Consider the following 111299-nt stretch of genomic DNA (forward strand, 5'->3'; position numbering starts at 1 on the left):
AGATCATTTTAGTGCATAAACAAAAAAAAAAATGGATCACATCGGAGGATCATCTGGACCATACCACAAATAACAGTGGGGATAATGATTCTATCGTTAAAATTTCCTAGGGTCACCATGACGTTTATTTTCCATATAATCTGATCATTCGGTCACAAAGACCTGAATTAAGTAAGAAAACAAATTTCATACTGATCCAAAACATCTGTACTCCCAAAAAGATTTCAATGGTTGGTGTTCAATCCCCCACTATTTTTGGCATGTGGTCCACCTGATATATCTGCCTTATTTTTAGTCTCAAGCCTTAGGATGAGCTTGGCAATTCGATGGACGGTGATGATACAAAACAAGTGGACGGCGTGGGTGAGTTCCATGCATCATGTGGGACCCACATAACCTGCTGACATCATCAGTAGGGTCCTCACCATCCAGATTGATGGTCGAGATTCCATTAGAGGTGGGTCCCACCTGATGGACGGACAGTGTGGATGTAACCCACATATATCATGTGGGGCCCACCAAAATTGCTACGTACAGTTGCTATATAGCTGGTGTGCGGTAGGCCAGCTGGTCCATTTCCAGATAGGTGGGTCCCACGTGGGGCCCACCACACAAATGTATAGTATATAATGTATATATTATATTATTATATATACATTAGTATATAACATATGTATCATATTGTTATATATACATATATACATACATACATATATATCTATACATATATATATATATATCCTTTTTTTTAATAGCCGTTTGTTGTGTTTTCCCTTTCACAGTCCAATAGCAGAGGCTACTGGATGTCCAATGTATGGATGTAATACATTCATCAAGGTGGGGTCCACTTACACATGGCCCACTTGATTGGATCAAGTAGATATTTGTATTTCCTAACATCCAGGCCTACTGGACAGCCTGGATAAAACACATATCATGGTGGTCCCATGATCTGGACGGTGGAGATCAAATCTATATGTCATGGTGGGGCCCACGGCTTGTATGACGTGGATCAAGTGGGCCACACCCATCATAAGAGAGAGAGAGAGAGAGACGTTGAGATAGAGGGACCCCGCCACTATGGGCCCCTCTTTGCTTACAAGCACACACATGAAAATGGGTCCCATCACAAATGGGCCTTACATCAAATATCAAGATTTAAGGCTATGAACACCCACCATTGGATCTTCTAGGCTCGTTGATCTCCTGAGCTCCTAAGCTTCCTCTTTGATGAAGGATGATGAGAATAGAAGGGTTGGATGGTGAGGATTGAGGGGGTAGGAAGTGAGCCACACCTAGCTCCTCCTTCTCCCTTGGATGTTTCATCTTCATGAGTTGCTTGGGAGAATGGGTGGAGAATGAGAGAGAGAGAGAGAGAGAGAGAGAGAGAGAGAGGATGTAAGGGAAAGGGATGGGTGTGATGGGTGTACTTGACTTGAGGGGTATGGGTTGTTTGACTTTGGGAAAAAGAGAGGTATGGGTGAGTGATGGGTGTACTTGACTTGATTGATGGGATTGATTTGACATTTGGTAGAGATCTTCTTGTGCGGCGTTTTCCTCGACATAAACCCGAGCCCACAACTCCTAGACAGGGTGTCACATCGGTGCGTGAGACGCGGCGTTAGAACCGCAGCGATGGCGCGGTCACAAGGGTACAAATCTTTGATCGAGCCGACTCAGATCTATGGGATACGACTTAGGGTCGCGTGCAAACACTGATTACTGGTGGCGGGTTGCCAGAATTCGATTGGGAGGACTACGGAAGCCTACGAAATGGTACGGTTTAAGATACGGGCCTTACAGCCGATGCGTTGATCTTTCTGATAATCTTTCAAGTGAGGAGGAAGAATCCATATGGTGTGATCTACTAGGTAACAATTGCCCACCAAGTAATACTGATGAACCCACCAGTGCATCCAACAATAAGAAGCATTAATCGGATAACCATGAATTATGAAATGCGATCTGGTATTAACGTTCAAAAGTTGCTTCCATATCAAAGCCTAATTATATGGTCCAACGCCATAACTTCTCATCGCTCTGGTGACAATATCACAAGTCTCCGGTATAGTTTGATCGAATCCAAACTGGTGGTAAATATACTTGGATAGTATGGTTCATGCAAGAATACACTACCTTCCCTCAAAGGCAGAGTACTGGACTTGATAGAGACAAGAAATGAATGCTTGCCAAATGAGATGGAATCATCATTAACAACCGCTATGTCTTCAGGAGAGCCAGTAAATGGGAATTGATGAAAGTCAATGGGATCATTGCTTTCTATCTTTCTAGTAACACAACCGTTCAATTTCTCAATCATCTTCCTTAGTTGATAGTGTTGAAGAGGGAGACGATCAGGGTTCGAATATGCTCTTCCAGAGTCAGCAAATGTCCAAGGGAAGTACACTCCTAGCCAGCCTGTGAAGAAATGCCATGGGGCGCAAATAGGAAAAGATTCGAAAGTAGGATCTTTAGAGCTAGAAACAACGTCCCCAAAAGTGCGATAAAATGAGCACAGAACCAGGGGAGCCCGCGAATATCTCTGACCCTCTACCATTACGCTAGCGACTATAAAGAGAGATAGCCTGATGATGTCTGGCTATTTCAAGTCAGGAAATATTACCAAGCTCAACAAGTAAGCTAAAAACGTGGCTAATTCACAGGAAGAACTATATTCACTTGTGCTTTTGACATTCTCGCGAATGGTCTTGAGTTCTTGATGATTATGACCTGCAAAGCTATCAAAGTAAAGACATGGTTATTAAAGCAAGACAATTTGAGTATATACAAGACCAAGATTTTGAAAATAGAAGGCAGGAAGGAGAAAGTATACTGCAGCTTTCAAGAAAAATGAGGTAGCCATTCAAGAGAAGTAATGCAATCGGGCTGAGGGAAATTAGCCAGTGCGCTGAAAAGTTCAAGTGTGATCTTTGAAATCTCAGATTTGTTATCCCTTGAGGAAGCTAGAGAAAATTCTCCATTAGAAGGAATACATGCATAAAAAATATTACCCATGATGGGAAGACCAGCTATGCAAAAAAGATCCCATAAGGTGATACTCATTTTGCTCGACGGAAGATGGAATATGTTAGTGATTGGAGACCAATGATTAAGGAAACCTCTGAAGATAGCTGCATCCACGTGAAAATGTTCAGATGTAGCTATGATTGCATTAGAAAGGTTAATCTGCTCTACAATAACGGTGTGTTTTCGAGCGACGGCATGAGCCGATGCATTATAAAAGTTGCGGAAAGACTGAAGACCGATTGTTGAGAATTTTTCAGAATTCCATGGTAACCTTTTAGAGAAGAAGAGTTGTTAAGCAGTTTCAAAATAATGGGTAGGGAAAGGTTATTGAGAATCATGGCATAGATGTAAAAATATCACTTTATGAAGTCTGCCAGCTCTTTGGCGAGGTCCGTTCTCTTCCAGATATCCCGTTAAAATTCTTGGTTCCTTCATGATCCAATTATCCACAAAGACTAGGTTATTTTGTCGATCAAATGGTTCACTGTGTAAAATTGACCAGTGACACCACAGATTGAGGGGAATAATAGTTATTTTGTTATTAGAAGAATTATGAAGCTCTAAAGTTTCTTCATTTATTTCTACATATCCCAAGTATGTCAAGAAGTTTGTTTAAATTTTGAAGAGTATGAAGGACCTCTTCTTCTTTTTGAAGATGAAGCTTTTGAATATTCCATAAGGGATAGAGACTATTAGATCAAATGTAAGATTTCGAGAAGAGAGAAGGAGACTTGAAGTTTAGAAGAAAATTTCGGCAGAGTTTCGGAACACTTGAAATTGCACCAAGTACAGACAATTTACGCGGGTCAGCAAGTTGTGCAGGTCTGCGAGTGTGCGGGTTTTAAGTAGCACGGAAAGAGGGATTTGGTCTGAAGAAAAATTCTGAAGTGAAGAAACGATTAGGAGTTCAGTATTTATAGCCGATTTGGGGTCCGGGGTGAGGTAGTGTGGGATCCAGTGGTCAAATCTCAGATCAAGGGGGCATCTGTTGGAGCATAAAATTTAGTTAAAGAAAGAATCAGAGAAGGAAGATTGAAGACTAAGAGTGAAGTACAATGGAAAAGGGAGCAAGTTGCGCCTGGAGTAAGTTACGCGGACGATGAGTTGCTCGGGATCGCGCAACTCGCCATAGTTGCGCCGACATGCGCTACTCCCTTTAGAGATGGTTAGATTAAAAGTGCAAAGTGGGGTCCACAGCTTTGAATTTGAGGACCCACACGTGCAGAAGCCTATAAATACCCCCTTATCCCCCTCATTTGAGGGATCAAATTTCTAGAAGATCAGTACCTCTGATAGGTACTGGAGAGAGAGAAGAAAGAGAAGGTCCAAGCCGCACTCCTTGCGAGTTATGCGGATTACTTGTGAAGCCACATTGGTGACTTACGGAGCTGCATTGCTATTCTCCTTAAAATGTTTTAAGCTATTATGAAGTCCTTCAGGGATTATTGGCATTCTTTCATTATAACAATGAAGGAAGATGCATGCATGAAAAAGATCTACATAACTCATCTCCTATGGAGACATGAATGATATGAGCCAGAATGCTGTCGAAATTTATATTTGAATATACTCAATACTTGTACTTTTGGTTAAAAAGACTTTATCTTGGAATCAAAGGATCAAAAGAATATAATGAATCCAGAATGAATAAATTTGATGATTATTCTCTCTATTCTTTTTCTTTGTCATTATTAAGTAAGCTAATTCCCCTTAATCAAATGCTTTCGTTTTTGGTCGATACAACAGTTCTTGTGATTTTCACGGGTTATCACAACAAAACCCTCTTTGTGATTTTCACGGGCTTACTACAAAATAACTCGCTGAGATTTTAGGCTCTCTCAGAAAAACCCAAAATGAAATGAAAGAAATATTGTACTTATCTTTAATTGGCGAGTCGAAGATATAACTGTAGCTTGATTGTAACGATCTTCTTTCTTGGGATATGGATGAAGGCGTATATGTATTCATTCCAAAAAGAATATAGGGATCTAATATAGTTTTAATGTTATAAACAAAAACCTAATTGCTGCAAATTTTATTCTCTAAATCTCAAGTAGAGTATGGATTACTCTAATAAAAAATGATTAAATATATCTTGAGAAAGAGAATACAATAAGCTAAACAAATATTAGAATTGCCGCACAAATAACTTAAGGGAGGCCTAACTTTCTCTCTGACTTTGAGGAGGTCCTTCATAAATTTTTGTGTTGTAAATGAATGAGAGAATGCCTCTATTTATAGTCAAAGGATTTAGAAATTCGGTTGGCCAGATTTTTGGATTGGCTAATCGGATTCCAATGATTACATTCCAACGGCTTTTGGATTTTACGAGATAAGATCTTTCAAAAATTCGGCTAGCTCGAGCCAAAATTCAGCTGGCCAAATTTCCAATTCGGTTGGCCAAATACATGGTTCAACTGGCCGAATCTTCTTGAATTCTGAAGAAATGCATTGTTAGAAACTTAACTTACGAACTTATGGGCTGGCCCAATCCCAAGTTAGGCTAGCCAAACCCAAAGTTAGGCAGGTCGAGCTTGCAATAGATTTTTTTAATGTTGCTGTATACTTGCCTGAATATTGTTAGGCTGGATGAACTTAAGGTCGGGCTGGCCGAGCTTCAGAGAATTTATACTATGCATATTATATTTACAACCATGATTTATAAACACCTAACTTAGGGTCATTCCAAGGTTATACCACCTGATAGTTGACATATACAGAGTGCTTCAGTCTTGAACCATACAATGTCTTTAAGGCTTGAGATGTTGAGTCTTTCTTGAGATGTTGATCGAGTCTTTACGAGTTCTTCATGATTTGTCGAAGAGTGTCTTCATGAGTGCTTGTGCTCCTTTTAGGACTATGAAATTTGACAATCTTAATTGTGCTTAAGTATAAGCACTTACAATAACGTTGTAGATGGATGGGTAGTCGACTACGAGAAAGTCGATTACAATCGTTATCTGGTTTTGTCCTTCTCCCACCGTGACCGGGAGTTGTATGGATCTTTTGGAGGTGACTTTGTCCCCTTCAAACCCGAGCAAATGAGTTTTAACAGGTCAGAGTCTGGACCTCCTGATTCCTATTTTGTCGAAGGCTTTGACGAAGAGGATGTCGGCCGAGCTGTAGGTGTCCGCCAATATTCAAAACACATTGCAGTTAGCTATGGTCATGGTCACTACCGGCATATCATCATGGGGGTGGTGGACACCTCAGGCGTCCTCTTCGGTGAAGGTCAGTTCACAAGATACTACCTTCTGTTCCTTTGGCAGTCTGCTGGTGACATGGACTTGGTGCTTTGAACTGCTGTTACTGATACTTCGGGCATGGGCTCTTCTTGCTCGGTTTGAGTCTTCTCCTCCAGCGGGTCCACCAAAGATGGTGCGGATTTCTCTGGTGGCTTTGTTGTTGGCGGGTTGTTCGTTCTTCCGATCTGCCCTCTTTTCTCTCCTGTTGATGTATTCTCATAGATGCCCATTACAGATGAGGACCTCGATCTCCTCCTTGAGGTCAAAGTAGTCGTTAGTGGAATGGTTGTGGTCATGGTCGTGATGGAAGTGACAGTACTTCTGTTTATCCCGCTTATCGGCATCAGTCTTCATTCTGTTCACTTATTTGAGGAGTTGTTTATCCCAAACTTCCATAAGGACCTGCTCGGGCATGGCGTTGAGGGGAGTGTAGGAGTTGAATCTACTTTCGAGTCGTTTGTTCAGTCGTTGTCCCCTAATTGAGTCGTCATCTCTCCTCCGCTTGTTGCCGTGATCGGATATTTGTTCTTCTTTGGGCTGTTTCTCCCTGGTTGAGCTGCCTCCATTCCTCGTAGCCTTTCGCGAGCTGAAGAGCTCTTCGGCATTGAAGTACTTCTGAGCTCGGTTGAGGAGGTCGGTTAGAGTCGTGGGAGGGATTTTTACCGAGCGAAAAGAGGAACCTCCCCTCCCTTAGGTCGACCATCATAGCGGCTAGGGCGATTTGGTCTAAATAGCCTTCCACTTGCATTATTTCCAAGTTGAAGCACTTGATGTAATCCTTCAGTAGCTCGTTATCCTTTTGGATAATAGTGAGAAGGTGAGTCATCAGCTTCGGTCTTTCCTTCCCTCTGATGAAGTTAGTGATAAATGCCTTGCTAAGTTGAGTGAATGAACTGATGGATCGTGGTTTGAGTCGTTGAAACCATTTTCGGGTTGCTCCAGTTAAGCTTAAAGAGAAGGCTCGATACATTCCAGATGCTCGGTTGGGTGAGTGGCCCCGGAGTAAGGGGCGATCTGGGGCATCTAAAATCTGGGTGGGAGCTGAGCGTGCATGATGTTAGTGGTGAATGGTGGCTCGGCCTCCTCCAACATGGCTTCTATTGAGGTCGGAGCATGCGCATAGTAGGGCTTGTCGTATGTCATCGATCTGACCTCATAGCTCATTGAGCTTAGCCTCCTAGGGATCTTCGTTTTCAGCTACTGTCTTAATAGGTTTATCCTCGACCAAGGTTTTGGGAGCCTTATCAAGCCTCTTTTTCTCCAATTTGTGACATAAGTTGGAGGGAGCTGGCGTGATAGTGCCCGAAACGTGGGAAGGTGCTAGTACTGGTGCTTTGCCAACCTATCGATTTTGTTGGGATCTGGCGGGTGCTTGAGTTCGTGCAGAAACTTCCGTGGTTGCCCGGCAACAACTTCCTCGGCCTCCTGACTGGAATGAGGGATTTGTTGCTCAAATAGTCGTTTTATTAGATCGACATTATTATTCAGTGCCTCTACTCATTTTTCTAGAGAGATAAGCTGACCTCCTCGATTTCAGGACTGTTGCATTGGTCCTGCCGGCACAAAATCAACCCAAAGTTGGGAAGACGAGTTTCGATGGTCTTCGGACTGTTCCGGCTGCACAGAGCCAGGCACAGTGGTGGTGGTCTAAGCTTTCTTTCTCCTATTCGCCATTGTTAAAGCACCGTAGGTGAGAGGAACGACTTTGATGTCGTTCCCACAGATTGCGCCAAACTGTTGATGCATGAATCTAGGTAGCCTTCCTTAGACCTTCTTCAAGTACATGCACGAAGAGTGGACAAAGGAGACCCTGGCTATAGCAAGGATCCTCCATTACCTAAGCCAACTAGGAAATCTGGGTCTGGTTGTAAATAGAGTTTTGTGCTAAAGATTGTGCGTACTTTCACCATTGAGGATGTTCCTATTTATAGGTGGGAGAGGGCGATGGAGCAGAAGGCAATCTCCCCATTTTGGTAGATGCATATTGCAGAGGGATTCAGATCCTGTACATGCCATGAGGATCTTTCAAGATCCTCAGCTAAAATCTTGGGCAGATTCGTGTTGCGGTTGCCTCCCTAGATCTTTGGCCGAGATCTCAGGTAGACATTGTTAGGACTAGGTCGGAACTAATAGAAGAGGGGTTATGTCGACCTGATCCCTTTGATGAGTAGTAATCGAGTTCCTTTTGGTGTCAGGTAGATCAATTGGTTTTCCAACCTCTTGTCGAGGACTGATGAAAGGTCGAGGCCGATCTCATCTCCTTTAGTCGTATCGGTTGTAAACTGACCTGGCGAAGTTCATGGAGTTTCGACATGACCTTATCTTATTGGTCGATCTATTTTTCCCATAACAATCAACATAAGACTCGACTAGCTAGATATAATAGAGGTTCAAGATCAAGTTGATATTTGTTTTTTTTATTTTTTATTCTTTCATCCTATTTGCCATTATGAATAAGTTGGATGACAAATAAACATCATTATAGGCCCTAGGAAGGTTTGAATCATAGGCATCATTGTGCCCACTACTTTCTATGTTGTGGTCCATTTTAACTTTGAAAATGCCTCATTTATAAGCGTATGCCCTAAAATGATCTTACCAAATGGATGAATGAACTCATACATCATGATGGGGTTTACAAAACTTGTCCACGTCAACACACCATGCATTGTGTATGTAGGCGGCAAGTGTCACACCAATCCCCTTTCCACCCAAGATGGTGCGGCCATTACTGTGGGGCCTAACTTGATGTATGTGTTATATAGATTCACACCGCCCATCCTAATTCTTAGGTGGACCATACCATATATAAAAGAGTGGTGACTGGCCATTAATGAGTCAGATAAATTTTTGCTCAAGCTGATATTTGCTTGTTTTGTTTTTGTTTTTTCGTTTTTTCAGATTTATGTGACCTTGATGTCAAATAAACATTACCGTGCGTCCTGGGAAGTTTGGGCGGTTGTTTATCAGCATGGTTTTTGCCGCATGAGAGTTGGATCTTCTTGCTTTTAGACTGGTGCCCTAAAACGATCGGGAAAACAGATGAACAACGTGAACATGGAATAGATACATCAAGGTGGGCCCCACTGGAGTGGTCGAAGCCGGAAGTGGATTGTGTGAACCATCGACTTCAGTAGTATATTGAGGTCCCCAAGTTATGTGGGCTCCACCATGATATAGGTGTTATATCCAGACTGAATATACATTTGGCAAGATCATTTTATGAGAAAACTCATAAATAACCTGATACTTGGTCTTTTTTCCTATTCCTGGCCTGTGTGAAATTAGAAACAGGTTGGGTGGCCAATAAACATAATAAGCATCATGATGAGCCGTAGGAAAGTTTCAACGGTGGGCAACATGGTCCCAGTTCTTTCTATCGTGTGGTCCACCTGAAATTTGAATCTACCTGTGTTTTGGGTTTATGCCATAAAATGATCTCGCCAAATTTTTTGACGGTGTGGATATAATATTTACATCACGGTCGGGTCCACAGAACTTGGTGACGTCAACACACACGGAGATCGGTGGTGTGTGGCACACCACGCAATCCAACCAAGCCACTCCCATATAAAATCCACGAACCAAGAAGAACTTCCATCTCCTCCCCTCCCCGGACTCTCTCACCGGATCGTCGCTCATGGATTCCATCGAGGCTTTGATCGCTCACATTCAAGCGTTTTCAGGCAGCGCAAAGGACCTTAACCATCTCCAAAGCCTCTTGAATCAAGCCGACGAATCTCTTCAACCCCTGTCATCTCGATTGGCTCCTTTCCTAGAGCAGCTCGATCCTTCCACCCATTCCTTAGGCTATCTCTATCTTCTGTAAGCTTCTCCTTCTTTATTTCCTTGCCTTGCTTTATTCGTCACGCTATCGAGAGAGTCGTACTGACTCATATTCGAAGTGGGATTCATCGATTTCTTTTGTTTTTGTTGGATTTTGCTTGAATTCTGTGGTTTCTGCGATTTTGGGATAGTCCTGGGAATTGGGTTTTGGTTAGTTATCGTTTTCACGAATCGTTCCAGTCATATAAGAAGTCAGTTTTCTTGTGTTTAGGGTCTTGAAGAAAATAAGGAGAGAGCTGCAAGGCAAAAGGTTTTACTGAACCAAAACCGAGGACTAACCTATGTCGCTCATAGTTCTAAAACTCAGTGACTCGACTCCAAGCTTTGATGAGTAACTTGACTTGACAAAATTTGGATCCGAGTCATTAGGAAACTCACCAGCATGACTCATTCCCGACCTGACAAGACTTGTTGGGTTGGTTTGCCGACTACATCAACTGAAAAAACTTGCCGTACAAGTCACTAGCCTGATGTTTTACAAAAATTAAAAGACGCACATGAACTTCAGAGTCACAACCTCATCTAAGAAAGCAAAGGTTTGTTACTGGTGTGCCATGGAGTGCGCATGTTCTAGGTTGGCTATTTATATATTTTACCAAATAATAACTAAAAAAATTTCACAAATCAAGTTTAAATATGTAAATTTCAACTTACATATGTAAGTGTGTGCAAATAAACAACACTGCTTTCTCTCCTTTTAAATTCCACCACCTCATTTTTGGACACATATTAGTTTCACTCCCTTTCTTTCATCTCTTGATGTAAACATCCACAGCATTAACCTATGTTGTGTAGTCAAACTCTCCCTAGTATAACCTTGCAGTCTTTACATATGAATCGATCTATCTTCCCAAGTAGAAAAATCAATCTGGCTCGTGTATGAAAGCAATACAGCTACTCTCCCAGTATAACCTTGCAGTCTTTCCAAATCAATCGATCTTTCTTCCCAAGTAGAAAGAAGTCAATCTGGTTTGTAATTGAAAGCAACATGGCTAACTTAATAAGATAATTTGGTGGGCTGGCACAATGTTGGTGCCAAATCCTGTACCTTGTTGACATGGAAGTTTGTATGGGACTAAAAATAATAGTTGTTCGATACGTTTTTTGTTTTTTTTTGCTTAAAAATGGTGGCTCAAAAAAGCAAACTGTTTCAAGCTCTGCATGGATGACAAACAATCACCTCCCAATACATGTGTACAATGATTCATGCATGCACATACATGTATGCATACATGAAACACACGTGTTTCAAGTTCAAGATTGCTGATATTGGAATATTCGCACGAGGCTAGTTAGTATTTTCTTCATTTCTCTCCATTGCTTGATGAGCTGAGCTTTTGTTATCTATTTATAATTGGACAGATATTGGAATATTCACACGAGGCTGGTTAGTATTTTCTTCATTTCTCTCCATTGCTTGATGAGCTGAGCTTTTGTTGTCTATTTATAATTGGACAGAGAGGCGCGCACTTCTGGTCAGATCTTGAGAGAACAAGCTAGTGATATCATTCTAACTGTTGCCAAATTCATCAATTCCTGCTCAGCCGAACAGATACATTTGGCACCAGAGAAATGTATGGAAATGTATTATTTGATGAATTATAATCACATTTCTGGATTTCTTCTAACTTAAAGAAAAAAACTTGTGGTTTGCCTTTTCCCTGATATTTTCCCCCTTTGCCATGTTCTTTTAGGTCAGCTATCCATAACAAGCTAGTGTATGCCTGCTGACTTGCTTAGTATGTCTCTCTCTTATTGGCAGTTATCTCTGTTTGTAGAAGGTTCAAGGAGCAACTTCTGTTACTTCAAGTGCCAATTCAAGGAATAGCTCCCATGAGGACGGCCATTCGGAAACTTCGGCCTTCTTCAGAACATTTAACTACTCTACACCCAGATTTTCTTCTTCTTTGTCTATTGGCAAAGTGCTACAAAGCTGGTCTGAGCATTTTGGATGAGGATATTTTCGAGGTTGATCAGCCAAGGGACTTTTTCCTTTATTGTTATTATGGGTAAACACTTTAGTTTTGCAATTTTTGCTTAAAAATATCATGGACTTATCATAATGTACCCTTACTCATAGGCGTAGAAAAGATTCAATATTGAAACTATGTACGCTCAATTGTTATGTTCTTCTAATCTGGTTATTACAGTTGATCAACTGCTATATTTCTGTGTTTAGTGAAATATATTAGTGGAATTTCTTGCATCAGTTGACATGTCAATTATGATTTTGAAGGTCATGCTAAATAATGGAAGGTTTGGATTGAAGTAGGGTTTTCACCATGATAACTTTTTGAGGCGGACTTGGGGGTTACCATTTAATTCCAGAGATACTAGAAACAAGACGGGGCTTGCCGTTCTTCTTGGGGGGATAGACTCTAGTCAAACATTTCTAAGTTTCCATGTAACGACTAGGATCTTTAGATATTTGCATGTGCTCATGATACTAGTATCAACACGATACAATACCAATATTGGTAATGTTGAAATCTTTTATATATATGTTGTGCTGTGAAGGCTGTTACTAAAGGTAACGGTGGCAACCATTACACATTATGGGGTCGTAACGGCCGTAACAACCGTTATGGAAAAAAATGATTTGTAATTGCTGTTAACGGCACGTTACATCCCTTATAAAGGCCATAATAACCCCGTAATTGTCTGTAATGGGGCAGATACATGTTTTCCATACTTATTAATCAACATTACGAGGCAGATATAGGTTTTTTGGGTTTTTTTTTTTTTTTCCAATAAAAAAAAGAGACCGTAACGGCTGTTATAGGGACTATAACAGCCATTACAATCCGTATCGTAAAGGTAACGGTGGTGTCCATTACAGCCACCGTTACCGTTACAAAACACCTTGGTTGGTGGATACTTGTAAGACACTTGAGTTGAGCCTATGCCTGTAGCATGGTTGGGTGATGCTTTGTATCACTACCTCAAGGTCATGAGTTCAACACTAACTTACCCAAAACAAGAAAGAAGAAATACTTGTTTGATTGGGTTTAACCATACTTTTGAGATCCTGCTCCTTATACATGCATAAATACATATTTATGTAAATATGTCTATTAGGTTGACCTTATCATAAGTTATAGTTAGGTTGAGCTTTGTGGGCCCCATTGGGATGTGTGTTAGGCATTTGGAACTGTGCATCTGGTGATTTCCTCTCAACGTGGGATGTCCCATAAAATAAGCCGTATGTGGAACTTGGGTGGTCAGTGGTCCAAACCATCTAGAACAGTGTGAAATCATGCCTAAAACATCTAAAATAATTTCATGGGATGCACCTAAGCTTTGGAATGACTCAAAATTTGGTGGAACCCCTCTTTGAGGTGGGACTCACACAATGCATGGATTGAATGCCTGAACAACATCTCTGTGGCCCTCTAGGTGGGTATCCACTCTCAACTGTTTCCTGTCATGTGGCTCGCCTAAATCATGGATCGGGTTGGATTTTGGGCTCAAGGCCTAATACAGTAGACACATCTAATGGATAGGTTGGATGTTTGACACACATCATGGTGGGGCCCACAAAGTTTGACCTTACCGTAATATACAATAAGGTCTACCGCATAGGAACATTTCCCCATATCATCATCATCATCTAAGCCTTATGCCAAGTAGTTGGGGTTGGCTACATAAACCCTTTCTGCCATTCCACTCTATCAAGGGCCATATGACCATAGGTCAACATTTCCCCCATAAATGTGCATGTAGGTGTGTGTGTGCATGCGTGTGTTGTTGGGATCATTCTCTCTTTTGATGAATGATCTATGTATCATTGTTTTTGCTATTTATGCATCTTGGCATAGATATGTGGTTTCTAGCACATGCATGTTCAATCCACTTGGTTATGATACTACTTGTTCAATCTGTTTCTACAACGACATTGTCCATTCATGCTAACGTGTCATGCATGCATATCTTTCCCTCCAACATGCCACTTGTGAAGGACATCCGTATCATGCAAATGGTAGGCCTCACCATGACGATCACCTGGCACAAAAATCAGGCCTGTTCGCTCATCAGGTGGGCTGCACCATTGGATTCAATCGACAACTGATGGTTTAACTCAACTTACAGGTTGGCACTCTGGTCCATCTAATGGGTGGGTCAACTTGATTTAAAATGATTGACCTTCATGGTGGGACATCCTTTTGGTATGGATGTCTTACACAGGTGGCATGATGTGGGACAAATAGACCCACACGACAAATTAGTTAGCATGTTATCACTTATCACTTGTAAGCGATCAGTTCACCTTCTCCACCCCAATTATTCTCTTCCTGTTTACTTTGCTCCTTTAGTTTGATTTACTCCCCTAGTTTGACCTTATGGAGCATAAAAAATCATCATGTTGTCTTTCCTGTATGTGTGTGTGTGTGTGTGTGTGTGTGTGTGTGTGTGTATATGAAAACAATACATTTCTTTTACATGCTTGATGTGGAGCTACTCATTTTCTAGTATAATGTTGTTAATTGACAAAATCAGGACCTTTCAAGTCGATAATCTGATGTAGGATATATCAGTGTGAGTAGGAAGAAGAGTAAGAAGAAAAAAGAGAAATAGATCATATTCTTGCACTAACCACACAATGCAAAGAGGTTGTTTTTAGGTTCTCTCTCTCTCTCTCTCTCTGCAAGAGAGTTAATTCTCTCTAGAAAATAATACACCTATTCACTGACCAATAACCACTGAAGTCATATTGCACTGTGTGCACTTGAGTCGTGCTCAAGATTATTATCAATGTTTCTTTTATGAAGATTACCACCCAGTGATGAAGCTTATCCAGGAGATGTTTTCACAGTCACCCCGTTTGGAAAGAGTTTCTAAACCAAGTTCTCATTTAGCTGAAGGAAATATGAATGTTTTACCAATAATGGATACTCAATGTAGGAGCATTTTGGCTTGTGTTCCTACTAATGTGATTTTTTATTATAGCTGGATAGATATTCTTATCAACTGACAGAAAGAAATACTCTTATCAAATGATCTATTCAATGCTGGAATCTTTGTTGAAGATTCACCATCGGTAAGGGTAAAAGTCCAAATAACAAAAAATACTTGGAATAGAGAATTGTCAATTTTTTCTTAGTAAGATTACATATATTGTGACATTGACCAATATAAGATTTTGGGACCAACTTAATCCTCAACACTTCTCTTGCTAAGGCTATAGAATGCCCTGCTGATTTTATATATTTGGAATAGTTAGAACTTGGAATATTCTTGTGAATTATGATCATTACCAGGTATACAAGCATTAAGCAATGATTTCAAATCCAGATGTTATTTGTACTATGCCAACTTTACGTAAGGAGAAGTTCGTTTTTCTGGGGGCGACAGTGGAAAAGTTGACAGATCAATCGCCCTTAATGTCAATCTGCTGAATAATACATGAGATTCTCAGTTCCTATGACTTTTTGTTTGATACATACACACACATACTTGTGTGGGGGATGGTACTATGCCAGATTCATTGGCACATTAGGATTATGCCCGAATTTTTTAATGCCCAAGCTAATGTGCCCATGAAGGGATTTTCCATATATAAAACATTACTATGATTCTTTTAGCCTTTCTCCTATGAATTTTGTGGTTGGCATTTAAATAGTAGATTGGGAAAACGTATTTCCTTATACCATCATCATGAACATCTTAGCCTTTCTCCTAACAATTTGGGGTTGGCTTGCCACCACACATCAACCTTCCTTTGTTACCTTGGCTCCTGGAATAGTCATCACAGTGCTTGCATTGGCACCACCCATATGACAATACGCTCCCACCCATTATTAACCCCCACTAACTATTACATGCACACCCAAACTGTGAGCAAGCATGATATGGTTATGGAAGATAGTTGCTAGGAAAACCTCTAAGCATTAAGCACACAAACCCACACACATCAAAGGTCATGCTCTGGTAGTTGGCTACACAAAATGGCAAGGCCTATGGATGCATGATTACCAGTGCATTAGCTAAGTGCAACTATTTTTTGTGCTGCTCACAAAGGGGAGTTGTGAACAATTAATGTCTAGAGCATGTAGCACCAGATGTTTTCCCTGTATCATGTAATAAACATAGGCACCTAAGTTGGCACCAGGGCAGAAAAATGTACCACCATCAGGCGAAAAGTGAAAAGGACGTGCTTAAGTGGTTGGCTAGAGGGAATGGCAGGTAGTCTATTGACGCATGTTTACCAAACACCAATCACATGCCCAACGCTATCATGCTCAAGTTGTTAATCTGTTCACGTGTGTCAATAACTAGATGGCAAGGGCATTTGGCTACCTTAAGAGCATGCATGCATGTGATAGATGGTGAGGGAGGGAGGTAGCCATTCATGGCTGAATCGATAGTTCGAATCCATCGATTGGATTATCCAAGTGCCTTGTGCAACTAGCAGTATTATGAACCATAAAACCCAAAATCTCAGCCCTTAAAATATCCTAATATCAGATTCTCAATCCTTGATTTGTCCCTTTAAAAGCAGAAGTAATATAGTGTGCTGTATCATTGTGCTTGATTGAGCATTTTGGCTCATGTTGTCGGGCATTATTGTAGCAAGTGCTATAGCCTATATTGTAGCATGCCCTTTTTTTTAGAGAAGCCGTGAAAAATACTACCTTAGGTGAGAAAAGAGTGGTGAAAAAAAGGAACATGAGAAAGGTAAAATCGGAAGCATCAGGAAAGTAGGTTCGAAGGGATTCATCGTTGACAGGGACTGATGGTAGGGGTGATTCAAATGGGGCAAACAGTAGAGGAAAAGAAATTCAGAGGGATTTTTAGAGAGCAAGGTAGGGGATATTGAGGAAGAAAGGAGTTGGGGGGCTGGATGCAGGTCAGTCATAAAGGAATTGACAATGTCAGAAGTTAGTTGATGTCATCTGCATTGCTGGAGCTTCTGACGCTTTTCATGGTCGGATTCCTCGACGGATGGCTCCTGATCAATTTCTCCATTGTTCAACCAGGCTGGAAATGTAATGGATGTAAAGCATCCCTTGAGATCGAGACATGGGTTGTTATTGAGGATTTGTGTTTGTTCAGATGAGCTCAGAGGAAGAGTTGAAAAGGGCTATCAACTTGCTTCATTGGGGGTGAGGAGGAGACCTAATTCAGTTTTTGTTATTCTCTGCATTTGTTTGCCCGACTTCCGATGGGTTTTTTTAGCAGTTTATGGTCCTTGCTCTCCTGGATTGCATTGGATGTGGGCTGAGCTCTCCATTGTTAGGCAGAGTTGGGGTCTTCCGTGGTGAATTGGGGGTGATTTCAATGTAGTGAAATTTTCTTACCAAAAATCTAATGGAGGCCTAGTCAGTAGTAGTATGTAGAAATTCTTAGATTGGGTTGCTTATCATGACTTGGACGGTCTTTCGGGGATTTGTTGGAGCCTTAGGGCGACGAATGAAAATTGGGGAGCAGAACTTTTGGATTTGAGATGGCTTGGCTTGAAATAGGAGGTTTTCAGTCTTTGATATTGGATTGGTGATCCTTGTTTGAAGTGGAAGGTTATGCAGGATTTAGGCTGATCCGAAAGTTCATGATGTTAAAAGAAAAAAAATTAAAATTAGGAAAAAAAGAGGTATTGGGTGCTAGAGAAGCTGAATTTGATTCTATCTTGCGTAAGATTCACGTTCTTGATATCAAAGAAGAAGCAAGTCAATTGTTAGATGAAGAAAGGGAAGAAAGAATGGGGACAAGAATACGTTCTTGATTTCCAAATTCAATGTAGCGGACATAGGGGTGCAAGTTAGTCATATTCAATTTGTAGATGATATGATTCTTTTTTGTGATGCCAGTATATCATTGATAGACAACCTCCGGAAAATGGTTGTGCTTTGAAGCGGTTTTGGGCCTAAATGTTAATGAAAGAAAATTGTTGGGGAAACATATGCAGCATGAAGAGCTATTGTAGTTGGCAAGTGTTTTCAAATGTAAAAGTGTGGCTTTCCCCTCCACTTGCCTCAAGTGGCCTCTTTATATAGGGAAACTGGCGAAGCACTTATGGGACAAGGTGATCGAAAGTGGAAAGGAAGCTATCAAGTTGAAAGTGTCATTATCTCTGTTTGGGAGTTTGCTTAGTTCTCATTAAAGTGACTCTTTTCAACATGCCAGTTTATTCTGTCTCCTTTCAAATGCCCTAAATCAGTTATGGAAAGATTTGATAAGTAGAGGAGACTTTTTCTAGAAGGGGGTTGAGGTAAAAATGAAATGTAATTTACTCAATTGGGAAGACGTCTACAAGCCAATTAATGAGGGAGGTGCTGGTTTAAAAGATTTGAGTCTTATGAATGTTTCTTTTATTGGAAAGTGGCATTGGAGGTTCGGGTCTGAAGCGGGCAAATTATGTAGGGGAATCCCTGTTTCTAAATGTGGCACTTAGGCGGGCGATTGGAGCATAAAATCTTCCTCTCTATCGGGCTTCTTATGTGTGGAAGGTGATTGTTTCATCCGAGCACATATTTCATGAAGGAATCTCTTTTTCGCCAGGAATGGGAAATCCGGATGGGCATGTGGAGTGGGGACCACCCATTAAATGAGCTTTTCCTGATAATAGCTAACCTTGCCATAGACCGGTTTATTCTTGTGGATTGTTGTTACTCTATAAGTGCCGGGATAGTGGTTTGGTCTCCCCATATGTCGAAGGGAACTTGAGGAACTTATTAGCTTGCTTGACTAGTTGCATGTTGAATCTTTACACCCCTTCACTCCAAGGATTAGATGTGATGGTTTGGAGGGGCCATGGCTCGGGTGTCTTCTCGGTGTGTTCTTTTTATAGAATGATCTCTAAGCCAGCTACTTCGACATCCTATCCTTTCCTCCAATGCTCTCATGGAGCTCCTCCCAAGGTCGCGGCTTTTATTTGGTTAGTGGGAAGGAAAAGGGTGTGAACTATCGACAACCTTCAAAAGAGACCCCTTATTATTCCCAACATTTGCTTGATGTGCATGGGGATGCAGAGTTGATTGACCATTTCTTCATTCATTGTCCTTTTGCGCGCAAAGTTTGGGATAATCTCCTTCTCCTTTGCCACATGTATTGGGTGATGCCAAAGTTAGTTGACCATCTTTTGTGGGCTTGAACTAAGGAATTGCGGGTAAAACTCGGAAAGGAGTTTGGTGGCTTGTAACAACGGGTATTTTTTGGTTCATATTGAAAGGAGAGGAACAATTTTTTCAGGACAAGAAATCTTTAGCTGATGGGGTCATCGATTTAGTGAAATGTGCTGTTTTGGAATGGGCCCCTAATGTTCAAGTAGCTAAGTCCGCTGCTCGCTTTTTTGCTTTTGCAATAGTGCTATGTTGTATTCTTTCCCTGCCTATGTTGTATTCTTTCCCGGCCTTTTTGCGGGCTTCTTAATAAATTTTTAGTTCTCTCTCTCTCTTAAAAAAAAAAAAAAAAAACACTTAGGCACTTATCTAATGCGCGGAGGCCTCACTAGATTAGGACCCACAGATTGGACCTTTGGGGAGTTGGGACCCACTTCATTGCACTCATCTCCCGATCAGTGTTCGAAATATTGGTATCGCGTTATGTATCGCATCCTTGGGATATGTATACGTATTGGTTATCGCATGGGATATATCGGTTGTATCGCGTAATGTATTGTTGTTGTTGGAAACATGGGGAAATTGGTCGAATTTTTCAATGAAACTTCAGTGATTGTTAAAAAAGACATCAACACACATTTATAAATCAAAACATTACAAAAAATAAGTGCACATAATAGGTTTTCTTTGTATGGGTCCTAATCTATGCGTTGTATAATTGAATTGATGCAAATGTATTCAAAATCTATTCATATAATTTATAAATGTAAGAATATGTGTGGAAACACAAACAATACATTCAAAAGCAAAAGAAGAATCACTAGATTAGGTTATATACATGTTTGATTTTATGTTTGGACACAAGGACACTTGATCCTATGTTCTCAATGGTGGACATTCAATCTCATTGTTTCGTGTCATGTGGCCCACTTGAGTTTTGGATTTGCCTCATTTTCTGTCCCATGTCCTAACATGATCTAGAAAAATAAAGGGACAGGGTGGATTTCTCACAAACATCATAGTAGGCCCCACCTAGCTTCCTGTGCTCTCACAAGCAATCCTCCATCCCAGATCATTCCCCGTAAAATGTATTAATTTAAATTGCATAGAGTGAGCAGCCCATGTCACTATTCCATGGACATTGATTGAACAATCATAACCAGTAACTCATAGATGCTTGTTTATTAAAACAGGACCATTGGATTTCCTTTATTTTAACCGTACAATTAGTGTACACCAATTTGATACTTAACTTTGGATTTATGATATAACTACACCAGGTACCATAATTTGGACGATTTAATTAGATTACTTGTTTGCCATGTGTGCAATTTCTAAGTACCTGCATATAAAATTCAATTTTTTTGTATTTTTTAATATTAAAATAAATATATTTTTGGGATATAATAAATTATTCATTTATTTCTTTAAATGGGGCTCATTGAGGCCCATTTTGCCCTATCATGAGGATAGGCTGACTGAAAGTGGTCCATTAGGATCCATTGGTTCTATTTAAAGAAAAATAAAAGATTAAATTATTTATTTTTAAATATTTTTGAAAAATAAATTAATAATATGTATAACCAAAAAATAGTTAAAAAATCTATTTGCATGGATTATATAATGAATGGTTTGGATTGATGAGTAGATGGGAGGGTGGGTGGGAGGGATGGATGGGATGGATGGATTAGGAGGTTGGATGGATGGGTGGTTGGGTGGATCGGATAGGATGGTTGGATGGATGGATGGATGGGTGGGTGGATTGGATGGATGGAATGGACAGCTGGATGGATGGATGGAAACTTATTATATTTTATTCTTAAATATGAAAAAGAAATGTGTATTTAGTCATCTCTTAAAGTTTCATTGAAAAATTCCACAGTTTTTTCTGTTTTTCTCACATTTCCGGTTATCGGCGATAATGATAATGTTTCTTTATCTCCAGCCAGCGAAACTTGTAGCGATACCGACAACTCGAACACTGATCGTGGGATATATTAGCCGATATCGTCGATATTTAAAACATTGTTCCTGATGGTCCCAACTTCCATCATAATGATATGTGGGGTTCTTAATCTTTCTGCCCTTAATTGGATGATGACTGGTGTTATTTTTGGGCTGCTGTTATTGATCTTTTTTCATAGGTTGTGGGATGATTTCTCATCATCCCCTTATTGTCTTACCTTTCCCTTTTTTAAGTAATGCTAATAAAATGTGTTACCATTCAAAAAAAAAAAAAGAAGGATTGGATGCTTCTCTACCTCAATTTCATCTCAAATGCCCACCAGAATTTCTTCCTGTTCATAAAAAGGGAGGGTAAGCCTTTAATTGTAAATTTGTAATGGAGATTGGCTAGCTACCCTTTACAATATGGATGGATGATGTGCATGTTTGATGGCCATTCATATTGATTCGACAACTAAGAGCAGATTGGCATTATTTCCCATTTGGTATATTGGCAGGGGAATGATAAATATAGGACAAAAGCGGTTCCGGAAAGCCTTGGAATATCTGCACAACGTGAGTAAATGGCAGTAAATTCGATTGCTTACCCAACTTTGACTGCCAAATGGTGATAATGAATGTACTTTATTTTTGCAGGCTGTTACTGCACCAATGACAGTTTTAAATGCTATAGCTGTTGAAGCATATAAAAAATATGTTTTGGTTTCACTTATTCTCACTGGGCAGGTTCGCGCACTTCTTTCTCATCTTCCACATTGATTATCTATGAGTTTATTGATGGCAACAAATGTTTCTAGTTGCATTTGGGTGTATCATGATATTCAGCATCCAAATTCAGGCATCAGTCTTAGTATGCTATGTGTGCCTCCATTTCATATAATGTTTTTAGTATTCAGCACTTCCCGGTTTTTAGTAAGTCATAAAATTTATTTGTGATTTTATTGAAATGAGAATCTTGAACCATTTCCTCTGTAATTTGTAATATGATTTGAACAGTAGGATTTGAGTTAAAGAGATTAGGATTTTAAAAACAATGCAACCAGCGTATTTATTCCTAATTCACAAGGCCTTCAAATTAGGTATTACATTTTATTGTAATTTTTACAAAATGTTGTTAAAGCTACCTTGATTTTATAGAATTGAATATTTCATGGCTCTCGAGCAGTACCATACTAAATAAGTGATTGATGAATTTGTCAATGTAAAAAAGGCTTTGATGTATTCTGATTGATGAATTGGTAGTGACAGTGGGTTTCTAGAAGTTCAGTACATAATTGCAATATAGCCATTTCATTTTGCTCTGCATTTCCTCATAAATAATGGAGTATCGCGCTTTCGAGGAAAACATTTGCCAACTATAAACATCTGGAGTCTTGGAGATTGATGAATTTGCTGGTTATCTTATTGCTGGCTTTTACTTTTTTCTTGACCAGAGTGATAAATACCTCTAAGATTTTGAAACTAAATTGATATTTTCATGAAATGTTGGCACATGACCGGTGTTTGCTAAACATGTATTGGTGGGCTCCGTGTCATTCTTTGCAGCCAACTACTTTAGCATGTCCTTTTCCACTTTTGGTTCAATGGTGGTACTTTTTTTTTTTTTTGAAAGATAACTAATATTTATTGAAAAAGCTCGCAAAGCAAGAAAAGAATACAAGAGCCTTAAAAAACCCAAACAAGCAACTAGAGGGGGATGGCAGCCGAGGCTACCCTTACATAGATCGCCCAACCCTTCACTAACCTTTTGACATTAGAAATCACCTCAGGTACCCTCGCATCCACATTCCTGAAACTGCTCCTGTTCTTGGAATCCCAAATGACCCAAAACACTGCCATAAGACTTGATGATCATGGGGAACACCATGTGTGTATGCCTCGTGCTCAATGCTATATCTCTCAACCGCCCCTCCATGACCACCCTCATTTTTTGCCATTGGTAATTTGCGTGTATAAGTTGGGCTGGGGTTATTATCAGTATTTTAAATAGTGGTAGCGTGTTGCGTAACGTTTAACCCTTTGTAGCGTGTAGCGAAATAACGTAGCGTGTAGCGTAAGCTACACAATATTTCTATTTTTAATTAAAAAAGAAAAAGAAAAATATGATAAATGGTAAGAAAAAAGAAAAATATATAAATGTCACATTCTTCAAAATAAAAATCCCATAGTTAAGAGCATCAAGTACAATACAAATGTCACATTCCTCAGTGGACCCCTCGCATGTGGGCCATGGCATACATACACCACAGTGGACCCCACGCATGTGGACCATGGCATAAAACACCACAGAGGACCCCACACATGTGGGCCGTGGCATAGAACACCACAGTGGACCCCATGCATGTGTCCCACGTGATGGTTGGATGGGTCAAATCCATGCCATACACACCACCGCCCCCATACATGAGAATCGACCTCCTAAAAAGAAAAAAAATTGAAAAAAATGAAAAAATAACCACAACTTTTCAGCATAAATAAAAAGAAAACTTGTTAGCAATGATTAAAGGGCCAAAACATACCTTAAATAGGGATTTAATCAACTGAAAATGGATTTTTGGGAGCTATGTGTCCGTGCGGCTGCGAAGAGAGGGATACGTGATTTCTCCCTTGTTTGGGCTTCAATGCTCCTGAAAATCTAGCAAGATGATGCTCTTGTAGGTCCGATTGAACGCCAAAAATTGTCAATCAGGATAACATATATTTAGCAGGGACAACATAATCAGGACAACATATGTTTAGCAGGGACAGTAGGGACAGCGTACATTTAGCCATAATCAGGACAACAACATATATTTAGCAGGGACAACAAGGACAGCATAATCAGGACAGCATTAGCATATATTTAGCTATAATTCGGTCCTCTAATTATGGCATGATTGTGTCAATCTTGTACGGTTATTAATTGTATATATCTTGTACAGTTATTGTTTTCTTGTTTGTTAGCCTAGATTGATGTTAATGGCTGCAATTCAGCCTTGTAATTAGCCTAGAGTTTCTATATAAACAGAGGAACCTCACAATGAGGACATTCAATCCAAAATACTTACATGGTATCAGAGCCTTCTATTACCTGTTCTGAGATTTCTGGGTTGGGTTGGGACTAATCTGTTGGTCTCCTTGGCTCTCGATACCTTCAAAGGAAGGTGTAGATAATTCTGGTGGGTTATAAACTGCTGTTCGACAGTTTCTGTCGGGGGTAAGAAGTTTCTTTCTTGCTGAAAATTTTCATTTTGGGGTGATTAGTGGCTGTCGGCGTGTCCAGTTCTTGCTAGAAACTCTCATTTTGTTCTCCTTTTATTTTGGACTTGCTGGATGTAGGCTTGTTTTTGGACTAGGGGTGAGGTGGATTTAGTATTATCAGTCTTTATTGTTGTGTTCTGGGCACCATGTCTACTAGCAACTCAGATTCTTTTGGTGTGCGCTTCACGGACAAGAATTATTCTGCCTGGGAATTTCAATTTCGCCCATTTGTCCTGGGGAAAGAGTTATGGGGTCACATAGATGGAAGTAGTGTTTTAAATAGCGGTAGCGTGATGCGTAGCGCTCAACCCTCTATAGCGTGTAGCATAAATACGTAGCGTGTAGCGTAAGCTACACGATACTTCTATTTTTTAATTTAAAAATAGGACAAATATAATAAATAGTGAAAAAAAAGAAAAATATAAAAATGCCTAAAAGATGATTCATTAAATAAATTATAAGCATGTTCAAAAAAGTTATTAGTTATCATTTATCAAAAGCCAATCCACATATATAAGCCAAATTAAATAATTATTACATTAACAACTTTCTAAGCAAACCACTTTAATTAATAATGTCTAATTGAAACCACTAGTCACAATTATGAAAAGAAATAAAAATCCTATAGGTTAAAAGTATCAAGTACAATGCAAGTTTTACATTCCTCAACATTAGAAACAAAGAAAACGTGAAAAAATGAATAAAAAAATAAAACAGTAAAAAAATACATTGTAGCTTACGCTACGGACGCTACGTGCTACATAGCTGTAGCGTATGCTATGACCCCTGTAGCGTATGCTACAGGGGATTTATGCTATTTGGGATGCCACGTAGCGCTATGGCCACGCTACGCTACGTAGCGTACGCTACCGCTACGCTATAGGCGCTATTTGAAACACTAGATGGAAGTGATCCAGCTTCTACTGAACTATCTAAATTGGCTCAGTGGAAAGCGAAAGATGCTAGAGTCATGACATAGATTTTAGGATCTGTTAATCCTGTGATTGTCCTAAATCTGAGGCCATACAAGACTGCACGAGATATGTGAGAGTATTTAAAGAAGGTTTACAATCAGGACCACACAGCTAGACGCTTTCAGTTGGAATATGAGATCGCCAATTACACTCAGGACGATCTCTCCATACAAGATTATTTTTCTGGGTTTCAGAACTTGTGGGGTGAATTTGCTGACATTATTTATGATAAGATACCAGCTGTATCTCTTGCTGCTGTTCAGGAGGTTCACGAATAGAGTAAGAGAGATCAGTTTCTAATGAAGTTACGGCTGGAATTTGAGGCAACTCGCTCCAATTTGATGAATCGTGATCCTCCTCCCTCTTTGGATGTGTGCTTTGGGGAATTACTTCGTGAAGAACAACGTCTTGCAACACAAGCTACTTTTTAGCAGAACCGCATGACCTCTAATGACGTCGTTTATGCAGCTCACGGGAAAGGCAAGGGTCGGGATATGTGGAAGGTCCAATCCTTTAGCTGCAAGGAATATGGGCATATTGCTGCTCACTGTGCCAAGAAATCTTGCAATTATTGCAAGAAGCCGGGATATATTATCAAAGACTATCCGACTCATCCCCAGAATCGCCAAACTAATGCCTATCAAGCTACGGTGGGTACTTCTGCTTCCGCTAATTCCTCTACAGTTGGTGATCCCTTTGTTCTTACTCCTGAAACTGTTCAGCAAATGATTATTTCAGCCTTTTCAGCCTTAGGGCTTCAAGGTAACAGTACACTACCATCTTTACCTTGGCTCGTTGATTCTGCTTCGTCTAATCATATGACTAGTTCCTCCAACACTCTAACCAATGTTCGGCATTATCATGGCTCATCGTACATTCAGATTGCTGATGGTAGTCAGTTACCTATTCATGCTGTTGGAGATATTAATTCATTAGTTAAAGAAGTTTTTGTATCTCCTGAGCTTTCTACTAGTCTCATTTCCGTCGGACAATTAGTTGATAACAACTGTAATGTTGGGTTTTCTCGTGATGGTTGTATTGTGCAGGATTAGGTATCGGGGAAGATAGTCGCGAAGGGGCCTAAAGTTGGACGATTGTTTCCTTTACATTTTTCCATTCCTTCTTGCAATTCTTTGGCTTGTTCTACTGTAAACAATAAGGGTGAAGTATGGCATAAACGTTTGGGTCATCTTAACTCTATTGTTCTATCTCATTTAGTAAAATCTGGTTTGTTGGGTAATAGAGATAAATTTTCCTCTCATCTCTCTTTTGATTGCTCAACATGTAAATTAGGTAAGAGTAAATCTCTTTCCTTTCCTGCTCATGGTAGTCGTGCTGAAAGCTGTTTTGATTTGATCCATAGTGATGTGTGGGGTATTACTCCTGTTATATCTCATGCAAATTATAAATATTTTGTCACATTCATTGATGATTATAGTAGGTATACCTGGATTTATTTTCTTTGTTCTAAATCTGAGGTATTTTCTGTGTTTCAACAATTTGTGGCTTATATTGAAACTCAATTCTCTTCGGGCATTATACACCTTAGTAGAATGGTGTTGCTGAACGTAAGAATCGCCACCTGTTGGAGGTTGTTCGAATGTTATTGCTTGAATCTTCAGTTCCTTCTAAATTTTGGGTGGAATCCTTATCCATGGCAGTTTATTTAATTAATAGATTGCCTTCAAGTTTCTTGCATTTTGAAACTCCCTATTATTGTCTTCATCATCAGCATCCCGACTATCTTGATATGCATTCCTTTGGTTGTGTTTGTTTTGTTCATTTGCCATCACATGAATGACATAAACTTTCTGCCCAATCTGTTAAATGCACTTTTATGGGTTATAGTAATTCACACAAAGGTTATGTTTGCTATGATCCATGCTCTAACAGATTTTGTATTTCTCGTCAAGTTGTTTTCTTTGAAAATCAGTCTTTCTTTTCTCCTCATGTTGCATCCTTGCCTGAGATCAATGTTCTTCCTCATTTTGATGACTTGACTCTTATTCCTAAGCGATTCAAACATGGATTTGTGTATGAACGTTGACGACCGACTTTGCCCCTTCCTGAGCCTGACCCGACATCTGAGCCTGTTCAGCCTGTTCCTTCTGCGGCTGATCCGGGTTCTGACATTATTCCTCGCTGGTCGACTAGAGTCTCTCATCCTCCTGATTGTTATGACTTTTCTCATACATCTCTTCATGCTACTTTGTCATCTATTTCAATTCCATCATGTTATTCCGAGGCTGTTAAGCATGAATGTTGGCGTGAGGCGATGGCCGAAGAACTTCGGGCTCTTCAGGACAATCACACATGGGATGTTATTCCTTGTCCAGCGAATGTTAAAGCCATTGGTTGTAAATGGGTTTACTCGATTAAGCTGCATTCTGATGGTACTCTGGATCGCTATAAGGCCCAGTTGGTTGCACTTGGTAACAGACAGGAATATGGGGTGGACTATGAGGAGACCTTTGCTCCAGTCGCCAAGATGACTACGGTGCGGATGGTTATTTCTATTGCAGCGTCCCAAGGCTGGCCACTTTATCAAATGGATGTTAAAAACGCATTTCTTCATGATGATCTCAAAGAGAATTTACATGGCTCTGCCGCCTGGCTTGACCTCCTCCTCTTCTTCTGATGTATGTAAATTGAAGCGATCTCTGTATGGGTTGAAACAGGCTCCCCGGGCATGGTTTGATAAGTTCCGGTCTACCTTACTTCAGTTTTCCTTTGAGCAGAGTCAATATGACTCCTCATGGTTTCTTTGTAAGACCTCTGCTGGTATTGTTCTTCTTCTTGTTTACGTTGATGATATTGTTATCACCAGGATGGATTCAGACTTGATCACTTGTCTACAGCAGCATCTTCGGGCCTCGTTTCATATGAAGGATCTTGGTCCTCTTACATACTTCATGGGGTTGGAAGTTCACACGGATCCTTCTGGTATCATTCTGAATCAACATAAGTACACACATGATTTGATTGCTTTAGCTGGTCTTCAGGATACTTCTTCTGTGGATACTCCTCTAGAAGTAAACACAAAGTATCGTCGTGAGGAGGGTGATCTCCTGTCTGATCCTACTCTATTTCGATAGCTGGTAGGTAGTTTGAACTATTTAACTATTACTCGGCCTGATATTTCCTTCGCTGTCCAGCAGATTAGCCAGTTCATGTAGACTCCACGCCATCTACATTTGGCTGTTGTTCGTCATATCATCCGATACCTTCGAGGATCCCCTAGCCGTGGGTTATTCTTTCCAACCGGCTCTCCTCTTCACCTTGTTGCATATAGTGATGCGGATTGGGCCGGATGTCCTGATACTCGGTCTGTCACAGGTTGGTGTATATTTCTTGGTGATTCCTTGATCTCTTGGAAGAGTAAGAAACAACCTCGTGTTTCTAAATCTTCTACTAAATCCGAATACCGTGCCATGTCTGCTGCTTGTTCTGAGATTGTCCGGCTTCTTGGGCTTCTGGCTGAGCTTGGTTTTTCCCAGTTTGATCCTACACCTTTCCATGCTGATAATACTAGTGCCATTCAGATTGCCGCTAATCCCATTTTCCATGAATGAACGAAGCACATTGAGGTGGATTGTCACTCTCTTCGGGAAGCATTAGACACTCGTATCATTTCTCTTCCTCAGCTGACATGTTTACCAAGGCCATGACACGACCGCGCCATCAGTTCCTTATGGGCAAATTGATGCTTCTTGATCAACCAACATCAATTTGAGGGGGGATGTCAATCAGGACAGCATATATTTAGCAGGGACAGCATAATCAGGACAACATATATTTAGCAGGGACAGTAGGGACATCATACATTTAGCCATAATCAGGACAACAACATATATTTAGCAGGGACAACATTAGCATATATTTAGCTATAATTAGGTCCTCTAATTATGGCATGATTGTGTCAATCTTGTATAGTTACTGATTGTATATATCTTGTATAGTTATTGTGTCCTTGTTTGTTAGCCTAGATTGATGTTAATGGCTGCAATTCAGCCTTGTAATTAGCCTAGAGTTTCTATATAAACAGAGGAACCTCACAATGAGGACATTTAATCCAAAATACTTACAAAAATTAGATATGATAAAGGGCTATTCGAAAGCTTGGAATCAAAGCTTCAAAATGGGAGCACCTGCGGCTGCTGCGGCACTGCGATAGGGTTGTTCGAAAGCCCTATTTCGATTGTTTTGAGTTAAAAAACAAAACTCTTATAATGTGAGTCTCTCTCCATCTACTCGAAAGGAAAAATGCCCAACCACCACCATTTTAAAACAACTTTTTAACTAAAAGAATTTTTATTTAAAAAATCCTACGATAGTCCTGAGGCGTACGCTATGTATGCTACACGCTACGTATGTGTAGCGTACGCTACAGCCCTTGTAGCGTACACTACTGCTCATTCACGCTATTTCATGCGCTACACGCTACGCTACAGTGCTATTCAATACACTGGTTATTACTGGGTGGGACTCTGTTGGCACATGAATATTGTCAACGTGAGCATCGACAGTTCTAGGGCCTGGGTAAAGAAGGAAAGGTTGATGTCTATTGGACAGCCGATTGTAAAAGTTTTGCCAATCCACCATTTAAAAGATGGTTTATGGAAAGATACATGATGACGATGATTGGTTTTTTCACAAATTTATCAAAAGATAGCAATATCGTGAAAATATCCTGGTATTTTTAAAACGTAGCCACAACCCCAACAATGGCATGATGATATTGCCGTTTTCCATGAAATATCTTTAAAAAATTCTATCAATGCACCCAAAATTTCTGATTTTCTTGCAAGCTCTTTTCCTAAACCTACTTCATCTTTTTGAAGGCCTCTATATCTCGCTTGCCGTCTTTCTTTATTTTAACCATTCATTTATATCTGTTAATTTATTTTATTATTTTCTGCAATATTTCCCAAGAAATAGAAAAATATCCCAAGAAATTACCAGGGAAAGACATTTTTATGGACCTTGTCTCTTTTTGGTTTGTGTTTTGGGCTTTGATATGTCTGATTTGGTAGCTATTGTGTCATGTGGTGTTGCTTATGCTTTTTTAGATGTTAAGCATGCAATCTAGAGTTTTCATCATGGAATAATGAGCTTTGATTACTGAGTTGTATAACTTTTTCTGACAGGTTCCTTCTTTCCCAAAATACACTTCTTCTGTGGCTCAGAGGAATTTAAAAAGCAATGCTCAGGTAAAACCAGATAAAATTTTTAATTATCTACTTCATAATTTATTGTTTCGTCAGTGGAACTAATCTTATGTTGATTTTGTATCCTGTTATAAGGCTCTGTTTGGGTAGGGGATCTCGCCGAACCTTAACTAAGCCTAATCTCAATTTTGGTGGACCACATGTACTCCATATTCACGTCCAAAGCAGTTCCTTTTCCACTTTGTCAGTTTTTTGCGAGTTTTAATATAATTAGGTAGTTCAAAATTGTGATTAAACAGAGGAAAGTGCCACTTCTCCAACTAAAATCTGACATTTGATGGGATGGGCGGCATATGCTGGGATCCCCTACCGAAATCTATGTAGCAAGTAGAATGGAGTTGATCTCAATTGCAATGATTGAAGATGCACCGATTGGAAGATCAAATTCCACCCTTTTTAAATGACATGCATTTTGTTAAAAATGAAAAGAGTAAGGGAGATAACGAGAAGTCAACAACCCTTAGCTGTCGCTCGCTAAATCCTTGCAAGACCTTTATATTGATGGAATTAAAAATAGCCGAAGTCAATGCCTCTTAGCCCACGCCATTTTCTGCCAGTGTTAAGGAACACCTCTATTTCTTAAAAGTGCTATGGAGTGTCCTGTTTTACTTCTCCTTCAAATTGCACACAGAGAATTGCAAGAATAGATTCCACAAATTTGCTTCTATGTTTATTGAATATATGAAAATAAATTTTCTAGCTCAAGTACCAACATAAGAATCTTGGATTCAGATAATGGAAAGTTAACTTCCTACGGGGTTTTATCTATAGTTAAAAAGGGGAGGGGAATGAAGGGAAAAAAAAGGGAAAACAGATACGGGGGAGGTGAATGCTCGAGGAACAACAATCTGATGGGTGAAATGATCAGGCTTGGGCTAAGGGGATCTGGGAGGAAGAGAGAAAATTGATGTGAAATAGGGGAGATGATGATGGAAGAAGGGGAGATAGGTGGTTGGGAAGAGGTTTGTGGGAAGAAGAATGAATTGAAGAAAGGAATGGGCATGGTGGAGCTACTGGAGCTTCCGACACTGATTGAGGCTTCCCCGATGGATGGCTCCCTATTAACTTTTCTAGAGTTTTCAGCAGGGCAGGGAAGGTTATGGAGGTGATTATTCCCTGAGATCCAAAATCCTCTTATTGTGAATTTGCTTTCGTCTGGATAAGCTTGGAGGAGGAGAGGGCTGTGAATCTTTTGCACAGTCAAAGCTTTGGAGGAAGGAAACTTTAAGAGCCCATTTTGCTCTAGAGGTTAAAAAAAAGGAACGAAAAAAGAAAAAGAAAAAAAAGATAAGGATAAAAAAGGAAAATAGGGAGGCAGATAACCAAAAGGAGAAGTTAGATAACAAAGGGAAATCGTCTAAAAGGACAAATGGAAATTAGCATAGTTAGAAATAAGTCCCATCTCCTTTAGAGATGTTGTAGTAGGTGAGAAGCATCTTTTGAGTCTTCAAGGGGGAGAAGGAAACTCCGAACAAGAATCACAAGGGAAAGAAGTAAAAGGGGAGAAATTGATTTGGATAGATAGCTCCAACAAAGAATCGAAGGTTAATGTAAGGTAAGATGCTATTGAAAAGGCCTTGAATACTTTTCAATGGTTCCTAGTTGCAGAAACTACCAATAATGGCACTTTATCACAGATTCGGTGCTGGATTGAAGATTGTTGCAATCTGACAGAAGAAGATTATAACCTATAGATTCAAATGAGGTATATTGCTCCACTTTAAGCCTGTGGCGAATTTGGATAAAGTGGTGGTAGCGGGAGCTATTTTCAAAGAGGGGGCCCATAAAACAGTTCAAGAGATGGTAAGAAAGATCGCACTTCGGAAGGGAAGAATTCAAGTTCTTGATATGGGGAATCCCTTTGGAGCCATGGTTTTGTGAAGTCTTCATGCCGACTGGATCATATCTCGTCTAAGTGCTGGCTATTGACCTTGCGTCAAAAGATGGAGAAGAACTTGGGGTAGCTCGAGTGTGTTAAGAAGAAAAAAGCTCGAGTAGTTCCTGTTTCTGTCACTGTGGCAGTTGGGGAAGAGAGGTTAGAGCTAAGAGTGGAGAGGGAGAAGGCATGGGGGAGTTGCTGTTGTGATGGGAGGAGGTCTGGAGCAGGAGAGGCCATAAGTTTTCCTGTGAGTCGCTATTGCAATCAGGAGAGGGAAGGAGCACAATTTTTGTGCTTCAGAGTCTCACTAGTTGCAAAGGATGATGCGTGTGCGACCCTTGTCGGTGGAGAAGTATTTGGTGAGGAAGGAATGACAAAAGGCTTGCCATGTGAACATGGGTACAATGCGGAACAATGGAGAGAATCCTATGTCTCTCCGAGCCGATAGTCATCAACAGGATCAGATTTCAAACCCAAGGATGATGCACCATGTACCCCACTCGTTGGCTGCTTCAAGTAGGTTCAGATGTCACTTCAAGAGATGTGGCAGGGAGAGAGGAGAGAGAGTGTTGACATTTCGGCTTGAGTGTCTTTTGAGTCGCCCTTCAGTACGACCATTAATGAGGTGGCGGAGACGTGTTGTTGTCTGACATGCGACAAGGAGAAATTCAAGGCATGGGAAGGAATGGCTTTGGGATGGAGACAAGTGTTGGAGGTGGACCCCATGATTCCCTCCCACTTTTTATTTTTACACTCACACACCCACACCACATGGGCACTCGATCCCATGATCCCAATGTTGAAACAAAGCCTGTCTACAACTGAGCCATGGAGTCTCCCTAATTCTCTCCCACCTGTTCTCTCTTGCACGACGTTTTGAGGCCGGCTCTTCGACACATGGATCAATACTTGCACGTGGGACTCTTCCCCCCAGCTATTTATTGAAAACATAAGGATTTTTGCCTTTTAAGGGAAGCTAAAGCTGAGAAGAGTATTTACAAGCTTCGGATGGTATGCGACATCTCACTATAGATCTCTATAGTAAGATCGATCCAAAACTAAGAGAACGTTGTTGGGAGACTAACCTTGGAAAAGAGATGTGACAACTAGATAATATCCGAAAGGGGAGGTTTTGGACTGCCAAAGGAATATGCATATTGCGGAGAAAAGGGCGATAGTGTTGGAATCGTTTAGTCTTGATGTGGATATCCTAGAAGAGGCTTTAATCATCACTTCGCTTCGTGCTATAATGGTGAGAAACGGAGTAGAGTTTATCTACGAGTTTGATTCAACGACGAGCTTCGGAAGACAAGCTACTCTCAATGGGAGTAATACATTAACCGACGATCAGATGTGGTGGTCCAAGGATGCTATGGAGAGAGTGGGAGGGATGGTAGGTTTATCGTTTGGGGTTGGTGAGGAAGACATTTATGATTTTTTCCAATTCATTCAAGGTAGAGGGGCTCAAAGATAGCAAGAATCTCAATTAACAAAGGCCACAAAATCTCGCAAAGGCTGGAGAGAGCTTCTGAGTATAAAGTGTTCAATCAGTTATGATTCTTCGAGCAAATTGAGAGGAGGAAAGAAGGCAAGTGGGGGTAAAGTAGGTGATCAATGTTAATTATCTCCTGAAATGTCAAAGGTTTGGGTTGTAAATTCAAAAGGGCCCAGATTAGGAAAATGTGCAAGAATTTGAAAGTAGATGTCACTTTGTTTCAGGAAACTAAGCTTCATTTAATGGAAAGAGGTATGTTGAACTCTTGTTTTTTGGGGAATTCAGAATAAAGAATGGGTTGCTTTGGATGCTATTGGATTTGCGGGAGGTATCGTTGTTGCCTGGATCTCAGAAAAAAGACAACAATTTTGTAGGTATGTTCATGGTTGCAGTTGTTGTAAGGGAATGTTCTTCCGGATTTTAGTGGATTTTCACTGTGTATGAGCTTCGTATTTCAAGCCAGAGAGATTAGTTATGGGCTAAGCTAAATGGTGTTAGACAGAGATGGAATCTGCCGCGTGCATTGGAGGTGATTTCAATGTTGTTCATTTTTCATTTGAGAAATCCAATGTGGGTCGTGTTGCTCGCAACATGAAGAACCTTTTGGATTAATGCAGATGCATTTTCACACCGGGCTCGAGTGGGGTAGCCTGTGGGATGCGGGGACACACTCGGGGTGGGTGGCCCGTGTAAGACAGTACCCATGTGATTTGGGGCTCACGAGGGGGGGTTTGGCCGAGGTCCTAACCCATGCGATTTAGGGCCTGGGCTATGAGATAAAGGGATTAATTCGCCATGCTCTATTAGTTCGAACTTTTAGAGCAAGTGGTTGATTGTCCTGCATCAAAGTGGTATCAGAGCAGGAGATCTCGTGTCGAGACTCCTCATCGGGGGTGATTAATGTATGGGCATTTTTACACCAGGCTTGAGTGGGGTAACCTGTGGGATGCGGGGACACACTCGAGATGGGTGGCCCCACCCGTGTGAGGCGGTACCCATGTGATTTGGGGCCCATGAGGGGGGTTCGACCGAGGTCCTAACCCATGCGACATGGGGCCTGGACCATGAGATAGAGAGATTAATTCGCCATGCTCTATCATTTTGAGCTTTTAGAGCAAGTGGTTAATTGTCCTGCATCAAGAAATAATCAAGTAGATCCTATCCTTTCGTAGGTGTAAAATTCGCTTGGAAAAATAATCAAGTAGGTCCCATCCTTTCACAAAGATTTTGAGTCTCAACAGAATAGCTTGAAAAGTTTCCTCTCGTTAATCAGCAGGGCATGCCGTAACCTATTCTGACCACCGCCTTATTCTAGAAGTGATTTCTGAAAATTCGGGTCCTTGGCTGTTCAAATTGAATTAGCCTGGATGGAGATCGATGGCTTTAAGCAATTGGTTATTGACTAGTGAGTTTCATTCACAGTGGATGGATTTGTGGGCTTCAAATTAAGTTGAAAGCTTGACTTCTAAAAGAAAAGATAAAAGTTTGGAAGAAGGATGTTCTTGGTGCTAGAGAAGTAGAATTCTTTTCCATTTTGAAAGAGATCCATGGCCTCGATGTTAAGGAAGAGGTAGGTTAATTGTCAACAGAAGAGGATGATAAAAATCAACTTTATCCTTAATATATGCTACTTACTGAAAAGAAGAGGAAATTAGATGGTGACAAAGATTAAGAGCGTTCTGGCTTAACGAAGGGGACAAGAATACGAGATTCTTCCACAATATGGCTAGCGCTTGGCCACAAGTTAACATAATTAACAGCTAGGGTGGATGACATTAGAACTTCAGAAAAAGTGTAGATTTGCGACTCAATTGTTAGCTATTACAAAAAGTTGTTGTCATGTGATTAATGGAAGGCATTGTGCTTATATAACTTGGGATTTTCCCTAATTATCAAATGAAAATGTGGCTTCTCTTGAGATGCCAATTTTAGAGGAAGAAGTTAAAATTGCTATTGACTCGATGATGTTTTTTTAGACAAAGCAGGTCTAAATTGTTATTCAATGATTTTTTTTTTTTCCAGATTTTTTGGTAGGCGATTGAGGGAAACGTTATGAACCTTATTTCCGTGTTCTTTGAGCGAAGTTGGCTCTCAAATGATCTCAGGGTTTTTTTTTTTTTTGAGAGATAACAACAAATTCATTAAAAAGGAGGAAAGAAACAAAGAGGGGATTAGCCTGCTGAGATAGTGAACCAATTATCCTCCAGTAAGTAGCAGATTACAACCCTTTAGGTTAACCACATTAGAAGCCCATTCAATAATATACCCATGAACTCTACTAAGAATGGAACCCACCAAACTAGAAACATTGTTAAATACCCTCCCATTTCGTTCTTCCCACACCAACCACCCCACAACCAAAATGGAGAAGTTTATTGCTCTTATTCATAAGATTGAAGGGGTGGAAATGCTAAAAGATTTTAGGTCCATTAGTCTAATTGAGGGCCTGCACAAAATTTTAGCCAAGGTTTTGGCCTTAAGATTGGGAGTTCTCTCTCAAATCATTTCGGAGAATCAAGGTGCCTTTGTTGCGGGTGGATAGATTTTGGATAGTGCTCTCATCGCTCACAAATGTATCGACTCCAGAAATAAGGAAAGACAACTTGGTGTGTAAGCTCGACATTGAAAAAGCCCATGATCATGTAGATTGGGAACTTTTAGATTACATGTTGGGGAGATTGGGTTGTGGCCTTAAATGGAGGAGATGGATTCAATCCTATGTTTAGTTGCCATCATCTTCCATTCTTGTTAATGGGCTGCCGAAAGGTTTTTCTAAGGCCACATGAGGTATTTGACAAGGTGATCCTTTATCTTCGTACTTTTTTGTTGTGGTCGGGGAGGTGCTTAACAAGATGGTTCATAAAGCTGAGGAGAATGGTTTAATCTATGGATTTAAGGTAGCAGATGTGGGGATTCAAGTCAGTCATCTCCAATATGTAGATGATACTATTTTGTTTTGCTATGTAGAGGTGACCTCGGTAGATAACCCTCAGAAAATCATTGTTTGTTTTGAAGCGGTTTCTGAGCTAAATATTAATGTTTTTAAAACTGAGATGTTGGGAGTCCGTGTGGACAACGAAGAGCTATCGTGTTCGGCAACAGTCTTCAGATGTAGAAGAGGAGCTTTTCCTTCGACATATCTCGGGTTGCCTCTTTAAAATTGGGAAGTCTGCAAGGCACCTTTTGGGATGGGGTTATCGAAAAAATTGAAAAGAAGTTATCAAGTTGGAAGCGCCGCTACCTATCGTTGGGAGGATGGTGAACTCTTATGAAAGTGGCCTTTTCTAATATGCTAGTGAACTTCGTCTCTTTTTAAATGCCTCAAGTTGGTGCAGGATAGGTTGGAAAAGTTGAGAAGAGATTTTTTGTGGAAAGGAATTGAGGAGAAAATAAAGTTTAACCTTTTCAGGTAGGAATTTTGCCTGTTGATAAATGAAGGTGGAGTCGGTTTAAAGGATTTGGGTTTCATGAACTTGGCACTCGTTGGAAAGTGGCATTGGAGATTTGGAATTGAGATGGGTAGATTATGGAGGGAGCCTATAGTTGATAAATATGGACCTCAGATGGGAGAATGGGGTGCGATGAACTCTTCTCTATCGTGCTTCTAATATTTGAGGTCTATAGCTTCAACGAATCACATGTTTCGTAGAGGCATTGCTCAATTCTCTTGGAAATGGAAATCATATTTGTTTTTGGGTGGGTACTTGGTGTGGAGATTGAGTGCTTCAAGAGCTCTTTCCTAGAATATCTAGTCTTGCTCTGGATTGCTTCATTCTTGTGGATCGTTGTTTCTTTATCTGTAGCGGATTTGTGGTTTGGTCTCCTCCTTGTTTTAGAAATTTGTTGGATGAGGAAATTGTAGAATTGGCCAACTTATTATTAGACTTTCTGAAGAACGTGTTTCCCTCGTTTCATGAAGAGGATTTAACGAAATGGATAACACATCAATTGGGCAAATCCTCTATTCGCTCTTTATACAAACTGATTTCGGAATTGTCTCACATCTCTAAGCCTTATCCGTTCCATCACTTGTATTCTGGAGCCCCTCCTAGAGTTGTGGTCTTTGTTTGGCTTGTGGGAATAAACAATCTTAACTATTGACAACCTACAAAAGAGATCATTTTTCCTTCCCAACATTTGTTTGATGTGCATGGGGGATGTAGAGTTGATTGATCACGTGTGCGTGTGTGTGTGTGTGTGTGTCGCTTGTGCGATGCCGAAGTCAGTGGAGGACCTCCCGTGGGCTTTGCATGGAGGTGGGGTAGGGAAATCTGGGAAGGCAATATGGAGGCTTCTTATTATGGCTATATTTGGATTATTTGGGGGGACCAAAATAGTCGTTGGTTTCAGAACAAGGGATCTTCCATAGAAGTTATTAACAATGAATTCTGCTAGTTTCTTCTTCTTCTTCTTCTTCTTCTTCTTCTTCTTTTTGAGTTGTATAGTCTCAGGTTGTATTCTTTTCCCACCTTTCGGCAGGCGTTTTAAAGAAATTTAGTCATCTCTCTTTAAAAATAAGAAAAAAAGAAAGAAAAAGAAGAAGAAGAAGATTCTACAAGCATCTCCTCTTCCATCCCTAGCACCCTCCATTCCATGTTTCAAATAGGGCTAAGAGATGATCCTAGCATCACCCAACTAATGTAAAGATGTGAAAAAACCTCCATCACTCAGATAGTGCTGACTGCTATTGTTTGTGATATGTTGATTTAAGATTGGAGTATTAGTTGACTTCAGCTCACATCAAGGTGACAGGATTCGAACCTATGGCCCTCTGTACCCAAATTAGACGTGCTGACCAGACTGCTCTACACCTCGTGCGCGGAGTCGATGAACCAGCTGATGAACAGCAAAACAAATTAGGATCTTAGGGTCATCTTTATTACTTCTTACTATACTCGTAACAGTAGTCTTGTGTGTGAACAATTGTTCCACCAATTCGTCATTGTAATGGCAAAGAATGCAAACATTTGTTAGAGCCGTTTTTCTTCTCAAGTATTTCATTGTTATAGCTTTGTTCGAGCCACAAGCCATCTAAAGGCCATCACCCTTGGTTTGTGTATTCCATAATGGTAACGGTGGCCGTAACAGCCACCACTGTTACCTTTTTTTTTTCTTAAAAATAAAAATAAAATTTCGTTCACAAACTAAGGAGCTATACAACTGGGAACATATAGATTCGGGCCACCACTGTTACCTTTACAATACGGGTCGTAATAGCTGATACAGTCTCTCTCTCTCTCTCTCTCTCTCTCTCTATCTCTCTCTCTCTCTCTCTCTCTTAATTAAAAGAAAAAACCCGAAAAACTTGTATCTGCCCCATAACGTTGAAAAAAATAAATCCAAAAAACATATATCATTCCCGCAACAGACCATTACAGGATTGTTATGGCCTTTACAGGGAGTGCAACAGGCCGTTAATGGCGGTTACATGTCCTTTTTTGCATAACGGCTGTTATGACCTCGTAACGTGTAACAATTGCCACCGTTACCTTTACAAAACGGCCTTTACGGCCCCATAGCGGCCTTTACGGCACACCTTGTTCAAGATGGTGACAATGGTCATTGTGTAAAAGGATCCCAATTGGTAATACATATTCTACACTAAACCTATTGGTCCAATCTTTAACTTATCCAAATTTTCGCAAAATTTTTTTAACAAGTTGCAAGAAAAGAAGGAAAAGACAATAAGAAATGACTCTACTTAAAAAGAACTTCACAAGCCACTCAAACTCTCAATATGCTTAACTGTATGGCCTCGTAGGGCTGTATAATTGTACATGACTCTCTTTTACTTTTGTTCGAATGGAAATCCAAAAAAGGTGATTGAGAATTGTGGATCTCTCAGTCCATTATGTTCTCATCTTTGGGCCATCTGATTGGTTTTGTGTGTAATCAGATGGCTTGTTTTTGAATGGTATCACAAAACTTCATTAAAAAGAAAGAAGCAAAGAACAAAGGAGAGGGCAGGGATGGATGGTGAGATCCTACTACACTTGCAAGGATAAGGAAAAATCTCCTGTAGGCTCCAATATCTTCCCTATTACAATGCTTGAAAGGGAAGTTAAAGCCCATGACCACCTCACCTCTCACCATATGGATCACAACTTCCAAATTGACCGACCCATTGTTATGTTTCTTCCATACAAATCCATATAACTACAGGCGCGGAGCGACTCCACAACTTTCTTCTGTCATGCATTCTCCAATTGCAAGCTTGCACAAGCACTTCAAAAGATCTTGATATGGACCATCCTAAATCATGGTCAAAGACTCAAAATACTCCAGATTTTGGCTACAAATTCACATTGAATGAACAGGCGGTCCACTTTTTTGGCTTAAAATTTCCATTGGCTAGATTGTGAGCCCCATCTTGAAACCTCCTATGGTAGATGAGTGGCCTGGATGCTTTCATTCCCCCCTGGCTTGGAGGGATCTTGGCCTTGAGCTTGGAGCTGATGTTTATTCATGGTCTGGATTTACCTTTATCTTGTGCCTTTTTTGCTTCGGCAGAAGTTGGTGATAAGGTCCCTTTTGTCGATGACTCCTTTTGCTTGCATTCTCCTTTGTGGGGTCTTCATTGTAGTCGCTGAGCCGTGTGTGGCTTGTCCTGTCTTTTGGATCTTTTTCGGGGCACTAATCTCGTTCATGGTGTCTTCTGTCTATACCATACGTTGCATTCTTCTGAATCATAGCAACGGCTTTGGACTCTCCTGCAGTGGATTATCTTTTCTAGACTTCAGGTTGGTCTTCTTATTGTTCAAGAATGCGTCCGTTGGCAAACCTCGGAGTTGCACATTATGTTCATATACCCATGGGCTTCCCAATAGGATGTGACAGACGTTCATGGGAACAACATCACACAGAACATAATAGGTTTGGTATGCTCCCATAGAGAAGTTAACCAAAAAACAGTTGTAAACCAGAATATATACATCATTTTCCCAGGCAATCTGGAATGGATTTGGATGTTGCTTTACTTGAAGCTATGATTTACCGACCGTCTGTTCTAAAGCCGCATTCATACTACTGTCTATAGTTGCATGTAGTGTGAAGCAAAGAGGCAACAAGATCGGGTTGGGAGTCGGGAAGCACCTATTTGAAAATGTTAGCTAGTATAAACAGCTTGGAAGGAGCTGGAGTGTAAATCGTTAGTGTGATTCAGAGCGTGAGCACCTATTTAGAAGGGCGACTAAACTCTTGCCCATGATTGATGATATTACAAAGTTTCCCTTGGCTCACCACACAAATATGGATAGATGTTTATTAGAAGACAAATATTTTGTCTTGGCTTCCTCTCTCTTTGTTAGAATATGCCTCAATATAGTAGCAGCACCCTCAAGAGCCTCTAGCTCCAACTCTTCAGCCTTCGTTCCTGGTGCTTCCTATGTTTCCTCTTCTATGATTTTCATCTTCGTATTCCTTGGTGATAGTGCAAGTGGCTGGTGACACTGTACAACTATTAGGAATCCACATGCACTGTCTGATGGAGCGTGGGGTCAAATTCACTTGTTTGGCACCAAGTGGAATAGAGGCAAATCATTCAACCATCCGATGTGAATACTTGGCTGAGATTCTTACCACTCATCCTGTGGGACCCATTGTGAACATACACGATAGCAAAATAGGCCACTCATTCAAAAAGTGACACATCTTTGGGAACCGGGAAGAATGGATTGTCAGAAAAATATGATTAACAACCTATACCCAATACACACAGCCAACACACGGTGAATGTACTTGCTTGATTTGGACTAAGGCATGTTCTCAATGAGACCAACCTGATGAGTGAGTGGGATCTGTGTGATATGGTCCAGAATAAAGTGGTCTCTCTCTCTCTCTCAAAAAAAATAAAATAAAATAAAAATAAAAATAAAAAAATTAAAAAAAATGAAAGAAAAGAAAAAAAAGAAAGAAAGAAAGAAAGAAAAGGTCCAGAATAAAGGGCGCTCAAGTAATTTATGAGGCGAAGCGAGCAAAGCTCTCCATCAAAGATACCTGCTTTTTACGATTTCATTTTGCCTTTGTTGCAACTCAGGATCTCAAGAATGTGTTAGGCCATTGATTTGGACTAGGGCATATCATCATTGAAGGCTGATTATGGGAACATAGCTTATTTATGGTAGAACCAAGATGTGGACGGTTCAAATCATCGGACCATGGTCCTAATGGGGTGACACATGCTGGCAAAGAAACATGGAGGAAATAGATATTGGAATGAATCCCATCGGCCCACTTCTTGGGTATGGACTTATGATCGATGGGTCCCTGTTTAGCTTGGATTCGATGGGGTAAGACAAGGACCCCCTCTCTCCAATCTTGTTTCTACCAGTGGCGGAAGGATAGAGCAGCCTGTTTGTGAGAGGGGAAAACTGCAGCATGCTTGAAGGATCCTAGGCGGGAAGGGAGCCTATCGGTATCTCATTTGCAATTCATAGGTGATTCCATTGGTTTTTTTTTTTTTCAGTGTGAGAAGTGCAGAATGTAAAGCTTATCTTAGATGCTTTGAGGCCCTATCTGGGCCCAAAATATACTTAAGCAAAAGCTCTCTGGCAGGGATCAAAATTAGTGAGTGAGGGCAGTCCCTTGTGGGGAAAGTGTGCTGTAAAACTTAAGAATTTCCCATTTTGTATCTGTGACTCCTTTTGGGGGCAGGCAGATCCTCTGGCAGCAAAAATTGAGAAGATTCAAAGACAATTCCTCTGGGGAGGTGCTTCAGACAAAAAGAGTTTCCATTTGGTGAAGTGTGAAGAAGTTCAGAAGGCCAAGGAAGTAGGGGGCCTAGGAATTGGCAAGATCTGGGAGAAGAATAGAAGCCTGCTAAGCAAATGGTGGTGGCACTTCGGCAGGGAAGAGGAAGCTTTATTGCAGAAAGTTAAATTAAAAAAAATATGGTGCGGCAAATAGTGCTGAGCTCTTGGAATCCGGTGGAGCCTAGATCTGAGAGGATACTGTTGGGATGGTGACTGCTCTAAACTACGGGGGAAAATCCTAAATGAAGGCTTTACATTTCTCTAAACTGTGGGGGAAGATCCTAAATGAAGGCTTTAAATTTCCAGTAAACAGTGGGGAATCCACCCTGTTTTGGAAAGACAAATTGGTTGACAGTTGCCCTCCAGCTGTTAGGTTTTCGAGATTATACAATCAGTGGAGGAAAGAGATATTTCGGTGAAGGAATGCAGTTGTATTTTCTGGGGATAATGTCTTGGAACTTAGTTCTTAGAATGAACTTGAAGGATGAGGAAGTGGAAGATCTGCAGGAACTACTGTCTATTTTAAACAGGGTAATCCTCTCTTCTATGGTGACAATGGAAGAATCTGGAAATCATCTCCCTCCCCCAAGAGACTCTGCCTTTGTGGTTTGCAATTGGTTGAAGGATTCTCACGATAGATGAACTGCAAAGAAGTGGCATGATTATCCCAAACAGATGAATAATGCGTAAAGCAAATGAAGAAAATGCTGCCCATCTGCTACTCCATTGTCTGGTGGTGGAAGAGATGAACTTCTATATTTCAATATTTCTTAAAATGTGTAGCAGCCTGTCGTCTAGCAACCACAAGATTTTGTGGAACTTACTCCCTTTTGCTATCAGTTGGGAAGTGTGGAAAGAGAGAAACAATTGGCTTTTCAAAGATGCTTGGATCTCCTTAGAAGCTCTAAATGAGAAGATTAGAGAGGGTCGTTTATCAAATAGACAATGTGGTATTCTAAATTCAGGGGTCAGCCAGTCTTAGAGAATTGAGAAATTAATGGTGTAATAGCTGTGGGTAGTACCATGTCGATCCTCCATGGTTATACACTTCGTTTAACATGTTTCCCTAGTTCTATCATAGCCTTTGTCCTTCTTCTGGCCTGTTGGGGCTTTCCTATCAATCTTCAGTTCTTTCTTTAAAGATATTTCTGTTATTAGATTAAAAAAGAATTGCGACAATGTCATGTGAGATAGTGGTGGTGTCCATTATAACTGCAAAATTTGGATGTTCTGTGGGGCCCACCTGCCTCCTTTGGCAGCAAATCTTATCTCTTAAACCATGAGATCACACATCCTATAGTGAGCAGTTCTCTAGAAAACTTGGACTTGAAGTGGACCACCTAAACAGTCCAAAATTGGATTTTTTTTTTTTCTTTGAAGGTTTCCATAGTCGAAGAAAATTTGGTTTTGTCAATAATACAACTTGTTTTTTGGTAAAATTGTGGTGTCTTGCTTTGAGAAAAAAATTCACATGCATTTTGTTTCACATTTCTCCTCTCTCTCTCTCTCTCTCTCTCTCTCTCTCTCTATATATATATATATATATATATATATTTGGGTATGCTTATGTCTTTTGTGATGGTATTCAATTAAGTTTAAGTTTAATACACTCATAAAATGTTTCTTCATGGCAGCCTTATGTTGACTTGGCGAATAGCTATGGCACTGGGAAAATGTCAGAATTAGAGAGTTGTCTTGAGACAAACATGGAAAAGTTCAAAACTGTGAGTTCTCTATCTTGAATTATTTTTCCTTACTTATGGATGTTTCTGTATTTCATTGCGTTGATTCTCTATGCCTATGTTAGTGTGTGTGTGTGTGTGTGTGTGTGTGTGTGTGTATTTTAAAGTAACTACAAATATATTGAAAAGAAGGAAACTTACAAAAGAGAAAAAGAAAAAACACAAAGGAAGCGAACTGTTGAGATAGCAGAACGCACCTAAACACCAAGAAAAGACAAATCAACCCTCTTTAAACCCTTTACGTTAACAGCCCATTCGATGACCAACTTTTTAGCCTTAAAACCTACTATTGTACCCGAGGACGCCCAATCATTGAAACACCTATTATTCCTTTCTTCCCACACCACCCACCAAATGGCCAGGAGAGCCATATGCCATATGATAGAGTTGATTTTTCTAAGCTTAAAACCATTCCAATCGGATAACATTTTTGCTGCAGACTCTAGCGCGCACCAACTGACCGAGAACTGCCGGCAGAAATCTTCTAGAATAGAGGAGATGAAAGGGCAATGAACCAACAAGTGGTTCATTGATTCAGCGTTGCGCATACAACAGAGACAAACATTAACTAGTTGCAGGCCCCTCTTAGATAGGTTATCTATAGTGAGGATCCTATTACGGCTAACCAGCCACTCGAAACAAATATATTTAGGCGGGACCCTGTACTTCCAGATGAATGAGGGGACTTCAGTCAGATGGCGCGCGGTAGGATAGATTGCTGTGTAAAGAGACTTAACAGAAAATGAAGCTGATTTCTCGAGAGGCCAGATGATACTATCAGGCTGAGAGTTGGTAATCTTAACTCGGGAGATACGTTTCATAAGTTCTATATAATCATCAGTTTCACTATGATTTAGATTTCTAGTGCATTTGATATCCCAAGCTGGCTGATCGAACAAAGAAGAGCAGCAACTGTTAATATATATATTCCTGTTGGGGGCAAGCCTATAAATCCGAGGGAATAAAGTCTTGAAGGAATTGTCACCACACCAGATATCTTCCCAAAATCTGATGGAGGCTCCATTACCCATATTAAATCTACTATTAGAGTAGACAGGATCTTTCACTTTCAGAATACCCCTCCATATGTGTGAAGCCTTGTAATAGGAGGATTGTTTTGGCCACCAACCACCGTGGGATGCTCCATATTTGCCCTTAATGATTGAAATCCACAAGGCTTCCTTTTCGGAGGCTAATCTCTAGGTCCACTTCCCCAGCAATGCTTGATTCATCAACCTCAGATTCTTCACATTTGTGCCGCCCTCACTGAACACTTTACACCTTCCATTCAAGTAAATGGAACTTCCTTTGATTCCTTGCCAAACCATAGGAAATTCCTTCTAATTTTATCGATGCTCCTGATTATCAACCTGGGGTAGGTGAACAACAACATAAAATATAGGGGAAGGCTAGAAAGGGCTGCTTTTATGAGGGTCAGTCTCCCTCCAATTGACAGATACCTACATTTCCAGGAAGCCAGATACTTGTGGAATTTGCTGATAACCCTATCCCACATGTGTTTTGGCGGGGGACCGATGCAAAGAGGCAGCCCAACAAAGTAAGTAGGAAAGGACTCAACTTGGCAACCCAACGTGTCGGCAAAGCTCTGTAAGTTTTGGATGGGGACATTAACTCCAAGAAGTTTGGACTTACAGAAATTAATCGTGAGGCCTGAAACAGCTTCAAAACAGCGGATAGCCGTGAAAAGATGATCAATTTTCTCTTGTGAAGCCTCTGAAAAAATAAGAGTTTCATCTGCGAACTGGATATGAGTGAGAGGGACATCCAAACCTGGCACAGATATGCCTCGCAGGATACCATGAGCTTGACCTTTTTTCAACATTTATGATAGCACCTCTGCCACTATAAGAAATAGATATGGAGACAGAGGATCTCCTTGGCGCAAGCCTCTCGAACTCTTGAAAAATCCTGCGGGAGAACCGTTGAGGATGACCGAACGAACCAATACAAGTGGCAATCCACCGTCTCCATTTAGGACCAAAACCCATCCGAGTTAGCATGTATAACAGGAAGTCCCACTCAACGTGATCATAAGCCTTACCAACATCCAATTTACAGAAAATCCTTGCAGACTTAGACCTGTGACAGGAGTGAAGGACTTCATTAGCAATAAGGGCTCCATCCATAATCTGCCTACCTTTAATAAATGCATTTTGATTGCTGGAAATGAGAAGTCCAATGATTTTAGAGAGACGAGCAGACAACACTTCGGAAAGAATTTTATACGGACTCCCGATCAGACTAATGGGTCGAAATTTAGAGAAAGAAACAACTCCTGCCACCTTAGGAATGAGCGAAATAAAGATAGCACCTAACCCTTTGGATAATCCTGCGGGAGAACCGTTGAGGATGGCCGACCGAACCAATACAAGTGGCAATCCACCGTCTCCATTTAGGACCAAAACCCATCCGAGTTAGCATGTATAACAGGAAGTCCCACTCAACGTGATCATAAGCCTTACCAACATCCAATTTACAGAAAATCCCTGCAGACTTAGACCTGTGACAGGAGTGAAGGACTTCATTAGCAATAAGGGCTCCATCCATAATCTGCCTACCTTTAATAAATGCATTTTGATTGCTGGAAATTCAGACTAATGGGGTCGAAATCCTGCGGGAGAACCGTTGAGGATGACCGACCGAACCAATACAAGTGGCAATCCACCGTCTCCATTTAGGACGAAAACCCATCCAAGTTAGCATGTGATCATAAGCCTTACCAACATCCAATTTACAGAAAATCCCTGCAGACTTAGACCTGTGACAGGAGTGAAGGACTTCATTAGCAATAAGGGCTCCATCCATAATCTGCCTACCTTTAATAAATGCATTTTGATTGCTGGAAATGAGAAGTCCAATGACTTTAGAGAGACGAGCAGACAACACTTTGGAAAGAATTTTATACGGACTCCCGATCAGACTAATGGGTCGAAATTCAGAGAAAGAAGCAGCTCCCGCCACCTTAGGAATGAGCGAAATAAAGATAGCACCCAACCCTTTGGATAATCTGCTTCTATCGAGGAATTCCTGAATGAAGGAGAGTATGTCGATCCGAACCGTTTGCCAGAACGTCTGATAAAAGCTTATCGGAAAGCCATCTGGACCTGGAGACTTGTCAGCGCCCAACACATCAACAGTTGCCTTTACCTTGACTTCAGTGAACTGAGACTCCAATTGATCAGCATCATCAAACTGCAGGCAGCTGAAAGAAATGTTATCTAATTTCTGTCTAATCCAGTTCTCTGACGACAAGAGGGTTTTGAAGTGAGATATCGCAAGTTCAGCAATTTCTTTTCTATCCTCAACCCTGTTTCCTTTATTGAAAATGCTGAGGATGACTTTAGACCGAGAGTGCATGTTGGCCATATTATGGAAGAACTTAGTGTTCTTATCCCCCTCTCCAATCCACTTAATTCTGGATTTAATCCTCCACGAGGATTCGTCTTCCTGAGCTTTACTTGAAAGCTCCTGAATTATAGAGATACGCCTGATCAACATCTATTTCGACAACGGTCCCGATTCCGATTCAACGTCTATTGATTGGAGATCAGAATGAAGAGCTTCGATGTCAGCCACTCTCTTTTGATTCTCCTCCCGCCACCATTCTTTGAGCTTAGACTTGAGAAGTCTGAGTTTACAAAGCAACCGATGACCAGCGAACCCTTCAACCTGGAAAGACTGCCACTAAGCAATAATCTTCTGCCGTAGATCCTCCGACTGGAGCCACGCCGAGTTAAATTTGAAAGGTTTCGGTCCCCAATTATCTTCATCCTCACTTAAGATAAGAGGGCAATGATCCGAGGTAGTACGGGGCAGGACAATTTGCTTAGTTGTCGGGAAGGTCTCAATCCACTCTGGAGAGACGAGAAATCTGTCGAGCCGAGTTTGGATAGGATTAGCCCGCTCATCTGACCAAGTGAATCTGGCGCCCAGAAGAGGTAAATCGATGAGCTGCTCCTATTGGATCCATTCAGAGAAGCGCAACATTCTGGGGGAAGGCCGTCTGCTTCTAGAGTTATCTTCCGCAAAACGGGTGACATTGAAGTCACCAACGACACACGAAGGCCCCCGGAAAGCTTCTCTAACCTGGGTGAGTTCATCCCAAAAAGAAGATCTGATAGAGTTATTGTTAGTCCCATAAATGACAGTCAGCAAACAATTTATAGAAGAGGACTTATCTTGGAGAATGACTGTCAAGGAGAAGGTGCCAGCTGAGGAGAGGAGATCCCATTTGGAAGATTTCCAAGCAATGAAGATCCCTCCCGAGCTAGCCACGGCGTCCAGCGTTAAGAACTTAGCATCCCTTCCATTCCATAGAGAAGCCAGCAGATGGTCTGGAAACCGAGAGACCTTCGTTTCTTGAAAACACACAACCTCTGGCTTTTTTCTGCTGATGGTCGCTTTAATCAGGCTCCGTTTATGTTTAGAGCCCACTCCCCTGACATTCCACGAAATGATCATTGGCTCACTATACTTCCCCGAACTCCCTAACGCCTATGTTTTGACAAAGAAGCCGCAATGAACCCAGGACTCGCTTCTAGGCGTTGCAACTCTCGACTGCCTGTTATTTTAAGAAGTTGTTTTGGTGAAGATCAACACTTCTCAATAGGTCTTCCTCTATTTTCTATGCATTGGAATAAGGCGACGTAATCCTCCAATCTATCCCCGAAAGAGAGACCAAGAGATCTCCCCACTTTTCGGTAGTCCATGGGAGCATGGAAAATGAGCTCCTCCTTGAGAAGGTCGATGCGATGACATGAGCTCCGGCGAAGGACCCTCTCTGACTTTCCAAAGATCACCCCAACGAGGAGCCGGAACGCTGTTAGCTTCGACGATGACCGGAAAATTGAAACAGCGATCTTTTACCATCACTTTCACCGAAACCGGCATTGGAAGGCCCTTCCTACGTTGGACTCTAACTCATATCACTCCAACCTCTTCCCCAAGCTTCGTCTTCTTGTCCAACTCTAAATACAATCCAAGATACACTGCAACAGAAATAAAAAATTCATCGAACCATAGTTTCAGGAGAATTCCCCAAACTTGAATCCACACATTCTCCATGCCGAAAATGGAGAACTCTTCCCAACTCATCACCCTCGCCACTGGACCTCCTGAATGAAGATGACCAACCATTAATAACATTTCCGAGTTGATCCCTAGGCAGACCTTAAGCCACAGTTCATTGTAACCCAGCGGCTTGATGGTGTAATTCCCTGGACGGAATCCTGTAGTTTCTGAAATCCAGTCCCTCACCTGAGACATATAAGCACCTTCTTTGCATATAATAACTATTGACTCCATGAGATCATCCTTGGTCCTATGAAAATGAGTCGGATCCACAGAGATGGGAACACCCATTTTCGAACAGAAAGGGTTGATCATGGTGGGGATAGTAGAGGGAGGAGGAGGCGCGGCAGGCGAAGACAGTGGAAAAAGGGGGGGGGGGGGTTTGATGAGGTTGCAGAAGAGCCTCTTTAAAGGACGGAGCCCCTGATATAGGTGGAGATGGAGGTCGGAGTGGTGGAGGAGGGGGGAGGGAAGGCTTAGGGTGGTAGACCTTAGGGGGAGCAGGTTTCTAAGAGGGAGGGAGAGAAGGCCTGAATCTGGCCCTCTGAACCAGAAGAGGGGACCCTGCAAATTTTACTCCGTGTAACATCGTAACTACTCTTGCTAGTTCAGTCTCCGAGGAAATCCGAACCAGAGCAAAGCCCCTTAGACACTAGTCAGCCGGTCTCTGGGCATGACCACATCCATGACAGCACCAGCACGGCCAAAAATCCTTTCGATGTTGAGAGGAAACCAGCCTTTTGGGAATCCTTTAACGAACAAGGTTGGAAAGGTAGCACGCGTTCTTGCCGCCGACGCCATAGAGACAGGTTTCTGGCGAGTAACCTCCTTCCATTCGTTGTCGACCGCTCCGGCGTCATTCTCATCACCCAACACTGCATTCTTCAACTTCCTTCCTGCTGTATCAGACCCTTCACCTTTAGACTTCGTGGATTCATCAGAGCATGAATCGCCCCATCGACGAGTAGGTAGTTCCCTCGTCATCGTCCCTTACAGTGACAGATCTATCAAAAGAGGAGAACCTTGTCATAGTTTTGCTAATTTCTCAGCCATGTTGTCCATGTGATACTTGCACAGCGTCCCACTGCTACTTGAGTTCAACTTTCCCCTTGTACATAACTTAAGAGTTATGCGCTAGAGCTGGAATGTGTGTGTGTGTGTGTGGTCTCACTAATATAAAGGTATATATCGGTACTAAGATAAAGGTATACATAGACACACACACACATATGAGTGTTGTGGTTTTTTTCCACATGACACTCAATAATATGGCCGTCTTTTGCCAAAGCTTGGTAATCAACATGTTGCTGAGCTTCTCTTTGTATAACCTGCCATAGTCATGTGAGATTTAGAGGGTTGCTTTCTATTGCCAAATTTCCTAAAGTTTATGTTTGCCACTTGCCTAGGGCATTGTGCACTCTTAGTATTGATGGAAAAATATCAATGCAAGAAGTGCCCCTTAGGGTCTGTTTGGTTGCCAGGGAATTCATTCCCTGGTTTTTATGTTTCCTGAGAATGGTAGAATTGGTATTTCTCAGGGAATGGCTAAATTTTGTTTGGTTGATACACCAGCTTTCTTGAGGAAACTGGGAAAAGTCTAAAATTCTGTTTTAATTCCCCAAGTTGTTCATTCTTCAGCAAAAAGTTGGTACAAATTCTTTTAGGGAAAGCTGGGGACATCTAACAGTGTGAACTTAACTGTTTTGTTATTAAAAAAATAAAAAAAATAAAAAACTAGGGAATTACTAAGCTGAGACATATAAGTAGCAACCAAACACTCCCTTCAATTTGAGAAGATGTAGTTGGATCATGCCTCTTTGGGTGCCGTTGTTGGAGGGAGGGAGGATGAAGGGCCATCTATTTTTCATATTAGCCATAATAAGATCCCTTAAATGTAATGGTCCACCACCCGCTTAGGAGGTGGCCACTTTGACATCCCTTAAGACTATCTTGTTGGGAACGATGTTTGAGGTATCGATAAAATTGGCATATATTTTGATTTTATTTATTTATTTATTTTTTATTTTTTGATACGCTGAAATGAACGTATATCGTGCCGTTGTTTAGTTTTATTTTGATTTTATTTATTTATTTTTTTGATTTTTAAATTTTATTTTATTTTTGTAAATCACTAGGAATCAATAGAAGTAAGATGGAAATCCATGATTTTGCATGTCTTACATGCTTAGTCATGGATTTCATCCACCGATTTGGGGACATGGGAAATTGGGCGATACCGCTTGTTTTTTCATGCTTGTCTTCTTAGACTTATAAATGATATGAATTGATTTTGAATAAAATTGCTTCACTTCTATCAGACAACGTATAGTTTAGGAACTTATACAAAGAAAACCTATTATGTGAACTTTTTTTGTTTTTTTTTGGATTTTTTTTGGGTTTTTTTTTTTTGGGGGGTTTGGGTGTTTTTATTTTATTTTTTATTATTTTTAGTGTGTATTGATGTCTTTTTTAACCTCTCCTAAAGTTTCATTGAAAAATTCCAATTTTCCAATGTTTTCCAAAAATAGCGACACATTACGTGATATTGTCAATATTTCCCATTAGATACATGCTATGTTTCCGTATCCCTAGGGTGCGAATTGACACAGAAAAACATTGGTTGTGAAGTGGCTACCCTACAAGGTTTTCCTTGTCCTCCACCAAGTCAAAGACGTTTGTGGTCCCATTTTAAGACCCTTGGTTAATTGCCAACTGAAATGGTTCCGGCCTTTATCTTCTTGGGCACGTAGGACCTTGTCAAAGATGCAATTGGATGGCTGGATTAATATCTTTGAGGATCGGGCGATGCAATTACACAAAGGGACCAAATTGGGGAGCCGAAACAAGGAAATTGGTGGCCCACTCTAGTCGACCATGCATTTGGGAGGATGAGCCTCTTCACTCCCTTGATTCAACGACGACGATGGCAAGCCAAAGTGTGTAGTCACAATCATACATCCTATTAGAGTTGGCCTCACCTCGCCGTCTTCCTTTATTCTTCTCCCTTTCCTTTCGCTTTTTCTCTCTCTCTTCCTCTTTTCTTTCACGCTTTTGGGTTTGTTGTGAACAACAACAAAGGAAGCGAGAGAGAGGAATATATGGGGTTAGTGGTCGAAATATCGGTATCGCGTTACGTATCATATCCTTGGGATACATATACATATCAGTTAATGCACATGATACATCGTTTGTATCAGGTAATTTATCGCACTTTTTGGGAGACATGAGAAAAATTGGGAAAATGGTTGAATTTTTTAATGAAACTTTAGGGATTGTTAAAAAAGACCTTAGTACACACTTTTAAATCATAATACCTTAAAAAAGAAGTGCACATAATAGGTTTCCTTTGTATAGGGTCCTAAGTTATGTGTTGTTTGATTGAACAAATGCAACTATATTCAAATTGAATGCATAACATTTAGAACGTATGTGATGATAATTTCATCATACACTCCTAATCAAGGTGCATCGTTGCAGTGACAATGGGCATAATGGTACCCACTGTTACCAATATGGTTACAACGCGTATCAGCCGTTACGGGGCTGCAATGACCGATACGCCCCCTATAACGATCAGAAATTTTTTTGTTAATAAAAAAAATCCAAAAAAAAAATCTATTAAATCCAAAAAATTGTAAATATTCCAAATATGCATTCATTTATAATTTTGAACATGTTTATGGTGGTGTAACAGTCCCCTCTTTGGTGAGAAAATTGTATCAGGTGGTTTGATGAATTATGAACCTGATAGCCTAGAATTGATTGCAAAACTCATAGATATAAATTTTTTTTTTTTTTTTAAACTATATAATACTAATGATAGATATATTAGAATGAATTTAATATCAAAATATCTCACATTTGTAGGTGTTTGCTATTATTTTCCGTAATTTACTCTACAATTCTACATTACATACCCATCATTGAGGAGTGTGAGGTGAGGACTTACATAAATTACAATGTTTACTTTATTCTATTTAATGTCCTAAACATGCTAGAGATTTCTCCTCTTTTGTAATTCCCATCTTATCATCCTCAAGATATAAAAAGAAAAAGAAAATAGTAGTGTCTGATTTACTCCCCTCCAACTTGATTAAGGATTACTTGATTTGTTGTCAAAAGAGTTATTTTAAGAACAAGTTCGGCAATGTCAATGAATGTGTGGGTAATGGGTATAGAAATACTTGACCCTAAATGTAATTAATGTATTAAAAAAAAAATACTTAATAAAACTCTCGAGTCACTACCAAAAAGAAAATATGCTTTCTTATGGTTGCTCGACCTCTACGTCATTGTCATCATTAGGCTGCAGTTGTGGAGTAGGTACTGTATATTCGTAATATCCCGCACTAGAGAGAAAGATCAAGTCAACAAAACTAGAGGACAACTGATCCTGACTAGGCAACGACTTCGACCCCGAGTAAGGATATCCACCAGTGCTTGTCGAATAGTCATATCGGTGCTCGTACTCGGGCTGCTGTGAATAACTTGGATTTGGATCTCTGTAATCATATGGAATATGTGGATTGGGAGGACTATCCAACATGAATGTGACGGAATAAGCTCCATATAATCCAATTGGCTGTAAGAATATCGATAATGCTCGGGACCATAAGCCTACTGTTGATCTTTCGGACATCCCGGTGGTGCACCACTAGAGCCAACCTCCTTCCGCTATCTCTACGTGACTAAGTAGACTCATAAGACCAACCTTGCGTACCTTGTTGATGCTCATCGACCTCACGATCTGTAGATGATTATATGTCGGTGTGCCGAGCGACATCAGGTGCATTATCACCATCATTACCATGATCATCCTTGTTGGTCTTGCTGCTACTACTGCTCGTACTCTTCCACTGAGCTAGACTTTGCATGAATTTGCCTCTCTTTGTAAGTCTAACACAGCTGCATGACTTTCAATTCTTCACTGTCCTGTTCTATTTGTTTTTCTTTTGCTTCCAACTTAGGTAGAAGCGGGTCGTCCTCGTCATAAATATTGTCCAAGTTTATTGGATAATAATCTGTCACCGGCAGTTGCTGCAGTAATGATCCTATGATATCGCCGCATTCGTAGCTTCATGTTGTAGTGCATGAAGACAAGTCTATCCAACGTCCTAGTTTGTAATCTATTCCTATTCTTTGAATGAAAAGTGCAAAACAACTCTATTTCCTTATGCAGCTAAATGAAGACGTTGTCCAGCTCAAAACTCTTACTGCAATTTTTGGAGAGCCTTTGCACTCTCTTTGAAATTCATCCACTATTCAGCAGGTGACAACCTAGATACTGCATGTTGTGCAAGAGTATCTCCAAAGCTACCCTGATGATTTCTATATGTATTTAATTCACTCAACACCTTTATTGGATATCTAAGTCAGGGTCTAATCTCTTTATCACATTCTTTAGCTTGACACGAACCTCATCATCCGCAACAAATGATTGGGCACATTTGTATCTATGATTTAGATGGTAACCTATACATGAAGTTCATGATGGAGTTGTCTTGTCCATCTCTTGTCAATCATCCTCCAATATACCTCCCAGCTTGAACAATCACATTGAATTGCCAGCTTTACCTTATCCATGGCATCATGAAGGAAGCCTATGGTAGGTGCTTCATTGATTTCAACAAGACGAAGTACCCTCATTAGTGGCTCCATCACCTTTAGGATCTTTGGGGCATTTTTCCAATATTTGTTGCCCCGTATGATCTTCACAACCTCAACCGGTGTCCCTGATGTCTTCTTCCCATGTTTTGTGTTGAGCCAATTTCGAGAAGCGAACATCTCACTCAACTCTCCCATTTGCTGGTATAAACTCTCAAGGGCTATAAAGTTAGTTGTAAATTTAGTCGCCGCAAGCCTAAGCAACTCTCTTTCCTTCGTAATCCTCATTATTGCAACTACTTGATTATGATACGATATAAAGATTTTACTGAAAATTTGCCGAACTTTTCTTTTAGCCGTCTTATCGACCCCTTTCTAAAACGACATATGAACCTTACTCAAATGTATCCAACAATTTCAACTACTCCACCTCTGATCTCAAATAACTTCCTCTCCATGGAAAGAGATGTAGCTTGCCACCATCGTATTTGCGTCCATTGAAATCTCCCTAAATGGGGTAATATCTCACTCAACTATGCTCCCCTAACCATACATTCTCCCAAAACCTAATGTCCTTTCCATTTTCCAAGGAAAAACGCATTCCTTCTCGAACCTTATTTTTCAACGAAGCCATCTATTTCCAAAGAAACGATGCTATATACAACGCTGAAGGCCTTATCCATCTACTTCCTTCTTATACCTCATACTTCCTATCCACCACTTCTCTCTAAAGGCTACCCTCTACTACCCTAAAGCACTAAATCCACTTGCATGATAATGTTAAATTCGTCACCGCAACCACCTTAGATAGATGTTTAGCCGACTATTTCCAAACAATAACCCCCCCCCCCCCGCGTATTCCACGGCTTGCACATCCTCCTCATATGATGCAAATTGTGCTTTTCTTCTGCCCCCTTCCACAAGAAACCCTGCTTGATTTTTTCTAATTTGTCTAGCACTGGCTTCAAACACTTGATAGTGGACATGAAATAAATTGGTAGATTTGACGTTGTCGCCCTGATTAATGTTAGCCTTCCTCCCGAAGGCAGGTGCCTACTCTTCCAACTTGATAGCTTCATATTAATTCTCTCTATAACTTTATCTCATAGATGTTTAGCTGACTTACTGATATATAATGGTAGACTGAGGTATGTAGACAAAATAGAACCCTCCCTACACCCAAAGACCTTAGTGAATTTGCCAACCTCTTCCCTTGATATACCCAACCCCACTAACTCACTTTTACTGATATTTACCTTTAACCTTGATACCACCTCAAAGCGTATTATCATTGTTCGAAGATTATCTACTTTTCATTCATGGGCCTAGCACAAAACCAATGTGTCATCTGCATATTGTAAGTGTGATTTCTGAAACTCTGAATTGTCAACCCTCAGTCCTTTCACTAAACCCGCCGCCGCTCCTCTGTCAATCATCCTACTCAAAGCCTCCATTACCACCACAAGCAAATATGGCAAAAGTGGATCCCCTTGTTGCAACCCTCTAGAAGCTAGAACAATTAACTAGGATATTTATTATTTATTTATTTATTATTATTTTTTTTTTGCTGATTTAACACAAACATCAATCCGAGACTACCACTTCTCCCACCCCAATCGGCCCAACATATAATCGAGGAAATTCTAATCCACATGATCATAAGCTTTTTCAATATCCAATTTGCAAATAACCCCCTTTATACCTTTTTTATTATAAGAATCTATACATTCATGAGCTATCAACACACCATCCAATATCTGCCTTCCTACCACAAAAGCCCCTTGTGACTTGCAAATCACTTCTTTGTTAAGTGCTCGAAATCTGTATGTCAACATTTTTGCTAATATCTTTTGACGACCCCTCAAAAGATTGATGGGCCTAAAATCCCTCAAACAGTCCGCCTTGTTGTTTTTCCCCAGAATTAATGCAATAAATGTAGCCCCTAACTCTATTGCTAGAAAGCTGTTCTCATAGAATTGATTTATATAATCAATCACATTTGACTTTACAAACTCCCAAAACTATTGATAAAATGCAATCAGGTAACAATTCATACCGAGGGCTTTATCACTAATCAAATTAGAAACTGCTTCCTCTATTTCCTCTTCTGAAAAAAGGCATTTTCTAGCGAGTTCACTTCCTCCTTAGAAATAGAACCAAAACGAAGATTATTGAGTGTATGTCTCTCCCATTCTTTGCTCCTTATAGAAGTTTACCATCGATACACAAACCCTAGCTTTACTTTGAATCCTTTCCCCCTCAATCACTACACTCTTAATTTTGTTAGCTCTAGCTCGAGCACGAGCCAAGGCATGAATTTATTTATTTATTCGTGTTCTTATCTCCTAGTTTCAACGAAAGTGTCTTAGATTGCTGTCTCCATTTGAGTTCTTTCTCTCTTAACCTAGCATTGTACCCAACCGTATGAATTTCTTTACATGCTCTTTCTTCATCTAATAGCTTGCCGCCCTCTTCTTTGACACCAAGTGCCTGAATATCCGGCAAAATTTTCAATGATTCCTCTTGTCAACTCCCCAAAACCTCTTTTTTCCACACATTAATCATAACTTTTAGAAGCTTTAATTTCTAAAACAAAGCAAAACCTGCCCCACCCCAAATCGAGAAGGAAGACCAATCTTTAACCCTTTCCTAAAATCCCTTCTCGCCAAGCAAGCTCGAATCTAAATGGATGGGGACCCTAATCCTCCTCATCCACCTCTATATATAATTAGGCAATGATCAGATATTGGCCTTGGCAAACCTCTTTGATGCACTTGTGGGAACTTTTCGACCCAATCCGATGAAAGCAAAAAACGATCCAACTTCAACTTGATTACCATAGCCTGCCTATTGGTCCACGTGTATTTCACCTCACCCATCGGTAAATCTACCATTTCATTTTTGACCATCCATTCTAAAAAACTTCTCATACTTGGGTTTTCTGACTTCCTCTTGATTTCTCACACCATTTCATTTTTACCCTTAATCCTTATCAAAGCTGAATACCATCAGTTTCCCTTTTGTACATGTATATTCCCTACTCATCTATCCTTGGAATTCCAGCTTCACAAAACCTGATATGTTGTTCCCTTCACTAATGACCATCAATCTTGATGATTCAAGCTTTGTCCTTTCCGAACTGATAGCTTGCACTAATAATAGCTCATCATCAAGATTGACGGCCATTCTTGGCTCGGCTGATAATGCAATTCTAGGAGGAGTCGGTATAAAGGGCACTGGATCATTTGGATGGATCCATTTATGCAAATTCTAGAGATACTGCCCCTGGAAAGTAATTCACGAGAGAGAATTGAACGAGGAACATTCACATTGCACCTCAACATGTTTTGATAACTGTCGCAATATCAGGATTGACCATTCATTCTTTTGGAATGGATGAGCTGTGTTGTTAGCTCACTTTTAAAATCTGATAGTTACTAAGATCCATTTAAACTCCTTTGCAATGTTTTGAGGGATGGCATTTCCTCTTTGAGAGGGGGAAATATTGCAGATTGCATAAAGCATAGGAACCTGAGGGAAACTTTGGGGAAACTTTAGGAAAGTGGTGGAATTTTCGGTGAAACTTAACGAGATGTTAAGGTACACTCAAAATGTTAAAAAGCTTAACATAATAGCGTTCCATTGTTTAGGAGACGGTTACAAGTTATGTGCTGTTGGCCATAAATGATGCAATTACATAAAAAACGAGTTCATATCATTCAAATAACATACAATACAATCAATAAAACACAAGAAATACAACAAAACTAAAAAAAAACAAAAATCTATACTGTGGTCTCAGATCAACTTATTACCCAGCTGTGTAGTTCTGTTGGACAAAATACAATGTATTATGTTTGACAAAATACGGGATTTAGCTTCAAGGATAATTTTGTTTGCCCATTTTGAGAGGAGGGTAAATGTAATTGCCAACATCCTGGCTAAAGAGGGGATGAGAATAATTTTCAACAGTCGTCCAGTTTATTCAACTAGAAACAAAGGAAGAAAACCCTTGCATAGAATTAATAATTGAACTTTGGGTCCTGGGTTTACATGGTCTCAGGAAATATCATAGATATTGTGGATATCTTGTACACAAATATTGTCTGAGATGTTGGGAATATCACAGATGTTGCAATATATTGGTTGATATATTGTCGATACCTTGTAAAAACTGAAATATCATATCACACATGTGGGAAAACCCGAGATACCGGCTGATATTTCTTGCATGGTGCGTGAAGAGTGCCAGCAACAAGTTTGGTTGTAGGAGTGGGGAAGCATCTGTTTGAAAATATTGGCTAGTATAAACGGCCAGGAAGCGAGGAGTGTGAACAGAAGCATGATTTGAAGCAAGAGTGGCACTCATTTAGAAGCCAATGTATGATATTGTCAATACTTAGAATGCTGCCCCATTATATGATCCTTTTAAAACATCTTCTCCCAATGGAAGAATCCCAACGGACAATGCTCGACCATATGTTTCTTGGTTGACTTGTCATTTTTTGGCTCACGTCCTAACTCTTACCTCAGATTGTTGGTCTACCTACCCTCCACATGTAATGTTTGAATAATGTTAAATGAGTATCTCATGCAATCACTCAATAAATCATCTGTTTAAGAAAGAAAATGGTTGGTCATATTTGTCACGGTAAAAATGGGCCAGTCATGGAGTATCTAAATATGTGGAAGACCCTTTCTGATTAATCAAGCATTTTAGGCGTAGGCCTTCTGCTGTTACATATATATTTCATTCCATCTCAATGTCATTTAGTTGGCCAGCCTTTTCAGCTTTTAACACTTGATTATTCATTCATTTTCAAGTCGCATTCCAATATTTTGTGACCCCCAATTGCCACAAAGCATTCTCTTTTCTTCTATAAGGGTCATCCTCATGAATTTTGCACTTTCATGGCTGTAAAAGAATCTGGAGTGAGGTAAATGCAGTTTCTAGTGAAAATTTTGATGATGTATATTTTATTACAGGACAGCAATCTTGGATTAGTGAGGCAAGTTTTATCATCTCTGTACAAGCGCAATATCCAAAGATTGACACAAACATACTTGACTCTGTCACTGCAAGATATAGCCAACACAGTGCAACTGGAGAACTCCAAGCAGGCAGAAATGCATGTTCTCCAAATGGTGATTTCACCCTTCATGAACATTTTGAACATTAAATAATAGGGAGGCAGTGATTTTAATCTTTAGATTATATCTATGTGATTTTAGATTCAAGACGGTGAGATATTTGCGACAATCAACCAAAAGGATGGGATGGTTAGTTTTCATGAGGATCCTGAGCAATACAAAACTTGTGAGATGATTGAGCATATTGATGGCTCAATTCAGAGGTATGCTCTCTTGATATGAAACACATACGCAAATTGCTTATGCTTCTTTTCCACTGGATTGATTAGGAATTATGTTAAGCGCCTATGAAGATATTTATTTATTCCATGCTTTTGTTTTCAATTTTTGTATAGAGCACCTAGTAGGCAAGTACGATAGTTTTGGTGTTCCTGTTGCATTCTTTTCAAATTAATGCACCGTGTTTCCTTGTGTAACATGCCTTGTTTTATTTATTTATTTATTTATAGATATGCCGTGTTTTATTTTTTCTTTTTCTTTTCTTTCTTTTTAGATATCCCTCATCAAATGGGCAATGGGCAGTTTCTTTGTTCCTTGGAGTCTTTCAGTTGATAAAATGTCCCTCTGAATAGTTTCTGCAAGCAGTTTCAGGCATTTTCTTCAGTTCAATGTCATCTGTCTATGTTGCATTTTCTTCCTTTGCATGTGTCTGTGTAGAATTAGGGGGTTGCTTTAAATGCTACATTGGCAAATATACATGTTTACATCTGACTAATATTTCAGCCTTAGTGATGGTCAGACAAATGTTGTTCCTCTTTTCTTTGATAAACTTCGATTTATAGCAAGGTTGGAATAATATACTTATTACCACTGTGAATTTTTTCTCTGCAACAGTGATAAAGGGATGTAGTGAGTCTAGTGACTGCAAAGGCTTTGGTGCTATACACGTTTTTTTCTTTCTTTGATATCAGGCACAAAACCTGCATGAATGTGGCATGCATTTCCTCTTCTTAGGATGAAGTGCGTGAAGAAGAAATGCATTTCTCTTTCAAAGAGAACCAGCTGCTCTCTCTCTCTCTCACTCTCTCTCTCTCTCTCTCTCAGTTTGTCTCTTTATCATTTAAAAGGCTGCAACGTGGCTATATTATGTCCAAGCATTTATAGGGTAGTCCAACAGAGCATGATGCTTCATATACTTGCACGAAAAAGGGCGTTCAAATGGGTGCGGAATGGGTAACTGCTTGGAGGTGAGGCCCTGATTGTGGGGCCCACCTTGATGTGTTGTATATCCATGCTGTCCATCTATTTTGCCAGCTCATTTTAGGGCATGGTCCAAAAAATGTGGCATATCCAAATCTTAGGTAGACCACACTACAGGAAAACAGTGGTGTGATTGAATGTCCACCAATAAAAACTTCTTAGGGACCACTGTAATATTTATTTGCCATCCAACCCGTTGATAAGGTCGCATAGACTTGGATGAAGGGAAAACACAAATAGCAACTTGATCCAAAACTTTGCACTCCCTGGAAGTTTTTAATGGTGGGAATTCAATCCCTACTATGTGGTCCACCTGAGATTTGGATTTGTCTTTGGGACCATGCCGCAAAATGAGCTGGCAAACCAGATGGACCACATGGATATACAACACATCCATCGAGGTGGGCCTCACCAAGGTGTTCAATAACGGTATCAGTGGCCGTAATGGCCACTGGCGTGACCGTTATGATATGGGCCGTAACGGTTGTTACGACATTTTTAAATATATATATATATATATATATTTTTTTTTTTAAAATTTGAAAAAACATGTTTCTGGACCGTTACAGGATCGTTACGGGGCCATTATATAGGCAGTTTTTTTTTTTTTTCCTGTAACGGCCATTATGGCCATTTCAGCCGTATAACATGTAACGGTTATGGCCGTTACCATTACGTAATGGTCGTTACGACCATTATGTAACTGTTTTTGTATACCTTAGGCCTCACCAAGCTGTTACCCTGCCTCACCTAATCCATGCCCTAAAAAAATATACACGAGGTATACATTAAACTCAAAATTAACCAATTAAATTATGAGACCCATTGTCGCTAAGTCATAATCTCAAAATCAAGTTCTTTGAATGATCCTAACTGCTGGTTTTTGAACACTCATTTTTTGAAATAGGACCATTGGATATTTTTCATTCTTCACCATCCAATGAATGTTCCACGTATTTGGGGTCAGTTGCATTAGTGGGATGAATGCCAATAGATTTAGATTGCATGAATTTGAGGCCGATTTGGGGAATTGAGTGGTCCCCCAAATCGGCGACACTACTCATCCGAATTTAATTTCAATTTTTTTCTAAAAATTTATTAGGGGGATATGGTGTCTAATGGTTAACTCAAATTTTTTTGTATAATTATGGGGGGAAAGTAATGTCAAACGCTTAGGGATATGCATTAGTGGATAAATGCCATACAATGCATGAATTTTGGGACTATTTGGGGGCATTCGAGTGGCCCCCTAAATTGGCAACATTATTCATCCAAATTTAATTTCAAATTTTTTCTTAAATTTTTTTAATGTGAGGTATTTTGGTATTACATTCATTCTACTATATTTAGTATAGATATTAGATAGAAAATTAAATATAACAATTCTGTAGTTAATCCCAGGTTGTTAGGTTCTAAATTCATTAGATAGCCCGATACAATGCACTCACGAAGGAGTGGACCATTATTATACCAAAAACAATGTTCAAAGCAAAAAATGAATACATATTTAGAATATTTAGATTATTTGGCTTTTTCTGGATGTTTTTTTGATTAAAATTGACTGTTATGGGGGGCTTATCAGTAACGATGGTGACCGATACGACCACTGTTATCGATACAGAATACCTTATTTGAAAGTGTAGACATAGAGACAATATCAACACAGAAGTATTTTTATTTGTGTAGATATATAGATTAAATAGAGAAGAAAAGAAGAAAGAAAGAAGGTTGGGAGAAGAGAGGAAAGGTAAGTTAGGGTTGGACACCCGCCCTCTCCCTTTTATGTTAATAACATAAAGTCAATATGAAAAAAATACCCTTAATAAAGAGAGAAGAAAAGAGAGAAGGTTGGGAGAAGAGAGGAAAGGTAAGTTAGGGTGGGACACCCACCCTCTCCCTTTTATGTTAATAACATAAAGTCAATATGAAAAAAATACCCTTAATAACAAAAACAAAAATACAATCTAAAAAAAGAAGCAAAAATACCCCACACGTCTCATATCAAAATAAACAACTAATTAAAAGAAGAAATAACTAAAAATGAAGTCTAAGTGGGTTGTATAATGGTATGACCCACATCTCAACATCCGCTAACACTCCCCCTCACGTTGGAGCATATATGTTGTCAATGCCAAGCTTGGAGTATATGCATGTAGATTGACTATGACTAAGGGCCTTGGTGAATGCATCTGCAAGTTGATCCTGTGACTGGACATATAGCGTAGAGATTTTTTTTTTTTTTGTTGGAGACTAGAGACCTTCTCACATATGAAGTGATAGTCAACTTCGATATGTTTGGTTCTCTCATGATAGATCCGATTGTTTACAATGTGGGATGCTGCTTGATTATCATAAAACAATTGCATAGGTGTAGATTCACCACCAGCCCCATTTACTGCAACAATTTCTTAATCCACACCAACAAGTATTATGAACCATTGCTTTATATTCTACTTCAACGCTTTATCGGGCCACAATGCATCTCTTCTTACTCTTCCATGTGACTAGATTTTCTCCCACAAATGTACAGTAAGTAGTAGTAGAGCACCAAATAGCTGAATGGCTATTCCATGTGACTAGATTTTCGTTTGTACATAATTCCCTATCCTAGAACTCCTTTAAGATATACAAAATTCTAATGACTGCATCCATGTGAGGTACCTTCAGAGAGCTTATAAACTGGCTCATCATACTAACAACATAAGATATGTCTGGTCGAGTGATAGTTAAATAGATGAGTTCCCAACCAATCTTCTATCTCCCTGGGTCTTTAAATATATATCTTGGACACTAATTAGTTTGTGATTCAAATCCATTGCTGTATCATCTAGCTCAGTACCAAGTAGACCTGTCTCCGTGAGTAAATCCAGAACATATTTCCATTGAGAAAGACTAATTTCTTCCTTGGATCCGGCAAAAGTATTGAAGATGACTAAGATCTTTGGTGAGAAAATGCCTGTAAAGATAATTAAGCTCCCCAATCCTCCTATCGTTACTTATTGTAACAACAATATCATTAACATATACCACCAACACAATAAGATCTAAAGTGCTTTTCCGTATAAAGAGTGAATGATTAACATGATTTTGAACAAAGTCACAGTCAATGTTTTAAATATCGTTATCGTATAATGTATCACACCCTTGGGATACGGATACATATCGGTTATCGCATGGGATATATCGGTTGTATTGCGTAATGTATCGTTGTTGTTGGGAAACATGGGAACATTGGGAAATTGGTCGAATTTTTGAAGGAAACTTCAAGGATTGTTGAAAAAGACTTCAATACACACTAAATCAAAACATTAAAAAAAAAAAAGTGCACATAGTGGGGGTTTCCTTTGTATGTGGTCCTAATACATGCATTGTCCAACTGAATTGATGCAATTATATTTAAAGTCTATTCATATAATTTATAAACATAAGAAGACATGTATGAAAACACAAGCAATACATTCAAAAGCAAAAGAAGAATCACTAGATCAGGTTACATGTTTGATTTTGTGTTTGGATACAAATATTGCAACTGATTTGTGAGAAATTGAGAAATTTATTTATTTATTTATTTATTTTTTTCCGATTTTCCGCTACTTTCCCCATCTCCCCCAAATCTCGAAATCGAAGCTCCAAATTTATAATTATTTATGGAAAACATGAAGAATAATAAATTTGTAATTGTTTGATATTAATTTAGCATGATTTACAAAAAAAAAAAAAGGATAAAAAATTGAAAATGTTCACCGAATCGAATAGGTGGGATATATCAACACTACCTACACATTTCGTATCGCACAGGTGGGATATAAGATATATCGTGGGATATATCGGGCGATATCGTCGATATTTAAAACACCGGTCACAGTTCAACACATTCTTATTGAATTTGTCAAACTATGCTTGTGGTGGCTGCTTCAGCCCACAACTCACCTTGTTTAGTTTACACACTTTGTCTATCTCCCCTTGAAACAAACACAGATGGTTGCTCCATATCAAAGTGTGCCATAATAGCCATTACGTAATGGTAACAGTGGCGACCGTTACATATTACGGAGTTGTGATGACCATAATGGCTGTTATGGAAAAAATTGAGTTTCGTAGCTCTTTTTTTTTTTTCAAAAGAAAAAAAAGAACATAATGGCCATTACATCCTGTTTTGTAATGATAATGGTGGTAGCCATTACTACCACCATTACCGTTACAGAATACCGCGCTTCATATAGACCTCTGTGAGATCATCATGAAGAAATACATTTTTGACGAACAATTGGAAGAGGGGCACCTTGATTAATGGCTACAGACAGTGTTCACATTGTCAACGAAATGTCGATAATATCGCCGATAATATCGATGTCGCTAGACTAGCGACACCGAAACCCCCCTTTTTCGTTTCTCTTTGGATTATCAGTGAAATATCGGCGATATCGTCGATAATTTTGGATTTTTTGCGACAAAATAGGTAAAAAAGGAAAAAAAATCGAAAAAAAAAAACCTTTGATTTCGGTAATACCTGGTTGATGGTTGATCGGAACTCGGAAGAAAAGAATCTGGGTAGCAATCGACAGCTCTTGTCTTCGACGGAGGTAAAGAAATCTGAAAATTTCCCTTTTCTTCGTTCGATTGGAAGATTTTCGGCGAAAAATCAGGGATTTTGGGAGATTGAGATGGGATTTTGAAGCCCTCAGTCGAAAATCCCCCCCTCTCCGCCGAAAACCCCTCTTCGCAGACGAAAAACCTTCTTTTATTTTTTTCTTTTATGCCTCAGAACTACAGAAGCGGATCGCGCATGGTGCGCTTCAGCGTACTGAGTAAACTCTCTGGGCCCACTGTGAATGTATGTGATTTATCCACGCCGTCCATTCATTTTTCTAGTTCATTTTAGGGGTAAATCCTAAAATTAATGCATATCCATAGCTCCAGTGGACCACACCACAAGAAACAATGAGAATAATGATTTTCACTGTTGAAACCTTCTTAGGCCCCACAGTGATGTTTATTTGTATCAAACCTTTTTGTAAATATAAAAAGGCATGGATGAAGGGTTAAAATAAATATCAGTTTGATTCAAAATTTCTGTGGCCACCAGGAAGTTTTTAATGATATGCATTCAATTCACACAGTTTCCTGTGGTGTGGTCCATTGAAGATTTGAATCTGGTTCATTTTTCGGATCACATACTAAAATAAGCCATCATATATGATGGATGGTGCAGATGTAAGGTACACACTTTATAATGGGTCTCACAGTTAGGGATCCACGGGAAGTGGATAGGCTGGTGTACCTCACCCCAGCTATATAGTTGCTGTAAGAACGTGTCGTGCAAAGAAGAGCACCGATGCTCCTTGAGCTCCGAGTTGTACGAACGATTCAAAGGAGATCAAAGTTATATTGGCCCCACAGTGATGTATTTATTATATCTACACTGTTAATCTGTTTTTAGAGTTCATTTTAGAGCATTATCCAAAAAATGAACTATATCCAAAGATTATATGGACCACACCATAGATAGCAGCGGAGATAATGATTTTCACTGTTAAACAATTTGCAGGGCCCACCATAACGTTTATTTTGCATCCAATCTGTTCATAAAAACACAAATATCTGAATGAAGAGGAAAAACAATTTTCATATTGATCTAAAACTTTTGTGACCCCAAAAAGGGTTTAAGGGTTTCAATAGTAGACGTTCAATCCCCCACTGGTTTTTGCAGTGTGGTCCACTTGATAGTTATATATGTCTTATTTTTCGTCTAAAACCTTAAGACGAGCTCTTCAAGTGGATGAACGGTTTGGATATAAGACATACCTCATAATCAAACCCACAGAACTTGCTGACGTCAATAGCTGGTGTGATGTACACCAGCCATTCCGCCTCCCAACCCACCTAGCTAGGTAAATTTTGGGATTCATAAAAACTACACTGGAAGTGGATTGCATACTGAGTAAACTCAGTGGGCCCATCGTAATTTACGTATTTGATCCACTCTGTCCATCCATTTTATTAAATGATTTTAAGGCACAAGCCAAAAAATGAAGCATATCCAAAGCTTAGGTGGACCACATCACATGAAACTATGTGAATTGAATGTTTACCATTGAAAAATTCTTGAGGGCCACAAAAGTTTTGTATCAACCCGATATTTCTGATTTTTATTAATCCATGTCCCTGTGATCTTATGAATAGTTTGGATGAGAAATAAACATCACCGGGCCCTATGAAGATTTCCATGGTGGAAATCATTATTCCCACTGTTTCATATGGTGTGGTCCATTTGAAACTTAGATAAATTTATTTTGGTTATTATTAGAGTAATTTTTTATGTAAACGTATGCTTTTTTGGTCCCATTAAATGAAAACTTATTATTTAATGTATTTTTTTTTTTTTACAAAATTTTAATTTTTAAATATACAAATATATGTATTAAGGCATGTCCTGAAGTCTCATTAAAAAATTTCACCGTTATCTCCATGTTTTCGCATTTTTCTCCGCATTTCCGGTTATCGGCGATAACGATATTATATCTTTATCTCTGGCTAGCGAAACTTGTAGCGATGCCGACAACTCGAACACTGGCTACAGATAGGATAACACGAAAATTTAGCAACATGAAAGGAGGTTTCAGTATAATCAATGCCAAGAGTTTGAGTATATCTTTTTGCAACAAAGTGAGAGTTCAAATGTTCAACTGTACCATAAGGATGAGATTTAACGGGTCACACCCACCTGTAATTAATAACACATTTTTTGGGAGGTAGATTGGTGATTTCCCAAGTACTATTCCAATAAAGAATGCCATTTCCTCTTCCATTCTTGCTTCCATTCTCTACGTAATAATGTTTCCTTAGTATGACTAAGGAATAGAAAGAGAGGACAAAGATATGGCAAATTTATAGAAAATGGGAGATAGGGATCAGTACACGCTCGTAGTGTTTGAAATATCAGTATCACCCTTGGGCTACAGATATGTATCGGTTATTGCATGGGATATATCGGTTGTATCACATAATGTATCGTTGTTGTTGGAAACATGGTGAAACATTGGAAAATTGGTCGAATTTTTCAATGAAACTTTAGTAATTCTTAAAAATGACATCAATACACACTTATAAATCAAAACATTACAAAAAGCAAGTGCACATGGTGGGCTTTCTTTGTATGGGGTCCTAATCTATGCGTCGTCTAATTGAATTGATATAAAGTATGAATTTTATAAATGTAAGAAGATGTGTGGAAACCAAGGTGTGCCAAAACGGTTACGTATCGGCCGATACGTAACGTTAACGGTGGGAACCGTTATGCGTTTCGGGGTCGTATCGGCCGATACCCGATTTTGTATCCGTTTCGGCCGATACGGGCCCGTTACAGGGTGTAACGGCCGTAACGTGCCGTTACGGCCCGTAACGGGAACTTTTTTTTTTTTCTCCTTTTAAGCTCTGTTTTTGCTGTTTTTTTTAAACCTCTTTCTTCCAAACTGTTTCTCACTCCTTCTACTACTAATTTTGACCAACCTTGGCTAGGTATTTGAGATAAAAACACATTATATTACAGATTTTTTTTAATCAAAGCTCGGTGGGCCATTTTTCAGAAATTCGTCAAAAATAGGTATTTATACTTTTTTTTAATATGTTTGCTATTTTAATCATGTCATATGATGTGTTAATCATAGTAGAACATGTTAATGTGCATTTTACAGATTTGGGGTGCCATTTAATAATTTTTTTATATTTTTTTCTATTTATGCATGAATTTTGGCCCCTTTTTTTAAAATTCGAAAAATCAATTTTTAATGGTTGTTTTGTTGTTTTAATCATGCCATTTGATGTGTTAATCATAGTAGAACATGTTAATCTGCATTTTACAGATTTGGGGTGCCATTTTATAGTTTTTTAATATTTTTTTCTCTTTACGCATTTATTTTGGCCCTTTTTTTGAAAATTCGAAAAATCATTTTTTAATGATTCTTTTGCTGTTTTAATGATGTCATATGATGTGTTAATCATAGTAGAACATGTTAATGTGCATTTTACAGATTTGGGGTGCCATTTTATATACTTTTTATATTTTTTTCTATTTACGCATTTATTTTGGCCTTTTTTTTGAAAATTCGAAAAATCATTTTTTAATGATTCTTTTGCTGTTTTAATGATGCCATATGATGTGTTAATCATAGTAGAACATGTTAATGTGCATTTTACAGATTTGGGGTGCTATTTTATATATATTTTTTTAATATTTTTTTCTATTTACGGATTTATTTCGGCCCTTTTTTTGAAAATTCGAAAAATCATTTTTTTATGATTCTTTTGCTGTTTTAATGATGCCATATGATGTGTTAATCATAGTAGAACATGTTAATGTGCATTTTACATATTTGGGGTGCCATTTTATATATATATATATATATATATATATATATATATATATATATATATATATATATATATTTCTATTTACGCATTTATTTCTGCCCTTTTTTTGAAAATTCGAAAAATCATTTTTTAATGATTCTTTTGCTGTTTTAATGATGTCATATGATGTGTTAATCATAGTAGAACATGTTAATGTGCATTTTACATATTTGGGGTGCCATTTTATATTTTTTTAATATATTTTGTTTTCTATTTACGCATGAATTTGGCCCTCAAAAATAATTGCAAACACCTAAATGTAAGATATTTTCATATTACATTCATTCTAATATATCTATCATTGATAGTAGATAGTTAGAAAATTAAATATATGAATTTTGTAGTCAAATTCAGGTTATCTGGTTCATAAATTCATCAGACAGTCCGATACAACTTCTCACCAAAGAGTGGACCGTTACACCACCATAAACATGTTCTAATTTATAAATGAATGCATATTTGGAATGCTTAGAATATTCCGGATTTAATCCATATTTTTTAATATTTTTTTAGCAAAAAAAAAGTTTTGCGCCGTTGCGGGCCGTTACGCCCCCGTATCACTGTTACGCCCCCGTATCCGTATCGGTTTTGGAGGTCACCGTTACGCCAACCGATACCGATACGGGACACCTTGGTGGAAACACAAGCAATACATTCAAAAGCAAAAGAAGAATCACTAGATCAGGTTAAATACATGTTTGACTTTATGTTTGGACATAGATTGCAACCAATTTGCTAGAAATTGGGAATTTTTTTTTTTTTTTTGTTTTTTGTTTTTTGTTTTTTTTTTCAAATTTTCGCAACTCGGTCCATCTCTTCCAAATCTCAAAATCAAAGCGCCCCCAATCCATGATTTTTCATGCAAAACATGAAAAATCATGTATTTTTAATAATTTGACAGTAATTTAACATGATTTACAGAAAAAAAAAATGATCGAAAATTAAAAAAGCTCATCGGATCAAACATGTGGGATATATCCCACTACTTGTGCATTTCGTATCGCATAGGTGGGATACAAGATATATCGTGGGATATATCGGCCGATACCGTCAATACTTAAAAGACTACACACACGTTTGCCTTTTCTCAAGGCAATAGGAACATTAAACCTATCTGGAGAAGTCATTGAATCACTAGGCTCAGAAGAGGATATGATGGATGGCATATCATGATGGCTGCACTATCTATAAATTTTTATTGTGAATAGACTTTCAGTTGAGGCATAGTGCTAATGGAGTGGTCAATAGAGGAAAAACCCAAAATGTAGATGCATCAAGGTAGACTGGATCTTACTTACTGGACTAACCTCTGTTATGTGGCAGTTTTTATTTTTCACGTTCACGAGGAAACTAACAGCATTGTAGACATGCTGGCCGATTATGGTGTTGATGGCGTATGGGGTTGACGTATCGACAAAAAGCTTGTCCTTGGTCACATAAGAAAACAGGGAAGAAAAGGGAAGGGGGAATTCTGGGGAAATCTGAAGTGTTGTGGCTTGCAATTTGCAATCCAAACTCCCACCCAAATTCAAGGAGGGCTCTCAAGCCTCTTACTCCAAGAAATGAAATTTCACTCAAATTCAATCAAAAGTCCTTTTACAATTACCAAAACAGAATATTTATGCTAATTACTACAACTACCTAAACAAACCTTAACTAATCATTATTAGGCTCACTAATCGTGCAATTAGTTGGCCAAGATTCCAACTATAATTATCCATCTAATTGCCTATCAAGCACCCACAAGAAAATGTTCAAGATACTCCTAGGATTCCTTCCAAATTTCAAATTCAAACCAGACATGCACTGGCCATGCGCATGTCCAGCACTTGCGTGGTTGGCAGAAGGATATCCTCTGCTCACCACACAGGCCTTGGACACGTGTAGCCGTAATGCCAACTGCCCAGATTGATCCCAGCCCTCCACATATGCAAGTCAGGTCAACCTCACTACATGAGGCGTCGACTTGTCTTCAAACATGGAGTTAACTCTACTAGTCCATTCTGTTTTTGTTGTGGGGGCTTGTCTGGCCCTTAGTTGACTAAAAATCTTGTTTTCGTCTTTGGAAAATTTACATTTTGGAATAAATCATACCATTTGTGGCTTGGATTAATCTTTGATTGACCATTTCTAAAACATTGTGAACTGCCAATTCACCAATAGCTGAAGTGGGGATTGCTGAAAGCAGCCGCCTCAATAACTTGCCCAAAACAAAATACATAGTTAACTACTATTGGAATATGTTTGAATTTATCCCCATCAATTGGTCTGATGGCAATGCTCTTTGAAATTTTTAACGTTTTACTTGCCTTGTTATTGATTCGTTTATGCTTGTATGGGTTACCATGATAGTTTAAATTTTTGAGGCATTCAGTTCATATATCCCTCATTCCCGAGCAAATACTCGTAGTGGAAATGAACTAACAGTTTATTGAATATGTTGATTGGTCATTTGGGAGGCCAAATAAGCTCTACATGTGGAGCTGATCTTTTGGCTATCCAAGCCATTTGCATTGTGGCCATCCAACATTATCATCCCCATCAGATGGTCCTTACCTTTATTTTGGGCTCCTAAATTGGAACCATTGCTGTAATTTCCAGTCCAATTGGATGGCTAGGATCATCTGATAGGGCAGATACTAGGGCATAGTCTGGGACCCAGAACCAGCATTGCTGGCCCAAACAAAAACAACAACATTTCTTCCAGTTGAGCACCATAGAATAGGCCACATACTTTTGACAAAATGAGTATCCATTTCCCCATTGTAATTTTGTCGGATATAATTTTGGTTTCTGCATGCCTGTGACACTATTTGGAAGCTGTTGGCTGATTTCCCTTGGCAGTCCTCCGGCTTCATCCTATTACAAGAAGTTCATGAATCCAATTCTCGTCTTGGAACCATGTAATATCTAAATTCGATTGATGAACCTTGTATGATTTGTTTCAGGATAATGACATTGTCAAAGAAGCTTAGCTCAATGGACGAACTTATCTCTTATGATCCCACATACCTGGCAAAGGTGAGCCTCACATGATCAAGGCTTTCTCATCCTTCTTCACAACTTTCCAAATCCAACACCTTGAAATGTTTCTTTTCAGGCTGGGCGAGAACGCTCAAGATTCGACATTGATGATTTTGATTCCGTTCCTCAGAAATTCATGTAAATGCATTGATCGAGGTTGCGAGTGGTTAAGTTTGAAACTGCAGCATTGTTGGGCATTGGGGTATAGGCTGTTCTGGTCTTCTGTTCGGGCCTCTTGTGGGGTGGGCCGTCAGGTTTTGCTGTATTTCTTGAGAAAAGTAGAAAATTTCCCACTGATTTTATCCTAGTTACCAAAGTTGATTTATTTCTTCCCTCTTCAATGATTTGAAGAGGAATTATATGAATCCACATCTGTGCATCATACAAGAGCGTTTACGATAAGGTTTATGTTTCCCACTGGATGAATTTGGCCTAAAAATCTCAATGGGACAAACTTAACTTCTCAATCTGTGGTCTGAGATAGATGATTAAAGATGGCATGCAACAATGTTTCACATTCAATTGAGTAGGGTCCTAATATTGATGGCGGATTTTCCAATCTGGAGATTACTACGGCACAGTCCATTTGATGTTAGGACGACATGCCAAATGGTTTGATTTGTTAGGGCTGGCAACATGCATGGTCGCCTTATGGTCTGAGTCTTGGTTTGATACAGATCAGGCCGTCCTCATTTTAAGACCCCGATCCGTTGGATCGGTTGGGACTCATTGGGCCTGTGCTTAGTTGTTTCCTTTCTATCAAAAGCTTAGTCTGTGTATGAGCACAAATCCATTTCTGGCGCTTGAAAATGATAGCATGATTGCCAAATGGCCTAGGCCTCGTCTTCGGTCCTGATTTTTTGCTAAGAAATCAGTCCATTCAAAGCCCAGAAATGAAAAACCGAAGCTTACTGTGTGAAGGCTCAAATCTCTTAAGATTCCTGTGGCATGAATACATGTTGGAAAATGGACACCACATTATGTAGCGCAAATGCCAAGGCAACGGACATGGTGATGTGGCACGTATGCAGGATCCGGGACATTCATAGGGTGTTCTCCTCAATGAATGTTCCTTGGCCCAAAATTCTTGCCTGTTACTTTATTAGATAGGTTATGAAGAAATGGATGGTTGGGATAACTGACAATCTACGTTGGCACTCATTTTTTGAGTGGCTGGACTAGATTTTATGATAGGGCAGCATGTTGTGTGGCGATCATTTGATGAACGTGGATCCAGACCGTTTCTTCAGATCCCAAAAGCCAAGGTATTAGAAAAACATCCAGCCAAGAACTTGTGGTTGAACAAATTAGGATTTTACAACCAACTCTCCTTCCCCATCACTGTCGTCTGCACCCTTACCTTTGATCTCTAGCAGACGATGTGGGGTGCATTATAGATGACCATGTCTAAACTCAAACTGCCAGGCCTATGTGTCTTCACTAATAGGTGTTCATTACCAAGTCATTTAGTCTCGTGTAAAGACATATTTACAGTGATCTGATCGGCACACATCTGACAAATAAAAAACTACTCATCAAATGTTTATTATTATTATTATTATTATTTATTTTTTTATTTTTTATTTTTTATTTTTATAAATTCAAATCATAAATGGCTTCTCATACCCTAATGGGTACAACATCTTAATGGATACTGGCAGTGTGTTTTAGGCCTGTAATGGGTAATGGTTATAGGTGTGGTTGTATAGTTGTGGGTACCATGTACCCGGCCTCAAGATGGCCTACTGACAACCTAAAGCTAAGCGGAATGATTCCTATCATTTTGAGAATTGAAGAGGGGCAAAATTCCATGGTGAACTCTACTAATGAATGATCAACATATTCTTCATCAGATTTGGATGTTCCTGGAGCCCAACTCTTCTTTGCAAACAAAATTCTTCCATCTGAATGTGTCTCTTTGGTTGAGCTATATATATATATATATATATATATATTCTCTTCTAAATCATCATCCATTAGGAAATTCATTTTTCACAGTTTCTGAATTTTCTTAAGCTACACATGGATGTAGTCTTTGCTATAGGACCCAATATTTTTAAACGATCCAGACCAGAATTTTGTGTTCAGCCTCTAGCTAGCCACTAGTCCAACTATCTTCAGATCTATATCTTGAGTCTATAGGTCTCTAGAAAGTAGGTCTAGTAGAGGAGGAATCATTGTCGGAGGCTCAGATTTGGTACTCCGTATCCGGTACATTGGTCTTGTTAGAATGTCGGCTATTGCATGACCTTTTCAGAACATGTGAGCCATTTCTCAAGCTTCACGCTGACAAAAAGAAGCTTACTGCAGTTAAAATAATATGTTAGCTACGTCCCAAGTCGGCTCCCAGACCCCTTTGATCGTACTGATGGCCACAGGGGAGTCGCTCTGCATCTTAAGATGGCTGATACCAATATTTAAGGCTTAGCTACAAACGATGATATAGTTGAAGAAACTATGCTAAGTTGTTATTAGACTTTTTGTGTGAAGTGCAACAGACCCTAGTAATTTGCTAAGTCAGTTTTTGTTTTATTACATCGTGTTCCACTGCAGATTCGTCGGGAGATCAAAGGTGAAATTGCTGTAGAACCGCTATTATTGAAGTATGAAGTATGTCCGAATGCCCTAGAAGGGGGTTAATAAGACTTTTTCAAAATTATTTTCAACTAAGAACAAAGTATGCCTAACTTTAATCGAAGGAGTAAGGCAAAGTAACTCTATGGTTTCTAAGCCAATAGAGGATCCAATTCACATAGGCTTATACAATATTTGTATATAAAGAAAAAAATCTACAAGGATAGTGTATATTGTATGTGGGATGTGATTTCTATCAATACTTGTACATTAAATAAATCATGCATCACAAAAGTCATTTGATGAACACAAGCATAATTAGAATAATGCGCAAAGGACAATCCCAAACACAATCATATATAGTGGTTCGGCTACTTGTCTACTCTACTCCCGGCGGACGCACTCTCTCCTAGAGTGTACTGGATTTCACTATTCAATGGTTTTAAATCAGGTTAACCATGAATTTTCACAACCTACACAAGATTAATTAAGGGACCTACATAAGGTTCCCTTAAGTGTCTACACAAGGCGACGAGTCCAACATATGGACACAACTGAGATCCTATACAAGGCAACCCAAGCCTACATAAGGCAAAGCCTACACAAGGCACAACCTACACAATGCAACTCGTCCTACAAGAGCCTGAGTTCATTTGTTCATTGTTTTTAGGGCAATTGTATTTGTTTCGTGTTACCCATTTGGTAACCACTTTCTTTGAGTAGGATGATTTTCTCTCAGAGCGACTTCCAGATGATTTGAATATGGATTTATTGTTTGACATGGAAGTGAGGTGAGGGTGTTTAAGTGTAGGACATTCATACTTGTAGTATCCTATTATTCCGCAATGATGGTAAGATGAATTAGCCAATTTTTTCTTGTTTGAGGTGTTTGAATTTTTCATCAGTGATGAGGTAGAGAAATAGTCAGATTCATATCCTAAGCCTTTTATATTTTTGGAGTTTCTACCCATGCCTAGGAGTTTTTCTAGCTTTTCATTGCTTTGAGTGAATTTTCGAGTTAGTTCTGTTGTATGATCAGAATTTTCAACTTCTAGTTTCAGACTTTTGTTTTCTCTTTCTAGTTTCTCAACTTTGGATTCTAGAAGTTCTATTTTCTTGATTAGATTATCAAAGGTGATACTTCGAACAGTAGTTCCTCTTCCATTTTTAATTCTCTCGAGATCAAGCTCATCTTCCTCTTCTAGTCCCTTGGGAATGATAGTAGTGGTGGAGGCCATGAGTATTTTCAATGACTTTTGGTCTCCATCACTTTCTGACTCGCTTGTTTCTAAATTTGAGTCATTAGTGTCATCCCAAGTGGCTGCCACAGCTTTTCCTTTAGATTTCTTTGTGGGACATTCTGTAGAAATGTGACCATATTTTCTACAGTTGTAGCATTGAAGTTCTTTGGACTTGTTGAATGTTTTGCCTATTGGGCGTTTGTGGTCCAAATGAATTCCTTTGTTATCATATGGTTTTCCACGGTTCTTGTCAAAGAATCTCTTGAATTTCTTAGCTAAGAGGGCAACCTTCTCATCTTCATCTTCGTTCTCACTATCTTCTTCCTCTATTGTAGTTATGTTTTTAGAGGCCTTAAGAACATAAATTTTGGATTTTATGGGTGTTTTAAGATGTAGTTCAAATGTTTGCAAGGAACCTACTAGTTTTTCTACTTTTATCTCATCAATATTCCTACATTCTTCAATGGTGGTGACCTTGGAGTTCAACGTTCCATTAGTAATTTTAGAATTTTTCTACATCTTAAAACACCCATAAATTTTGGATTTTATGGGTGTTTTAAGATGTAGTTCAAATGTTTGTAGGGAACCTACTAGTTTTTCTACTTTCATCTCATCAATATTCCTACATTCTTCAATGGTGGTGACCTTGGAGTTCAACATTCCGTTAGTGATTTTAGAATTTTTCTACATATTTTTGGTACAGGAACTGTCTCTCCTAGTCCACCTATGGAGTTGCACATGATATTTAGTTTTGCAAAGAACTCTATAAAGGTTTCATCTTCCTCCATTTTCAAGTGTTCAAACTAAGTTGTCAAGAACTAGAACCTTGATTTCTTTACTGTGCTGGTTCCTTCATGGGTGGTTTCCAATAAATCACATGCTTCTTTTGAGGTTTTACTCATATTGATCTGATTGAATACCTCTTCAGAAATTGCACAGTAAATGGCATTCATGGCTTTTTCTTCATTTGTTTTATTTTCTTTATCAAAAGTCGTCCATTTTTCTTTTGGCTTGGGTTGGGTGATTGTTGTACCATTTTTCCAATACGACATGTTTGGTTGGTAGTACATATTGATTCTCAACGATTTCCCAAACATCATGATTTAAGGATTGTAGAAAATAAAACATTCTTGCTTTCCAGTAAGCATAATTTGAACCATTGAAAATAGGAGGACGAGAGACTGCTGTTTCCTTACCTTTAGCCATAATTTCTACTTCAGTTTAAGGACCTCCCTCTAGGTTGTTAAACCTTTCAAGATGAACCCGCTTTGATACCAATTGAAATTGCGGTAGGACCACTATTACCAAAGTATGAAGTATGTCCAAATGTCCAAGAGGGGGGTGAATAGGTACTTTTTCAAAATTATTTTCAACTAAGAATAAACTATACCTAACTTTAATCGAAGGAGTAAGGAAAGTAACTCTATGGCTTCCAAGCTAATAGAGGGTCCAATTCACTCAGGCTTATACAAGATTTGTATATAAAGAACAAAGTCTACAAAGATAGTGTATATTGTGTGTGGGATGTAGTGTATATTGTGTGTGGGATGTGATTTCTATCAATACTTATACATTAAATAAATCATGCATCATAAAAGTCATTTGATGAACATAAGCATAATTAGAACAATGTACAAAAGACAATCCTAAACACAATCATATATAGTGGTTCGACTACTTGCCTACTCCACTCCTGGCAGACGCACTCTCTCCTGTAGTGTACTGGATTTCAGTATCCAATGGTTTTAAATCAAGTTAACTATGAACTTTCGCAACCTACTCAAGGTTAAATAAATGACCCATACAAGGTTCCCTTAAGTGCCTACACAAGGTGACAAGTCCAACACATGGACACAATTGGGACCCTACACAAGGCAACCCAAGCCTACACAAGGCAACTCGTCCTACATAATGGCCACGTATTCTCCCATCGGAGGCCTACAAAGAGGTCTTGGCGAGTTTGTCAGTCAAACTCTGAATCTCAATCCTATACAAGGAAAGGGTTTCAGACTTGATGGACTCTTTATACTTAAAAGTAAGTGAGTGACCCCTTTCTCGCACTTGTGAAGATCCTCGATGAAGACGAAGAGTCTTTAGCTCCCTTGAACTGCAACCGCTTTTGATGCTTTGACGAATGCTCCGAGGTTATGAGGTTTAGGGTTTTGTTATTCTCTATTTATATGATGTGATCGTAAATATACATAGAGAAGGTTTCTATGAACTATGCATTCAAGAGTTCTAGTACTATAATTTGCCTTCAAAGAAGTTAGTTGGAAACTCATTGAATGCTAGAGTTCATAATTGGAGAGCTAGTTCATGCCCAAGATTACATCATAATGGAATCTTATGACTATAAGATCCACACGTACCCTCTTACTCCCAGGGTCGATGGGGCAACCCCGGCAGATGGATGTAGCTTTAGTGAAGTTTCCGACTGCCGCTATAATCCTTACTCTCGACATGGGAGTAGTCGGTAACCTTAGATTCTTGACGGCCATGTATGATATGAGTGATGTTGTGGACCCAGTGTCTACAAGAAGAAAGACAGGGATACCTTGAATATGAGTCGTGACTTCAAATTCCATGGGTGCGGTCGTGGCTGTATCCACATCTTCAGCGGTCAAAGCGTGTACCCAGGCTTGCTGTGGTCTGTTGGGCTGATGTGTAGGCGGAGGCGGCAGCCTAACTTGAGGTGCCGATGACCTATAGAACTATTGAGCCGGGCCCGCGGCTCGATGAGGGGGAGTTGGTAGTGCTTGTTGGGGCAGTCGGTTCATACATTAAGGGGGTGCATAGCCATGATCCCTCATCTTCGAGAAGTAGTAAGCTTCCGAATGCCCCACTTTCTTGCAGTACCCACAAACATGATTGGGTCGGGCCTATATGGGTGGAGGCAGTGCATGCTGGGGAGGCGAGTTTGGTTGTATCCTCCTCCCAGAGGAGGAAGAAGACTGTCCTCCTGATCTTCCTCACTAATCGGCTTGGAGGCATGCTCAAGAGACATGTTCTCCATCTTGCTCTGATCGCAAAGACATCTACACTAACTCGGCATAGGTCCATATATTCGCGCAACACATCTTGGTGCGAATACTGGTCCTCAATCCCTTGGCGAAGCGCCTCATTCAGGTTTCTTCATTGGCAATGATTCGGGGGGCGTGGTGGGATAGCTTGGTGAACCGGTTCTCGTACTCGGCCACCGACATCCCCCCTTGCTGGAGGCGTAGAAATGCATTTTTCTTCTCAATCCGGTAAGTGCGGGGGAAATACTTCTGGAAAAAGTGTATCTCAAAGTCTTCACAGGTCCATACGAAGTTGGCAGGGATGCTTCTTAGTACACTATCCCACATATGTCGACCTCCTTTTCGAACAGGTAGGAGATCAACTCCAACTGTTCCGCTTCAGTACAGTGGAGAGGTCAAATTGTCTTGATAACCCGATTTAACCAGCTCTTGGCCTCCTCAGGTCGGTGTGTGTTGGTAAAAGTGGGCGGCCTGAGCCTCTGGAAGCGTGTATGGAGCGGCTACTATACTGGCTTGATTTGGCGAGGGCATATTCATATGGTGGGCCATGGCCCCCATTAAGGTGTGTAGCGACTGTTGCTGCTATTGCATAATGTGCAGCATTTGCTCCATGGTGCCCATAGTTGGGGCTGCTGGTATGAAGAGGACTCGCCTTGAGTCGATGGTGCCTCCAGGAATTGATCCGATAAGTCATTTCCGACATCAGGCTGATTGGCTCCGCCTTGGCAAGCTTGTTGTTCAATAGGGGCGGTGCGCCCTCGCTCATCTCTTCCGCCCAGAGCTAGGCGGACTAGGCGGACTAGGCGGCTATCAGCTTGGGGTCTCATTGTCCTGAAAGGCATTCCCATAGTGTTTAGTTACGTAAAATCCATGGATATAACATTTATTACATACACATTTAGAGGACAACATTGCACAAGCATAACTAGTTTACCACAACATTCGAACACATTACTCAAATATAGGCAACTTCATGCATATCATTAAGCAAAATTGTCAGTGTTACATATGCTAGGGCATTACATGTACAAAGATAAAAAATGCATGGTCGTCGATCGACTAAGAAAGCTTTAAAGGCCCACAACCTAAGACAAATAAACTAAGCCCATCTAAGACTATTATAAAAAGAAAAACAACTATATTACTACACTCCTAATCCTCCGACTCCAGTGAAGGTGGAGGTGCTCCCTTATCCTGCATGCAACACAAGAGTGCCTTCAGCGCACGAGACATCTTCTTCAATTTTCTCTTCATGTTCTCCTGGTTCTCCTTTATCTTGGCTAGGCAGGCGTCTAGCATATCCCGACTCTGGCGCTCGCCACGAGTGGCGGGAGGCTCCCAGTCAGTGTCACGGGCCTCACCTTCTTCCTCTTCTTCAGCTTCACTCTCCTCTTCCTCTTCACTCTCCTCTTCTATCTCATCCCTGAACTCTTCTAGTCAGGCCTTATGCTGTTTAGGGCCAATCTTCATATTATTGAGGGTGTTTTTATCAATCATCCTGATTGGGACGAAGAGCTCTACATACTCCTATACCCATAATTATGGGAAATTCTAACAGATCAGTCGACCAAATAAGAGTGACTGGTTCTCCCGAAGGGATTGCACTGCCTTCACAATATGAGTTAGTATGAGCGTTAGCAGGCAAACCTTCTCTCCCTATCCCATTTGGTAGAGGAAGTCTAGCATGAACTTGGTGCATTCCATGTGGTTTCTTGACCACGAATACACGTTATAGGTGTAAATGTGGTGGAGTAGGTGGTAGTCGGGGGTCATATCTGTCGGTTTGACGTTGTTTTCGAGCCTCCACCCGCACAAGTGGCATGTGCGGCGGTCCCTTTCCCGCCTTTCCGCTACATTATCGTCATTGGCATGAACGACACCACGCTCTACTCTGAGGATGCGTACGATTATATCCACGTTGACTAGAGTTTCCTGTCTGCCTAGAGGAATGGAGAATCCAAGGGGGTTGAGAGATGGCTTCCATATGCATGCATAAAAGGTTCGTACAAGGTCCTCACTGGCCTGATACTTCCCTTCGAATATCAGACCCCAACCATTCTCGAGAAGGTGGTCCAATAGTGGATGCTCGCCGAACAGCTTCTCATCCATGTGGGCTTCGAATATGATCTTAGGGTTTCTAAACCTACTGTACTCAATGCCCAGTGGTAACACTCTTTTCGGCGGGGTTTGGGGATTGAGAGCCTGTTTCAACCTCCGCTCGGTGCTTGGGCCCGCACCGGCGTCCAGCTTCTTCTTGGATCTTCTCTCTCGGCTCGACTGGCTTCATTGGCGCCACCCACTTCTTCCCCATGAGTGATAAGAGCATAAAGATGGAGAAGATAGACGATACTACCTCGAAAAAGGCCACGGGATGAAAGTCCTTAGAGAAGATGGTTGTTAGGTGATGGATCTTGAAAAATGAGGGTTGTGGGTCCCTTAGTGGAGGGGTTTTGTGCTTAAATGGGTAAGATTATGTGGGTATAAAGATGATTGGGATGATTGGAGTTTAGAATAGATTGGAGATGGTGCATGCAAGGAAGAAAATGGGTTTTTGGAGCTTGAAAATGGAGATTTTGAGGAGGAGAAGGGCTTAGGAGGGGTTTAGATAATAGGAAATGGCTTGGGGGAGGGGGTCCCCACACGTGGGAGGGCCCCACATGTACGTCAGACCGGTGGGCGCCATTGTCCTCTGGTGCCAACGGCGGCGTGCCACCGCCACCTTCTAGTGGTTCCAATGGTATGCCGCTGATTCGGCGGTGGCCCACCTCCCATGGGTCTCCTTTGCCACATTGACCCCCTTCTATGTGTCGGTTGAGTCTTCTGATCATTGGGTTCGCCCATCGCGGACCAAAGACTATTTTTCAGCATTGACAAGGATCTATTAAGCTTAGAAATCCTCTAAACGCTGACTAAGGTGGGCCTAAGGTCCCTTAGGTTTGATGCAGGAATGTTCTGTCTCAACCTAACTGGGAATTGAGTGGATCCTTTGTTAGATAGGATCGTCAGACCTGTATGCAAGACGGTTGAAATCTCGTGAGTTACTCGCGCTGCTCAAATCTACAATGTTAAGTTGGGTTGACTCAAATCATCAAGCTTCTAGTTAGAAGTGATTTGGATCACTTTGCGTAGCCTAGATTCTCCTATTTGTGAGCCCTAGACTAGTGGTTCGTTTTTGGGATTGCCAATGGCGTGATCCCAGGATCCTATGAAGGTTTCTAAGTTCAATCGCTCCCTCCTAAGTCAGAATTGCGTCACGATAGGCCTACTATCATAGGCCCAGTTTAATCCGAACCATGCCTTGATACCAAGTTGTAGCGCCCCGAATTTCAGGGTCTGAGTAGGAACTCGGCTCCCGAATTTTCGAGTGCCATATATGCCCTAATGGGCCTCAAATACATATGAATATAAGGTATCCTATGGACGATGGAGAATTAAACCAAGCATAAGTTAACATTTAAACCAAATAGAAGATTCAAGTGCTACTAATAAAATAAAGATAACCAAACAAAACTTCAAATATCCAAAATATTATCCGTCAGGGACCTAGTTCCATCCTCACAGCACTCCTCAAAAAGACTAGGGCCCTAGCCCAATCCCACAGTCACCGACCGAACTAGTAAGGTCCACTAAAAGTCTAGAAGTACGCCTGCTCCTCTTCGTCATCCACACCAGCATCCTCCAGTGCATCCAGCTTCAGAGTCCCTGCATCTAAGCCAAATTCTGGTTGGTGTTTTAGAATACCGTCCCAGAGTGGGAGTGAGTAGTTAACTCAGTGGTACCATTAGTAATAGGTTACACAAATTATCATATGCAAGAGTGAATTTAGTGGACAACATACATCATAAAATCCTAGATACTCTGGTTAATGCAATGCATGATTAATGATATGATGTATGCCTCTCACAACTAACACTCCCTTGAGCAACAATATCTAACGGTCGCAATGACCAACACTCCCTCAGTGTGACCTCGACTGCCTAATCGCTATAATAAATAATGCAATGTCATGTAAATGTTAACCAAGTTGATTAATTAGGTTCATTCGTCCAGCAAGTTGGGGAAACCGAGATATCCTTGTCAGAAACATCGCCCTAATCCGATCGCGGGCTCAATGGTCATGGTTGTATGACTCTCACGATCCTTAGCCCTCATGGGTTCATCAATCCCATAGTTCTTAACCTCAGACAAAAGCAATTGGGACTTCAAAGTCCTACTCACGGTCACTATAGGGAGGTTGTCACCCCAGCATAGGCCGACAGCACGGGCACAGTGTCCCATACCATCGTTTCTGACTCACGAGTCTTGGTGCTCACTGTTCACTACAAGGAGGCTCGTCACCCTAGCGTAGGTCGACAGCATGGGTATAGTGTCCCATACCACCATCCTCGACTCATGAGTCTTGTGGGCCTTAAATTATAATTAACAATGGGCGCAAGGGTCTCAGGGTACCTCGGGTTCATGCAGGCATGTACAACCATGGTTAACATATGAGGATGGCCAATTTATAAGCTAATATGCCTCCACAAGCTGAACCATAGACTGAACGACCGGAGAATAGCGTCTCGTGTAGTCCAACAATTCATGGTTTAACTAGTCGGGCTAGACTTACCTGTGGGTTGATCTAATAAAAGGTTGTATGGCCTGTATCCTAATTCGTACCATTCCATAAACTCCTGCAATCCTTCCCGTCAAATTCCAGCAATCCGTGACCTATAATCAACATTTACGCGCGACCCTAAGTCGTATCCTGTAGATCTGAGTCGGCTCAATCTGAGACTTGTACCATTAGAAAAGCACCATCACCACGATTCCAACGCCGCGTCTTGCACACCGATCCGATACCCTGGCCAGGAGATGTGGGCCGGCATTTATCTCGAAGAAATGCTGCGCATTTGCGAACCCAAAAGAATCTCTACAACCCATTCCATCAATCAATCAATCAATCAAAGTACATAACCCATGCTTTCTTTCTCCCCAAGTCAAGTACACCTATCAACTCACATCCATCACTCACATCCATTACCTCTTCCTTACAACCACCATTTCTCTCTCTTTCTCTTCACATTTTCCAAGCAACCAAAGAGGTGCACGTCCAATCACCTCCAAGAGAGAAAAGTGTGTTGTGTGTGGCCCACTTCCTATACCAAGATCCATCATCTTAGCCCTTTATTTCTCATCATCTTCTATCAAAGTGAGACACAAGGAGTTCAGCTTTCCATCGGACCAAGAAGATCAAACGGTGGGTGCTTTATAGGCCTAGATTTAATGCTTTGATATTGGGCCAAGTGAGGCCTACCAATTGATGGTATGGATCTCACTTTGGACCCTAGGTGTGGCCAATGGCCCACCTTGATTCTTATGATCATTCCATGATGGGGCCATTCTATATGGACCCCATCATGATGTTTATTTTTCATGCATGAATAAGGTCATTTGGACCTTCCATTTTTGTGGAGAAAGGATCTCCACTGTTGATTTTGATCAGTGGGCCCACATGTAATGAGATTCACTTGATGTATGTTGTAAATCATGGAAGGGAGGGGCCATAGTACCGGGGTCCCTCCATCACTCGCCTCTCTCTCTCTCTCTCTCTCTCTCTCTCCTCTTTCCCTTGTTGATGGCCCTATGATGTATGTAACTTATCCATGTCGTCCACCTTTGTGGGACCCACTTGATGGACGTGTTGGATCTACACCATCCAGGCCATGTCGGCCCTACCTTAATGATGATGGAAAACATGAATATCAAATTGATCCCAATCACGTGGGCCACGTCCATGTGGGACCCACCTTGATGAAAATATTCACACCATCTGTCCAGCATCCTTAGACACTGGACATGGGTTAGTGGAGTGTGAACAGACAGCGGGATGTACTAACAACATCTGGACGTGCTGTGTAAAAAACAAAAATATCAGTTTGATTCCAAGCTTTTGGGTGGGCAGCTTATGTAGGCCCCACCTTGATGTATGAGTCTAATCCACGCCGTCCATCCCATTCCCTAGTTTATTTTAGGCGTTGAGCCGAAAAATGAAGCCAATTCGATTTTCTGGCGGGCCATAGCATAGAAAACAGTGATTTCTACCGTTCACATCTGTTAGGACCCGCCTTAATGTTTCTACATGCCAAAACACACTGAATATTGGGCTTATTTGGTCCGTCTTGAGTCCTACAATGCAATGGTTAGGTTGGATTCTCCTGATACGAGCCCCACCTATGAAAAACCTCGAGAAAATAGTTTTTCAAAAAAAAAATATTAAGCAACAGGCATTGCTGCTGCTGTCGTCTAGAGGACGGCACAATAGCGTTCTACCGTACTATGGATGGAAAGGGGCTGGGACATCGGTCCCAGCCATGGGCCCCACCATGATGTGTGTTGGGCATCAACACCATGTCTTTGATGGGCCCCTTTAAGGCAGTGGGCCCTGTAAGTGCTATAATTTATAACCCTTTTTATTATCAAATTTGTGGTGCCAAAGACACTGTTATGAAGCTTGCATATGTGAAGAACAAAGCTCTACTCAAGATCAGCTTTGATTGACAAGCACTGTTCACAACTCAAGATCTCAAGAAGCTTTCAAGTTTGAACTACATTAAGACTTCAAGCTTCACTACTTTCAAAGGTCACTAGTCTCCTATTTTCAATGTCCTTACTTCACTATTGAGGTATGATTGACCTTAGGTTGACCTTTAGAGTAAGCCATTCTGGATATATAATTCATATGTTTTATATAAGTGAGTTTAGGCTGTTCTAAGACTAGTCCTGGACCTTGTTCGACTAGTCCTAGCACTGCTTCGACATTCCTAGATTAGTCGTAAGTTTGTTGCAAAATTTGAATATTTTCTGTTAGGCTTTGACTAGTCTTAGGGACTGTTCGACTAGTTGTATGAATAGTGTCGACTGTTTCTTCGACCAGTCGTAGACCTATGACTAAAAGTACAGTATTGAAATTCGGCTAGCTTCGACTAGTCATGAGAAACCTACGACCAGTCGAAGGAAACCTACAACCAGTCGTAGACCACCTAAGACCAGTCGTGAAACTGCCAAATCTTATCGCGCCCGAATTTTCAAATATCTGTTGGTTCTACGACCAGTTGTAGAGTTCTTTAGACCAGTCAAAGACGTGATTTTGTTCACCTATAAATAGAGCACGAATCTCAGAATAAAACAAGAAATTCAAACTAATTTGATTCAGCCTTCTGAGAGATAAGTCTGTGCTTCATTTTAAGCTAAGTGTGCATATTTAATATTCTCTTTCTTTAGCTTTTCTTATTTGATTTTATTCCTATATTCCAATCTTATTTGAAAAGAGGAATTGCTGTATTCCGTCTTTTTGGAATCAAAATCAAGTAGAGCTACACCCCATTTGGTTTAATTTAAAATCTATTAGAACCTAGAACCATTATAAAGTGAGTATTGGACATTGAACTTTGTCATTCAAATCTCTACTTCGACTTGGTTCTTCTGGGCTGCTATAATGAAGGAGAAAGTCAGGTATTTTACGTTTATGTAATTTACTTTCATTTGGTTTTCTTTTGGGATTTGCCAGAAAAATCCCATTGTATTGGTTATCTGAGGAGAGCCAGGAAAACTCAGAAGAGGGGTTTTTTTTTTAAATTGTGTAAGCCCATAGAGAAAGACACAATTGTGAAGGTTTTGAGTAAACCTGGAAAACCTATCTTTGATAGTGAACGCTGATATCCCCTGTGTGAGGATATTAGGAGTGGAGTAGCGTTGTGTGGCTGTTTATTAACAGTTGGTGTACACACAGGTGAACCACTATAATCCCTTGTGTTTTGTGGTTGTGTGATTTATATTTCATCTTTAATTATTCATTTGTGGGATGTATACGTGGATGTGAATGATTGTAATCATTTTATTTCAAAGCTCAGTGGGGAATGTTGTAATAGTTTAGATTTATATTTCTACAATTTATTTCTTGCTATCTATCTCTTTATTAGTTTGAGCTTCAGTTTCTCTAATTGTTCTAGTAAGGTTGCCCTGCTATTTTTATGGTACACGGCTGTCCTTAGAACAATCAATATTTTGAGATTACATTCAGCATTGTGTATTAATTTATTTATTCGGCTATCTCATTTTCTTTATTTTCGCTGTATTTATTTTAAATTTGGCATAGTCTTATTCACCCCCACCCCCCCTCCCCCCTCTAAGACATATAAGCTTGGCCATTTCAAGTGGTATCAAAGCCTAATAGCTCTCTTTCTTATTTGTATTTAATTCCTAAGCTGACGATCTAAGCTTCATATAAGATGTCAAATTTTGATAGCCTATCAGTCACTAGGCCTCCACCCTTTGATGGCTCCAACTATACCTATTGAAAAGCCAGGATGAGGATCTTTCTCAAATCAATGGATGAGAGTGTGTGGCAAGCCACAGTGACTGAATGGAACCCATCTACCACTGAAGTGATTGGTATCGATGGTTCAAAATCAATGAGAGTAACTCCTTATTTCTCTTGGACCACCCTTTAGAAAAATGAGAGTAGTGTCAATGCAAAAGCACTAAATGCAATCACTTACGCACTATCACCGGATGAGTTTAAAAGAATCATATCCTGTGATACTGCAAAGCTTGCCTGTGATATATTAGAAATGACACATGAGGGTACTACAATTGTCAAAAAATATAAAGTCCAACTCCTCACAACTAAATTTGAAGAAATTCATATGGAGGAAAATGAAATGTTTGTGGACTTTTACATTAGATTAAATGACATTGTAAACTCAATGTGGGGTCTTGGCGATAAAATTCCAGAAAGTAAAGTGTGTGCAAAGATACTACACTCACTTCCTGAACGGTTCAACTCTAAGGTAACCGCGATCCATGAACTTCGTGATACGGATAATATGAGGGTAGAAGAACTAGTTGGTTCTTTACAAACCTATGAGTTAAATTTCAAAGCTCTTAAAAGTAAATCTATCGCTCCTAAATCTTCTAAAGACAACTCTGATTCTGAAGATGATATGGCTCCTTTAGCGAAAAAGTTTTACAAGATTTTCAAGAGTAAAAAGAGGGTTGATTTTCAAAAATCAAATGACAAGATTAGATCAAAACCTAAATCTAAAACTTGGAAGTCTTTAAAAGATAGTCAATGTTACAACTGCCAAGAATATGGGCATTTAGCAAACAAGTGTCCTAAAAAGGACAAACCCAAAAAGAAGGGTATGTTGGCTACTTGGGATGAATCGTCTGATTCTGAAGCTTCTTCTAAATCAGAAGATTCTGAAACCGAGTCGGGCAGTGAAGTTAAAGCCCTTATGACTCTAGCCAAATTCACTTTTTCAGATCATGATGATTCAACTAGTGAAGAAAATCTGAATAGTGATTATGAAAATAAAGATGATCTTCAAGACGCTTATAATGCCCTATACAAGGAAAGTTGTAAAATTGTTGTCAAACTTAAACTTCAAAAAGAAAAGTTTTTTAAACTCAAAGAATGTTTTGAATCTCTTATTTTAGAAAAATCTCATATTTCAGATTGTTTTGAAAAATCAAAATGTGATTTAGAATTCAAAACCTCCCTGATTGAAAATCTGAAATCCGAAAATGAGAAACTTAAAAATGAAGTATCTTCTCTTCTGAGTTTAAAGGATACATGGAGGTATGCCCAAGGAGATCCAAAGTTAGAAAAACTTTTATCCGGATCTAGAAAATGTGGCGACAGATCTGGGTTGGGCTACGATAAAAATGTTCCTCCTAAACAAAACAATACTCCTAAGTTTGTGAAAGGAGAGTCCTCTAACTTAAAAGGGAAAAATACTAGTCAAGGTTTTTCTAAAAATACAAAAGCTTTTCTAAAACCTAAAAGTAGCTATGTCAACTTCAAAATTCAGAACAGAAACCCACTAGCTGAAAACATAATTGATTTACTCAAGGAGCTCTTAAAATCTAACTCAGTAGGTCATCCTTATAACAACAGACAGAAGAAGACCAACTATATTCCCAAACCTAAAACAGTTCTGAAATGGGTTCCTAAGGTTGTGTAACGACCTTGGAATTTTTGTGCTAATCTTTCCTTAAGTAGTTATTTTTAGGGTAATTAGCGCTTTACTCGATTGCTTGTGAAATTCGCATCAATCACTTTAAATTGTATCTGCATGGCTCTAAACGTGTAGATTAGTGAGCGCTACGTTACTCTGAAATCTGGGATCCATCGCTAAATCCAGTTGTTCTGGGGAATTTTTGGAAGATCTGGATCGGACCTAGACCGCGCGTCGAAAGTCCGATGGCGATGATCTTAAGCTGTTGCGGTCACCGAGTTGGGCTTGATCTTCACCTCGAAAATCAAGTCGATCCGATGTTCTGGGTCGATTTGATTGAGTTCGGAGTGAAGAGTGTGAGAACGGTTGGAATTTATTAAGCTTTTATGAAATCTGAGTCGTGTCGCTTGCGTGACGATTTTAAGCTATCTGACCGTTGGATTTTGACCCAATTTCACCCTCTGATCAGGATAGTTGGCCCAGGCATATCCTAGTGCTTGTGGACCTGATCGAGTTTCCGTGACCGTTGAATTGAGTGTGGTCCGCCACGGCTGATCTGAAGAGCCGGTCGGTACGAAAACTCAGCCTGACCTAGATCCATAGTCAGTGAGCTTAAGTCCGACCTTTCGTGGTTATAGGCCCACCAGAAGTGCTTCGTTGGATCGAGAAAGGCTTACTTTGGTTATAACCTAAGTATACCTTGTCCCTAGGGTTATTTTCATCAAGTAAAGGCCTATTTATAGTCCTTAAACCCTAGTCCTCTTTTCCATACGATTTTCTCTAACCCTAGCTTGGAAAGAGAGTGGAAAAGAGAGAGAAAGTGAGAGAGATAAGTTGGTGAATCACCTTGGATTCCTCCTTGTTCTTCTTTATCTTTGAACCTTCACTTTGAATCGTTCTTCTGACGGTTCTGAGTTCTTTTTGGGTAAGTTAACCTAACCCTAACCTGTGTTAGAGCTTAGATTAGACTTGGTGTTGTTGTATCTCATTTCCATCTTTGTTCTAGGGTATTCTAACGCCGTTGACGAAGACAACTTGTCTAAATCAGTTCGGTGGTTCTTTCTTCGCTTAAGGTGCGGACTTTAAGTGTATAGGTTATGGTTTTCAAGGCTTTCAATCCCAGTTAGTGATTTATTCTTGTTATGGATGAGATTTCACATGCCAAATGTTGTGTTTACATTGCTTTCCTGATATGCATGTGCTATATTGAGATTTGTGTATTCTATGTGTATTTATAAAGTACCGTATACGTATAAAATATGCACTTGTGTTTGTCATGATTATTTGTCATGTATGTATGCTAGATGCATGTATGACAACTCCTTAGTGAAAGGAATTGTCTAAGTGCATGTATTTCAACATACGTCATGTATGTTGTTCCATGTATGCTAAGTGTTTGTAGAAATGCATGAATGATCTAAGTGTAACTGATTACACTAATTGTGGGCGTTGAGAAGTGATTCTCAATACTCCTATTGATGCGCATGATTTCCTTTATGCAGTTACATTCCAAGTTATTTAAATTCAAGCATCTCCTATGCTTACATTTATGTTAAGTTGAGATTCTTCAGATGCGTATGTACCATGGTTTAAGTTGTTGTTCCATTACTGTTTTACATTCCATATGAATATCTGTAGTAGTGTAAAGTGTTTGGGACTATGCCTTAGTCCAGGAAATCGGTAATTGACCCTATATGCGTGGTTGAGATTGCTTTCGCCACGTAGGACGTATTAGACGAACCCGAGCCGTATTAGAGTTGGCGGCAGTGGTTTGGCCACGCGGAGTGTTTGCGCACTCTATGTCGTTCAATTCAACGTGCGCTCGTGCTAGTCGAGTTCGTCAAGTAACCCGATTGTCCGATGTATGTTTACCATGTATGGACGCTACTGCTTGAATCTAGGGTACCGAACTTACCAGTGAAATCCTCTTAACTATGGTACTTGATCCGCTAAGACTCATGAGCCGGACATGGTGGTATGGGACACCGTGGTCGAGCTGTCGGCCTACGCTGGGGTGACGAGCCTCCCCATAGTGACCAATGAGCAATTAAACTCGTGAGCCGATTATGGTGGTATGGGACATTATATTCGTGCTGTCGGCCTACATTGATTGGTGACGAGCCCTTTGTAGTGACCTCGAGCATACCTGGATACCGCAATGAGGTGACGAGCCGATCTGTGGTAGTAAAGGCATGAAAGGCGTGCATTGATTGGTGACGAGCCCTTTGCTACGACCTCAAATATATGATCGTATGAGATGTCTAGGATTGACGACCCTAGTATGGATCACTGTTTGGATGTTGATATGAGGAAGGTATCTTAGCTTCCCAATCCTGCTGTGTGAAACGGATTAATAACAACTTGGTAATCATATCCATGCACCGCATTTGCATGTGCTTTGTAGATGTGGCGCACTTTGAGGCGATGTCATGCGTAACGTAAGATGAAGACGCTGAGAGTGTACGCGTGAGGGCACGCATCATACCGCATTCATACTTGCATTAACAAGAGTACTTAGGATTTATTTAATTGTCCTGCTTTATCATTACTGTTTGATTGAACTGATAACATGTTAACCAGTGCCTTATTGTTTCACTGAGTTGATCACTCACTCACACGTTTCTGGAGCGGTGTTAAACACCCACCAGACTCTGTTTTAGGCCCTGATGTTGCAGATGTGGATGCGACGTCTGAGGCAGAGCGGGAGCTGGATGACGACGAGGCTACCTTCTCCTGTATGCAGTTTTCAGACGGGTTCTAGCGAGCCTCGGTCTGATGCGCGGGATCTCTGGGATTATTTTTGGAAACTTAAATGATGTAATTTGATACTTATAATTTTGTTAAATAACACTTTCATACGATCTGGCTTGTATATGTAATTCAGGGATTTACACTTGTACACATATTTTGCTATAAGTCTTCCGCTTGCTTTATTCACTTATCCCTGAATCATATCTGTGTTTTGGCTTAATCTATTCCATGTCTTATGCACTAATACAGTCAACATACATTCATCATTAAATATGTTGCATAAGTGATGTTTTGGAACTCGGGAGCTGAGTTATGCTCGACCCCCGAATTTCATGGCGTTACAGGTTGCCTACTTGGTTGCCCACACCACTTTCAAAGCTACAAGCCATTCATAGTAGTACCTAGATAGTGAATGCTCCAGGCATATGACAGGCGACAAGGCTTTATTCACCGATCTTAAAGATATGACTGATGGGTCAGTTACTTTTGGTGATGGAAGCAATTGCAAGATAATTGGCCAAGGTACGATTCAACTCTATAACCTTCCTTTGTTTAAAAATGTTTTGTATGTTGAAGGTCTGAAACATAATCTTCTAAGCATATCTCAAATTTGTGATAATAACCATAGTGTACGGTTTTCTAATCAAAGCTGTGAGATTCTAAACAATAAAGGTTTAGTAATACTAACTGGACATAGAACGTCTGAAAGCTACTATATTATTAGCGAATCCAGCTCATCTAATCAATCGTGTTACATAGTCCATACAGACGAGACTGATTTGTGGCACAAACGTCTTGGACATGTATGCTACCGAAATCTATATAGATTGAGCAAACGGGAACTTATAAGAGGTCTACCCAAACTACAAAAACTAGATGAAATATGTGGTGAATGCCAGATTGGAAAACAAACGAGGAACTCACACAAAAAGGTGAATTCCAATACCATATCAAGACCACTTGAGCTTCTCCATATAGATCTTGTAAGACCTACCAGGATGAAAATTTGAGGTGGCAAAAGATATATCTTGGTAATAGTAGATGACTTTACCAGGTATACATAGGTTGTCTTCTTAAGGGACAAATCAAAAACCCTTGAAGAAGTGAAAAAGGTTTTCAAAAGGATTCAAATTGAAAAAGGTTCTCAAGTCAGTAAGATTCGTAGTGATCATGGATCTGAATTTGAGAATAGCGGTTTTGAGAAGTTCTGTAGCGACTAGGGAATATTATATGAATTCTCAGCGCCCAAAACTCCACAACAAAATGGTATAGTTGAAAGGAAAAATAGAGTGCTTCAAGAAATGACTAATGTCATGCTGAATTGTATGAAGCTCTCTAAGAATCTTTGGGCTGAAGCAGTCAATATAGTTTGCTATATCATTAATCGGGTTTACACTAGTAAAGGTAATAATAAAACGGCTTATGAAATATGGTTCGATAAAAAGCCTACCGTCAAATACTTTCGAGCTTTTGGCAGCATGTGCTATATTTTACGAGATCGTGAAAATCTGGGAAAGTTTGATACGAAGAGTGATGAAGGGATCTTTTTAGGATACTCGTTAAACAGTCGAGCTTATAGGGTTTTGAACAAAAGGACCGGTGTGATTCAAGAGTTTATCAATGTAGTCATTGATAATCACTTAAACACACCAGTCTCAAGTTCAGATAATGATGAAGTTCTAGTAATTGATAAATCTAATACTTCATCTAATCAGACTGATTCTGAACTGAGGACTGTTAAAGATCATCCAACCACACAGATTCTTGGAAACCCTCTCACTGGTGTTCGTACCCGTAGACAACTTGAGGATATATGTAATTACGTATGTTTTACATCCCAGATAGAACCATCTAACGTAAAAGAAGCTCTTGTTGATGAAAATTGGATTGTGGCGATGCAAGAAGAACTTAACCAATTTGTGAGAAATGATGTTTGGTATCTCGTACCTAGACCTAAAGATAAACACATCATTAGAACCAAATGGATTTTCAAAAATAAGTCTGACGAGCTTGGCAATATAATTAGAAATAAGGCTAGGCTAGTGGTACAAGGTTACACTCAAATTGAAGGTATTGATTTTGATGAAACCTTCACACCAGTAGCACGGCTTGAATCAATTAGACTCTTTATATCTATTACGTGTTTTACAAAGTTTAAGATTTACCAAATGGATGTGAAAAGTGTATTTTTAAATGACAATTTGCATGAGGAAGCCTATGTTGAACAACCGATGGGTTTTGAAGACTCCAAAAATGTTGATCATGTGTATCACCTTAAAAAAGTACTTTACAGTTTAAAACAAGCTCCTAGGGCATGGTATGAGAAACTAACAAAGTTTCTATTAAGCCATAATTTTCAAATGGGATGTGTTGATAAGACTCTGTTTATTAAAAAACATAATGATCACATTTTAATAGTACAGATTTATGTTGATGATATCATTTATGGATCTACCTATACTGACATGACTATTAAGTTTGTAGATTTGATGAAATCTCAGTTTGAAATGAGCATGGTTGGGGAATTGAATTATTTCCTTGAGTTGCAAGTAAAACAAAAACCTGATGGAATGTTCATTTCTCAATCTAAATATGCTATGAATTTGATTAAGAGATTTAGATTTGAGAATGGTAAGAACTTTGATACTCCTATGAGTACAACTTTGAAACTCTCAAAAGATTCTAAAGGTAAAAATGTGGATCCGAAATTATATCGGAGTATGATTGGTAGTTTACTGTATTTAACTGCTAGTAAACCCAATATCGCTCTAAGTGTTGGTATTTGCGCTAGATATCAGTCTGATCCTAAAGAGTCGCACTTGACTGCTGTCAAGCAGATTATGCGATATGTCGCAAGTACTGTTAATCTCAGTCTCTAGTCTCCACATGAGACTAGTGTTCAATTAGCTGGGTGCTTGGATGCAGACTGGGCTGGTAATCTTGATAATAGAAAATCAACCAGTGGTGGTTGCTTTTATATTGGAAACTGTTTAGTTTCTTGGCTTAGCAAGAAACAAAGTTCTATATCACTTTCAACAGTTGAAGCTGAATATATCGCAGCGAGTAATGCGTGTACTCAGCTTGTTTAGATGAAACGTATGCTAAGTGATTATGGAATTAAACAGGATTCTATATTATTATATTGTGATAATTCCAGTGCCATAAATATTTCAAAAAATCCAATTCAGCATTCTCGTACTAAGCACATTGACATTAGATTTCATTATATTCGAGAATTAGTAGAAGAAAAGGTTATATCTTTGGAATATATCCCTACCGAGAATTAACGTGCTGACATTTTCACTAAACTGCTCAACAAAAGCAGGTTTAACAAAATGAAATTTGATCTTGGCATGTGCATTTTAAAATGAGTATTTATGCCTATTTGTATCATATTGTATATATTTGCTTGATTAGATTTCAAATTTTGTATATATTGTTGGAAATCAGATTTGAGACTGTAACTATCTTTGACTTATCTCAGTTTATGGATTATGTGAGTTGCTTATGCTGGATACTCATATCTTGTCTTGTTTCCACTCATATATCTCTTTACTTATTTCTTCTCTACCATCTGTTCTATACTTCCTTTGTCCTATTGTGACAAAAAGGGAGAGAATGGATATGGATGTGATATGTCTAATGATTACGTTATGAGGAGGGAATAACATTGCGTTTTTGATGTATGTTACTCAGGGGGAGTATGTGCAGTAGTGGACTGTATGTTATGTTGAATATTGATTTACAGGTTTGCAGGATCATGTTAGTATGCCGGTTGATAACAACTGGTGCATGATATAACAACTGGTGCATGATTCTTTAATCAGATATCCTATGTTATGTAACATATCTTGGAAGTGTGTTTTATCACTAATTTGACAAAGGAGGAGGTTGTAAGTGCTATAATTTATAGCCCTTTTTGTTATCAAATTTGTGGTGCCAAAGATACTGTTATGAAGCTTGCATATGTGAAGAACGAAGCTCTACTCAAGATCAGCTTTGATTGACAAGTACTGTTCACAACTCAAGATCTCAAGAAGCTTTCAAGTTTGAACTACATCAAGACTTCAAGCTTCACTACTTTCAAAGGTCACTCGTCTCCTATTTTCATTGTCCTTACTTCACTATTGAGGTATGACTGACCTTAGGTTGACTTTTAGAGTAGGCCATTCTGGATACATAATTCATATGTTTTATATAAGTGAGTTTAGGCTGTTCTAAGACTAGTCCTGGACCTTATTCGACTAGTCCTAACACTGCTTCAACATATCTAAGAAATTCTTAGATCAGTTGTAAGTTTGTTGCAAAATTTGGATATTTTTTGTTAGGCTTCGACTAGTCTTAGGGACTGTTTGACTAGTCGTATGAACAGTGTCAACTGTTTCTTCGATCAGTCGTAGGCCCACGACTCAAAGTTTAGTGTTGAAATTCGGCTAGCTTCGACTAGTCATGAGAAACCTATGACCAGTCGAAGGAGACCTACGACCAGTCGTAGACCACCTACGACTAGTCGTGAAATCTCCAGATCTTATCGCGCCCGAATTTTCAAATATCTGTTGGTTCTACGACCAGTCGTAGAGTTATTTAGACCAGTCGAAGACATGATTTGCTCACCTATAAATAGAGCACGAATCTCAGAATAAAAAAGGAAATTCAAGCTAATTTAATTCGGCATTCTGAGAGATAAGTCTGTGCTCCATTTTAAGCTAAGTGTGCATATTTAATATTCACTTTCCTTAGCTTTTCTTATTTGATTTTGTTCCTATATTCCAATCTTATTTGAAAAGAGGAATTGCTGTATTCCGTCTTCTTAGAATTAAAATCAAATAGAGCTACGCCCCATTTGGTTTAATTTAAAATCTATTAGAACCTAGAACCAGTATAAAGTGAGTATTGGACATTGAACTTTGACATTCAAATCTCTACTCCGACTTGGTTCTTTTGGGCTACTACAATGAAGGAGAAAGTCAGGTATTTGTAATTTACTTTCATTTGGTTTTCTTTTGGGATTTGCCAGAAAAATCTCATTATATTGATTATCTGAGGAGAGCCAGGAAAACTCAGAAGAGGGTTTTTTTTTTAATTGTATAAGCCCACAAAGAAAGACACAATTGTGATGGTTTTGGGTGAACCTGGAAAACCTATCTTAGATAGTGAATGCTGATATCCCCTGTGTGAGGATATTAAGAGTGGAGTAGTGTTGTGTGGCTATTTATTAACAGTTGGTGTACACATAGGTGAACCACTATAATCCCTTGTGTTTTGTGGTTGTGTGATTTATATTTCATCTTTAATTATTCATTTGTGGGATGTATACGTGGATGCGAATGATTGTAATCATTTTATTTTAAAGCTCAGTGGGGAATGTTGTAATAGTTTAGATTTATATTTCTGCAATTTATTCCTTGCTATCTCTTTATTAGTTTGAGCTTCAGTTTCTCTAATTGTTCTAGTAAGGTTGCCCTGCCATTTTTATGGTGCACATTTGTCCTTAGAACAATCAATATTTTGAGATTACATTCAGCATTGTGTATTGATTTATTTATTTGGCTATCTCACTTTCTTTATTTTTGTTGTATTTATTTTAAATTTGGCATAGTCCTATTCACACCCCCTCTAGGACATATAAGCTTGGCTATTGCAAGCCCCCCCTCAAATCAACCGTATATGCAGCTCAAGTGGCCCAAATGGCAGGGAACAGTGGGATTAAACTTCTGTCATTGAAATCCCTTGGGATTTCATTGAAGTTTTTGCTCTTTATCCGAGTTTGTGTGACCTTATCAACAGATTGGATGGAACGTTATGGTGGGCCCCATGTGGGACCCACTGATGTATGTATTGTAATCCACACCTTCCATTAGTGTGGACCCCACCATGAGGTATGTACTTTATCTATGCCGTCCATCCCTATGGGACCCACCATGATGCATGTGTTGCATCCAAACCGTCCAACCATTTTGAAAGATAATTTTAAGGCTTATGATAGAAGAAAAATGGGACAGATCCAGTTATCAGGTGGACCATATTATAGAGAAACAGTGGGTTTGAACGTCCACCATTAAACCCTTGGGCTTCAAAGTTTGGACCAATATGATATTGTTTTTCCTCTAAATCCAGGTCTTTGTGACCTTATGAATAGACTGGATGGGAAGTAAACCCTATGATGGGGCCCATTGGAATTTAACTGTGGAAATCATTATCACCAAGGTTAAATATGGTATGGTCCAGTTGATCTTTTGATATGGTTCATTTTTATACAATACTCTATATTGATCTCTAAAAATAGATGAATTGTGTTTGGCCCATTCAACTCGGCCCATTCGACTTGGCCCATTTGATTTAGTCCCTTGATTCGGCCCATTTGATTAGGCTCGATGTGATGTACTTGGGGCACATTTGATTAGGCCCGATGTGATATATGAGGCCCGTTGTTAAGGCTCACCTTGATGTGATGTATGAGGCCCATTGTTGAGGCCCACCTTAATATATATGATGCCCATGTGATGTGACCCATTTGATGTATTTGAGGCCTATGGGTCAAGGCCCAATGGGATGTATATAAGGTCCATTGCATTGTGTGATTCCACCATGGTTTATGTAATAATATTTATGGCGGGCCATGCCTTGGAGGCAATGATGGTTTGACGTCTATATTGTAAGGATAATGTTGGTTAAATGTCTGCATTGTAACTCTCCCTAGGGCCCATTGATAGGCTCATACTTATTATGCGTAGGCCATCTAGGCCCATCTTCGTTGTAAGGATAGTTTATTACCATATAACATGCTTAGTATAATTCCATGACTCATGCCCATACATATCATATGTATGCTTGATATGAGTAGTGACTGATCATAGCATATGCCATTGGGTAGATTATTTATGGGACTTATTTATAGGAGTTACCCACATGATCGCGCGGTACGCGCAGGATTGCTGCATGACTAGATGGTATGACTCATGCATCTCGCATATGTGTGACATGATCATTGTACGCCCTAGTGACATCAGGGCCATGGCCTCCACAGGCACATCATGTTTGGCCGGATTGGATACCGAAAAAATTGGATCTAGCACTGTGAGCACTTACTACGTCCTTGGGTGAAAGTCTCATAACCCTTTTAGTACCAGGAGATGCTTCAACATCTAGACCGAGTGGATACACGAGCGCCTGAGTGCTGAATACTAGTATGCCACGTCTCCCACTGTGTCGTGGTCAGTTGGAAGAGGGTGTGACCTTATCTGCCTGAGTGAGGGAGTTGTAAGCTAGTCTGAGTTTGACCAACTTGCAAATGAGTCTGCTATCGACGAGCCGAGTAGGTATTGGTAGACTACTGGTCATGCGGATAGTGTGATCTCTTTCACTTGCTGAGCTATGTGAATAGGGAGGCGGCAGTCAGTGTGAAGTGTATTAGACCCCGGTGATATCCCAGAGAGAAACTGTACTGATATGTATACTTGATGAGGATTGACATGCTTGCTTTTCATCTCGCATATGACATTTGCTACATGGGCCTTGCATCGCATGGCCTTGGTATGACCAATAGTATTCATGCCTTGCATCGCATAGCCTTGATACGGCTGATAGTATTCATGGGCTTACCAACGTATTTTTGCATTTCTATGATATTGTATACTTGGCACTTGCCTTGCACACACACTTACACCACCCTCTAAGCTTTTGTAAGCTTATGTATGACCGTTGCGGGCAGGTGACATTGGATCGCAGTAGCGCTAAGGCAAGAGCACGTATCAGATTATTTTAGAGCTTTTTGATCACTTTGTATTTCCCTTTCCGTATTGTACTTAAAGTTTTTGATATATTAGATATGTGGTGATGTTGTTTTGTGACTTGGTTATGCTTGTGATTATGATCCATTACAAAAAAAAAAATTTATACTGAAAATCCTTCTTGTATGATCCCAGGATCAGAATCTGGCATATGAGTGCCGGGAGCCGAGAATGGGTCATTACGGAGGCTGTCGGCGCTAGATTCGGTGATTAGAAATTTTGTGAGCTCGTTTTCTGAGTTTGGGGCATGACAAAGGTTGTCCAAGTGATTTCGGTTGATTGACCAATCCATAAGGGGACATGTACACAGATAGAAAACATATGTTTAACAAATTCAGGGATAATTTCATAATTGATAAACATAGTTCAACATTTTAGGCATATGGATAGCAATATACTAAACTCACTATAGGAAATTGCTCTTTTACCGATGACATAATTCGTCGATATTTCATCTTTTTTATTGTTGTCGGAAAGATCGTCACAATAAGACCGTGGCTAAAGGCTTTTTCCGATGAAATATTACTTCGTCGGCAATAATAAAATAAATACCGACGACTAAAATCATCGGCCAAACATGTTACTTTTGGTAGGAAAAAAATAATATATTTCGTCGGTAAGCACAGATTATATTGATGAAATAATTCGTCGGTAAACACAGATTATACTGATGAAATAATTTGTCAATACAATCCTACTATCACCGACGAGTATGTTTGTCGGCATAAGCCCACTAATACTAACATTACCGACGAGTATATCCGTCGGCATAAGCCCGCTATTACTGACGATTAGTCCGTCGGTATATCTCATATATAGATCGTTGGTATAAATTTTTGTATTAATTTCTACCTATGAAATATTTCGTCGGTATAAGTTTTCAACCTACTATTACCAATGAAATATTTCGTCGATATAAATTTTTGTATTAATTTGTACCTACGAAATATTTCATCGGTATAAGTTTTCGACTTACTATTACAACGAAATATTTCGTTGATAACAGTCTCCTTTTTTTTTTTCAAAATTTAGGAAAAAATTCCTGATATGCACCTGTAAATACACCCGTTACAATACATTTTCATCATCTTCACATCCACATCCATCCAAACACAAACTACATCCATTCAAACACAAACCACATCCATCCGTACATAAACAATCCTATCCACATCCACATATATACAATCCACATTCATCTACGCACAAATACATATAAGTTTCATATTCGTATATAAAATAAATTATAAATAGAATAAAAAATAAAGAAAATGAAGGCGGAGGTGGTGGGCCATCGGTGGGAAAGCGTGTAGCGAGAGCCTGAAACATCTCTTGCATCCGTCGCTCATGCTCCACCCGCATCTCCTCGATCCTCCTCTCCTACTCCTCCCGTTGCCTCTTCTCCTCTCTCTGCCTCTGCTCCTCCTCCTCCCATCATCTCTCCTTCTTTGTCCGCCTCTGCTCCTCCTAGCTACGCCTCTGGTCCTCTTCCTCCCTACACCTCTGCTCCTACTCTCTCCGCCTCTGCTCCTCCTCCCCCTACGCCTCTTCTTCTCCTCCCTCTGCCTCTGCAGCTACTCTCTGATGTCATCAACGATGACTTGTAGTTGCTGAACCTCTCTTTACCATATCAACTCAGCGTAAGGTGCTTTCCCCAGGGACGGATCTGCTGGAGGTAGCTCTAGCGGGTGCCATGATCTTGACACCATGGCCAAGCCCACGCACATATCCAGAACGGGTGCTAAGCACCTTTGTTAAGGATATCTGGCTCACTCCGTTGACTACTATCAAGAGTAGGTTAACTGCTTATGGTGTCCATCGCTGCCTGTAAAGAAAACATATGAATTTTCATAACGAATGACATTATTATAAATTAATGCAATTAAATTTTACAATATAAGAATTTTTACCCAATTCTCGCTGGCTCTAGGATGAACCTAAGATCTCATCGCCTGTCGATAGTGAGTCCCTCTGTAGAGGTCTACTAATCCAGGCTCCTGGCCGGTGACAGAATCTCGCTACGCAATCGAAAGGACAATAGAGTTAATATAAATGCATAACACATTATTTATAATACATTGTTATTAATTGCGAATTTAATTATTACCTCAAGTTATCTAAATATGTAAATATTACCTAAAAAGCCTCAGACGAAAATCTCTTACAGAGTATCCACCAGTCGTCTGTAGTAATGTGCGCCGGTACAGACAGTACGACCTCCTCGTGTGTCCTGCACCACTTGTTCCGCTGGTGTAAATCCCCGTGGTACTCCTTGAACCGCTCTCTGACTATGTCGTTGACAACATGAGAAATGTAGGGAACACTTAGATCTAAGACAAATTTATCCTGCAGTTTTATAAATAATAGATTATGGCAATAAAGTTATTAAGAAAATAACTTAATCGTAAATGAACTTTCACAAAAAGAAATTTTAATTTAGTAAAATTTACCTGAAGGCACTGGCGGATGAGCTGCCGCACATCATCTGTCACCTGGGGGTGGTGACGGAGATCAGAGATTGGCATATGACACCGACCTCTGACGTAAACAACCCAACATTGTCCCCAATAGGTCTAAGGCAGTCCTGTAGGAACTCTACTGTCATCCTACCCTCATGCGTAAGTCACTCTAAAATTAACACATGCGTGGGTCCACGTCCTTGTTGGCTAGTCGATGATGCTGTCGCAAAAGAAATATGTAAGTCTAAATATAAACAGAAGTCACTGAAAGAAATATATGTCTACACTTATATGCAGTGCCTGGTGTATGCTCAACCGAGGCCTCAGATGCTTGTGATGTAGCATGTGACGTCGATACTGTCTCGATCGCATCACGGGTAGAAGGGGTAGATCTAGTGTGCGAATGACCTAATCTCCTACATGGTGCCATGACTGAATATGTGCGAACTATGAACTTATAAACTTAAACAATGTCAGTACAAGTGTATGAATATCAATATAATAAACACATTAAATTTACAGTGCAAGTGGAATATACTAAAATATTATACAAGTAGTGTTGATGGTAGAATGAATTTGTACTTATGCTTAGAGAGATGATTAAAATATGATTAGACCATTACACTATAATGCAAGCAGAATATAATAAAACTGTAAACATTCTAGTAAAATTTGAAAATTCCATTACACATTGTCATTCTATATTAAATACATGTATTTCATTATAATATGAAACAATTTTAGATCAACTATCCGAAATACTCCTTGCTTAAGTTATCGTACGCTACAGAAGTATATGTCAAGCTGTGTGAAGCACTCGGCATTGTTACAGCCAACATGCCATTTATAATAGGAGAAATTTGGTCTCTCGGGACTCTATTCAGATGTGCAAGTGACAAAACCGCATCTTCCATATGAAGTTTTCCACGGTTATATTTATCCATCAGGTTTGAAATTTCTTTGAGATTGTATAATCTTTCATCTGAGTCATCGTCGATATATTCCTTCCTACACTCATCGACCAAACTGGGTATCTCTTTGGCCCTACCAGAAGAAGATAGGGCCGAAAAGTCCATCCGCAATAGTTGATGAAGCATGATACGTGCTTCCGCTACGCTTCGGTTTGAGGAGGACATGATCAGAAATTGACTTAACTGTAAATGTGGATTATAAACAAGTCAATTAAAAGAATAAATCATGACTTGTAAAACATGTATACATGTAATAATCAAATTATTCAAATTAAAAAATGACATGTAAATCATGTGTACATTTAATAATTGTCATCTGTATCACTATCACTTAGGACTATTTCTTCTTCACCATTACTATCGCTGATCAGTATTTCCTCTTCATCGTCTACAACGTCATCACCAATGAAACTACTATCATCTCTAACAATATCATGTATTATTGAGGCATCAACATGATCAAGTGGCACATCATCTCTGTCTAATTACATCACATCAATATTAACATTTGGATCAGTCCCTCTATCCTCGGATGACATGTCTTCTTGATATACTTTTTTAACCCTAGACGTTTCATTTCTCCCATCCTCGCTATCTTCAACGTCTAGTTCGGGAACATCAAATACGTTCCTGGGCTTTATTTTCTACACCACGTGCTAAGAGCCGCCTAACTTGGTGTCAGCGAGGTAAAATACTTGTTCGGCTTGGCTAGCGAGGACAAATGGGTAGTCCTTAAACCACTTCCGTGATAAATTTACTCTCATAAAGTAGTCGTCAATCTATATTCCCAACTTCTTATTTCCAATGTCCCACCAATTACATTTAAATAAGTATACCCACTTTCTCATACAATAACTCAACTCAATAATATCCGTTAAAATGTTATAAAAGTCAATTTCTACCTCCTCATGCGTTCCCTTTACAACCACCTCACTATTTTGTGTGGTCCTATACTTCTCATGCTCTTCAGTGTGGAACCGAATCCTATTTACAATACAACCTGTATATCTAGATACACGTCTATCAGGAACACACGCCAGTGAGTAGAGTGCATTATACGCATCCGCAGAGTTGATAGCGCGCAACATCTTCATCTATTATCATGTATAGAATGTAATTGTTTAAGAATTTTCTTAGGTTTAAATATTGTGCAATAAAATAAAATTCTAAGTGTGGTGAGATACAAGGTGACATCTTACACGTTTTGTGAACTATTCTGGAAAATGATCCTGATGCATTCGATCATAATTTGTCAGGTATTAGGACTTCATCTCCTCGATGTGTTCACTACACATAATTGGCACGTCATCAGCAAGAAACATTAAGATCATCATATGTAGAAATATAATTATCGAGGGAAGACTTACTCTAAGTATGACTCTATTTCTTCACAATTATGCAACACATACCACCGCGCCTTTTCTTGATCCCCAAGGTCCATATCCTAAAACGTCTAAGATCTTAAAGGACGGACGCTATGTGCGAATACAAATATGAGTCCTTGTTCATGCTCCTGCCCTTTGTTGGCATTCCGATCTTCTCGGTTAAATCTAGTTTCTATGCCACAAAGATACATGGAGCAAAATGTCAGACACTCATTATTAATGTACGCCTCAACAATGGATCCCTCTAGACGTGCCTTACTCCTCATAAATCGTTTTAGTGTATGAAGGTATCTGTACACAAACCACTATGTTATATGTGTGAAAACATGGATATAAGTAGTTTATGGAATGAATAAAATTTTTAATATTTTTTACTACCTTTTATCATGCCCCAAACTTGAAAACTAGGCTCACGAAATTTTCGATCGCTGAATCTAACGCTGATAGCCTCCGTAGTACCCTATTCTCGACTCCCAGTGCCCATACGCTAAATTCCGATCTTGAGATCCTACAAGGAGGATTTTGCATCATACATTTTTCTCATAAGAAGCATAACCACAAGTTTACCCAAATCACAAAGGCAACAACATCATCACATATCCACTAATATAAACAGTTGAATACACTGTTGAAAGGGAAATATATATATTGAATATCAAAGCTCTAGAAGACAGCTGCATGCTCCAAGCACAACGTTGTTGCGACCTAACACCACCTTCACACATCTATCGTGCATAAGCTTATAGAAAGCTTAGAGGGTGGTGTAAGTGTGTGCGATGCACGTGCCAAGCATATAGATATCAGAGTAAGCGAAAACAGGCTGGTAACTCCATAAATACCATCAGCCTTATCCAGGCTATGTGAAGTAAAAACAAAATAAACCAAGATCATATACTGAGGAAGCAATGTAGATCAGCTATGTAATGAGGAGACATAGTAAGCCAAATATCATATACTGAGGATGGAATGCAATATACAAATCTTGAAGAGTATACGAATACCATCAACCGTATCTAGGCCATGCACCAAACCTGCGCGTATCTCTCGATCATGTGGAGCAACTCCGTCTCATAAGGAGTCCCATAAACATCTCAGCCCAATGACATATACTTTAATCAATCATCCCTCACAACATGCATACAAATGATGGGGTACATAGAAGGACAGTGGATCTAGTCTAAATATCAAGATAGACTCTAAACAGTGGATACACCAAAACATGATACTGCATATCCTTCCGTCTACAGCAAGGGGTGATATAGATTGCTTTGCTGAAGCTCACTGATTTAAAATGCGTCACGACAGTTAAGGAAGGAATCCAACTTATAGCCACCATAACATCAGACAATGCTTCCGATGTGGGACAAGGTTCTGCCTTCACTGTGTGCATAGTAGCCTGCCAATCACTGGTAGCTCGCACAGGCTCTCAAGCCCCGCCCACATCAAAGTCCGGCCATGTGTGCCTGCCCACGTGTGCAACAGTGACAGAGCATCATAATATCCCCCATCGAGGGCAGAGCCTAGTCTAAGTACAATAAGTAGGTTTCCTTACCCTCTCTATCGCGCAATAAATTGGACTTCCCTATGGGGCCCAATATATACAGAAGGTGGGATCCAAGGTGTAGGTATCATGATGCTATGCTGTCATATACTCATAATCGGTATCGATAACCGGCATCGATAATCAGCCTAACAAATGGCCTAAGGGAAGGTCATAATGTGGACATTTAACCATCATTGCCCATCAATGTGGACATTTAACTAACATTACTCCCAAGGAGTGACCCTCATAGGACCAAACATATAGTGGGCCCATGTCCTCACACCAAGGCCTCATACACAACATAATGGGCTATATACAATCTCAATGGGCCTTATACAATCATAATGGGCTATAAACAATCACGATGGGCCTTACACAAGGGTCTCACACATCACAATGGGCCGCATCACATGGGCCTAATATACATCAATGGGCCACATCGCATGGGTCTCATCACATGGGTCGTATCAACACATCATATTGGGCCTGATATCTGGGCCTCAAATACATCTCAATGGGCCTCACAAGGTGGACATTTGATACATAAATCACGACAAGTGCCACACTTACACACATAGATAGTGGGCCTCACACACAACAAATGGGCCTCACATAACACAATGGGCTTCACACACAACAGGTGGGCCTCACACAACATAGTGGGCCTCATATCTATCAAAATGTGCCTGCCAACGGCCTAGACTGTGTGCATACAAAACGTACATCAAAGGTGGGGGTCCCACAGATCTGGACGATGTAGATAAAATGCATCACGCGGGGTCCACATTTGGGATGGATGACCTAGATAAAATAGGTACAGCATGGTGGGCCCACGTCCAGCTCAATGGATGGTGTGAAGTAAAACATATACATTACAGTTGGGTTCCACGTCCTATAGATGGACGGTTGAGATATAACATGCATCTCATGATGGACCCACAGATGTTGCTGACGTCAAAACAGTAGCTATTCATCTGCATGGGATTCACATTCCCATAATCTAGATGGACAGTTTGGATGTAACACATGCCTCACAGTGGGGCCCACTATCCCAATCAGTGGATGGTGTACATAAAACACATATATCATGTGACGCCCACGTGTGGACAGCACATGCCAGGTGGCTTTCCACCGTCCATCACATGCATCTAGGTGGGTCCATGTGCGTGGCCTGCTAGCTAGAGGATGACGTGGAATACAACGCATATGTCATGTGGGCTCCACCAGTTGGAGATGGATGGTATAGATAAAACACAAATATCAAGGTGGGCCCCACCCGCCGTGGACAGATGGACGGTGTGGATATAGAATAAATACATCAAGGTGGGCCCCACCTCATACGTGTCACACATGCAAGGTGGGCCCCATCATCCGACAATGGACGGTGTGAATTAAAACACAAACATCACATAGGGTCCCACCATCTAGGGGTCTGGACGGTGATTGAAATACATACATCATGGTGTGGTCCACACGTCCAGAAATTGGACAATGTGGATATCTCACATGCATCATGTGGGATCCACGTGTGTGGACAACACACACATCAGGTGGGGTGCATGGCCGAACGGCCTAGATGGATGGTTAGGATAAAACACATGCTCCAAGGTGAGTCCCACCCCCACACGTGCCACACGTGTGCGGTGAGCCCACATCTCCAGACGGATGGACGGTATGTATAAAATACATACATCGAGCTGGCCCACTGCACCATCCCAATGGACGGTATGGATGTAAGAACAGATACATCAAGGTGGGTCCCACTAGTCCACACGTGTCACACGTGTGGGGTGGGCCCCATGCGTCCAAACGGACGAACAGTACAGATATAACTCATACCTCATGGTGGGGCTATAAAACTTGCTGACGTCAACGCAGCTATGACTACTGGGACCCACCGTCCCCTGGACGGTCTGGATTTTCATCATAGGTGGGTCCCACGACTGATACATCACAGTAGAGTTCACACGTGTGTGGGGCCCACGCTACTAGGCAGTATGGATAAAAAACATATATCATGTGCAGGCCCCACAGCATTTGCTGACGTCATTGCAGCAGGTGCTACTGGTGCTACCTGCTGGCCCGCCGTCCAGATGGATGGCTGGGACACAATACGTATGGCATGGTGGCCCACGACCACGTCTAGATGAAATAGATGGACAGCGTTAATAAAACACATGCACCATGATGTAACCCACCGTCCATCTATACATGCTAGGTGGGCCACGATCAAACTGATATGTGTGTTATCCCACCGTCCAGGCCTGCTGAACGGTGCAGATTAATACATAAATCATGGTGGGCCACACACAAACATCATGACCATAAAAATGAAAGAGAGAGAGAGAGAGGGAGAAACGTGATGGAGGGGAGGGACCCTGCTACTATGGGCCCTCCCTTTCTTACAATGGATACATCAAGTGGGTCCCATTGAATGTGGGCCTTAAATTAAAATCAAGATCTAGCACTATGATCACCCACCTATACCACTCATTCTTTAGCTCCTTGGACTCCTAAACTCCATGGCTTTCCCTTTAATGGAAGTTGATGAGATTTGAAGGGTGAAGATGAGAGATCTAGGGGTAGGGAGTGGGCCACACTTGGCTCCTCTCATGGACATTTCCTCTCCTTGAGTATTGCTTGAATGGAGTGAGAAAATGAGAGAGAGAGAGGCGATGTAAGAGTGAGTGATGGGTGATGGGTGAGTATCAGAAATGGATGGGAGGAGAGAGAGAGTTGACTTTAGGAATGGGAGAGGGATGGGTTGCTTGTACTTGACTTGTACTTGTGATAGGATGCGTACTTGATTGATGTGATAGGTTGTAGAGATTTTCTCAGAATTCGCAACGCACGACTTTTTCCTCGAAATAAACGTGGGCCCACAACTCCTGGCCTGGGCATCGCATCGATGCGTGAGATGCGGCGTTTGAATCGCGGTGACTGCGCGGACGCAAGAGTACAAGTCTTAGGTCAGGCTGACTCAGATTGACAGGATGTGACTCAGGGTTGTGCACAAATGCTTATTATAGATCGCGGGTTACCGGAATTCGATAGGGAGGACCGCGGGAGTCTAAGGAACGGCACGGTCTAGGATATGGGTCTTATACCTTTTGATCAAATACATTTAACAATATTATACTGGGCCTGCAAGCTTCACCTCATGTGGCAAGTGAATCGCTAAGTGTACCATGACATTAAGAAACGTAGGTGGAAATATTCTTTTAAGTTTGTAAATGATAACGACAATGTCCCTCTCTAGTCGTTTAATAACATTTACATTCAACGATTTCAAACACAAATCCTTAAAGAATATCTCCAACTCAATCAGCGCCGTACTGATATCCTTACTCAAGAATCCATGAATTATAACTGGTAGTAGACATTGCAGAAATACATAACAATCATGACTTTTCATTCCTGTTACCTTACAGTCCGTAATGTTTACGCGCCGAGAGATATTTGATGCATATCCATCGGAAAACTTCACCAATCTCAACCATGCACATAAACGCTTTTTCTCTAGTTTTGTCAATGTGTAACAAGTTGCTGGCATAGTATATGAATTTCTATGTGGTTGCAAGTGCAACTCTTTCCTTAAACCCATTGCTTATAGATTCAATCGAGCCTTAAAACTGTCTTTTGTTTTCTTCTCTATGTTCATCAATGTTCCGAAGACATTATCACATATATTCTTCTCAATATGTAAGATATCCAAGTTGTGTCGCAATTTTAGATCACTCCAATAGGGCAAATAAAAAAAAATGCTCTTCTTCCTCCAGTTATACTCCAATACTGTACGTTTCCTCTTCTTCAAGTGTGGTGCCTTACCGAATCTAATTTCTCTAAAGTTACTTAGTTGTTGTATCACATCTTCTCCATATAGCTCTTTCAGTGGTAGCCTATGATCTTGTTTGCCATAAAAGATCATCGTCTTCCTATGCCAACTATGATCGCTCGGAAGGAAGCGACGATGGCCCATATAACACGTTTTTTTACTATGCTTCAATGACAATAAACAAGTCTCAATACCACATGACCAATTTTCCCTTCGTGCTCCACCTAAACAAATTTTCATATGCTAGGAAGTCATTTATTATCCATAAGACCACTGCATACAATTGAAATATCTGTCCTGTAAATGCATCATACATTTGTACACCTTGACTCCACAACTCGTTTAACTCATCTACTAACGGTCGCAAATACACATCAATGTCATTTCCGGGTGACCTGAGTCCACGAATAAGTAATAACATCATGAAAAATGACTCCTTCATGCACAACTAAGGAGGTAAATTGTAGGGCATAAGTACCACTAGCCACATACTGTATGAGCTACTCATATTACCAAATGGATTAAAACCATCACTTGCAAGACCGAGTTGAACATTGCGAGAATCCTCTGCAAGCCAGTCATATTACTTGTCAAAATTTTACCAGGCTTTGGAGTCCATAGGATATCTCAGTGTACTATCATCATAAACGCGTTTCTCCTTATGCCACTTCATATCTTCAGTCGTCTTGCGAGACATACAATTTTTGCAATCCAGGTTTCAATGGGAAGTACCTTAACACCTTTTGTGGAATTTTCTTACGCTTGGCTTCGTCATACTTCCACCTAGACTCTCCACATTCTGG

At 39.9% G+C, this 111299-nt stretch overlaps 1 protein-coding gene across 1 annotated transcript; it reads left to right on the forward strand.

Moving 5' to 3' along the window:
• The first annotated feature begins 9858 nt into the window (after nt 1–9858).
• Nucleotides 9859–73328, forward strand: LOC131239987 (COP9 signalosome complex subunit 3). Its single transcript, XM_058237957.1, has 11 exons — nt 9859–10097; nt 11577–11692; nt 11881–12127; nt 21637–21694; nt 21776–21865; nt 30501–30563; nt 44340–44429; nt 60129–60287; nt 60375–60496; nt 72851–72923; nt 73003–73328. Exons 1-11 carry the CDS (start codon nt 9913–9915, stop codon nt 73066–73068), a joined length of 1269 nt encoding a protein of 422 aa, XP_058093940.1. The 5' UTR covers nt 9859–9912; the 3' UTR covers nt 73069–73328.
• Nucleotides 73329–111299: the final 37971 nt, after the last annotated feature.

Source organism: Magnolia sinica, chromosome 3 (genome assembly GCF_029962835.1).
Source record: "Magnolia sinica isolate HGM2019 chromosome 3, MsV1, whole genome shotgun sequence".
In the NCBI taxonomy this organism is placed as follows: Eukaryota; Viridiplantae; Streptophyta; class Magnoliopsida; order Magnoliales; family Magnoliaceae; genus Magnolia; species Magnolia sinica.

Excerpts from the sequence above, each read along its gene's own strand:
- LOC131239987 (XM_058237957.1), top strand. The coding sequence starts at position 9,913 with ATGGATTCCATCGAGGCTTTGATCGCTCACATTCAAGCGTTTTCAGGC. Across the intron at positions 21,866-30,500 it reads CACTTATTCTCACTGGGCAG|GTTCCTTCTTTCCCAAAATA; the intron begins GTTCGCGCACTT and ends TTTTTCTGACAG. Across the intron at positions 60,497-72,850 it reads ATTGATGGCTCAATTCAGAG|GATAATGACATTGTCAAAGA; the intron begins GTATGCTCTCTT and ends GATTTGTTTCAG.